Below are 144,179 nucleotides of genomic sequence, written 5' to 3'. Positions count from 1 at the left end.
TTACTCCAAATAAGTACTTGATACCACTCTCTCTCTCTTCTACTTCTGGTACCCCTATATTGTGAATATTAAAGTGCTTAATGTTATATCAAAAGTCTTTTGGATTGCTTTCATTTTAAAAAAAATAGTTTTTCTTTCTGCTGCTCTGAGTGTGTGATTTCCATTATTCTATCTTCCAGATTACTTTTTCATTTTTCTGTATCTCTTTATTTAGTATTCATTCATTCTAGGGTAATTTTTATATCAGGTATTAAATTATTTATTTTGATTGGGTATTTTTTAGTTTTTAGTTCCTTGTTTAAATATTCAGTGTTTGGATCAATTCTTTTTCATAATTGATTTAACACTTTTATTATCAATATTTTGAATGTTCTATCTGGTAAGTTCTTTATTTTGGTTTCGTTATTTATTTTTTCAGTGTTTTATCTTGCTTTCACTTGAGAGTAGTTCTCTGACTTTTCACTTTGTTTAACTTCTCTTTCTCTGTGAATTTAGGCTAAATGGTTACATATTGTATTCTTTAAGTCTGTTTTTATGTTGGAGTGCCTCAAAAATATTATACCATTAAAAGCTGTTCCTCTTCTATAGCATAGTGGACAGGGAAAATAAAACATAAAACATTGAGATCAGTTGATCTCTTTCTTTCTATATCTTTGTCAATCTACGTGAAGCAGAGACAGGAAGAAGTGACCAGAATTTTAGATACTTACAAAATAAAATATGTATTAATAACATTTCTGTCAGTTTGAAAGTACTTCAAGAAATGAGGATGAAGATTTCCACCCTTTAGGCTCTACCACCTCAGATATTCAATGCCCGAGAATATTGTGGAGTAAGAATAAATGTCCATGTTTGTTTTATTTTGACTTCATATTTTAAGGTCATTTATATGAAGAAAGAAAATATTCATGGGGTAAGAAGTGCAGGTATATCCATTTTTGGAGTGATTTAATTATGTCCCTGAAGATAAGGAAATCTGTATTTTATTATGAAACATCATAAAAGGAAATTTTGTCATGAAGCATGTCTTGGGATACTTATCTGGTATTTTTCATCATACATTACAGCATAAACTGACTGATCGTCTGAGGAAATTTTTTTCTCTAACTTAACTGGCAGCAGTTTGTAGAGGCCCAGGTAAAATAATTAGCAAACTTACCTAGATACTTGAATTTAACAACTTCATAATGAAAATTATCAGAATTGATATTATAAGTTAATTTTATTTATTTTTTTTAGGGTTTTGAAATGCTTCACAAGGCAAAGGAGAGCAAAGAGATTCTGATGTTTCTAAAGATAGAATTAATGGTCAGCAATAACACAAAATATATTTAGCAAGGTGAACCTACATATACTCCCATATACATCAGTTGCTTTTATTTATAATAGAGTTAAACTTTCATTAAAGTTAATCGCTACCTAGACTAAGTTGTAATCACTAACATATGAGACTTTCTATTTCCACTATGCATTAAAATTTCTCTATTATATTGTAAACATTTTATTAATGCAGAACTGTATAAAAAGAAGAATATTATTTAATATTAACACCAGACTCTTCTTTTAAATCATTAGTAGCTGTCAATTCATAGTCATGAAATAGACTTTTAGTGTATTTTTTTAAATTTACTTTTAGTAAGCATTTCTCAATACATTTAACAAAGGCCTACATACTGTACTGGGGCTGTTCAAAAGAATAAAAGTAAAAAAATTAAAAAATCACTGGGCTCCATTCTAAATCCTCCCAGATGGAAATAGGGAGGAAATAAGAATTTGTATTGTTAACAAACCCCCAGGTGACTTTTTTTTTTTTTTTGTATACTAAAATCTGGGAACCAATACCAAAGAATAACAAATAGGTCATCCATCCACCTCTGCTATAAAATGGTAGTCTTCTTCCAAATCTGTTTCTCCTCCTGTGGTTTCTATCTTGTTGAATGGCACCTCCCTTCACTCAAACCCTAACTCTAAATCCTGAGAGTCACCGTTAATATTGCCCAATCCTTCACTTCTGTCTGCAATAAATTACCAACTCTAGATGTGCTAGTCTTAATATCTCAGCTACTCCTCCAGCTCTCCAGCTATTGCCCTTGTTCCTGTTCTCATCATTCTTGCAAATATTTTAACTGCTTGCTTCCAGTTTTACTATTCTAATATCTGCCCTTTGCATTGCTGCCAAGTCAAGACTTTTCAACCTTGACTGAACCTTGGACTCATCTGAGGAATTTTAAAAACTATCTGGATCCCATTTTTAATGATTTTAATGTGCACTTCAAGTTGGGAACAATAGAATTAGATCTTTCAAAACGTAAGTTTAATCAAGTACATGTAGCTGCAGCCAAACGTTTCTCACAGCATGGTATAAGAAAACCACGGTCCTCAGAATCATCTGCGTAACTTAATAAACATGTAGATTCTTGGACCTTTACCCAGACCTCTAAAACTGAGCAAAGATATTTGAATTTTACATGAGCAGCTTAAGATTATGTACTAATTTTTGAGAAGTGTTTATCTATAGGTTAAAATCTAAACTCCATATTCATTCTGTGAAACAAACTTCTGTAGATCATTCTTTTCACATTTTTTAGTTACATCCAACTATCTTCCCCATTAACCCTCCTTACTTATTTGTAGTTTCTTAGATGTACCAGTTTTACATTATCTTGCCTTTTTTTTTAAACACTTGCAAGCCCATATTGTCTCACCATCTGCTTGACAAGTAATTACTGAAATGTTACAGAAAATTCCTCTAAAATGCCTTTTGTGACCTCTTTCGTCATAACAGAATGAAACACCATTTTCCCTTAAACCTGGATGATACCTAATACCTATTTTTATCGCAGCACTAGTAACAGTTTAGAACTATTGTCTTCTTTGAAAGTCATAATTGTAAGTACTTCTTCAGTGTTCACTATGTTCCAGACACTGTTCTACAGTGCTGTATGTGAGTTTACCTACATAGAGTGTTTACAACCCTGTGAGATAGGTGCTATATTCATACCTATTTTATGAAGGAGGAAAATGAATTGCCAAGTAGAAACTTTCAAAAAGCTACAGAGTTAATAAGTGATAAATCTAGATTTTTGACCCATTAAAAGGTGAGGTAAAAGGCCCTATTTTAATGGAAGAGGATCTAAAAGGAGAGAAAGCAGCAAACAGTGAGTCTGTGGTGTGTGTCCCTATAAAAGAAGTCTCACATATTGGCCCTCCTTAGGGTCAAAATGCCCAGAGAGGTGGGAAAGAGTCCTTAAAAATCCCACCTAGGTTTAGGGGAACCAGAAAACAGAAAAGAGTGGTACCTCTTGTTTCTAAAGTCAAGCCAGAGCCTCTCATTGCATCACAACTGAGAAGTTCAAATTCTTAGGCAAGGGTCTAGGACAATGGGGCTGAGGGCAGCCTAGTAAAGCCTTACTCCTCCATTGCAGTGAATGAAAGAACATCCCAAACTTTCCCATGCCTCTTATGGGAATAAAAAAAGACCAACCAAGTGAAAACAATTAAAGCTTATTTAATCAGATATTGCTATAATAAGTAGTCACCATCACTTACATTTTTCAAAAGCTCAAAGGCAAGCAAAGGAGTAGGAAATCTTTATAATGGAAAAAACGAAGGCTTCAGATATGCTCTGAATGGAAACTGTTGGCAAAGAGAAGCTGAAAGCAAACTAACTAGAAGCAGGGCATATTAGGTTTAATCTGTTAGGGAAGCATATTTTGTTTCTGTCATTTAGTCCTAATTTGTAAGCAGAACCAAAATTTAGAGAAGCTGGCAGTTATTGTTCATGTTCTGGCTGTTTTGAACTTATTGCTACAGGAGGTTGTTTGACTTCCTGCTCAGTTTACTGCAAAGGTTGTGATTTGGCTTCCTGAGTTAGCTGTTGCACATTAGGGGTTTGAGTTCTGTTTTTATATAAGAACTGGCCTTTGTCTACTTGTCACATTCCACTATAAGATCAAAGGTGGTTAAGGGTGAGCCAGCAGATATAGAAACCTTCAAGTTCACGAAATGGATGATGGGAGATGTTTATGAACCTGGTGATCAGATAATAAAGGGAGATAGATGGATATATCAACAATTTAAAATCAGCTTTTCCTTTAAAATAGAGAAAATCCCTATCATATGCAAATATTTTTGCCCCTTTTAACCCCTTATTCCCCAGAGAATAAGAAAACTCAGGAAGATTGACATCCAGCATAACATTAACTTGAGCTGCCCAAAGGACTATTAATCTGGGGAGTATAAAAAGTTTACTGACTTTGCAGATACAACACCCTGACAGTCATCTACTGAGAAGGCATTTTTCTCATCTCCCCTTCAAAATTCCCTGTAATGGATTGAATGGTAGCCTCTGAAAAGATATGTTCACATCCTAATTCTTAGAATTTATTAATACTAGCTTATTTGGAAAAGGAGATTTTGCAAATGTCGGAATCTTAAGATGAGGAAATCACTCTGAATTATCCATGTGGGTCCTAAATGTAATGAAAATAATCCTTATTAGAGTGATATTATAGAAAGAAGAGAAGGCACCATGACCTCTGAGATAGAGATTGGAGTTATATGACCTCTTGTCAAAGAATGTCTGGAAACAATTGAAGCTGAAAGAGACAAAGAATGGTTTCTCCCCAAGAGACTCCAGAGGGAATGCAAACCTACTAACATGTTTATTTCAAACTTCTGACCTCAGGGTTGTGAGAAATTAAATATCTATTATTTTTAGCCACTGATTTTGTGGTAATTTGTTATGGAAGTCAAAGGAAACTCATATTATGCCCCATGTGCAATTTCCCCAAATTAAGACAAAAGAGAATAAAAATTTCTAGGGACATGAGTAAATTCAAAAGAGGAAAAGGTTTCCCACTATACAATTAGAGGATGAACACAGGGATGCCCCTAAATTCACAGTATAAATGAGAAAGCTAGTAGAATAAAGCAAGAGTCACTCCCAAGTCTCAAGTAACTTTTTTTAATGTTATTTAATTTTTTTATTTTTTATATAAATTTATTTATTTTAATTGGAAGTTACTTTACAATATTGTATTGGTTTTGCCATATGTCAACATGAATCTGCCACAGGTATACACGTGTTCCCTATCCTGAACCGCCCTCCCTCCTCCCTCCCCATACCATCCCTCTGGGTCATCCTAGTGCACCAGCCCTAAGCATCCAGTATCATGCATCAAACCTGGACTGACAATTCGTTTCATATATGATATTATACATGTGTCAATGCCATTCTCCCAAATCATCCCACCATCTCCCTCTCCCACAGAGTCCAAAAGACTGTTGTATACATCTGTGTTTCTTTTGCTGTCTCGCATACAGGGACTTTTATAAATTCTGCAATGCAGATAATTTGAAAAGGCAAGTGGCTACACAATGAAATTAACGTAGTTGTATGATACCAGCATTTCTGAAAAGTGAAATAAAACACAAGAAAATACTACAGTATATGGTATATATTTTTTTAATAGTTTTAAACTCAGAACTCACTCAGGATAGAAAAGCAATGAGCACTGCTTCAAAACTTTTCAAGGTGAATTAACCCACAGTCATCTAGGGCAAAAATTATAATTAATACATAGAATACATGGCCTAAAGCTTGAGAGGAATACCTAAAGAATGAGTTTCTTTGGAGAATTAGGGCATTCAAATGTACCCATGTATACTAGTGTATTTAGAAATTCAAACAATGTCAAGGACAAACATGAAAAATTATTCTGTTCATTGATTGGAAATGATCATACTACTAAAGGCAATCTACAGGTTCAATGCAATCCCTATCAAAACATGACAGGCAATTTCCACAGAACTAGAACAAAAAATACTAAAATATCTATGGAAATGAAAAGGCCCAAATAGCTGAAACAATTTTGAGAAAGAGAAACAGAGCTGGAGGAATCATACTCTCTGACTTCAGACCAAAAATACAAAGCTTTAGTAATCAAAACATTGTGGTACTGGCACAAAAACAGACACATGAATCAACAGAACAGAACGGACAGCCCAAAATAAACCCATACACTTATAGTTAATTGATCTACAACAAAGGAAGCAGATTATACAATGAAGAAAAGACAGACTCTTCAATAAGTGGTATTGTGAAAACTGGGCAGCTACATGTAAAAGAATGAAATTAGAACATTTCTCACACTATATACAAAAATAAACTCAAATGCATTAAAGACATAAACATTATATCAGAAACCATAAAACTCCTAGAAGCAAACATATACAGAACACTCTTTGACATAAAACATAGTAATTTTTTTTGGATCTATCTATCTAAAGCTAAGGAAATGAAACCAGAAATAAACAAAGGGGTCTTAATTAAACTTAAAATCTTTTGCCCAGCAAAGGAAGCCATTGATAAAATGAAAAGAAAATTTACTGAATAGGAGAAAATGTTTATTAATGATATGACCAATAACGGTTTAATGTCCAAAATATATAAACAGTTCATACAAGTCAACTTCAAAAAAAATAACTAACAAACAACCCAATCAAAAACCGGGCAGAAGATCTAAATAGACATTTTCCAAAGATGCCATACAGATGGACAACAGCACATGAAAAGAAGCTCAACATCGTGAATTATAAGATAAATGGAAATAAAACCAAACAAAATGAGATACTACCTCACACTGTCAGACTGGCTGTCATCAAAAAGACCACAAAATTTTTGGCGAGGATGTGGGGACAGGGAACTCTCGTACACTGTTAATTGTTAACTGCTGCTGCAGCTATGGAAAAATAGCATGGAGATTCCTACAGAAACTAAAAAGAGAACTAACATATGACCCTTTGTGTAGATCACGATGAACTACACCTTACCTATCTCCTGAGAAACCTATATAAGGGTCAAGAAACAACAGTTAGAATTGGACATGGAAAAACTGAGTGGTTCAAAACTGGGAAAAAGTACAAGGCTGTATACTGTCACCCTGCCTATAAGCAGTGTGTGTGTGTGTGTGTGTGTGTGTGTGTGTGTGTGTGTGCTCGGTCGCTCAGTCATGTCTTACTTGTTGTGACTCCCTGGACTGTAGCCCACCAGGTTCCTCTCTCCATGGGATTTCCCAGGTAAGAATACTAGAGTGGGCTGCCATTGTCTACTCCAAGGAATCTTTCCAACCCAGGGATTGTATCCATGTCTTTTGCATCTCCTGCTTTGGCAGGTGGACTCTTTACCAATGTGCCAACTAGGAAGCCCTATGTGCAAAATGCTGCGCTGGATGAATCACAAGCTGGAATCAAAATTGCTGGAAGAAATACCAACAACCTTAGATATACAGATGATACCACTCTAATGGCAGAAAGTGAAGAGGAACTAAAGAGCCTCTTGATGAGGGTGAAAGTGGAGATTGAAAAAAATGGCTTGAAACTCCGCATTAAAAGTTAAGATTATGGCATCTGGTCCCATCATTTCATGGCAAACAGAAGAGGAAAAAGTGGAAACAGGGACAGATTTTATTTTCTTGGGCTCCAAAATCACTGTGAATGGTGACTCTAGCCATGCAATTAAAAGGCACTTGCTCTTTGAAAGGAAAGCTATTACAAACCTAGACAGTATATTAAAAAGCAGAGACATCACTTTGCCAACAAACGTCCATGTAGTCAAAGCTATGTTTTTTTCCAATATTCATGTATGGATGTGAGAGCTGAACCACAAAGAAGTCTGAGTTCTGGAGAACTGACACTTTTAAATCATGGTACCAGAGAAGACTTGAGAGTCCCTTGGGCTGCAATGAGATCAAACTAGTCAATCCTAAAGCAAATCAGTCCTGAATATTCATTGGAAGGACTATTTGCTGAAGTTGAAGCCTCAATATATTGGCTACCTGATGTAAAAAGCCAACTCACTGGAAACGACCCTGATGCTGGAAAAGATTGAAGGCAAAAGGAGAAGGGGTGGCAGAGGATGAGATGGTTAGATAGCATCATGGACTCAATGGACATGAATTCTGGGAAACTTCAGGAGATAGTGGAGAATATAGGAGCCTGGTGTGTTACAGTCCATGGGATTGTGAAGAGTCAAACACGACTTAGTGACTGAACACATGACACAGGAATATCACTTCTGAGTATACATCCAAAAGACAAGAAAAAAAAAAAAACTTCACCCATTCAAAAAGATGCATGCACTCCAATGTTCATAATAGCATTATTTATGATTGCTGAGATAGAGAAGCAAGTTGTGTCCATCAACAGATATATTAACTATAACTCAGCCATGGACTTTCTCGGTAGCTCAGCTGGTTAAGGATCCACCTGCAATGCAGGAATGCAGGAGACCCCAGTTCGATTCTAAGGTCAAGATTTCTGGGTCAGGAAGGTCCACTGGAGAAGGGATAGGCTACCCATTCCAGTATTCTTGGGCTTCCCTGGTGGCTCAGATGATAAAGAATCCTCATGCAATGTGGGAAACCTGGGTTCGATCCCTGTGTTGGGAATATCCCCTGGAGAAGGGAAAGGCTACCCACTCAAGTATTCTGGCCTGGAGAATTCCATGGACTGTATAGTCCATGGGGTGGCAAAGAGTTGGACACGGCTGAGCAACTTTCATTTTCACTTTTCATTACTCAGCCATAAAAAGAATGAATTTTTTCCATTTGCAACAAACACCATGGGTGGATTTAGAGCACATTATGCTAAATGAAATGTCAGACAAAGACAGACAGATACTCTATGACATCACTTATATATGGAGTATTTTAAAAAAATGAAACCAATGAATATAACAAAATAGAAACAGATTTATGGATGAAGAACAAATTAGTGGTTACCAGTTGGGAGAGGGGAAATGAGGGGAAATTTTGGAGTATGGGATTAAAAGGTACATACTGTAATGTATAAAATAAATAAAGTACAAGGATAAATTGTATAACAAGAAATATAACCAATACTTCATAACACCTATAAATGCAGTATAACCTTTAAAATTGTGAATTACTATATTCTACACCTGTAGCTTACATAGTTTTTGTTTGTTGACTATATCTCAATTAAAAAAGAAATTAAAAGAAATGAGAAAATTGTAAAAATATAAACACTTTGCCAGATAAACAAATGCTGAGGGCATTTGTTACCAGTAGACCCAGTAGAGCTACCACACAGGAAATGTTGAAAAGGTTCATTTAGGATAAAATGAAAGGACACTAAAGAATAATTCAAAGACATAAAAACATGTATAGAATCACAGCATTGGTAACCACACAAATAAATATAAATGCCAGTTTTATTTTATTTTTGTTTGTAACCCATTTTTTACTTTCTATATGAATAAAAGATAATGCATAAAAATAATAAACCTGCATTATTGGCTACATAATGTATAAAGATGGATTTCTGATAAAAACATAAGTTTTTGGAAAAATATGCATGAATAAAATTTTTATACATTGTTTTAGACAAGGTTGCATCAATTAGAAATACAACATTATAAATTTAAAATATTAATTGCAATTTCTGTGATAACCACAAAGAAAGCATATTTAAAATATACACAAAGAGAAATAAGAAGGGGGAGTCAAAACTCCCTACAGAAATAAGCTACAAAAAATAACTCAAAACTAATGAAGGCAGTAATGGGAGAGATGAAGGACAGAAATGGTGTCATATCAAAACAAATACCAAATAACAGGCACCCCTACTTATTAGTAATTGCTTCAAATGTAACTTCAACTAAAAGGCATGTATTGAAAGATGGATTTAATAACATGGTCTAACTATATGCTGTTTACAAGAAACTCTCTTTAGATCCCAAAACACAAACAGGTTAAAGCTGAAATGATGGGGGTCGGGGGGGAGGTCTTAAGATGGTGGAGGAATAGGAGAGGGAGACCACTTTGTCCCCTACAAATTCATTGAAAGAATATTTGAACGCTGAGCAAATTCCACAAAACAACTTCTGAATGCTGGCAGAGGACATCAGGCACCCAGAAAGGCAGCCCATTGTCTTCAAAAGGAGGTAGGACAAAATATAAAAGATAAAGGAAAGACAAAAGAGATAGGGATGGAGATATGGCCTGGGAAGGGAGTCTTAAAAGAGGAGAAGTTTCCAAACACCAGGAAACACTCTCACCGGTCGGTCTGTGGGGAGTTTTGGAATCTCAAAGGACAACATAATGGGGAGGAATTATAAATAAATAAATAAAACCTGCAGATTATGTGCCTAACAGCAACTCCTAGCTCTCACATCCACCACCAGTAAGCAGGGGCTGAACAGGGAGGTGCAGGCTGCATTGCTTAGGGTAAGGACTGGGCCTGAATGCTCTGAGGGAAATCAGAGAGAACTAATGTGAGATAGTAACCCAAACTGTGGGATAGACAGAGAAAGAGAGAGAGAAAAAAAAAGAGAGAGAGAGAGAGACAGAGAGAGAGAGAGAGGCAGAGAGAGAGAGAGAGAGAGAGAGAGAGAGAGAGAGAGAGGGAGAGAGAACTATCCCGCAAAAAGCTGTAACCTAAGGCATTGACAGGCATGCTCACAGAACAAAGGACTGAGCGAATACCGGAAGAGAGCTTACTGACTGTGGATCAGCCCATGCCCCGCCAGAGACAGGAAGGCAGGCGGGGGACAACCAGAGCTGGAAAGGGACAATCTTGGTCCCAGAGAGGCATCCTATACCAAACTGTAAGCAGGCTTCCAGTCGCTAACCAAGACTTCTTGGGATTCTTGATGGTTGACATTCACCGGGAGGATCACAGACAGAGATCAGCTCTCCAGAAGAGACACATGGCACACTTGAGACAGGCGCGCCTGCTGCCACCCAGGAAACTGAGCGGCTGGGACCGGGGAAGTGAGAATATGAACCTGGGGAGACTGCATTCGCCAAACAACTGGTTGCCTGAGATGCTCAGACCTGGAAAGGGCACAAAACGCATGCCCAACCAAGTCTGTGCCTTAGTGGAGTACCCAAGAACCTGAAACTGAGCAGTTTAAACCTGGGAAGTGTTGGGACCTAACCTGAGCCATGACAGGCTCAACAGGCCACAATAGGCCTAAGCCTCAGGTTCTTGTAAGCATGAGTCATAATTCTAGGAAGCCCCACCCTAGGAGAGTTCCCGCTGGCGCCAAACTGGATTAAAACCTGAGTCATGATTCTGGGGAACCACACCCTGGGAAAGTCCCTGATGGCACCAAACCTGAGCCAATTCGGATAGGGATGCAGGATTTGGAAATCACGCTCAGCCAATCATTACCCACCAGTTGTACTAAGAACCACCTGTATAAAAGCAGCTGTGAGTCAGAGCTCAGAGTCAAGACTCCACTGTGCTGGATGAGACAGGAGCCCTAGCTCGAGCTAGCAATAAACCCTTTTATGCTTTTGCATTGCTGTGGATGTCTTATTCTCTCAGTTTTGGGGACTCGGACACTGGGCATAACAGGAAGTGCACACAACCCATGGCCCACCTCAGACAGTTCCCCATCAGAGCAACCTAGAGTCTGAGAAGTGTAGGCTGGGAAAGCACACATGACATGAGCAGGGGCAAACACAGTGTGGCCAAGACACTGTGAGCACTCCCCACACATGCCAGTGATGTATGCTTGCAGTGTTCCTCCCCACAGCACGACTGAACAAGTGAGTGTAAATAAGCGACCACTCACACCCCCTTGAGTCAGGGGGGAAATTAGACACTGAAAAGACCAGCAAAGAGAAGAAGCTAAAATAAACAAAGGGAACCTCTTTAGAAGTGACAGGTGCAACAGACTAAAACCCTGTAGTTAGCACCGACTACATTGGAAGGGGCCTATAGATCTTGAGAATTATAAGCCAGATCAAGAAACTATCTGAAACTGAACTGACCCCACACAGCCCGCAACAGTTCCAGAGAAATTAATAGATATATATTTACTATTATCAATTTTAAAATGTTTTAATTTTTTTTATTTTTAGTCATCTATTACTCTTTTAATTTTCATTTTCATAACCTACTATAACCTTGCAAAAAAAGAAACTTTTTAAAGCAAACTTCATATATGTATTTTATAATTTTTGTGACTTTTTTTTTAATATTGTATTTTTGAGAACCTAAACTATACTCTATATTTTTAATCTTTGCTTTTTGGTATTTGTGATCAATTTTGTACATTTAAGAACAAAATCTTCAGTACTCATTTTTACTTGGGAGTGTGATTACTGGCTTTATTGCTCTCTACCCCTTTTGACTCTCCTTTCTCTCCACAAGGTCACTTCTAACTCCAACTTCCCCTTCTCTTCCCTACCCAACTCTGTGAATCTCTTTGTGTGTTCTGGGCTATGGAGAACACTTAGGGAACTGATCACTGGCTGGATCTGTCTCTTTCCTTTTGATTCCCCCTTTTCTCCTCCTGGTCACTTCTGTCTCCTTCCTCCCTCTTCTTTTCTCAGTGTAATTGTGTGAACCTCTCTGAGGGTTTCAGACTGTGGAGAGCACATAGGGAATTGATTACTGGCTAGCTTGTTCTCTCCCCCTTTTTATTCCACCTCCTCTCCTCCTGGTCACCTCTATCTCCCTCCTCCCTCTTCTCTTCACCATGTAACTCTGTGAACCTCTCCGGGTGTCCCTCACTGTGGAGAATATTTTCATCATTAACCTAGATGTTTTATTATTGGTGCTGTATAGATGGAGAAGTCTTGAGGCTACTGTAAGAATAAGAAGTCTTGAGGCTACTGTAAGAATAAGACTGAACACCAGAGGCAGGAATTTTAAGCCCCAAACCTGAGAACTGCAGACAACTCCTCTCTCCAGGGAACATTAATCGATAAGAGCTTATCAAAAAGCCTCCATACCTACACTGAAACCAAGCTCCACCCAAGTGCCAACAAGTTCCAGAGCAACACATACCATGCAAATTCTCCAGCAACACAGGAACTTCAATATACAGGCTGTCCAAAGTCCCACCAATCACATAGACATCTCAAAACTCACTACTGGACACTTCATTGCACTCCAGAGAGAAGAAATCCAGCTACATCCACCAGAACGCCATAGCAAGCTTCCCTAACCAGGAAACCCAACAAGCCATCCAGCCAACCCTACCCACAGTGAGGAACCTCCACAATAAAGAGGAATCACAAACTGCCAGAATACAGAAAGGCCAACCCAAACACAGCAATCTCAACAAGATGAAAAGGAAGAGAAATATTCAGCAGGTAAAGGATAAATGCCCAGCAAACCAAACAAAAGAGGAGGAGATAGGGAGTCTACCTGAAAACGAATTCAGAATAATGATGGTAAAAGTGATCCAAAATTTTGAAAACAAAATGGAGTTACAGATAAATATCCCAGAGACAAGGATTGAGAAGATGCAAGAAAAGTTTAACAAGGACCTAGAAGAAATAAAAAGACTCAATCAATAATGAATAATGCAATAAATGAGATCAAAAACACCCTGGAGGGAACCAACAGTAGAATAATGGAGGCAGAAGATAGGATAAGTGATGTAGAAGACAGAATGATAGAAATAAGTGAAGAAGAGAGAAAAAAATAATTACAAAAAAATAAGGACAACCTCAGAGACCTCTGGGACAATGTTAAACACCCCAACATTCAAATCATAGGAGTCCCAGGAGAGGAAGACAAAAAGAAAGGCCATGAGGAAATACTTGAGGACATAATAGTTGAAAATTTCCCTAAAATGGGGAAGGAAATAGTCACCCAAGTCCAAGAAACCCAGAGAGTCCCAAACAGGATAAACCTAAGGCAAAACAGCCCAAGACACATATTAATGAAATTAACAAAGATCAAACACAAAGAACAAATATTAAAAGCAGCAAGGGAAAAACAACAAATAACACACAAGGGAATTATCATAAGGATAACAGCTGATCTTTCAATAAAACTCTTCAGGCCAGAAGGGACTGGCAGGACATGCTTAACATGATGAAAGAGAAAAACCTACAACCAAGATTACTGTACCCAGCAAGGATCTCGTTCAAATATGAATGAGAAATCAAAGCTTTACAGACAAGCAAAAGCTGAGAGAATTCTGCACCACCAAGCCAGCTCTTTAACAAATGCTAAAGGATCTTCAATGTGGGATAGCTCCTCTAGGCCCTCCTGTGCAGCCACCACTCCTCGGGTTGCTCCTCCTGGCCACCGGGCCCTGGCCTTGGGCATGGGTGGTTCCTCCCAGCTGCTGCCCCTGGGCTCGGGCTCGGGGTGGATCCTCAAAGTCACCACCCCTGGTCTCGGTTGCAGGTGGCTTCTCCTGGCCACGCCTGATCTCGGACACGGGATGTCTCCTCTCAGCCACCACTGGCCTCAGACGTGGGGTGTCTCCTCCCGGCCATCACTGACCTTGGACGCAAGGTAGCTCCTCTGAAAGTGCTGCACTCAATATGCCAGCAAGTTTGGAAAACTCAGCAGTGGCCACAGGACTGGAAAAGGTCCATTTTCATTCCAATCTCAAAGAAAGGCAATGCAAAACAATGCTCAAACTACCACACAATTGCACTCATCTCACATGCTAGTAAAGTCATGCTTAAAATTCTCCAAGCCAGGCTTCAGCAATACGTGAACCGTGAACTCTCTGATGTTCAAGCTGGTTTTAGAAAAGGCAGAGGAACCAGAGATCAAATTGTCAACATCCACTGGATGATGGAAAAAGCAAGAGAGTTCCAGAAAAATTCTATTTCTGCTTTATTGACTATGCCAAAGCCTTTGTGTGTGTTGATCACCATAAACTGTGGAAAATTCTGAAAGAGATGGGAACACCAGACCACCTAACCTGCCTCTTGAGAAATCTGTATGCAGGTCAGGAAGCAAGAGTTAGAACTGGACATGGAACAACAGACTGGTTCCAATAGGAAAAGGAGTACATCAAGGCTGTATATTGTCACCATGCTTATTTAACTTATATGCAGAGTACATCATGAGAAACGCTGGACTGGAAGAAACACAAGCTGGAATCAAGATTGCCGGGAGAAATATCAATCACCTCAGATATGCAGATGACACCATCCTAATGGCAGAAAGTGAAGAGGAACTAAAAAGCCTCTTGATGAAAGTAAAAGAGGAGAGTGAAAAAATTGGCTTAAAGTTCAACATTCAGAAAACGAAGATCATGGCATCTGGTCCCATTACTTCATGGGAAATAGATGGGGAAACAGTAGAGACAGTGTCAGACTATTTTGGAGGGCTCCAAAATCAATGCAGATGGTGACTGCAGCCGTGAAATTAAAAGACGCTTACTCCTTGGAAGAAAAGTTATGACCAACCTAGATAGTATATTCAAAAGCTGGGACATTACTTTGCCGACTAAGGTCCGTCTAGTCAAGGCTATGGTTTTTCCAGAGGTCATGTATGGATGTGAGAGTTGGACTGTGAAGAAGGCCGAGCACCAAAGAATTGAGGCTTTTGAACTGTGGTGTTGGAGAAGACTCTTGAGAATCCCTCGGACTGCAAGGAGATCCAACCAGTCCATCCTAAAGGAGATCAACCCTGGGATTTCATTGGAAGGAATGATGTTAAAGCTGAAGCTCCAGTACTTTGGCCACCTCACATGAAGAGTTGACTCATTGGAAAAGACTCTGATGCTGGGAGAGATTGGGGGCAGGAGGATATAGGGACGACCCAGGGTGAGATGGCTGGATAGCATCACAGACTCGATGGACGTGAGTCTGAGTGAACTCCAGGAGATGGTGATGGACAGGGAGGCCTGGCATGCTGCGATTCATGGGGTCACAAAGTTCAGACATGACTGAGCAACGGAACTGAACTGAACTGAACTGAAGGGATCTTCTCTAGACAGGAAATATAGAAAGGGTGTATAAACTCAAAACCAAATTAACAAAGTAAATGGCAACAGGGTCATACTTATCAATAATTACTTTAAATGTAAATGGGTTGAATGCCCCAACCAAAAGACAAAGACTGGCTGAATGGATACAAAAACAAGACCCTACAAAAGACCTACCTCAAAACAAGGGACACATACAGACTGAAAGTGAAGGGCTGGATAAAAGATATTTCAAGCAAATGGAGACCAAAAGAAAGCAGGAGTAACAATATTCAAATCAGGTAAAATAGACTGTAAAATAAAGGCTGTGAAAAGAGACAGGACACTACATAATGATCAAAGGATCAATCCAACAAGAAGATATAACAACTATAAATATATATGCACTCATCATAGCAGCACCACAATATGTAAGGTAAATACTGACAAGTATGAAAGGGGACATTAACAGTAACATAATAATAGTGGGAGATTAAATACCCCACTCACAGCTATGGATAGATCAACTAAATAGGAAATTAACAAGGAAATACAGACTTTAATTGATACAATGGACCAGTTAGACCTAATTGATATCTATAGGACATTTCACCTCCAGTGAATTTCACTTTTTCTCAAGTGCACACAGAACCTTCTCCAGGATAGATCACATCCTGGGCCATAAATCTAGACTTGGTAAACTCAAAAAAGTTGAAATCATGCCAAACATCTTTTCTGACCACAAGGCAGTAAGATTAGATGTCAATTACAGGAAAAAACTATTAAAAATTCCAACTTATGTTTGCTGGAATATTTCTGATTACAGTTTCAATTTACATGCTTTTGATGAGAAATCTTCCAGCAAACAAAAACCCAGGACCAGGTGGCTTCACAGCTGAACTCTGCAAAAAATTTAGAGAAGAGCTAACACCTATCCTACTCAAACTTTTCCAGAAAATGGCAGAGGAATGTAAACTTCCAAACTCGTTCTATGAGGCCACCATCACCCAAAACCAGACAAAGATGCCACAAAAAAAGGACAACTAAAGGCCAATATCACTGATGAACATAGATGCAATTATCATTAACAAAACTCTAGCAAACAAAATCCAACAACATATTAAAAAGATCATACATCATGATCAAGTGGGCTTTATCCCAGGGATGCAAGGATTCTTTAATGTCTGCAAATCAATCAACATAATACACCACATTAACAAATTAAAAGATAAAAACCATATGATTATCTCAATAGATGCTGAGAAAGACTTTGACAAAATTCAACATCCATTTACGACAAAAAAAAAAAAAACCTCCAGAAAGCAGCCATAGAAGAAACATAACTCAACATAATAAAAGTTATAGATGACAATCCCAAGGCAAATATTATCCTTGATGGTGAAAAACTGAAAGCATTTACCCTAAAGTTAGGAACAAGACAAGGTGCCCACTCTCACCAATATTATTCAACATAGTTTTGGAAGTTTTGGCCACAGCAATCAGAGCAGAAAAAGAAATAAAAGGAATCCAAATTGGAAAAGAAGAAGCAAAACTCTCACTGTTGCAGATTATGTGATCCTCTACACAGAAAACCCTAAAGATTCCACCAGAAAACTACTAGAGCTAATCAATGAATAGAGTAAAATTTCAGGATATAAAATTAGCACGGAGAAATTCCTTGCATTCCTATACACTAAAAATGAGAAAACAGAAAGAGAAATTAAGGAAACAATTCCACTCACCATTGCAAATAAAAGAATAAAATACTTAGGAATATATCTACCTAAAGAAACAAGAGACCTATATATAGAAAACTATGAAACACTCGTGAAAGAAATCAAAGAGGGCACATATAGATGGAGAAATATACCATGTTCATGGATTGGAAGAATCAATATAGTGAAAATGAATATACTAACTATAGATTCCGTGCAATCCCTATCAAGCTACCAACGGAATTTTTCACAGAACTAGGACAAATAATTTCACAATTTGTATGGAAATACAAAAAAAAAAAAAAAAGTATCGAATAGCCAAAGCAATTTTGAGAAAGAAGAATGGTCCCAGAGGAATCAACCTGCCTGACTTTAGGCTCTACTACAAAGCCACAATCATCAAGACAGCATGGTACTGGCACAAAGACAGAAATATAGATCAATGGAACAATATAGAAAGCCCAGTGATAAATCCACGCACCTATGGACAGTTTATTTTTGACAAAGGAAACAAGAATGTACAATGGAGAAAAGACAATCCCTTTAACAAGTGGTGCTGGGAAAACTGGTCAACAATTTGTAAAAGAATGAAACTAAAACACTTTCTAACACCATACACATACACACACACAAATAAATCAAAATGGATTAAAAATCGAAACATAAGACCAGAAACTATAAAACTCCTAGAGGAAAACATAGACAAAACACTCTCCAACATAAACCACAGCAGGATCCTCTATGACCTAGCTCCCAGAATATTGGAAATAAAAGCAAAAATAAACAAATGGGACCTAATTAATTTTAAAAGCCTTTGAACAACAAAGGAAACTATAAGCAAGGTGAAAAGACAGCCTTCATAATGGGAGAAAATAATAGCAAACCAAGCAACTGACAAAGAATTAATTTCAAAAATACAAGAAACTCCTGCAACTCAATTTCAGAAAAGTAAATGACCCAACCAAAAAATGGGCCAAAGAAAACATTTCTCCAAAGAAGACATATAGATGGCTAAGAAACACATGAAAAGATGCTCAACATATTCATTATCAAAGAAATGCAAATCAATACCACAATGGGGTACCATTTCATGCCAGTCAGAATGGTTGCTATCCAAAAGTCTGGTGGATTCATCTTGATGTATGACAAAACCTATACAATATTGTAAAGCAATTAACCTCCAATGAAAATAAATAAATTTATATTAAAAAATAAATAAATACTGGAGAGGGTGTGGAGAAAAGGGAGCCCTCTCACACTGTTGGTAGGAATGCAAACTAGTACAGCCACTATGGAGAACAGTGTGGAGATTCCTTAAAAAACTGGAAACAGAACTGCCATATGACCCAGCAATCCCCTACTGGGAATAAAAACCGAGGAAACCAGAAATGAAAGAGACACGTGTACCCCAATGTTTATGGCAGCACTGTTTATAATAGCCAGGACATGGAAGCAACCTAGATGTCCATCAATGGATGAATGGATAAGAAAGCTGTGGTACAAATACACAATGGAGTATTACTCAGCCATTAAAAAGAATAGATTTGAATCAGTTCTAATGAGGTGGATGAAACTGGAGCCTATTATCCAGAGTAAAGTAAGTCAGAAAGAAAAACATCAATACAGTATACTAATGCATATACATGGAATTAAGAAATATGGTAATGATAACCCTGTATGTGAGACAGCAAAAGAGACACAGATGTATAGAACAGCATTTTGGGTTCTGTGGGAGAGGACGAGGGTGGGATCATTTGGGTGAATGTCATTGAAACATGTATATTATTGTATGTGAAACAGATCGCCACCCCAGGTTCAATGCATGAGACAGGGTGTTCAGGGTTGGTGCACTGGGATGACCCAGCATGATGGGATGGGGAGGGAGGTGGGAGGAGTTTCAGGATGGGGAACACATGTACACCCATGGCTGATTCATGTCAATGTATTGCAAAACCACTTCAATATTGTAAAGTAATTAGCCTCCAATTAAAATAAACACATTTATATTAAAAGAAATTAAAAACTGTGAATGTATACAATGGAATATTATTCAACCTTTAAGAGGAAGGAAGGAGGTTCTGACACATGCTGCAACAAATAAACAAATAAACAAACAAACAAACATTGTAAAAAGAATCCCATGCAAATATTATCTATAACAACATCAAATAAAGGACTATCTATAATAACATCAAATAAAACGAACTTTAAGTCAAATATTATTATAATAAGCAAAGAAAGACATTAAACACAGGCAAAAGGGTGAATGTATCAAAAAGGTTTTACCATATACATACACAAGAAACAATGGAGCCTTAAAATATATAAAACAAGTGTTGACACTGTAGGGAGATAGTTTTATGATGAGAGCTGGAGATATCAATGCTCTACTTTCAAAACAGATATAACTTGTATTCAGAAAATCAGTAACAAAATAGGGAATTTGAAAAACAATATAACCTAAACATACAGGACTCCACCCAACAACAGTAAAATACACCTTCTTCTTGAGAGTGCATGGACTATTCTCTTCATCAGACCAGATAGGAAAAATGTAAAAGCAATAGAGGGAACCAATGGAAGCAAAGTTTGGTTCTCTGAAAAACACAACAAAATTTATAAAACTGTATCTATGCTGACAAAAAAGAAAAAAAAGGAGAAGACTCAAAATATTAAAATAAGGATTGGAGACATTACCGTTAATCTCCGAGAAGTGGAAAAAATGAGAATACTATCAATGATTTTAGACCAACAAATTAGTTAATCTAAATGAAATAAAAAAAAAATCTGAGAAACATACAAACAACTAAAACTGACTCAAGAAAAAGTTGAAAATCTGGAAAGCACTAAAAGATTAAATCTGTCATCAAAATCCTCCAAACAAAGAAAAGTCCAAGACCAGACAATTTTAATAGTAAATCTTGACAAACATTTGAAAAAAAAAGTTAACACCAATCTTTCTCAAACTCCTCTGAAAAACAGAGAATGATGAAATGTTTTCTAACTCATTCTATGAAGCCAGCATACCCTCATACCAAAGCCAGATTATGATATTGCAAGAAAGGACAATTACTGATTAATATCTTTTATTAATATCCGTGTAAAAATATTCACCAAATTACTTGTAAACTGAATGCAACAGCATATTAAAATGATTATATACCACAAACTAGCAAGACTTATCCTACAAATATGAATAATTCAACATAAGAAAATCAAGCATTTCAATATACTACATTAATGAAAGTGAAAACACATAATCATCTCCATTGAATTTTTTTTTAAAAAATCATGTAACAAAATCAAATACCATTTCATGATTTAAAAATATTCAGAAAACTAGAATTAGAAGGAAACTTATCCAACATGATAAAGGGAATTTACATAAACAACAACACAGCTAGCATCAGTATAAACTGGTAGAGGACTGAAACCTTTCCCTTAAGATCAGCAACAAGACAAAGATGGCTGCTTTCTCCATTGCTATTCAACACTCTTACTGGAAGTTCCAGGCATAAAAATTAGATAAGTTAAAGAAATAAAAGACATCCAATGTGGAAGGATAAAGCTAAGATATCACTATTCACAGATAATGTGATTTCATATATAGAAAATTTCACAGAATCCACAAAGAAGCAACTAGAGCTTAAATTAATTCAGCAAAGTTTCAGGGTAAAAGATTAACACAAAAAAGTGGTTTGTCGAGGGGAGGGAAAGATGGCGGAGGAATAGGACGGGAAGATCACTTTCTCCCTCACAAATTCCTCAGAAGAACATTTCAACGCCGAGCAAACTCCACAAAACAACTTCTGTAGGCTGGCAGAGGACATCAGGCAATCAGAAAAGCAGACCATTGTCTTCAAAAACAGGTAGGAAAAAATATAAAAGACGAAAAAAGAGACAAAGGAGGAGGGGAGGGAGCTCCGTCCCGGGAAGGGAAGCCTGTCCCGAGAAGGGAATTTTAAGAAGAGAGGTTTTCAAACACCAGGAACACTCTCCCTGCCGAGTCTGTGGCGAGCCTTGGAAACACAGAGGGCAACATAACAGGAAGGAAAAATAGATAAATAATTAAAACCAACAGATTACAAGCCCAACAGTAACTCCCCCAGCAGAAAAGCAGCACAGACGCCTGCATCCGCCATTGGGAAGTGGGGGCAGGGCAGGGACGCGCGGGAGGCGCGGGTTGCAGTGCTTTGCAAGAATCGGGCAGGAATTCCCCACGCGCAACCAGAATGATCTAACTTGCACTAGCAAACCAGACTGTGGGATAGCTACCACGCGAAAAGCTCGAACATAAGACCCCGCCAGGACCGAGCACAGAACAAAGGACGGAACGGAAAAAGCCGGCTGCAGACCATTCCCTGCCAGGCACAGGCAGCCAGAGCCGTAAGGACTGGAAAGGGGCAATTGCAGACCCGGAGAGACTTTATGTACCTAACTGCAAGCAGGCTCCTTTGCTAAGACTTCTGGGGGTGCTGGACAGTCACAGTCTGCCTCATGGGGTGCGCCAGCAGTCCACCCAGAGAGCTGAGCGGCAGCGGCGGAAAAGGTGACAAGCCGCGGCGATCGCACTCGCCAAACTCCTGAGCTACTCGGACCTGGGAAGGGCACAAAGCACAGTCCCAGCCGCATTTGTGCCTCTGAGGGCTGCCTGAGCGCCGAACCTGAGCAGCTTGGACCGGGGAAGTGCACGCAGCCTAGGGCCGGCCCCAGACGGTTCCTGGCTGAGCATCGTAGAGCCGGAGCAGTTTGTGCGCCGCGAGAAAGGACAGGTCAAGCGGAGCAGAGATACTGTGTGCACACGACAGTGCTATTTGTTTGCAGCATCCCCCCTCCCCACAGCGCGACTGAACTAGTGAGCCTAAAAAACCAGCAAACAGAAGAAGTTAAACAGAGGGAACCATCTTGGAAGTGAGCCCAAACGGCCCATAACATCAGAGAAGGGCTAGATATATTTTTAATATTTTTAAAATCATTCCTTTTTTTTTTTTTTTTGCTTTTTGCGTTTTTTTTTCTTTTTTTTTTTCTAGCTCTTTTTAAATTGTTAAGTCTTCTATTTCTCCTCTAATTTTTATTTCTATAACCTATTATTACTAGTCAAAAAAAAAGACTTTTTTTTTTTAAGGCAAACACCATATATACTCTTTGGATGGTTGTTGGTGTTTTTTTTTTTTTTTTAAATAATTATTTTTTTTTTCTTTCTTCCTTTTTCCTTCTGCTTTTCTTCAATATTGTATCTTTGAAAATCCAACCTCTACTCTAGATTTTTAATATTTGCTCTTAGGTTTTTGTTGTCAATTTTGTACATTTAAAAACCCAAACTTCACTACCCAAGTTTACCTGAGAGCGAGATTACTGGCTTGACCACTCTCTCCTCCTCTGGACTCTCCTTTTTCTCCACCAGGTGGCCTCTGTCTCTTTTCTCCCCCATCTCTTCTCTATCCAACTCTGTGAATCTCTGTGTGTTCCAGACGGTAGAGAACACCTAAGGAACTGGTTACTGGCAGGATTTGTCTCTCTCCTACTCATTCCTCTCTCTTATCCTCCTGGTCACCTCTTTCTACTTCCTCCCTCTCCTCTTCCCCGTATAACTCTGTAAATACCTCTGAGTGGTCCAGACTATAGAGCGCACATAAGGAAGTGACTACTGGCTAGCTTGCTCTCTCCTCTTTTGATCTCACCGCATCTCATTCCAGTTACCTCTAACTACCCCCTCCATCTTCTCTTCTCCTTGTAACTCAGTGAACCTCTCTGAGTGTCCCTCAATGTGGAGAAACTTTTCATCTTTAACCTAGATGTTTTATCATCGGTGCTGTATAGATGGAGAAGTCTAGAGGCTACCGTAAAAATAAAACTGAAAACCAGAAGCAGGAAGCTTAAATCCAAAGCCTGAAAACATTAGAGAACTCTTGAATTCAGGGAACATTAAGCAATAGGAGCTCATCAAATGCCTTCATACCTACACCGAAACCAAGCTCCACCCAAGGGCCAACAAATTCCAAAACAAGACATACCACACAAATTCTCCAGCAACACAGGAACACTCCCCTGAGCTTCAATATACAGGCAGCTCGAAATTATCCCAAAACCTTTGATGTCTCATAACCCATTACGAGTCACTCCACTGCACTCCAGAGAGAAGAAACCCAGCTCCACCCACCAAAACTCCAACACAAGCCTCCCTAACCAGGAAACCTTGACAAGCCACTGATAGAACCCCACCCAAAGTGAGGAAGCTCCATAATAAAGAGAACTCCACAAATTACCAGAATATAAAAAGGCCACCCCAAACGCAGCAATATAACCAAAATGAAGAGACAGAGGAATACTCAGCAGGCAAAGGAACAGGAGAGTTGCCCACCAAACCAAACAAAAGAGGAAGAAGTAGGGAATCTACCGGAGAAGGAATTCCGAATATTGATAGTGAAAATGATCCAAAATCTTGAAATCAAAATGGAAACACAGATAAATAGCCTAGAGACAAGGATTGAGAAGATGCAAGAAAGGTTTAACAAGGACCTAGAAGAAATAAAAAAGAGTCAAAATATAATGAATAATGCAATAAATGAGATCAGAAACACTCTGGAGGCAACAAATAGAATAACGGAGGCAGAAGATAGGATTAGTGAAACAGAAGATAGAATGGTAGAAATAAATGAATCAGAGAGGAAACAAGAAAAACGAATTAAAAGAAACGAAGACAATCTCAGAGACCTCCAGGACAATATGAAACGCTCCAACATTCGAATTATAGGAGTCCCAGAAGAAGAAGACAGAAAGAAAGATCATGAGAAAATCCTTGAGGAGATAATAGTTGAAAACTTCCCTAAAATGGGGAAGGAAATAATCACCCAACTCCAAGAAACACAGAGAGTTCCAAATAGGATAAACCCAAGGCGAAACACCCCAAGACACATATTAATCAAATGAACAAAGATCAAACACAAAGAACAAATATTAAAAGCAGCAAGGGAAAAACAACAAATAACACACAAGGGGATTCCCATAAGGATAACAGCTGATCTGTCAATAGAAACTCTTCAGGCCAGGAGGGAATGGGAAGACATACTTAAAGTGATGAAAGACAATAACCTACAGCCCAGATTACTGTACCCAGCAAGGATCTCATTCAAATATGAAGGAGAAATCAAAAGCTTTACAGACAAGCAGAAGCTGAGAGAATTCAGCACCACCAAACCAGCTCTCCAACAAATTCTAAAGGCTATCCTCTAGACAGGAAACACGAAAAGGGTGTATAAACCCGAACCCAAAACAATAAAGTAAATGGTAACAGGATCATACTTATCAATAATTACCTTAAACGTAAATGGGTTGAACGCCCCAACCAAAAGACAAAGACTGGCCGAATGGATACAAAAACACGACCCCTCTATATGCTGCTTACAAGAGACCCACCTCAAAACAAGGGACACATACAGACTGAAAGTGAAGGGCTGGAAAAAGATATACCACACAAATAGAGACCAAAAGAAAGCAGGAGTGGCAATACTCATATCCGATAAAATAGACTTTAAAACAAAGGCTGTAAAAAGAGACAAAGAAGGCCACTACATAATGATCAAAGGATCACTCCAAGAAGAAGATATAACAATTATAAATATATATGCACCAATATAGGAGCACCGCAATATGTAAGACAAATGCTAACAAGTATGAAAGGGGAAATCAACAATAACACAATAATAGTAGGAGACTTTAATACCCCACTCACACCTATGGACAGATCAACTAAACAGAAAATTAACAAAGAAACACAAACTTTAAATGATACATTAGATCAGTTAGACCTAATTGATATCTATAGGACATTTCACCCCAAAACAATGAATTTCACCTTTTTTTCAAGTGCTCATGGAACCTTCTCCAGGATAGATCATATCCTGGGCCATAAATCTAAACTTGATAAATTCAAAAAAATTGAAATCATTCCAAGCATCTTTTCTGACCATAATGCATTAAGATTAGATCTCAATTACAGGAGAAAAACTATTAAAAATTCCAACATATGGAGGATGAACAACACACTTTTTTTTTTTTACACTAAATAAAGTCTTATATTTTATTTTTTATTTATTTTTTTTTTAATTTTAAAATCTTTAATTCTTACATGCGTTCCCAAACATGACCCCCCCTCCCACCTCCCTCCCCACAACATCTCTCTGGGTCATCCCCATGTACCAGCCCCAAGCATGCTGCACCCTAAGTCAGACATGGACTGGCGATTCAATTCTTACATGATAGTATACATGTTAGAATTCCCATTCTCCCAAATCATCCCACCCTCTCCCTCTCCCTCTGAGACCAAAAGTCCGTTATACCCATCTGTGTCTTTTTTCCTGACTTGCATACAGGGTCGTCATTGCCATCTTCCTAAATTCCATATATATGTGTTAGTATACTGTATTGGTGTTTGTCTTTCTGGCTTACTTCACTCTGTATAATTGGCTCCAGTTTCATCCATCTCATCAGAACTGATTCAAATGAATTCTTTTTAACGGCTGAGTAATACTCCATTGTGTATATGTACCACAGCTTTCTTATCCATTCATCTGCTGATGGACATCTAGGTTGTTTCCATGTCCTGGCTATTATAAACAGTGCTGCGATGAACATTGGGGTACATGTGTCTCTTTCAATTCTGGTTTCCTCGGTGTGTATGCCCAGAAGTGGGATTGCTGGGTCATAAGGGAGTTCTATTTGCAATTTTTTAAGGAATCTCCACACTGTTCTCCATAGTGGCTGTACTAGTTTGCATTCCCACCAACAGTGTAGGAGGGTTCCCTTTTCTCCACACCCTCTCCAGCATTTATTGCTTGCAGATTTTTGGATCGCAGCCATTCTGACTGGTGTGAAGTGGTACCTCATTGTGGTTTTGATTTGCATTTCTCTAATAATGAGTGATGTTGAGCATCTTTTCATGTGTTTGTTAGCCATCCGTATGTCTTCTTTGGAGAAATGTCTATTTAGTTCTTTGGCCCATTTTTTGATTGGGTCATTTATTTTTCTGGAGTTGAGCTGCAGAAGTTGCTTGTATATTTTTGAGATTAGTTGTTTGTCAGTTGCTTCATTTGCTATTATTTTCTCCCATTCCGAAGGCTGTCTTTTCACCTTGCTTATATTTTCCTTTGTTGTGCAGAAGCTTTTAATTTTAATTAGATCCCATTTGTTTATTTTTGCTTTTATTTCCAGAATTCTGGGAGGTGGATCATAGAGGATCCTGCTGTGATTTATTTCTGAGAGTGTTTTGCCTATATTCTCCTCTAGGAGTTTTATAGTTTCTGATCTTACATTTAGATCTTTAATCCATTTTGAGTTTATTTTTGTGTACGGTGTTAGAAAGTGATCTAGTTTCATTCTTTTACAAGTGGTTGACCAGTTTTCCCAGCACCACTTGTTAAAGAGATTGTCTTTACTCCATTGTATATTCTTGCCTCCTTTGTCAAAGATAAGGTGTCCATATGTGTGTGGATTTATCTCTGGGCTTTCTATTTTGTTCCATTGATCTATATGTCTGTCTTTGTGCCAGTACCATACTGTCTTGATGACTGTGGCTTTGTAGTAGAGCCTGAAGTCAGGCAAGTTGATTCCTCCCGTTCCATTCTTCTTTCTCAAGATTGCTTTGGCTATTCGAGGCTTTTTGTATTTCCATACAAATCTTGAAATTATTTGTTCTAGTTCTGTGAAAAATGTGGCTGGTAGCTTGAAAGGGATTGCATTGAATTTGTAAATTGCTTTGGGTAGTATACTCATTTTCACTATATTGATTCTTCCGATCCATGAACATGGTATATTTCTCCATCTATTAGTGTCCTCTTTGATTTCTTTCATCAGTGTTTTATAGTTTTCTATATATAGGTCTTTAGTTTCTTTAGGTAGATATATTCCTAAGTATTTTATTCTTTTCGTTGCAATGGTGAATCGAATTGTTTCCTTAATTTCTTTTTCTACTTTCTCATTATTCGTGTATAGGAATGCAAGGGATTTCTGTGTGTTGATTTTATATCCTGCAACTTTACTATATTCATTGATGATCTCTAGTAATTTTCTGGTGGAGTCTTTAGGGTTTTCCATGTAGAGGATCATGTCATCTGCAAACAGTGAGAGTTTTACTTCTTCTTTTCCAATTTGGATTCCTTTTATTTCTTTTTCTGCTCTGATTGCTGTGGCCAAAACTTCCAGAACTATGTTGAATAGTAGCGGTGAAAGTGGACACCCTTGTCTTGTTCCTGACTTTAAGGGAAATGCTTTCAATTTTTCACCATTGAGGATAATGTTTGCTATGGCTTTGTCATATATAGCTTTTATTATGTTGAGGTATGTTCCTTCTATTCCTGCTTTCTGGAGAGTTTTTATCATAAATGGATGTTGAATTTTGTCAAAGGCCTTCTCTGCATCTATTGAGATAATCATATGGTTTTTATTTTTCAATTTGTTAATGTGGTGAATTACATTGATTGAATTGCGGATATTGAAGAATCCTTGCATCCCTGGGATAAAGCCCACTTGGTCATGGTGTATGATCTTTTTAATGTGTTGTTGGATTCTGATTGCTAGAATTTTGTTGAGGATTTTTGCATCTATGTTCATCAGTGATATTGGCCTGTAGTTTTCTTTTTTTGTGACATCTTTGTCAGGTTTTGGTATTAGGGTGATGGTGGCCTCATAGAATGAGTTTGGAAGTTTACCTTCCTCTGCAACTTCCTGGAAGAGTTTGAGGAGGATAGGTGTTAGCTCTTCTCGAAATTTTTGGTAGAATTCAGCTGTGAAGCCGTCTGGACCTGGGCTTTTGTTTGCTGGAAGATTTCTGATTACAGTTTCAATTTCCGTGCTTGTGATGGGTCTGTTAAGGTTTTCTATTTCTTCCTGGTTCAGTTTTGGAAAATTGTACTTTTCTAAGAATTGGTCCATTTCTTCCACGTTGTCCATTTTATTGGCATACAACTGCTGATAGTAGTCTCTTATGATCCTTTGTATTTCTGTGTTGTCAGTTGTGATCTCTCCATTTTCATTTCTAATTTTATTGATTTGATTTTTCTCTCTTTGCTTCTTGATGAGTCTGGCTAATGGTTTGTCAATTTTATTTATCCTTTCAAAGAACCAGCTTTTGGCTTTGTTGATTTTTGCTATGGTCTCTTTTGTTTCTTTTGCATTTATTTCTGCCCTAATTTTTAAGATTTCTTTCCTTCTACTCACTCTGGGGTTCTCCAACTCTTCCTTTTCTAGTTGCTTTAGTTGTAGAGTTAGGTTGTTTATTTGACTTTTTTCTTGTTTCTTGAGGTATGCCTGTATTGCTATGAACTTTCCTCTTAGCACTGCTTTTATAGTGTCCCACAGGTTTTGGGTTGTTGTGTTTTCATTTTCATTAGTTTCTATGCATATTTTGATTTCTTTTTTGATTTCTTCTGTGATTTGTTGGTTATTCAGAAGTGTGTTGTTCAACCTCCATATGTTGGAATTTTTAATAGTTTTTCTCCTGTAATTGAGATCTAACCTTAATGCATTATGGTCAGAAAAGATGCTTGGAATGATTCGATTTTTTTGAATTTATCAAGTTTAGATTTATGGCCCAGGATGTGATCTATCCTGGAGAAGGTTCCATGAGCACTTGAAAAAAAGGTGAAATTCATTGTTTTGGGGTGAAATGTCCTGTAGATATCAATTAGATCTAACTGATCTAATGTATCATTTAAAGTTTGCGTTTCTTTGTTAATTTTCTGTTTAGTTGATCTGTCCATAGGTGTGAGTGGGGTATTAAAGTCTCCCACTATTATTGTGTTATTGTTGATTTCCCCTTTCATACTTGTTAGCATTTGTCTTACATATTGCGGTGCTCCTATATTAGGTGCATATATATTTATAATTGTTATATCTTCTTCTTGGATTGTTCCTTTGATTATTATGTAGTGGCCTCCTTTGTCTCTTTTCACAGCCTTTGTTTTAAAGTCTATTTTATCGGATATGAGTATTGCCACTCCTGCTTTCTTTTGGTCTCTATTTGCGTGGTATATCTTTTTCCAGCCCTTCACTTTCAGTCTGTATGTGTCCCTTGTTTTGAGGTGGGTCTCTTGTAAGCAGCAAATAGAGGGGTCTTGTTTTTGTATCCATTCGGTCAGTCTTTGTCTTTTGGTTGGGACGTTCAACCCATTTACGTTTAAGGTGATTATTGATAAGTATGATCCCGTTACCATTTACTTTGTTGTTTTGGGTTCGGGTTTATACACCCTTTTTGTGTTTCCTTTCTAGAGAATATCCTTTAGAATTTGTTGGAGAGCTGGTTTGGTGGTGCTGAATTCTCTCAGCTTTTGCTTGTCTGCAAAGCTTTTGATTTCTCCTTCGTATTTGAATGAGATCCTTGCTGGGTACAGTAATCTGGGCTGTAGGTTATTGTCTTTCATCACTTTAAGTATGTCTTGCCATTCTCTCCTGGCCTGAAGAGTTTCTATTGAAAGATCAGCTGTTATCCTTATGGGAATCCCCTTGTGTGTTATTTGTTGTTTTTCCCTTGCTGCTTTTAATATTTGTTCTTTGTGTTTGATCTTTGTTAATTTGATTAATATGTGTCTTGGGGTGTTTCGCCTTGGGTTAATCCTATTTGGAACTCTCTGTGTTTCTTGGACTTGAGTGATTATTTCCTTCCCCATTTTAGGGAAGTTTTCAACTATTATCTCCTCAAGGATTTTCTCATGATCTTTCTTTCTGTCTTCTTCTTCTGAACACACTTCTGAATAACCAACAAATCACAGAAGAAATCAAAAAAGAAATCAAAATATGCATAGAAACTAATGAAAACGAAAACACAACAACCCAAAACCTGTGGGACACTATAAAAGCAGTGCTAAGAGGAAAGTTCATAGCAATACAGGCATACCTCAAGAAACAAGAAAAAAGGCAAATAAATAACCTAACTCTACAACTAAAGCAACTAGGAAAGGAAGAATTGGAGAACCCCAGAGTGAGTAGAAGGAAAGAAATCTTAAAAATTAGGGCAGAAATAAATGCAAAAGAAACAAAAGAGACCATAGCAAAAATCAACAAAGCCAAAAGCTGGTTCTTTGAAAGGATAAATAAAATTGACAAACCATTAGCCAGACTCATCAAGAAGCAAAGAGAGAAAAATCAAATCAATAAGATTAGAAATGAAAATGGAGAGATCACAACAGACAACACAGAAATACAAAGGATCATAAGAGACTACTATCAGCAGTTGTATGCCAATAAAATGGACAAAGTGGAAGAAATGGACAAATTCTTAGAAAAGTACAATTTTCCAAAACTGAACCAGGAAGAAATAGAAAATCTTAACAGACCCATCACAAGCATGGAAATTGAAACTGTAATCAGAAATCTTCCAGCAAACAAAAGCCCAGGTCCAGACGGCTTCACAGCTGAATTCTACCAAAAATTTCGAGAAGAGCTAACACCTATCCTCCTCAAACTCTTCCAGGAAGTTGCAGAGGAAGGTAAACTTCCAAACTCATTCTATGAGGCCACCATCACCCTAATACCAAAACCTGACAAAGATGTCACAAAAAAAGAAAACTACAGGCCAATATCACTGATGAACATAGATGCAAAAATCCTCAACAAAATTCTAGCAATCAGAATCCAACAACACATTAAAAAGATCATACACCATGACCAAGTGGGCTTTATCCCAGGGATGCAAGGATTCTTCAATATCCGCAAATCAATCAATGTAATTCACCACATTAACAAATTGAAAAATAAAAACCATATGATTATCTCAATAGATGCAGAGAAGGCCTTTGACAAAATTCAACATCCATTTATGATAAAAACTCTCCAGAAAGCAGGAATAGAAGGAACATACCTCAACGTAATAAAAGCTATATATGACAAACCCACAGCAGACATTATCCTCAATGGTGAAAAATTGAAAGCATTGCCCCTAAAGTCAGGAACAAGACAAGGGAGTCCACTTTCACCGCTACTATTCAACATAGTTCTGGAAGTTTGGCCACAGCAATCAGAGCAGAAAAAGAAATAAAAGGAATTCAAATTGGAAAAGAAGAAGTAAAACTCTCACTGTTTGCAGATGACATGATCCTCTACATGGAAAACCCTAAAGACTCCACCAGAAAATTACTAGAGCTCATCAATGAATATAGTAATGTGGCAGGATATAAAATCAACACACAGAAATCCCTTGCATTCCTATACACTAATAATGAGAAAGTAGAAAAAGAAATTAAGGAAACAATTCGATTCACCATTGCAACGAAAAGAATAAAATACTTAGGAATATATCTACCTAAAGAAACTAAAGACCTATATATAGAAAACTATAAAACAGTGATGAAAGAAATCAAAGAGGACACTAATAGATGGAGAAATATACCATGTTCATGGATCGGAAGAATCAATATAGTGAAAATGAGTATACAACCCAAAGCAATTTACAAATTCAATGCAATCCCTATCAAGCTACCAGCCACATTTTTCACAGAACTAGAACAAATAATTTCAAGATTTGTATGGAAATACTAAAAACCTCGAATAGCCAAAGCTATCTTGAGAAAGAAGAATGGAGCTGGAGGAATCAACTTGCCTGACTTCAGGCTCTACTACAAAGCCACAGTCATCAAGACAGCATGGTACTGGCACAAAGACATACATATAGATCAATGGAACAAAATAGAAAGCCCAGAGATAAATCCATGTACCTATGGGCACCTTATCTTTGACAAAGGAGGCAAGAATATACAATGGAGTAAAGACAATCTCTTTAACAAGTGGTGCTGGGAAAACTGGTCAACCACTTGTAAAAGAATGAAACTAGATCACTTTCTAACACCTCACACAAAAATAAACTCAAAATGGATTAAAGATCTTAATGTAAGATCAGAAACTATAAAACTCCTAGAAGAGAACATAGGCAAAACACTCTCAGACATAAATCACAGCAGGATCCTCTATGATCCACCTCCCAGAATTCCGGAAATAAAAGCAAAAATAAACAAATGGGATCTAATTAAAATTAAAAGCTTCTGCACAAAATATCAGCAAGGTGAAAAGACAGCCTTTTGAATGGGAGAAAATTATAGCAAATGAAGCAACTGACAAACAACTAATCTCAAAAATATACAAGCAACTTCTGCAGCTCAATTCCAGAAAAATAAACGACCCAATCAAAAAATGGGCCAAAGAACTAAATAGACATTTCTCCAAAGAAGACATACGGATGGCTAACAAACACATGAAAAGATGCTCAACATCACTCATTATTAGAGAAATGCAAATCAAAACCACAATGAGGTACCACTTCACACCAGTCAGAATGGCTGCGATCCAAAAATCTGCAAGCAATAAATGCTGGAGAGGGTGTGAAGAAAAGGGAACCCTCCTACACTGTTGGTGGGAATGCAAACTAGTACAGCCACTATGGAGAACAGTGTGGAAATTCCTTAAAAAATTGCAAATAGAACTACCTTATGACCCAGCAATCCCACTTCTGGGCATACACACTGACGAAACCAGAATTGAAAGAGACACATGTACCCCAATGTTCATCACAGCACTGTTTATAATAGCCAGGACATGGAAACAACCTAGATGTCCATCAGCAGATGAATGGATAAGAAAGCTGTGGTACATATACACAATGGAGTATTACTCAGCCGTAAAAAAGAATTCATTTGAATCAGTTCTGATGAGATGGATGAAACTGGAGCCGATTATACAGAGTGAAGTAAGCCAGAAAGACAAACACCAATACAGTATACTAACACATATATATGGAATTTAGGAAGATGGCAATGACGACCTTGTATGCAAGACAGGGAAAGAGACACAGATGTGTATAACGGACTTTTGGACTCAGAGGGAGAGGGTGGGATGATTTGGGAGAATGACATTCTAACATGTATACTCTCATGTAAGAATTGAATCGCCAGTCTATGTCTGACGCAGGATGCAGCATGCTTGGGGCTGGTGCATGAGGATGACCCAGAGAGATGTTATGGGGCGGGAGGTGGGAGGGGGGTTCATGTTTGGGAATGCATGCAAGAATTAAAGATATTAAAATTTAAAAAATAAAAAACTAAAAAATAAAAGTGGTTTGTCTTTGTACAAGAGTGATGAAAAATCTGAAAATAAAAATCAAGAAAACTATTCCATTCTAATTGAACCGGGGTCTCCTGCATTGCAGGCAGATTCTTTACCAGCTGAGCTACCAGGAAAGACAACCCAGGGATCAAACCCATGTTTCCACATTGGAGGAGTATTCTTTACCAGCTGAACCATCAAGGAGGCCCAAGAATACTGGAGTGGGTAGCCTATCCCTTCACGAGGGGATCTTCCTGACCCAAGAATCCTGACCCTAGAATTGAACCAGGGTCTCGTACATTGCAGGTGGATTCTTTACCTAGCATCCAATAGAATAAATAACTAAGCATAAGCATTACCAAGGAGGTGAAATACTTACACACTGAAAACTGCCAATTATTCATGAAGGAAGGTAAAGATCTAAATAAATGGAAAGACATCCTGTGATGGAAGACTTGATAATGTTAAAAGGACAATGCTATACTCAGATAAATCTACAGATTCAAAGTAATCTGTATCACTATTCCAACAGCCTTTTCTTGGAGAAATGGGCAAATCGATCCTCAAATTCATATGGAACCGCAAGGAGTCCCAAATAGGCAAAACAATCTTGAAAAAGAACAATACTGGAAACTCAAGGTTCTGAATTTCAAAACTTACTACAAAGATACATTAATCAAAACAGTGTGATACTAGCCGAAGTGTAGACATATAGACCAATGTAATTAAGTTGAACACCAAGAAAAAAACATATATATATATATATATATATATATATATATATATATATGATCAATTAATTTTTGATGATGGTGCCATAACTATTCAATGGGGAAATAATAGTCTCTCCAAGAAACTGTGAAGATACACCTGGCTGTCTACATGGAAAATGGTTAATATGGACCTCTACTTAAAACCGTACACAGAAATTAACTGAAAATGAATTAAATACATAAATGTAAGAGTAGACACTATGAACCTCTCAGAAATAAGCATAGAGATAAATTTTTGTATCTTTTGGATTAGGTAGTGGTTTCTTGCACTAAAAGCACACGCAACCAAAGCTAAAAAGAGATAACTGGATTTCATCAAAATTGAAAATATTGTGCCTCAAAGGCAACTAGAAAGAAAGTGAAGAAACAGCATACAGAATGGGAGAAAATATCTATAAATCATGTATCTGACAAGGGTGGAGTATCCAGAATACATAAACAACTCACAATTCAAAAACAAAGAGGCAAGCAGGAGTAGCAATACTCAGATAAAATAGACTTTAAAACAAAGACTGTGAAAAGAGACAAAGAAGGATACTACATGATGATCAAAAGATCAACCCAAGAAGATATAACAATTATAAATATATATGTACCCAATATAGGAGCACCACAATATGTAAAACAAATGTTAAGAAATATGAAAGGGGAAATTAACAATAACACAATAAGAGTGGGAGACTTTAATACCCCACTCACACCTATGGACGGATCAACTAAACAAAAATTAACAAGGAAACACAAACTTTAAATGATACAAGACCAGTTAGACCTAATTGATATCTATAGGACATTTCACCCCAAAACAATGAATTTCACCTTTTTCTCAAGTGCACACGAAACCTTTTCCAGGATAGATCACATCCTGGGCCATAAATCTAGCCTTGGTAAATTCAAAAAAGTTGAAATCATTCCAAGCATCTTTTCTGACCACAATGCAGTAAGATTAGATCTCAATTACAGGAGAAAAACTATTGAAAATTCCAACATATGGACGCTGAAAATCACGCTTCTGAATAACCGACAAATCAAAGAAGCAATCAAAAAAGAAATCAAAATATGCATAGAAACGAATGAAAGCAAAAACACAACAACCCAAAACCTGTGGCACACTGTAAAAGCAGTGCTAAGGGGAAAGTTCATAGCAATACAGGCATACCTCAAGAAACAAGAAAAAAGTCAAATAAATAACCTAACTCTACACCTAAAACAATTAGAAAAGGAAGAAATTAAGAACCCTAGAGTTAGTAGAAGGAAAGAAATCTTAAAAATTAGGGCAGAAATAAATGCAAAAGAAATAAAAGAGACCATAGCAAAAATCAACAAAGCGAAAAGCTGGTTCTTTGAAAGGATAAATAAAATTGACAGACTATCAGCCAGACTCATCAAGAAACAAAGGAAGAAAAATCAAATCAATAAAATTAGAAATGAAAATGGAGAGATCACAACAGACAACACAGAAATACAAAGGATCATAAGAGCCTACTATCAGCAATTATATGTCAATAAAATGAACAACATGGAAGAAATGGACAAATTCTTAGAAAAGTACAACTTTCCAAAACTGAACCAAGAATACAAAATCTGAACAGACCCATCACAAGCACAGAAATTGAAACTGTAATCAGAAATCTTCCAGCAAACAAAAGCGCAGGTCCAGACAGCTTCACAGTTGAATTGTACCAAAAATTTAGAGAAGAGCTAACACCTATCCTACTCAAACTCTTCCAGAAAATTGCAGAGGAAGGTCAACTTCCAAACTCATTCTATGAGGCTGCCATCACCCTAATACCAAAACCTGACAAAGGTGCCACAAAAAAGCAAATTACAGGACAATATCACTGAGCAACACAGATGAAAAAATCCTTAACAAAATTCTAGCAATCAGAATCCAACAACACATTAAAAAGATCGTACACCATGAACAAGTGGGCTTCATCCCAGTGATGCAAGGATTCTTCAATATCCTCAAATCAATCAATGTAATACACCACATTAACAAATTAAAAAATAAAAGCCATATGATTATCTCAATAGATTCGGAGAAAGCCTGGACAGAATTAAACATCCATTTATGATTAAAAAAAAAAAAACTCTCCAGAAAGCAGAAATAGAAGGAACATACCTCAACATAATAAAAGCTATATATGACAAACCCACAGCAGACATTATCCTCAATGGTGAAAACCTGAAAGCATTTCCTCTAAAGATAGGAACAAGACAAGTGTGCCCACTTTCACCATTGCTATTCAACATAGTTTTGGAAGTTTTGGCCACAGCAATCAGAGAAGAAAAAGAAATAAAAGGAATTCAAATTGGAAAAGAAGAAGCAAAACTCTCACTGTTTGCAGATGACGTGATCCTCTACATAGAAAAACCCTAAAGACTCCACCAGAAAATTACTAGAGCTAATCAATGAATATAGTAATGTGGCAGGATATAAAATCAACACACAGAAATCCCTAGCATTCCTATACACTAATAATGAGAAAGTAGAAAAAGAAATTAAGGAAACAATTCCATTCACCATTGCAACGAAAAGAATAAAATACTTAGGAATATATCTACCTAAAGAAACTGAAGACCTATATATAGAAAACTATGAAACACTGATGAAAGAAATCAAAGAGGACACTAATAGATGGAGAAATATACCATGTTCATGGATCAGAAGAATCAATATAGTGAAAATGAGTATACTACCCAAAGCAATCTACAGATTCAATGAAATCCCTATCAAGCTACCAACGGTATTTTTCACAGAACTAGAACAAATAATTTCACAATTTGTATGGAAATACAAAAAACCTCGAATAGCCAAAGCAATCTTGAGAAAGAAGAATGGAACTGGAGGAAAAGACCTGCCTGACTTCAGGCTCTACTACAAAGCCACAATCATCAAGACAGCATGGTACTAGCACAAAGACAGAAATATAGATCAATGGAAAAAAAATGGAAAGCCCAGAGATAAACCCACGCAACTATGGACACCTTATCTTTGACAAAGGAGGCAAGAATATACAATGGAGAAAAGACAATCTCTTTAACAAGTGGTGCTGGGAAAACTGGGCAACAATTTGTAAAAGAATGAAACTAAAACACTTTCTAACAGCATACACAAAAATAAACACAAAATGGATTAAAGATCTAAACGTAAGACCAGAAACAATAAAACTCCTAAAGGAGAACACAGGCAAAACACTCTTTGATATACATCACAGCAGGATCCTCTATGACCAACCTCCCAGAATATTGGAAATAAAAGCAAAAATAAACATATGGCACCTAATTAAACTTAAAATCTTCTGTACAACAAAGGAAACTATAAGCAAGGTGAAAAGACAGCCTTCAGAATGAGAGAAAATAATAGCAAATGAAGCAACTGACAAACAACTAATCTCAAAAATATACAACAACTCCTGCAGCTCAAGTCCAGAAAAATAAACCACCCAATCAAAAAACAGGCCAAAGAACTAAATAGACATTTCTCCGAAGAAGACATACAGATGGCTAACAAACACATGAAAAGATGCTCAACAGCACTCATTATCAGAGAAATGCAAATCAAAACTACAATGAGGTACCATTTCATGCCAGTCAGAATGGCTGTGATCCAAAAGTCTACAAGCAATAAATGCTGGAGAGGGTGTGGAGAAAAGGGAACCCTCTTATACTGTTGGTAGGAATGCAAACTAATACAGCCATTATGGAAAACAGTCTGGAGACTCCTTAAAAAACGAAATAGAACTTCTTTATGACCCAGCAATCCCACTGCTGGGCATACACACTTAGGAAACCAGAATTGAAAGAGACACGTGTACCCCAATGTTCATCACAGCACTGTTTATAATAGCCAGGACATGGAAGCAACCTAGATGTCCATCAGCATATGAATAATAAGAAAACTGTGGTACATACACACAATGGAGTATTACTCAGCCATTAAAAAGAATATATTTGAATCAGTTCAAATGAGGTGGATGAAACTGGAGCTGATTATACAGAGTGAAGTAAGCCAGAAAGAAAAACACCAATACAGTCTACTAACGCATATGTGTGGAATTTAGAAAGATGGTAATGATAACCCTGTATGTGAGACAGCAAAAGAGACACAGATGTATAGAACAGTCTTTTGGACTCTGTGGGAGAAAATGAGGGTGGGATGATTTGGGAGAATGGCATTGAAACATGTATAATATCATATATGAAACGAATCACCAGTCCAGGTTTGATGCATGATACTGGATGCTTGGGGCTGGTGCACTGAGAAGACCCAGAGGAATGATATGGGGAGGGAGGAGGGAGGAGAGTTCAGGATGGAGAGCACGTGTATACCTGTAGTGGATTCATGTTGATGTATGGCTAAACCAATACAATATTGTAAAGTAATTAACCTCCAATTAAAATAAATTTATTTTAAAAAAGAAAAACAAACAAACAAAAAATAAAGAGGCAAACAATCCATTTAAAATGGACAAAGACTTGACTAGACATTTAGCCAAAGAAAACATACAAATGGCCAACACACACACAAAGATGTTCAATATCATTAGTCATTTAGGAAATGGAAATCAAAACCATAATGAGATACCATCCCACACCTCTTAGGATGGCTATTTTCAAAACAAACAAACAAACAAAAAGTCAAACAGATATTAACAAGTGTTGAAGAGGATGTAGAAAAATTGGAACCAGGTGCCACACTGGTAGAAATGCAAAACTGTGTAGCCATGTTGGAAAACAGTTGAATAGTTTCACAAAAAGTTAAACACAAAATTACCATATGACCCCACACATATACTCCTAGATATATATACATGTAAGCACGTGTTCACTGCAGCACTAATCATAATAGCTTAAAATGACCACAGCCCAAATGTCCATTAACAGAGTAGTTGAATTGGTATATAATACATAATCATATTCAGCATAAATGATTAAAGTACTGATATCTGCTACATAATGAATAAATCTCCAAAACATTATGCTAAGTGAAAAAAGCCAGACACAAAAGGTCATGAATTGGATGATTCCATTTATATGAAATATCAAGAATAGATAAATCCATAAAGACAGAATTCAGATCGTTGGTTGCCTAGTGCTTGAGGGAGTGGGAATGAGGAGAAATTGCCTAATGGACAAAGGGATTTCATTCCGTCAAACAAACAAACAAACAAAAAACTGCAGTGTTAACTCCTGTCTGAGTTTCTAGACACCAATCTGCTCCACAAATTCCAGACTATCCAGTCATCATTATTGTGTGGATCAACTCCATAATAATGTGTACATTTATAATTCATGTATAAAATATTTCCTATACATACATAGGAATTTGTAAAATTTATCTTCCAGTTATAAACATTTATGGAAAAATTGATTATATGTATATAAATGTGTATATAGACAAATAGGTGTAGACAGATGCATACACATACAGATATATATTCATCTATTTACTATCATAATGATGCATCTGTCACTGGAGATCATAACCAATAAAACTGGAAAGACATTATTATAATGGATTGAAATAGATGACTCAAACCTAAATTAGGGCTTTTTTATATTCTTTTGTTAAAAAAAATACATTTGTTCAGGCTCCATGTGTGAGAGAGACTGGATTGTTCTGGGTCTCTTCCTTCTATGACAGACTTGTAATACCGAGATTAGAATGTATTTCAAGTTAGTTTTTAAAAAATTGAAGTACTGTGTGCAACGTAGTATAAGTAACCAAGATATATTTCAATAATTTTACCTTACTTATATAGAGATAGTCTTCTATAGAAGCACTGATCTGATTTAATCATCTAGTATGAAGTCTATTTATTAATTCAAGTACATTATAAAGGTTAGTCATTAATAACCTGTTCTATACATTTAGTTCATGTGCATAATTTGGGAGATATTTGATGTATCAGTCTATGAGCCTTTGTGTTAAGAAAAGATATATGATATCTGTGATGTGGAAATATGAATACATAAAATTAATAATTCCTTAGGCAGAAATACTTGTTCCTCTAGTGCAATGGCTTTCAAACTATTCTTGGTAGAGACTGAGGGATTCCTGAAAATTATCTGATGTTTGGCAGAGTGCAGGGGTGGAAAACAGAGCCAGCCAGACTCGTGTTCACCCAAATACACATAATAAAAACACACACTTATTTTAATCAGAAAAACTCCGTTTACATGTCTTCCATAAGGGTTATCTACATCATGTTTTCCTTGAAGAAAAAAATGTACAGATCAGTTTTAAAAAGCTTTAAGTAGTGATTGCTTTGTAACCAGCAGAACTGATCAGCACTGGAAACTGAAATGCATGTTTTTGAAAAAATCTTGAAGTATGCACTTTATAATATTTTTTGTCATGTCACATTTTTTTTAAGATGACTCTAAGAAATGCATAGTAGAAACATCACTGGGTTGAGTAAGAAGTCCCAGACTCAACTTATTTGTTATTTGCAAGTTACCAGCTTTGCATCCTAGGGTAAATCAACAGATTTTTCTGGATTTCCGTTTCCTTTTTGGTAAAATGAGGTTGACTTAGATTAAAGTATCAAACAGCTTTTAAATCTTGTGCAAAATCTGGTGACTGTTGTTGTCTTTCTAAAGTAATGTGTTTAGAAGAATTCTGAGGCTCAATAAGAAAGATCTCTGTAATCCTTTGACAGTATCTTCCATGGACAAGCAAATGGATCAGGAAAACTTATGGGCAATTGAACATCCCTGGGCTAGGTGATCTCTTTTAATCTTTTCTAATCTTAAGGAGTGTAACATCTAAAAAAAACAAGTAAGTAGCACATCAAGTAAAATGCAAAGCACATGAATAAATTGCAAAATGCAAAAAATTCTATATATATAACTCTGCTGTACACGAGACTAATGCGACATTGTAAATCAATTATAGTCCAATAATTAAAAAAATAAATTTAAAATGGAATAAATTTCTGAGCAGATTGACAATCAAATGACATGAATGAGACAAAGAAGGAGGGATGAATATGTGGAACACAGGGCTTTTAAGGCAGTGAAACTATCATGTTACTATAATGCAATGTTATAAAGTAATGTTTTTAGAATGTGTTATTATAACATTATAATGCTATAATGGATACATTATGAATTTGTCAAAATCCATAGAATTGTAAAACACAAAGAATGAAGCCTAATGTAAACTATGAACTTTAGTAAATAATAATTTATCGATATTGGTTCATCAATTATAACAAAATATATTCCATTAATGCATGATGTTAATAATACTGGAAATTGGGGGATGAGGAAAAGTATATGAGAACTCTCTGTGCCTTTTGTTCAGTTTTTCTTGAAACTTCCTAAATAGAACTGCTCTAAAAAGTAAACCAATACAATATTGTGAACTAATTAGCCTCCAATTAAAATAAATAAATTTATATTTAAAAAAGTGAACTAATTTGTTAATTTTTAAAGTGAGAAAGGCTACATTGACCACTTATTACAAAAGCAGACTGCCAAATAATGACAATAGGGGAAGTTTCAAAGAAAAATAAAACTAAAGACTTGCCTACTTCCCCAGCTGCTTCTTTCTAAATCCTAGCTGGATTTAGAAAAGATGGAGGAACTAGAGATCAAATTGCCAACATCCGTTGAATCATCAAAAAAGCAAGAGAGTTACAGAAAAAAAAAAAAAGATCTACCTTTGCTTTATTGACTATGCCAAAGCCTTTGACTGTGTGGATCGCAATAGACTCTGAAAATTCTTAAAGAGACGGGAATACCAGACCACCTTATCTGCCTCCTTAGAAATCTGTTTGCAGGACAAGAAGCAATAGTTAGAACTGGACATGGAACAAGAAACTGGGTCCAGATCAGGAAAGGAGTATGTCAAGACAGTATATTGTCACCCCACTTATTTAGCTTATATGCAGAGTTCAGTTCAGTTCAGTTGCTCAGTCGTGTCCGACTCTTTGCGATCCCCAAAATCGCAGCACGCCAGGCCTCCCTGTCCATCACCAACTCCCGGAGGTCACTCAGACTAGGGTCCATCGAGTCAGTGATGCCATCCAGCCATCTCATCCTCGGTCATCCCCTTCTTCTTCTGCCCCCAATCCCTCCCAGTATCAGTCTTTTCCAATGAGTCAACTCTTCACATGAGGTGGCCAAAGTACTGGAGTTTCAGCTTTAGCATCATTCCTTGCAAAGAAACCCCAGGGTTGATCTCCTTCAGAATGGACTGGTTGGATCTCTTTGCAGTCCAAGGGACTCTCAAGAGTCTTCTCCAACACCACAGTTTAAAAGCATCAATTCTTCGGTACTCAGCCTTCTTCACAGTCCAACTCTCACATCCATACATGACTACTGGAAAAACCATAGCCTTGACTAGACGGATGCTGGGCTGGATGAAGCACAAGCTGGAATCAAGATTACTGGGAGAAATATCAATAACCTCAGATACACAGATGATACCACCCTTATGGCACAAAGCAAAGAACTAAAGAGTCTCTTGATGAAAGTGAAAGAGGAGAGTGGAAAAGTTGACTTAAAACTCAACAGTCACAAAACTAAGATCATGGCATCCAATCCCATCACATCATGGCAAATAGATGGGGAAACAATGGAAACAGTGACAGACTATTTTGGGGGGCCTCAAAATCACTGCAGATGGTGACTGCAGCCGTGATATTAAAAGACACTTGCTCCTTGGAAGAAAAGCTATGGTCAACCTTCACAGCATATTAAAAAGCAGAGATATTACTTCGCCAACAAAGGTCCATCTAGTCAAAGATATGTTTTTTCCAGTAGTCATGTATGGATGTGAAAGTTGGACCATAAAGAAAGCTGAGCACTGAAGAATTGATGCTTTTAAACTGTGCTACTGGAGAAGACTCTTGAGAGTCCCTTGGACTGTAAAGAGATCCAGCCAGTCCCTCCTAAAGGAAATCAGTCCTGAATGTTCATTGGAAGGACTGGTGCTGAGGCTTGAAACCAATACTTTGGCCATCTGATGTGAAGAACTGACTCATTGGCAAAGACTCTGAAGTTGGGAAAGATTGAAGGCAGGAGGAGAAGGGGAAAACAGAGGATGAGATGGCTGGATGGTATCACCTACTCGATGGACATGAGTTTGAGTAAGCTCCAGGAGTTGGTGATGGACAAGGAAGCCTGGTGTTCTGCAGTCCATAGGGTCACAAACAGTTGGACACGACTGAGTGACTGAACTGAACTAGCTTCTTATCTGATTACAAGAACTCTGACGTAAGTGAAATGTGTGCTGACCACAGATAATCTCTACTCTAGGCATGCTGAAGTATTTGCAGTTTCTTTAATGTTCCATGATGGCAAGAGTCTCTAAGCCAGAGAACATGCTGCTGCACTCCCCTTGCTTCTTCACCTGGCTAACTCCTTCTTAGCCTTTAAGTCATAGTTTATATATCACTTCCTATCAGAAAGTATGGGCTTCTCTGGTGGCTCAGTGACAGAGAATCCGTCTGGCAATGCAGGAAGCATGGGTCTGATCCCTGGGTTGGGAAGATTCCTTCGAGAAGGAAAGGGCAACCCATTCTAGTATTCTTGTCTGGGAAATCCCATGGACAGAGGAATCTGGCAGACTATAGTCCAGGGGGTCACAAAAGAGTTGGACATGACTTAGTGACTAAACAACAAATAGGAAAGTATGCCTGATCACCTCTTATATTCACCAACACATAATAAGATATCTCTCCTAAATTCTCTCAGCACCACTTCCTTATCTTTCTATATCGTCTTTATCTTTCCATCTTTAGAAATGACTAGAAAAAAAAAGAAATGCCTAGCAATTTGTACATCATTCCACAGTAAATAGTTTCTTAAAAGTAGAGATAATGCCGTATCCATGTTAATATTTTTACCCCTAAAAAAGTGCCTGAAAATGAAAGACTCTTTGTAACCCCATGGACTATACAGTCCATGGAATTCTCCAGGCCAGAATACTGGAGTGGGTAGCCTACCTCTTCTCCAGCAGATTTTTCTGACCCTGGAATAAAATGTCTCCTGCATTGTAGGTGGATTCTTTACCAACTGAACTATCAGGGAAGGCTCCCTCCCAAAACAAACAAACAAACAAACAAAAGTGCCTACTGTATATTAACTAAAAGAGTTGAACACAACTTAGCGACTAAACAACAAAATATATTTTGTGATTAAAAATATGGGTTGAATGATTAATTTTAACTACCACTCATAGTAACATTTTAAAACTTAGATATTATAAAATATAGAAAGTAAGATTTTAAAGTTTTTTTTAAATGCTTTTTTCCTTTTATCATTTTCTCAGAGCATATCAAATCCATTGTAGGAAACAAAAAAATGTAGAATGGAGTTGGAAAGGCTATGTATCACTTGCTGAAAGGTCAGTCACTACAGCAGATACTTAATTTGTTGTTTTTCCCCACCTTTACTTCAAGCTAGTTATTATAAATTTAATATACAGACTTCTCCAATGCCTTCATTTAATATTTTACTAATGCTTAGATATAGTTAAAACCATATGTGGTTTGCATATATTTCCTCTATTATGAGAGAAAGTGAAAAGAAATGGAATTATTCATATTTTCTTCCAAGCTCCATCTATATGAACAAACCTGTTTGTTTTGACTGACTTAATCATTTCATAACTCAGTGAAGCTATGAGCCAAGCATGCAGGGCCATGCAAAGACGTATGGATCATACTGAAGAGTTCAGACAAAAAGTGGTCCACTGGAGGAGGAAAGGGCAAACTACTCCAATATTCTTGACCTGAGAACCCCATGAACAGTATGAAAAGGCAAAAAGACATGACTCCAGATGAGCCCACCAGATTGGGAGGTGTCCAATATGCTACTGGAGAAGAGCAGAGGGCAATTACTAAGAGCTCGAGAAAGAATGAAGAAGCCAGGCAAAGGGGGAAACAATGCTCAGTTGAGGATATGTCTGGTGGTGGAAAAAAGTCTGATGGCTTTTCCTATTGCATAGGAAACTGAGATGTTAGGTCCATGAATCAAGTAAATTGGACATGGTCAAGCAGGAGAAGGCTAGAGTGACATCAACATCTTAGGAATCAGAGAAATAAAATGGATGGGAATGAGCAAATTTAATTCAGTTCAGTTCAGCTTAGTCACTCAGTTGTGTCTGACTTTGTGACCCCCATGAACCGCAGCACATCAGGCCTCCTTGTCCAACACCAACTCCCGGAGCCTAACCAAACTCATGTCCATTGAGTCGGTGATGCCATCCAAACATCTCATCCTCTGTTGTCCTCTTCGCCTCCTGCCCTCAACCTTTCATAGCATTGAGGTCTTTTCCAATGAGTCTACTCTTCACATCAGGTGGTAAAAGTATTGGAGTTTCAGCTTCAACATCAGTCCTACCAATGAACACCCAGGACTGATCTCCTTTAGGATGGACTGGTTGGACCTTCTTGCAGTCCAAGGGACTCTCAAGAGTCTTCTCCAACACCACAGTTCAAAAGCATTAATTCTTTGGCGCTCAGCTTTCTTCACAGTCCAATTCTCACATCAATACATGACTACTGGAAAAACCATAGCTTTGACTAGATGGACCTTTGTTGGCAAAGTAATGTCTCTGCTTTTTAATATGCTGTCGTGGTTAGTCATAACTTTCCTTCCAAGGAGAAAGCGTCTTTTAGTTTCATGGCTGCAATCAAAATTTGCAGTGATTTTGGAGCCCAAAAACACAAATTCAGCTACTGCTTCCATTTTTTCCCCATCTATTTGTCATGAAGTGATGGGACCAGATGCCATGATCTTCGTTTTCTGAATGTTCAGCTTTAAACCAACTTTTTCACTCTCCTCTTTCACTTTATCAAGAAGCTCTTTAGTTTCTCTTCACTTTCTGCCATAAGGGTGCTGTCATCTGCATATCTGAGGTTATTGATATTTCTCCCGGCAATCTTGATTCCAGCTTGTGCTTCCTCCACCCCAGCGTTTCTCATAATGTACTCTGCATATAAGTCAAATAAGCAGGGTGACAATATATAGCCTTTTCCTATTTGGAACCAGTCTGTTGTTCCATGTCCAGTTCTAACTGTTGTTTCCTGATCTGCATACAGTTTTGTCAAGAGGCGGATCAGGTGGTCTGGTATTCCCATCTCTTTCAGAATTTTCTACATTTATTGTGATCCACACAGTCAAAGGCTTTGGCATAGTCAATAAAGCAGAAGTAGATGTTTTTTCTGGAACTCTCTTGCTTTCTCCATGATCCAGCAGATGTTGGCAATTTGATCTCTGGTTCCTCTGTCTTTTCCAAAACCAGCTTGAACATCTGGAAGTTCATGGTTCATGTATTGCTGAAGCCTGGCTTGGAGAATTGTGAGCATCACTTTACTAGCGCGTGAGATGAGTACAATTGTGCAGTAGTCTGAACATTCTTTGGCAGTTCCTTTCTTTGGGATTGGAATGAAAATTGACCTTTTCCATTCCTATGGCCACTGCTGAGTTTTCCAAATTTGCTGACATATTGAGTGCAGCATTTTTACAGCATCATCTTTTAGGATTTGAAATAGCTCAACTGGAATTCCATCACCTTCACTAGCTTTGTTTGTAGTGATGCTTCCTAAGGCCCACTTGACTTCACATTCCAGGATGTCTGGCTCTATATGAGTGATCACAGCATTGTAATTAACTGGGTTGTGAAGATCTTTTTTGTACAGTTCTTCTGTGTATTCTTGCCACCTCTTCTTAATATCTTCTGCTTCTGTCAGGTCCATACCATTTCTGTCCTTTATTGAGCCCATCTTTGCATGAAATGTTCCCTTGGGATCTCCAGTTTTCTTGAAGTGATCTTAATCTTTCCCATTCTATTGTTTTCCTCTATTTCTTTGCATTGATGGCGGAGAAAGGCTTTCTTATCTTTCCTTGCTATTCTTAATTCAGATGACTATATTTACTACTGTGGGTGAGAATACCTTAGAAGAAATGGAATAGCCCTCATAGTCAATAAAACAGTCTGAAATGCAGTATTTGAGTGCAATCTCAAAAACAAAATAATCTCAGTTCATTTTGAAGCAAACCATTCAACATGACAATAATCCAAGACTATGCTCCAACTGCTAATGCTGAAAAAGGTGAAGTTGATTGGTTCTCTGAAGATCTACAAGATCTTCTAGAATTAACACACACACACACACACACACACACACACACACACAATGATGTCCTTTTCATCATAGGGGATTGGAATGCAAAAGTAGGAAGTCAAGACATACCTGGAGAAAAAAGCAAGTTTAGCCTTGGAGTACAAAATGAGGCAAGGCAAAGGCTAACAGAGTTTTGCTAAGAGAACACATTGGGTATGGGAAACACCCTCTTCCAACAACACAAGATATGGCTCTACACATGGACATCACCAGATGGTGAATACTGAAATCAGATTGATTATATTCTTTGCAGCCAAAGATGGAGAAGCTCTATACAGTTGTCAGAAACAAGACCTGGAGCTGACTATGGTTCAGATTATGAGCTCCTTATTTCAAAATTCTATCTTAAATTGAACAAAGTAAGAAAAAACCACTAGGCCATTCAGGTATGTCCCAAATCAAATCCCTTATGATTATACAGTGGAGGTGACAGATTCAAGGGATTAGATCTGGTAGGCAGAGTGTCTAAGGAACTATGGACGAAGGTTCATAACATTGTACTGGGGGCAGTGACCAAAATCAGCATGGCCTTGAAGGCACTTCCTAATATTCAGAATTTCACTTGCTTTTTTTTATATCTATAGGACATATAGTACTCAGCTGACAAAAAGAAAGATTTCAATTTGCAAAGACTCAATTCAGCATTTTACTTTACATATACATATATGTTAATTTTAAGGTATAGTCTAGTAGATATAAACATCTCAAAAATGTCATCTATTTTTAAAGAATGTCTGTTTTTGACAGTATTGATTATTTGAAACTAAAAGAAAAGCAAAAATGCCCACATAAAATATTGCAAGTATCATCATCTGTATTTAATAAAGTTCAGGAGAATATATTGATAAAAACATGTTTTAACATTTTCCAGAATTTATTACAAAATACCCTGTTTACTCTAGAGCTCTCCACAGCATATTTTTGTACAAAAAATAATTCTTTGTTTGACTCCAGTGTATACTGCAAAATTCAGAGCCTTAAAGAAATTTACAAAGTGTATTCAAAGTGTTTTCTTTCTGTTATTTTCTCTTTTCTCCTTTCCCGCTATCTAAAAAGTGTATTACCCATCTAAAATTATTATTACACGATTCAGAAACTCTATGAACACAAAAATTTATGTTTTTGAAAGTACTGAGTTTATTTTAAAACATTGCATCAAGGTTGAATTTCAGCAAACAAAGCCATGTCTTCATTATATGCTGATTTTGACAAAGAGCACAGACTTGCATACATAAAATGATATGATAAAGTAATTCAAAGTAAAATGTGTTTGCTTTCAGTAATGTGGAACCAAATTACAATAGTAGTGTGGAACTAAAGCACAATACACATGTCTTCTGGCTGATGTAGGCCATAATGTTTCTTGTCTTCTAAGAAGTTTTCAAAATTAATATTTAAAAAATTGATCCTTTTGTCTGATACTTATGGCATTCACTGGGATAGAGGCATAGAAAAGATTCTCTCTGCTTAGATTAATGCACTCATACAGTAAGCTGAAACAAAAATGTCAAATATGTCAGAGATAGTGGCATGCATGATCATAAGTTGTTTTAAAAGGGGAAACTTAGTTCCAATCTATTTTAAAAGTTAATTAAAAGTCTGAGTTCTTTGCAAAAGGATGTCATTTTAAACTTATTTGCCATCCCACTTACATAACATACATATGCATATTTCTTCAGGGCAAGCAGCTTAGCAACATGATTGCATGAAAGTAAAGCAAGAAACTTTGTGGTTAAGCAAGAAACTTTTCAACTGAATATATTTTTTTTTTTTTTGTGGGAGATCATCTGTTCTGGTCACTGCAATATGCAACGAAAGGCTACATTTAGAAGCCTAGAAAACCTGTGATTCAGAACATAGAACTCTTTTAAACTTTCAACTACAAAGGAATGGGAATGTTATAAATGCCACAGGAAATTACAATGTATGACATATCATAAACATTATCTGCAACTACTTTTTAGTCACAATAATTTCACATTAAAAAGGTACAGACTTTTGTTCACTAAAATTAATGAGGCAATTTGGGAACAAGAGACAAATTCTCACTTGCCTTTTAAAATTATTCAATGTAGAGATACAGATATAATTAAACTGCAATAATAATACCAAAAAAGGGAACAGGTGCTTGCTTTTCAAAATCACTGAAGTACATAAAATGCCTTAGCAGACAACAATAATATTCCATGACACCTACTTAAAATTTCATGTTCATTTCCTATTTTCCTCATCACAATGTTAACATTTTAATTATGTATTCATTTTAACTGTTTGCATGTGAAAGTACCAACTAATCAATTATTTCAACATTAAGCCTACTTCTTTTGAAGCCATGATAATTTTGATATTTTATAAAAAGCAATGGAGACTCCTTTTTTAGGATGCTTAAGGCAGAATATTTAAGATTCATGCTTGCTGCTTTGCCTGAGCTTCTGCTTCCTGAAATGGAAGAAAAAAAAAACAAGATTTAAATATCATAAAACAGATACCCATGTGTATTTTGAGTAAACTATATTATCTCAAATTAGTAAGAATATTCAAAATAAGAAAAATAGCCCCCAGAAAAAGACAGCTTAAAAATTCTTAATAGAAAAACTATAATATAGAAACTTTTGCCTAAAAACAGATGTAACAGAGAACTGTTTACAGTTCCATAAAAGTGGGTGATTTACACTTGTGTCAATTATAGTTACCATTTTATTTAAAAGTAGCTAATTTCCTTTTTGAGTGATTTTTCACAAAAATTGAGTGTTCAAAGACATTGTCATCTACAGTTTCCAGTCTGCTGAGTTTTGTTTAATTAAGGCTTAAGTTACTTAGAAAATGTGTTATTTGCCAAAATGCTGTTTTTAAATTTAATAGCCGTTCCTGTGGACAGTGAGTACTTCTACCATAGGAACTCTGACCTATAGGTGCGTTCTGGCACTTAAGATAGTACTCGACACAAAATACAATTCAAGGAAAAATATATGGAAATAAAGATGGGTGGCATGAGTGAATTTGGTGAAAGAAACCTCAGATTTGAGTTGTAGAAATCATATATACTAGAAAATCAGCACCTAAACACCTGTCTCTAATAAAATATCAAGAGGAGTGAAAGCAACTGAATATTCCAAAATAAGCCTCTGATGCTAACACCAGAAGAAAGGAAAAATAGAAGGTGCTACATTTTTACCCGCCCCCCCAAAAAAAGAAGTAAGAATGATAGAAGGAAACCAGAAGACAGTGTAATTCATTCTTAATATATCCTTAACAAAACAGATGTAATACACTATTGACTCACCTTCTAAAACCCTTAGTAGATATATATATAGTAAATATATACATAATAAATATATACATAGTAAATATATATATATATAGTCCCTAAGCTCTTTTGAAATTTCTAAGGTAGTGTTTCGCTGTCAAAATGAGTATGTCTTAGACCCACATTATGTATTTTATTTCATTTTATTTAACAAGCTTCTAAATATTTCCTCACACAGCACAATGAATTTTATACCAAAACCCTTCAATGCCCTAGCATATATAGGTGGGGAAGAGGTGGTATAAAAATATGTGGCTAATGTAATGTCCTTCTTCTTATGATCACTTAATACCTGAGTAACTAGTATTTTGGAGACAGCCTAGTTCCCTAAAGTCCCACTTATCAATCTTTACTGTAATCTGTCACAAACTGTGTAGCTTTCAGTTATCCTTTATAATAGAATAAATTACTAGCACAAAAATCAAAGACAAAAGGCAATTAAATATTCTTTGTAATTTGTCTTTAAGAACATATACTATTTAATATACTATATTTAAATATACTATACTTATATTTGCTCATAAGTATATTATATATACTTAAATATACATACTATATTATATATACTTAAATATATATCTGTAAGTATAGTATGTTAAATACACTATACTTATATTTAAATATAAAATATACAATATATTTAAATTATTTACTTTTTAAAATAGTTTATTCATAAAATATGTAAATTGTGCTAAAAGCTTTATTATTATGTAAAAGTAAGTGGCTAGTATTTATAGAATCATGAGTTGCTTAATCAACCAGAGAGCTTTAGAAATAGGAATATGATGTGTTCTTTACCTCTACTCCCACCATAAACATCATTCTATAAATGCATTGGTTTTGAATCATATAATCCTGGGTTCAAATTCCATATCTGCTACTCAATTATTATGTAGCCTTGGTCAAATTACTTAAATTATCTGAGTATTAGTTTCCTCCTCTGTAAAATGGCATTGAGGATACCTAGCTTTTAAGGGTGGAGTAAAGATAAAATGAGATGAATGTGAAATGTGTAGCTCAGTGCTTGGTTCATTGCAGGTATCTGTATTTTTTTTCCTACCTTTCTTCTTTCCACTTTCTGGATTAAGTGGAAAGTAACTAATACCAACACCACAGCTAAATGTTATTAACATACAGTTTCCCTTGGAGATGTAGTAAAATGCAGTGGATTTAGTAGAAATGGGAATGTTTTAAATCTCACAGTAGAGGCAGATTTTCATGGCCTCTCCCTAGACCCAGGTGGTTCAAAGTCAATGAGAATACTTCTTTAACCAGCATGTTTTGGTCCTTCAACATGTTAGTGAACATGGCTTTTCCACATCACTGGATTTTTATATTTAAGTAAAAATATACCAGTTATTTTATTCCGTATCAAAACTATCAACTCTACTGAAATGTAAGAAATGCTAAGTGCTAAGAAATTAGCTTTTGTATTAATAAAATAGTAAATAGCAAAAAAAGTAAATAGTAAATATATTTATATACTATGTTTAAATGCATCCAATATTCAAAAGAATAAAAAAATTATTTTCTTAAATAGGATTCCTTGCTTTATGGAACTATTTGCTATTGGGTACTTTTAAATAACAAGTTTTCCAGTGCACTGGCTTTCAATAATTTTTAAGTATAAAGAGAATACATTTTAATTATTTGGAAAAGAAAGGGACAAATAGGCATATTATTAGTTATGATTCTAGTCTCTTTTGCCCTATAAATATATTTAAATGTAATCAGAATGTTAATTACACAATAAAAGCAATTATGTAGCTCATTATAATGTATCTTTTCACAAACTATCATTTTTTAATGAGAACATGAGTTCATTAAGTGGATAAACCATTTTGTTGATCCTGTTTTTAGACATTTAACTTGTTTACAAATTTATTAAGGTATAAATAACATTTTTATTTTGTTATTTATAAAGCCTTTTCCATGTATAAAATTATTTCAATAGGCTTTAATAAAATTACTTTAGTAAAATTACTGGATGAAGAATTGTAAACATTTTTTAGGTCCCTAATATATATTTGCCATTTTGGTTTTCAAACAGTAGTACCAATTTATACTATCATCAGTAATATATGAGAGAATATGTTTCAATGGACCCTTCTCTGCATTGAGCATTGTCACTCTTTTATATTTGTTAACTTCACAGATGAGTACCGTATCTACTTTTATCACATTTATTTTATTATGACTGCACTTTTCCAATGTGGGTTACTTAGCTGTATCTCTTATTTTGTATACTTTCTTTTCAGCCAGTTCTTTCTGGAAGAATTATTGTCTTGTTAAATTAAAGGGGAAAACTCTTCTGATATAAAATTTATCACTTTTAATCTTGAGAAAAACAAATTAAATACTAACATTCAAAATCTCCCTATTACCAATCTACCCTCAACTCCACTGTCAATTCTGGACAGCTTTTTGTTATCCCAATCTATCAGCTCCCTCTAGTTTAATCCTTGATAATATTCACTGTTCATTTACTCTATTCCTACTTATAGGGTTAAACAAGGATGAAAAAAAACACTATAAATAAGTTGAATGGCTTCATAATGGGCTCATCAACTCTAACTTCATCTGGGCCTTTCATCTTGCTAAGCCATCATTCCATCCATGGTTTTAGCCTATTCTTTAGCTTTTTACTATTATTATTTTCAGCAAGTGAATACTTTCAATTCTCATTGAATTTCCCATCCCTCCCAGCAGATGATTTTTCTTCCTACTTCATACTAAAGATAAAACATTTTCAAATATGAACTTCCCTAAACTCCCATGCACATTAAAACTTCTATTTTCATCATTCTCTCTTCATTCTTTCCAGTCTCAGAAGAAAACTGTGTACCCTCTCCTTTCCAAGACTAGCCCTTCCCTTGGATCACTCACTTTTCTGTTTCCCCCATGACTTTTGCTTTATTTCCCAATCACCCAGGTTAGAAGCCTTAGAGATTGCTTCAATCCTTCCCAATTCTTTTCATACACAAGACACTAGTAAACTGCCAAATTCTATCACAAGTGATTTTTCTGTGTCTCTTAAATCCATCTTTTCTTTTCTATAGCTGCTGTCCCACTTTAGGTCTTCTCTTCTGGACTTTTAGCATACCCTCTAATGGGTCAGCCCAACTCTAGTATCTCATTTATTCAATGTTTCACAATCCACAGAGCTGCCAAATTTATTTTCTTAACACAAAGATCAAATCATATCTTAAAATACAGATGTAATCACCTCATTGCCTTCCCTCATTCCACACCATGGCTTTTACGTGCCTAGAAGATGAAGTTGAAAGTATTTTGCACAGCATTCATAATCTGGTCCCAACCTTCCTAGCCAATCTCATCTCTTAATGCATCTTCTTTTATTTAATATGTCCTATACTAGGTCCATGCTACACTGCACTGCTGCTCCCCAAATATACCATCAGGTGCAGCTATATCCAAATGCAGTGGTTCCTGCTGCAACCTCTATGGAAGACGCTTAGTGTTACTTCAGTATTTTGGAATCCTTAATAGCTCAAATGTCAATTCCTCTGTGAATCCTTCCCAAACTCCTTAATAGTAATTTATGATTACTTCTTCTGGATGCCTACTAAACTTTATTCATACCAAATATATAGAATTTACCACAGTATATCATAAATATTTGTAGACATATTCATTGTATAATTATCTGCATACATGTCTCTCTCTAGGTTATAAATACTTTGAAGACAGAGATTATGCCGTATTCTCTGTATTTGCCCTACCATCAATATCAAGTGAATATTTGACACTCAGTAAATATTTACTGAATGAATAAATGAATGATTGACTTCCAATTTTCACTGAAAGTCATCAGTCATAGAAAATAGACTATCCTTCCTTTCATACTTTCTTTAATATATGCACTGAAATCAGTGACAATTTGGGTTTTCCTAACTTGTTTAAGGGTTTCCCAAGGTGGTGCTAGTGGTAAAGAACACTCCTGCCAAGGCAAGAGATGTAAGAGATGCAGGTTCAATCCCTGGGTTGGGAAGATCACTTGGAGGACAGCATGGCAACCTACTCCAGTATTCTTGCCTGGAGAATCTCATGAACAGAGGAGTCTGGCAGGCTACAGTCCATCAGTTCAGTTCAGTTCAGTTGCTCAGTCATGTCCGACTCTTTGAGACCCCATGAATCACAGCACATCAGGCCTCCCTGTCCATCACCAACTCCCAGAGTTCACTCACACTCACATCCATCGAGTCCGTGATACATCCAGCCATCTCATCCTCTGTTGTCCCCTTCTCCTCCTGCCCCCAATCCCTCCCAGCATCAGAATCTTTTCCAATGAGTCAACTCTTCACATGAGATGGCCAAAGTACTGGAGTTTCAGCTTCAGCATCATATCCTCCAAAGAAATCCCAGGGCTGATCTCCTTCAGAATGGACTGGTTGGATCTCCTTGCAGTCCAAGGGACTCTCAAGAGTCTTCTCCAACACCACAGTTCAAAAGCATCAATTCTTTGGTGCTCAGCCTTCTTCACAGTCCAACTCTCACATCCATACATGACCACAGGAAAAACCATAGCCTTGACTAGACAGACCTTAGTCAGCAAAGTAATGTCTCTGCTTTTCAATATGCTATCTAGGTTGGTCATAACTTTTCTTCCAAGGAGTAAACGTCTTTTAATTTCATGGCTGCAGTCACCATCTGCAGTGATTTTGAAGCCCCCCAAAATAAAGTCTGTCACTGTTTCCCCATCTATTTCCCATGAAGTGATGGGACCAGATACCATGATCTTCGTTTTCTGAATGTTGAGCTTTAAGCCAACTTTTTCACTCTCCACTTTCACTTTCATCGAGAGGCTTTTTAGTTCCTCTTCACTTTCTGCCATATGGGTTGTGTCATTTTCATATCTGAGGTTATTGATATTTCTCCCTGCAATCTACAGTCCATAGGGTCACAAAAAAGTTGGACATGACTGAAGTGGCTTAGTTTGCTTAAAGAAAGACTAAGCTTGCTTAACTTGTTTAAAGAAAAATGCCTTACCTAAGACTTCTTACAATTTGAATTATATAAAGCCTAAAATAATGCATTTTATCCATGGTAAAACAAAGTTTGGCAAGGAAACAGAATTTCATAGTAACTCAAAAATGCCTGTAAATGGTCTCTAGTGAAAACATAGACAATAATAGACTCAAAATTGGAGAAGGAGCTGGAGTTTGAAGAATTTGTTTAACATAAAATTAACTTCTAAGAGTAAAATGTAAAAGGCCAGCAGGGGACACACATTTTTATTAAACTAGCCTTTGTGGAGAAGAAATATTGTAAATGGCAAAGGCATATTTAAAGTCCAATGCTTTGAGACTTTTCTTCAAATTGGCAATTTATTAACCACTTTTTTCTTTATATGGTCTCCCCTGGGAACTCTGCCACTCACAAAATTTTGTCATTGGCAGGGGGAAATTTCCAAATTCAGCCAGCAATTTAGTGACCAGTTTTGAGACTCAGATGCTCTTAGTTAAAATTTGAATAGGGGACTACAGCATTTGCTTTCACACAAAAACAATAGATACTGCCAAGAAGATTACTATGAACTAAGATGATTTCTGTGTAGACCCATACATGACAACTGGAATAATGGAGTCTTTAAAATTGCCAACCACTTATTTGTGAATGGGTCAGTGAGAAATTTGCTGTCTTGGTCAGTTTGACAGGGAAGTTACTCTGCCTACCTCTTATCCACATGCATAATGTATTTGAATATGCACATCTGTTTACCATACTAGGGATTAAGTGCATACAGAAGGGGCATTTCCTTTCAGCTATGCTGTACTGTCTCTGGCTTAATCTGAGTACTTAATAAAGGAAATTTTACTGATTGAAAAAAAAAAAAAACAGCAATAAAGTGGCCTACAAAGAAAAGTAAAACTGAATCATACCTTTGAACCAGGTGGGGCTGTCAAACCTAAAAAGGCATACACTGCATTATTTTCTCTGGCTTCAAAGAAGGCATCATAATCCTTGATAAAAAGAAGGCACAAAGAATTAGCAATATGAAACCTTTGTTGGTTGGAAGGAAAAGGGGAAATTAATTCAAAATGATCTGACTGCATAACATCATTGGGGGCAGACAGGTTAGTTAACTTCCATAATGCTAGAATTCTGTAAAGAGCAGTAAAGAGGCAAGGTTTATTGGACCCCAGTTAATGTGGGTTAAAAGATACACTGTTCTGTGAGACAAGAAATTGGTCTTTTCCTTCATACTGCATAGAACTTAAATCTGCCTCAGGGGAAGTAGCTTTCTTCACAGCCCAAAACAGCCAACTATATACCAGTAAGAGGTTGCTTATTTTTGGTAGGAAACTGTTGCTCCAGTTCACCACTATTTCTCCTGCATTATTTATGCAGATAAAAATAAAAAAAAATAATTATAAAATAAATAAAATAATAAAAAATAAAAATAATTTTAAAAGGTAGAGATGTCTTCAGAACCAATGAAAGACCAGACATTAGCTAGCCATGCCCATGGCCATAAGAATAATAAATCTGTGTTGTGTTTGGAGGAAGGGTATGAGATTTTCATGAAATAGGACTAAAAGGGCAGCTCAGTTCAGTTCAGTCACTCAGTCGTATCCAACTCTTTGTGACCCCATGAACCGTAGCATGCCAGGCCTCCCTGTCCATCATCAACTCCTGGAGTCCACCCAAACCCATGTTAATTGAGTTGGTGATGACACCGAACCAACTCATCCTCTGTCATCCCCTTCTTCTCCTGCCCTCAATCTTTCCAAGCATCAGGGTCTTTTCAAATGAGTCAGCTCTTCACATCAGGTGGCCAAATTGAGTTTGAGTTTCAGCTTCAATATCAGTCCTACCAATGAACACCTAGGACTGATTTCCTTTAGGATGGACTGGTTGCATGTCCTTGCAGTCCAAGGGACTCTCAAGAGTCTTCTCCAACACCACAGTTCAAAAGCATCAATTCTTCAGTGCTCAGCTTTCTTTATAGTCCAACTCTCACATCCATACATGACTAGTGGAAAAACTATAGCCTTGACTAGACGGACCTTTGTTGGCAAAGTAATGTCTCTGCCTTCTAATATGCTATCTCGGTTGGTCATAACTTTCCTTGTTGACTTGCCATCAACAACCAAAATGGCATACTTGAAAACATCAATCACAAAGTAAAAATTACTTTTCTTTCCCTAATCCATATATAAGTTAAAAATTTAAAGAAAATTCGTTAATGATACCAAAATAAAAGCTTTACTAAATGGCATTGAAACATGTATAATATAATATATGAAACAAACCACCAGTCCAGGTTCGATGCATGATACTGGATGCTTGGGGCTGATGCACTGAGATGACCCAGAGGGATGGTATGGGGAGGGAGGAAGGAGGGGGGTCCAGGATGAGGACGGATCCATGTTGATGTATGGCAAAACTGATACAATATTGTAAAGTCATTAACCTCCAATTAAATAAATTTAAATAAATTTATATTAAAAAAATAAGATTCCTCTTTTTAAACCAATTTCAAACTAAATAAGTCAAACAGCTCACCTCTTTACAGCATCTTCTTCATGAACATACTAAAACAATAACATGCTCTGGTCTGTACTTACGTATTCACTGATAACTTTTTGGTGAACGACTCATCTATTTATCTCCAAGTAGAAGGCAAATGGTACCCCACTCCAGGACTCTTACCTGGAAAATCCCATGGATGGAAGAGCCTGGTGGGCTGCAGGGCATGGGGTCGCAAAGAGTCAGATACGACTGAGTGACTTCACTTTCACTTTTCACTTTCATGCATTGGAGAAGGAAATGGAAACCCACTCCAGTGTTCTAGTCTGGAGAATCCCAGGGACAGGGGAGCCTGGTGGGCTGCCATCTATGGAGTTGCACAGAGTCAGACATGACTGAAGCGACTTAGCAGAAGCAGCAGCAGAAGGCAAAATAGGGGAAGGAGTACGTCAAGGCTGTATATTGTCACCCTGCTTATTTAACTTATATGCAGAGTACATCATAAGAAACGCTAGGCTGGGTGAAGCACAAGCTGGAATCAAGATTGCTGGGAGAAATATCAATAACCTCCGATATGCAGATGACACTACCCTTCAGAAAGTGAAGAAGAACTAAAAAGCCTCTTGATGAAAGTGAAAGAGGAGAGTGAAAAAGTTGGCTTAAAACTCAAAATGCACAAAACTAAGATCATGGAATCCAGTCCCATCACTTCACAGCAAATAAATGGGGAAAAAGTGGAAATAGTGACAGACTTTATTGGGGGGGGTGGCTCCAAAAATCACTGAAGATGGTGACTGCAGCCATGAAATTAAAAGACACTTGCTCCTTGGAAGAAAAGTTACAACCAACCTAGACAGAATATTAAAAAGCAGAGATATTACTTTGCCAACAAAGGTCCATCTAGTCAAAGCTATAGTTTTTCCAGTAGTCATGTATGGATGTGAAAGGTGTACTATAATGAAAGATGAGCACCGAAGAATTGATGCTTTTGAACTGTGGTACTGGAGAAGACTCTTGAGAGTCCCTTGGATAGCAAGGAGATCCAACCAGTCCATCCTAAAGGAAATCAGTCCTGAATATTCTTTGGAACAATGGATGCTGAAGCTGACACTCCAATACTTTGGCCACCTGATGTGAAGAGCTGACTCATTTGAAAAGACCTGATGTTGGGAAAGATTGAAGGCAGGAAGAGAGGGGGCCCACAGAGGATGACATGGCATTAGCAACTCAAGGGACATGAGTTTGAGTAAACTCCGGGAGTTGGCGATGGACAGGGAGGCCTGGTATGCTGCAGTTCTTGGGGTTGTAAAGAGTCGGACATGACTGAGTGACTGAACTGAACTGAACTCAACTGAGAAGGCAAAACACCCCAGATGTCTAGGATGGATGCAAAGGATAAGCAGGAGAAATGACTGTATTGAGATTTGGAGTGGGAGTAAAAGAAAGAGAATGGGTTTGAGGCAATCCATTTGAAAAAAAAAAAAAAAACAGAATTTTAATTGGTTCCTTACCCCACGGTACTGGCTTTCATTGAAAATCTGAGGTGGGAGGGGGTATCCTGTGGCTGGTCGATTGTTTTCAGGTACATTTTCTCTCATCCACTTCCGATTTTCTTCATTGGCTGCAATATCTTTTTCTTCAAATCCTATTTTGTTAGCTTCTAAGAAACCAAGCACATCTTGCTGTTTTTTCTTAATCTAAGACCCAAAGGACAAGAAATTATATTGTTGAACAAACAACTTTTATTGTTTTTATTTTTCAAATTCAATAAATGTGTGTTAATGAACTAGTAGAAATGAATTCATACATGGATTAAGATTTGTGGCTTTCCAGAACATATGTGGTTTTCCCTCTTTATTAATGTGTTCTCAATGATGTCTCATAAGAGAATTGAGAGCTTTCAATTCACAGATCCTTTTATCAACCTGATTTTTCCTTTTGCTCTGAAATTACCATATTTAATCATGTAGAATTAAAGCTAGCTGATGCATATCAACAATATAAAGGGGAATTAACTAAAAAGTATCTACAAACCTCTCTTAATTTTATCCCTTGTTGAAAGTCATCCCAAATGACCTGAGTCTAATTCGTGTCTTAATAACCATCACATAGCTAACAGAAATGAATCTTACCTTGAGAATGTTTCAAGCCTCTATGCCTCAATTTTCATCAATTAGAATAGAAATTGAAGAAGATGTAAGAAGATCTAAGCCTGCTTTTATAATAAGTTTGAAATATACCTGTACCATTCATTAGCCCTTAACATGTAATACTAAGGAATCTTAGAGATCATACACTTATTATGTTTCCTAATCATTCCTAGAAGGCTTTAGAATAATAAAAATTAATATTTTTCGGTTTCTTCCCTGATATGCTTTTCTTTTAGAACCTTGAACATACATCTATAGTAATTCTCCAAATTTAAAACTTAGTAAACATTTCTGAGCTGCAGAGCACAATCAATAAATATTTCTTCATGGAACTACACTAAAAAGACTCACAGAGCAGAAGCATCAAAAATAAAAAGAAAAAGAAAAAGAAAAAGTCTTTTTAATGGAAATCAAAATGCAAAATAAAAAGAAACTTTCATATAGTCAAATCTTCTTTAGATTTATATCCCCCCACACACATACATACATGTGTAAACTGAGGTCATATTTCTGTTCTTCTAACTTGTTTGTGACTACAGGTAATTTTATCTCTCATTACACAACTCCAGGAAAAAAAATTCTCAACTTCTCCCAATAGGAACTGAAATCTCTACAAGATATTTAGATCAGAGCACAGAATGTCCTCCTTTAAAGATCACTTACAATCCAGCAAAATTTGTAGCCAATTTTTCTAATAGGATTCATATTTCCTTGTTAACTTATAAAATCAAACTTTCATTTATAAATGTAACAATACTAAACCCTGGGTCAGGAAGATACCCTGGAGAAGGGAATGGCTACCCACTCCAGTAATCTTGCCTGGAGAATTCCATGGACAGAGGAGCCTGGTGGGCTACAATCTATGGGATTGAAAAGAGTCAGACATGACTGAGCAATTAAGCACACCACCTTTTGAATTTTGAAGATTGTTCTTGTTCAGTCACTCAGTCGTGTTTGACTCTGACTCTTTGCGACCCCATGGACTTCAGCACACCAGGCTTCCCCATCCCTCACCATCTCCCGAAGCCTGCTCAAACTCATGTCCATAGAGTCGGTTATACCATCCAATCATCTTGTTCTCTGTTGTCCCCTTCTCCTCCTGCCTTCACTCTTTCCCAGCATCAAGGTCTTTTCAAATGAGTCAGCTCTTCACAACAGGTGGCCAAAGTATTGGAGCTACAGCTTCAGCATCAGTCCTTCCAATGAATATTCAGAACTGATTTCCTTTAGGATCGACTGGTTTGATTTCCTTGCAGTCCAAAGTAATCTCAAGAGTCTTCTCCAACACCACAGTTCAAAAGCATCAATTCTTCTGTGCTCAGCCTTATTTATGGTCCATTTCTCACATCCATACATAACTAATGGGAAAACCATAACTTTGACTAGATGGACCTTTGTTGGCAAAGTGATGTCTGCTTTTTAATACACTGTCTAGGTTTGTCATAGCTTTTCTTTCAAGGAGCAAACATATTTTAATTGCATGGCTGTAGTCACTGTCTGCAGTGATTTTGGAGCCCAAGAAAATAGTCTGCCACTGTTTTCATTGAATTTTGAGGATAATCCATGTAAAAGTCAGTAACAGGAGTGATAGAAGGCTCAATTAAATTAGTGGGTTTTTATCTCCATGATGCTAAAGGGGGTGTTCAGTTTGCATGGAGTGTGTCAAGTAATTTGTTCATGATTTGCATATTTACAAATTTAAGTAGATATACAGATATCCCATAAATATGGTACTTTGAGGCATTTGCCATTCCAACAGATATTTTTAGGGAATTAAGAGTTACTGTTATATCTAACATGCTAAGAATTATACATGGCCCTCAATGACTGTCACCTTTCATGCTTATGGGAGACAGAAAGCAGAAAACCCTTAAGATAAATGACTCTTTCAGGCCTTTCTCACATTATTGAATGTTTAATATGTTGGGAACACTGTTCTCTATGTCTCTCTCTTAACTCTCTATGAGTTAAGGTGGTAGCCAGGCCTGGTATCAGTGGTCATTATAGTATAGCTTCAGTTATGTCTTTACCCTCTAACCATTAGCTCTGGATTACAAGTATTTCTTCCATCTTCTGGAACTGCCTGACAAGTAAGTACACATGCCTCTTAGAGTATCCTACATCTTCAAAGGGCTGAACAGAATGGGCTATAATACTTTTTAAAGTAGATTCTGCCCTAGCAATATGAACATTTATCTAGGTTTGAATCTTCAGGAAATGTAAAAAGTTGTTTCTTAACTTGATATATCTGTAAGTTCATTTTCAAATATCAATTTTACTTCCTACAAGGGATGACTTATATCTAAAGAGTTAGTGCCTATAGGTACATGCTCACTAAAATATATCCCTACAAAGTGGTTTTGGATAGATGTGACTGAAAACCATACATTGCTAAAACAATTAGGAACAATTGTTCAGAACAATTAGGAATGCATATCACAAAGTTTCCCTAAGGAATAAAATTTAAATTTCCTACAGGAAAAAATACTTTGGAGTTAAAAGTTGATATCCTTTTCAACACAAAAAAAGTATTTGCAAGTAGACAGTGGCACTGTTCAGGAATTTAGATCAATTTTTTTCAAAGAGCAAACCACACTCCCCACTTTCACCCAAAGAATGCCTGCCTGTCAGGGTTTGAGATTCAGGGTATCCATCCCACCAAAGACACAGAGCAGGGCTGCTGAAAAACTGCTCTCTACACGAACAAATGTATCTCCAGCTAGCCTCAGTAAGTTTCCTGTCAGCCAAAGGTCAAGTTTTTTTTTTTTTTTTTAAGAGGGAAACTGATAAGGTTTCTGCTTTAGAAGGTGTCAGAGTGAATGTTCAAATTCCAAAGGAAGAACAAAGCTTCAATAATCATGCTTCTAATGGGAAAACAAGAGTCTTTTTCATGACAGTGCTGACCTACAATAAAACATTTAATCAAGATGAGGTTTTGTCTTGTTTTATAAATAACCTGACATATTTTCTCAGCTGACACTTTACAGTGAAGATCGACAGAGGTTCCAACCGTGATTCACTAAAATTTAAAATGATTGTCTGACACTATTTCACAGCTATTCAACAATATTTCTTGGGTGCCTTTTAAGTGTGCAAGAATTTTATGAGGCTCTCTCAAATGTCTAAAAAAAACCAGCAGATTCCCTCCTAAAATTACAATCTAGTGGGAAGGATTAGACATAAATATATTAAAAATTTTAATTACAACAATGTTATTTAAATATGAAACTAAAACAACCATACAAGGCTGAGAGGAGTCAAGTGAATGACAAAGCAAATGAGTGGAAGAAGAGAAAACAAATGTTTATTGCTATGAGTGATGCCACTTAGACTAAGCTTAATAATGACTTCACAAATACTACATACATATCCATCTATACTGAATTCAGTCTCATGCTTACTGAAAGCATGATGTGTTTAGTAAAGCTTAATATAAACAACCAGCTGTGAAAAATGAGCTCACAACTATTATGGCATATTGCACTAGAACAATGAAGGCATAGTATTATAAAATAAACTGTACACTTTCTATATGTATGCTCACAATTTCTATGATTAAATTCTTAATGAATAAATACCTATGTAGGTATGCATTTTGTCTTTTTATACAAGTTACAATTTGTGACCCAGTCAACTTATGCAAAAATAAATTCAGATATACAGACTCCCTCCAATTGGTTCTATTTGTTTTGAATCTGCTATAAGAGAAGCTGCTCTAATTTGTAGAGAAATAATAAGCTTATCTTCTCTTAGCCAGTGCCTAATAAGCATTTAAGAGTGGGGTGAAGGAAGCATGAACAAATAGAATTTAAAGCTGGTTTTTTTTAGGTCTTTTACTAATCTGCTTACCAAATATACCCAAAAGGAAAATCAAATCTGAATCCCCAGTCTGTTTGGCTATAGACCACACACAGCAGCATGGCCACTGTGTAGTCATTTGGTAACCAAAGAGATCTGCATGCATTTTTAAAAGAATACTATAATAAGCCCTTAAGGCACTGGCTTCTTACTGCTTAATATAATGGTACAACCACAGCAAGAGACATTTGCTTTCAGCTTGCCTGTTTTGCAATATTTTAAAAAATGCTTTGGTCACAATCAGCCATGAAAAACTTGTAATTCATATCTCTTTACCAACAAGTCTGCAAAAAATCTAGGTTAAGACTATTAAGAATTTTCTTGTTGATCTCCCACCTCTACCCCTAGCTCTCTGGAGTTCTCCTGACAGATATTCCACGATGTGACAGCATAAGAACACAATGCAAGGTTTGCTCTTTTACTGCTGCTTGCCATCCCAAAATGCTGTAACTATTTTCTCTTTTAGTTGCACTTCTACCACACTATGTCTAAAGAGATGTTAAGGCCCAAGTAACTTCAGAATTAGAGCCTTGTGTGAAAAGAGGAAAAGGTAGATGTTTAAAGGTACTTTCTCAGAAATAGCTATTACTATGTCTTAAGGTAGTCACAGTAAAGACAGTACAGTCACGCCTAATTTTCTGGATTAAGAAGACTTTTATTGATCAGTTCTGAATAATCTTATCTATCCAGTTCTTTCTTATCTGAAGTTTTGTTTTGTTTGTTTGTTTGTTTTTTCCCAGAGTCAGAAGGAACTGTGGTGTCTCTCCAGTTCCTCCATGTGTAGATCCAGGAAGTTGTAAAATAAGGAGCACCAATTTAATTCAGTTTGATTCAATTCAATTCAATCTTCTGATGCCTGAAACATTATCATTACTGATTTAGAATGGGCAGGAAGTGTGCATGTTTGGAGTGGAAGGATGGACTGCCTGGAGAGAAGTAGGTAAGGAAACAATGAAATTTCTTTGTGCGCCTTAGAATTTTGCCCAGAGTCGTCCCTACTTAAATTCTAACAGAAGGTTACACAAAAATGCATCGGGAATGCCCTCCCAAGATAATCTGAAAACAATATTTCCAAGCCTTACTGTATGTTATTATTGAGCTAAGCTTTGTACCAGAGAAAGACCTCTAAGGAGAAAGGAAGACTAAGGCCTGTTGAGTGTTTCCTGAGTATCAAATTCTTTGTGAGTCTATGTATACATAGCTCTTGAAATCCTCACAATTCTGAAAGGTTAGTATGATTATCTTCATTTTACAACAATGGAAACTGAAATTTAGAAAGGTTAGCAGAGGTGCCTGAGAAGAATGATCTATTAATTGCATGTACCGAATTACAAATCTAAAGCTATCTGGTTGCAAAACCCTGTTCTTTTTCACTACATGCAGTACATATTAGAATTCACAGTCTTGCTGGAGAAATAAGACTAACATATATGAGAGAGTTCCTTCTAAGCTATGTGATACAGAATAGAAAGACAACAAACCTGAGGTATGTTATCTTCCAAATAGCCTCATTTAGTGCATTCGATTTTCCAGGTATTATGGTCTCTTTTCCCTTGACCAGTCTAAACTGACCCCACTGAATTCCCAAGTCCACCAACTTGTGGGCTGACTTGCTTGTACACAGGCAGCATGCACAGAGGAGAACTGAATGGAATGTAATGAGGCCTCTGATTTCTTGTTGACTGCACTCAATATGCCAGCAAGTTTGGAAAACTCAGCAGTGGCCACAGGACTGGAAAAGGTCCATTTTCATTCCAATTTCAAAGAAAGGCAATGCCAAAGAATGCTCAAATTACCACAATTGCACTCAGCTCACATGCTAGTAAAGGAATGCTCAAAATTCTCCAAGCCAGACTTCAGCAATATGTGAACCGTGAACTCCCTGATGTTCAAGCTGGTTTCAGAAAAGGCAGAGGAACCAGAGATCAAATTGCCAACATCTGCTGGATCATGGGAAAAACAAGAGAGTTCCAGAAAAACAACTATTTCTGCTTTATTGACTATGCCAAAGCCTTTGACTGTGTGGATCACAATAAACTGTGGAAAATTCTGAAAGAGATGGGAATACCAGACCACCTAACCTGCCTCTTGAGAAATCTGTATGCAGGTCAGGAAGCAACAGTTAGAACTGGACATGGAACAACAGACTGGTTCCAAATAGGAAAAGGAGTACGTCAAGGCTGTATATTGTCACCCTGCTTATTTAACTTATATGCAGAGTACATCATGAGAAATGCTGGACAGGAAGAAACACAAGCTGGAATAAAGATTGCCGGGAGAAATATCAATAACCTCAGATATGTAGATGACACCACCCTTATGGCAGAAAGTGAAGAGGAGCTAAAAAGCCTCTTGATGAAAGTGAAAGAGGAGAGCAAAAAAAATGGCTTAAAGCTCAACATTCAGAAAATGAAGATCATGGCATCTGGTCCCATCACTTCATGGGAAATAGATGGGGAAACAGTAGAAACAGTGTCAGACTTTATTTTTGGGGGGCTCCAAAATCAATGCAGATGGTTACTGCAGCCGTGAAATTAAAAGACACTTTCTCCTTGGAAGAAAAGTTATGACCAACCTAGATAGTATATTCAAAAGCAGGGACATTACTTTGCCGACTAAGGTCCGTCTAGTCAAGGCTATGGTTTTTCCTGTGGTCATGTATGGATGTGAGAGTTGGACTGTGAAGAAAGCTGAGCGCCAAATAATTGATTCTTTTGAACTGTGGTGTTGGAGAAGAATCTTGAGGGTCCCTTGGACTGCAAGGAGATCCAATCAGTCCATTGTGAAGGAGATCAGCCCTGGGATTTCTTTGGAAAGAATGATGCTAAAGCTGAAGCTCCAGTCCTTTGGCCACCTCATGGGAAGAGTTGACTCATTGGAAAACACTTTGATGCTGGGAGAGATTGGGGGCAGGAGGAGAAGGGGACGACCCAGGATGAGATGGCTGTATGGCATCACGGACTCGATGGACGTGAGTCTGAGTGAACTCCAGGAGATGGTGATGGACAGGGAGGCCTGGCGTGCTGCTATTCATGGGGTCACAAAGAGTCGGAGACGACTGAGAGACTGAACTGAACTGCACTGAGAACAATGTAGCCCATGTCTCCCCTTTGCCGAGCATTTTATCACATAATAGTTCTGAGTGGGCAAAGTTGTTATGTGGGGCATATTTCTGTACATAAAATTTACAAAGAAATAGATAAGAAAGTGCAAGGGCATCAGATGCTTCCCGTTCTTTATTGTTTTTCAAATAAGCAATGTACCCATCACTTTAAAAAAGCCCAACAATCATTTCACACAGTAAAATGATCAGAATACAATAAACTACTCACTTGAAAGTTAAAAAAAAAAAAAAGCTTTAACTGAATCAGTAAGAGACAGGGGGGCTAAAGAAAAGAGTATCTACAGAGGGAAGTTCCAGATAAGAGAGGGCTTATAAAGATGAGATTATTCAGAACTGAAACTTAATTTAGTCAGGAAAACCTCTTTTAATCGAGAAAATGCAGGTGACTATACTTTCACCTCTTGCAAGTGAACTTCAAACCCACATAGTCTTGTCAAATGTACATGCCAAGAGAAATGTCTGTTGTTGTTTGGTTGCTAAGTCATGTCCAACTCTTTGTGACCCCATGGACTACATACAACTCACTGGGCTCCTCTCTCTAGAGAATTATTAGCAGGTTAATAAATAATAGACTAATTTGACCAAAGGCTGAAAGCCACAGAATCAAAATATATACTGTAATCCTATTGCTGCTACACTGGTTCCCTGTGGCCAACTTCAACCTTACCCCCTACTGCTTAACTTTAAAGTTTCTGCATAATGTTTTATCTACCACTATAAAAATATGCATTACTCAGCCACCCTATAGCAGATCAAGCTGCCTTTATTTTTGCCTGAGTTTATTGTGCCAAAGACCTGGAAAAGGTCAGTTTTCATTCCAATCCCAAACAAAATCAATGCCAAAGAACGTATAAACTATACTTCAGCTGTGTTCATTAAGCATGCTAGCAAGGTAATGCTCAAAATCCTTCTAGCTAAGCTTCAGAAGTGCATGAACCGAGAACTTCCAGACGTACAAGTTGGATTTAGAAAAGGCAGAGGAACCAGAGATCAAATTGTCAACATTTGTTGGATCATGGAGAAGGCAACGGAATTTCAGAAAAAAAATAAAATCTATCTCTGCTTCAGTGACTACACTTAAACCCTTGACTGTGTGAATCACAACAAGCTGTGGAAAATTCTTAAAGAGATATCAGACCACCTTACCTGTTTCCTGGGATCCTGTATGTAGTTCAAGAAGCAACAGTTAGAACCAGACATGGAACAGCATATTAGTTCAAAATTAGAAAAGGAATATGTCAAGGCTGTATATTGTCACTCTGCTTATATAACTTATACACAGAGTACATCATGCGAAACGCTGGGCTGGATGAATCACAAGTTGGAATCAAGACTGATGGGAGAAATATCGACCTCAAATATGCAGAGGATACCACATTAATGGCAGAAAACGAAGAGCAACTAAAGAGCCTCCTGATGAGGGTGAAAGACGAGAGTGAAAAAGCTGACTTAAAATTCAACATTCAAAAAACTAAGATCATGGCATCCAGTCCAATCACTTCATGGCAAATAGATGGCAAAAAAGTGAAAACAGTGACAGATTTTATTTTCTTTGGCTCCAAAATCATTGTAGATAGTGACTGCCGTCATGAAATTAAAAGATACTTCTTCCTAGGAAGGAAAGCTACCACAAACCTAGACAGTGTATTAAAAAGCAGAGACATTATTTTGCCAACAAAGGTCTGTCTAGTCAAAGATATGTTTTTTTTTTTTTTTTCCAGTAGTCATGTATGAATGTGAGAGTCGGACCATAATGGAAGGCTAAGCACCAAAGAACTGATGCTTTCAAACTGAGGTGCTAGAGAAGACTTTTGAGAGTGACTTGGACAGCAGGATCAAGCCAGTCAAGTCCATTCATGTTGCTGAAAATGGTAAAATGTCATTCTTTTTTTATGCTTGAATAGAATTCTAGTGTACATATAGAACACATATTCTTTATCCATTAATCCGTTGATGAACACTGAGATTGCTTCCATATCATGTAAATACTGCTGCTATGAACATTGGGGTGCGGTATTTTTTGAATTAGTGTTTTGACTGTTTTGGATATATACCCAGGACTGGAATTGCTGAGTCATGTAGTAATTTTATTTTTAGTTTTTAAAGAAACCTCCATACTGTTTTCCATAGTGACTTTACCAACTTACATTTTCACCAACAGTGTACATGGGTTCCCTTTTACAGAGGAAAAAAAACAGACTTTAAAGCACAGATTGTAAGAGAGAATGAAAAACACTGCATAATCATAAATGGATTAATAGAAGAAGAAGATACAATGATTGTAAATACATATGCACACAACAAAGGAGCACCTCAATGTCTAAGGCAAATATTAACAGCAAATAAATGGAGAAATTGACAGTAACACAATAATAGTACAAGACTTTAACACCTCATTTATATCAGTGAACAGATAATCCAGACTGAAAATCAGTAAGAAAACACTGGCCTTAATGTACACAATAGAGTAGATGGGCTTAATAGACATATAAAATCAGTCCATCCAAAACCAACAGAAAACACATTCTTTTAAAGTGAACATATAACAGTCTCCAGGATAGATCACATGCAAGGCCACAGAAAAGCTTGGTAAATTTAAGAAGACTGAAATCATACCGATCATTTTTTCTAATCACAGTACTATGTGATAAGAAACAAAAATTAAGGGAAAAATATGCAAAAAAAAAAAAGACAAACACATGGAGGCTACTAAACAATGGGCCACAGAATAAATCAAAATGACAGTGAAAAAATATCTAGAGACAAATGAAAACGAAACCACAATGGTCTTAAACCTATGGGATGTGGTGAAAATGGTTCAAAGAGACGTCTACAGCAATCTAGAAAAAGAAAAAATTCAGATAAGAGTCTAAACCTACACCTAAAGGAACTAGAAAAAGAACAAAGGCAAAAGATAGTATAAAAAGATAAATAATGAACAGCAGAGCAGAAATCAATGGAATGCTGGGAGTGGCATGGGGGAGAAAAAGCAACAAAGAAACTAACAGCTAATTCTCTGAAAACAAACAAAATAACAAATTTTAAGCCAGACTCAGGCAAGTTTTCCCTTGAAGTACAAAAGGAAGTAGGGCAAAAGCTAACAGAGTTTTGCCAAAAGAATGCACTGGTCATAGCAAACACCTTCTTACAACAACACAAGAGACAACTCTACACATGGACATCAACAGACGGTCAATACAGAAATCAGATTGATTATATTATTTGCAGCTGGAGCAGTCCTATACAATCAGCAAAAACAAGACCGGGAGCTGACTGTGACTCACATAATGAAATCCTTATTGCAAAATTCAGAACCACTAGGCCATTTAGTTACCAACTAAAACAAATCCCTTAGGATTATACAGTGGAAGTGAAAAATAGATTCAAGGGATTACATCTGATAGACAGAGTGCCTGGACAACTACAGAAGGATGTTTGTAACATTGTACAGAAGGTGAGATCAAAACTATCCCCAAGAAAAAGAAATGCAAGAAAGTAAAACAGTCATATGAGGAGGCCTTACAAATAGCTGAGAAAAGAGAAGCAAAGGAGAAAAGGAAAGATATACCCATCTAACTGCAGAGTTCCAAAGGATAGCAAGGAGAGATTAAAAAAAGCCTTCTTCAGTGATCAATGCAAAGAAATAGAGGAAAACAACACAACGGGAAAGACTAGAGATCACATCAAGAAAATTAGAGATACCAAGGAAATGTTTCATGCAACAATAGGCACAATAGAGAGCAGAAACAGCATGGACATAACAGAAGCAGAAGTTATTAAGAAGTGGCAAGAATACACAGAAGAATTACACAAAGAAGATTTTAATGACCCAGATGACCGCAATGCAGTAATCACTCACCTAGAGCCAGGCATTTTTCAGTGATAAGTCAAGGGAGCCTTAGGAAGAATTACTACGAACAAAGCTACTGGAGAGGATGGAATTCCAGCTGAGCTATTTCAAATCCTGAAAGATGATACTATTAAAGTGTTGCACTCAATATGCCAGCAAATTCGGGAAACTCAGCAGTGGTCACAAGACTGAAAAAGGTCAGATTTCATTCCATTCCCGAAAGAATGCAATGCCAAAAAATGTTCATACTACCACACAATTGCACTCATTTCACATGCTAGCAAAGTAATGCTCAAAATTCCCCAAGCTAGGCTTCAATAGTAGGTGAACCAAGATGTTGGTTGAACATCTTGAACTTCCAGATGTTCAGGCTTAATTTTGAAAAGGCAGAGGAAGCAGAGATCAAATTGCCAACATCAATTAGATCAGAGGAAAACCAAGAGAATTCCATAAAAACATCCATTTCTTCTACATTTATTAAGCTAAAGCCATGTACTGTGTGGATCAAAACAAATGGTGGGAAATTCTTCAAAAGATGGGCATACCAGAAAGGGAAACCCACCAAAAGAAAGGGAAGACCACCTTTCCTGCCTCCTAGAAACTTGTATGCAGGTCAAGAAGCAACAGCTAGAACCAGACATGGAAAAGTGAACTGATTCAAAATTGGGAATGGAGTACGTCAAGGCTGTAAACTGTCACACTGCTTATTTAACTTATATGCAGAGTCCATCGTGAAGCTCAAATATGAATCAAGATAGCTGGGGAAAATATCAGTAACCCCAGATATGCAGATGACATCTCCTTTATGACAGAAAGTGAAGAGGAACTAAATATTGATGAAGGTGAAAGAAAAGAGTGGAAAAGCTAGTTTAAAACTCAATATTCAGAGAACAAGAGGTGGAGGAGTAGGTGGACATGGATGTATCTCTCCATGGATACATCAGGAATACACCTTCAGACATAGAAGTGCATGCAGAACACCAGCTGAGAATGGACAGGAGTACCTGAGAAGCAGAAAATAATCTATGGGCTTCCCTGGTGGCTCAGAGGTTAAAGCATCTGCCTGGAATGTGTGAGACCTGGATTTGATCCCTGGGTCAGGAAGATCCCCTGGAGAAGGAAATGGCAATCCACTCTAGTACTCTTGCCTGGAGAATCCCATGGAGGGAGGAGACTGGTAGGCTACAGTCCATGGGGTCACAAAGAGTCGGACACGACTGAGCAACTTTAAAACTCAATATTCAGAGAACAAGATGGTGGAGGAGTAGGTAGATGTGGATGTATCTCTCCACGGATACATGAGAAATACACCTTCAGACATAGAAGTGCATGCAGAACACCAGCTGAGAATGGAAAGGAGTACCTGAGAAGCAGAAAATAATCTATACAGCTACGCAAAACTGGGTAAAATGAAGGAACTAGGAGGGGAAGCAAGAGTGTTAGTAGGACTGGACATACCCTCAGCAGGTGGGGGAACTGAAGCAGGGATCCGATCCCCACATCGGGGCAATTGTCTATGTCAGAAGAGAAATATTTAAGGCTGAGAGTGAAACAGCTGATCTGTGGCAGCCTAAATGGAATGAAAATCAGACACTCCTTGCCGCAGCCATACATACCATATACAGGGACACGAGTCCTCTGGAAGGCGCAGCAACTAGGAGCTGGAGGTTAGGGATTGTGGAGCAATCCCACGGTGAGGGTTGCTGTTGACTGTGCAGAGACAGATCGAGGGGACTGTGGTGGAAAATGCCTGTGGAGGAGAGCCAGGCAGCCATGGATGCAAGGCGATACTGCTGAGTCACTTGGGGGGGGTGGAGCCATCACCATAGCTTCTCTCTCCCCACACTCCAGCACTGACAGCTGAACAATGGAGAGGCTGGCCCATCAAATGCCTGAGGCACTGAACTACAGAGTAGGACTGCATCCAGGATGCCCCTTTAATCTCATTCAAAATTGATGGAGAAATAAAAAGCTTTTCAGACAAGCAAAAGTTAAGTGAATTCAAGATGACCAACAAATGGGATTACAACAAACATTTTAAAAGAAATGTTGAAGGGATTATATAGTCAAGAAACACAAGAGAAGAAAAAAATCAATCCCAAACAATTAAGAAAGTGGAAATAGGAACACATATATCAATAATTACTTTAAATGTAAATGAATTACATGCTCCAATCAAAAGACCCAGACTGACTGAATGGATACAAAAACAAGACCCATGTATTTGCTGCCTACAAGAAACCCACTTCAGACCTAAAGACAAATATAGACTGAAAGTGAGAGGATGGAAAAATACACTCCATGCCAATGGGAAGCAAAAGAAAGCTGGAGTAGCAATCCTCATATCATACAAAAGAGACCTTAAAATAAAGAAGTTTACAAAAGATAAGGAAGGATACTACATAATGATCAAAGGATTGATCCAAGAGGAAGACATAGTAATTGTAAATATCTATGCATTAAACACAGGAGCACATCAATACATAAGACAATCACTAACAGATATGAAAGGAGAAATTAACAGTAACACAATAATAGTAGGAGACTTTAAAACTGCATTCATACCAATGGACAGATCATCAAAACAGAAATTAATAAGGAACCACAAGTCTTAAATGATGCATAAGCTGAGATAGATCTCATTGATGTCTTCAGGACATTCCATACAAATGCAAAATACAACTTCTTCTCAAATGCACATGGAACATAGGTAACAAATCAAAGCTCAGTAAATTTCAGAAAGTTGAAATCAAATCAAGCATCTTCTCTAACCACAATGCTATGAGACTAGATATCAATTACAAGAAAAAAAAAAAAACTAAGTAACTCAGACATATGGAGGTTAAACAACACATTTCTAAATAACCAACAGGTTAGTGAAGAAATCAAAAGGGAAATTAAAAATTTTCCAGGAACAAATGACAATGAAAACATGACAGCTCAAAACCTATGGGATGCTGCCAAAGCAGTTCTAAGAGGAAAATTTATAGCAATACATTCCTACCTCAAGAAACAAGAAAAACATCGAATAGACAACCTATCTTTACACCTAACTGGAAAAAGAAGAACCAAAAACCCCCAGAATTAGTAGAAGGAAGGAAATAATAAAGATCCAAGCAGAAATAAGTGAAAAAGCAATGAAAGAAACAATAGTAAAGAATAATAAAACTAAAAGCTGGATCTTTGAGAAGAGAAAATTGACAAAGCTTTAGCCAGACTAATCAAGAAAAAGAGAAGGATCAAATCAACAAAATTAGAAATGAAAAAGGAGAGGTTACAACAGACAATGCAGAAATACAAAAGATTGTGAGACTATTATGAACCACTATATGGCAATAAAATGGATAACCTGGGAGAAATGGACAAATTCTTACGAAAAGCTCAACTTTACATCACTGAACAAGGAAGAAAAGGAAATTATGTAAATCAAATTACAAGCACTGAAATTCAAACTGTGATCAAAACTTTCACACACAAAAGAAGTCCAGGACCAGATGGCTTCACAGGAGAATTCTATCAAACATTTAGAGAAGAGCCTATCCTTCTAAAACTCTTTCAAAAAATTGCAGAGGAAGGAACACTTCCAAACTAATTCTATGAGGCCACCATCACCCTGATAACAAAACCAGACAAAGACAACACACAAAAAAAGAAAACTACAGGCCAATTTCACTGATGAACATAGCTGCCAAAATCCTCAACAAAACTTTAGCAAACATAATTCAGCAACACATCATAAAGCTGATACACCATGATCAAATTGGGTTTATTCCAGGGATGCAAGGATTCAATATACACAAATCAATCAATGTGATACACCATTTAAACAAACTGCAAGATAAAAATCATACGATAATCTCAATAGATGCAGAAAATGGCTTTGACAAAATTGAGCACCCATTTATGATTAAAATTCTTGTAAAAATGGGCATAGAAGGAACCTGTGTCAATATATTAATGGCCATATATGATAAGCTTACAGAAAACATTATTCTCAACATTGAAAAACTGAAAGCATTCCCCCTAAGAAGAGGAAAAAGAAAAAGGCTCCCACTTTCACCACTATTATTCAACATAGTTCTAGAAATCCTAGCTATAGCAATTGGAGAAGAAAAAGAAATAAAAAGAATCCAAAATGGAAAAGAAGTAAAGCTCTCACTGTTTGCAGATGACATGATACTGTACATGAAAACCCTAAAGATAGTATCAGAAAATTACTAGGGCTATTCAGTGAATTTAGCAAAGTTGCAGGATACAAAACCAATACACAGAAGTCACTTGCATTTCTATATACTAACAATGAAAAATCAGAAAGAGAAATTAAAGAATCAATCCCATTCATCATTACAAAAATAATTAAATATCTAGGAATAAACTTACCTAAGGAGACAAAATAATTGAACACAGAAAAATTATAAGACACCAATGAAAGAAATCAAAGATGACATAAACAGATGGAGAGATATTCCATGTTCCTTGGTAGGAAGAATCAATATCGTCAAAATGACTATACTACCAAATGTAATCTACACATTCAATGTGATCCCTATAAAATTACCAAAGACATTTTTCACAGAACTAGGGCAAAAAAAAATCAAAATTCATATGGAAACACAAAGGACCCCGAATAGCCAAAGCAGTCTTGAGAAAGAAGAATGGAGCTGGAGGAATCAACCTTCTTGACTTCAGATTATACTACAAAGCTACAGTCATCAAGACAGTATGGTACTGGCACAAAAACAGAAATATAGATCAATGGAACAAGACAGAAAGCCCAGAAATAAATCCATGCACCTATGGGTACCTTATTTTTGACAGAGAAGGCAAGAAAATACAATGGGGCAAAGACGGCCTGTATAATAAATGGTGCTTAGGAAACTAGACAGCTACATGTAAAGGAATGAAATTAGAACACTTCCTAACAACATACAAAAACATAAACTCAAAATGGATTAAAAATCCAAATGTAAGACCAGAAACTATAGAACTCTTAGAGGAAAATATAGGCAGAACACTTAATGATATAAATCAAAGCAAGAGCCTCTATGACCCACCTCCTAGAGTAATGGAAACAAAAACAAAAGTAAACAAGTGAAACTTGATGAAACTTAAAAGCTTTTGCACAGCAAAAGAAACTATAATAAGCAAGGTGAAAAGACAACTCTCAGAATGGGAGAAAGTAATCACAAATGAAACAACTAACAAAAGATTAATTTCCAAAATATACAAGCAGCTCATACAACTCTATGTCAGAAAAACAAACAAGCTAATCAAAAAGTGGGGAAAAGACCTAAATAGACATTTCTCCAAAGAAGACATGCAGATGGCTAACAAACACATGAAAAGATGGTCAATATTGCTCATTATTAGAGAAATGTAAATCAAACTATAAATATCACCTCAGTCTGGTCAGAATGGCCATGATCAAAATGTCTATATACAAGAAATGCTACAGAGGGTGTGGAGAAAAGGGAACGTTCTTGCACTGTTGGTGGAATGTAAATTGATACAACCACTATGGAAGACAGTATGGAGATTCCCTAAAAACTAGGAATAAAACCACCATAAATAAATAAAACCAGCAATCCCACCCCTAGGCATATACTCTGAAGAAACCAAAATTGAAACACACGTGTACCCTATTGTTCATTGTGGTCCTATTTACAATAGCTAGAACATGGAAGCAACCTAGATGTCCATTGACAGATGAACGGATAAAGAAGTTGTGGTACATATACATATTGGAATATTACTCAGCCATAAAAGGGACATATTTGAGTCAGTTCTAACAAGGTGGATGAAGTGAGAACCTATTATACAGAGTGAAGTAAGTCAGAAAGAGAAATATTGTATTTTAACACATATATACAGAAACTAGAAAAATGGTTCTGAAGAATTTTCTTACAGAACAGCAATGGAGAAACAGTTATAGAGAATAGACTTATGTACATGGGGAGAGGGGAAGAGAGGTTGAGACGTATGGAAAGTAACCCAGAAACTTACATTACCATATTAAAATAGATAGCCAACAGGAATTTGCTGTATGGCTCAGAAAACTCAAACAGGAGCTCTGTATCAATCTAGAGGGATGGGATAGGGAGGGAGATAGGGGGAGGTTCAAAAGGGAGGGGATATATGTACACCTATCAGAGAAGGCAATGGCACCCCACTCCAGTACTCTTGCCTGGAAAATCCCATGGATGGAGGAGCCTGGTAGGCTGCAGTCCATGGGGTCGCTAGGAGTCGGACACAACTGAGCGACTTCACTTTCACTTTTCACTTTCATGCATTGGAGAAGGAAATGGCAACCCACTCCAGTATTCTTACCTGGAGAATCCCAGAGACAGGGGAGCCTGGTGGGCTGCCATCTATGGGGTCGCACAGAGTCAGACATGATGGAAGTGACTTAGCAGCAGCAGCAGCATATGTACACCTATGGCTGATTCATGTTGAGGTTTGACAGAAAACGACAAAATTCTGTAAAGCAACTCTCCTTCAGTAAAAAAGTAAATTTAAAAAAAACCTCAATATTCAAAAAACTAAGAAAAATGGCATCTGGTTCCATCATTTCATGGCAAATACATGAGGAAACAATGGACAGTGACATATTTGCTTGGGGATCAAAATCACTGCAGATGATGAGTGCAGCCATGAAATTAAAAGACGCTTGCTCCTTGGAAGAAAAGCTATGACTAACCTAGACTGCGCATTAAAAAGCAAAGACATTACTTTGTTGACAAAGGTCAATATTGTCAAAGGTATCGTTTTTCCAGTAGTTATGTATGGATGTGAGATTTGGACTATAAAGGCTGAGCACAGAAGAATTGATCCTTTTGAACTGTGGTGTTGGAGAAGACTCTTGAGAGACCCTTGAACAGAAAGGGTGTCTAACTAGCCAATCTTAAAGGAAATCAATCCTGAATATTCATTGGAGGGACTGATGCTGAAACCGAAGCTTCAATACTTTGGCCACCTGATGTGAAGAGCCAAATCTTTGGAAAGGACCCTGATGCTGGGAAAGATTGAGGGTAGGAGGGGAAAGGGATGACAGAGGACAGGATGGTTGGATGGCATCCCCGACTCAATGGACAGGAGTTTGAGCAAGCTCTTAGAAATGGTAAAGGACAGAGAAACCTGGCATGCTGAAGTCCATAGGGTTGCAAAATAGTGGGACATGGCTGAGCAACTAAAAAACAAGAAAAAAAAAAAAAGGATAAGGCCCAAATCAAAGTCAGAAATAACTGAGGAAAAGTTACAAACAATAGCACAGAAATGTAAAGATCATAAGAGATTCCTATGAACAATTATAAGCTAACAAAATGGACAGCTTAGAATAAAGGAACATGTTCTAAAAATGTAGATTCTCCCAAGACTGGATCAGGAAGTATGAACACAGAGAAAAACAGTACTGAAATTCAATAAATAATTTAAAATACTATCAACAACAACAATAAAAAATCCAGGACTAGATGACTTTATATGTGAATTCTGCCAAACCTATGTACAAGAGCTAAAACCTGTCCTTTTAAAATTGTTACAAAAACCTGCATAGGGAGGAACTTCCAAACTCATTCTATGAGGCCAGTCTCACACGGTTACCAAAACCAAACAAATGTATCACACAGAAAAAAAAAAAAAAAAAAAATATATATATATATATATATATATATATATATATATATATATATATATATATATATGCCCAAATCACTGGTGAGCATAGACACAGAAATCCTCATCATATTAGTAAACAGAACCCAACAACACATTAAAAGGATCATATACCATGATCAAGTAGGATTTATCCCAGTGATGCAAGTATTCTTCAACACATGAAATCAATTAATGTGATACACCATGTTAACAAATTGAAGAATAAAACCAATATGATCCTCTCAATAGATACAAAAAAACCTTTTGATAAAATTCAACATCCATTTATAATAAAAACTCTCTAGCAAGTTAGCTTTGAGGGAACTTGGCACAGCCTGTGTGCTCAGTCATGTCAAACCCTTTGTGCCCCCATGGACTATAGCCTGCCAGGCTCCTTTGACCATGGAATCTTCTAGGCAAGAATACTTGAGTGGGTTTCATCAAGATAATTTCCTACCTCAAGGGATCTTCTTGACCCAGGGATTGAACACACATCTGTTATATTTCCTGCAATGAGAGGTGGATTCTTTACCACTGTGCCACCTGTGAAGACCCCAGAGGGAACCTACTTCAGTATAATAAAGGCCATATATAACATGCCTACATATAACATTATATTCAATGGAGAAAAGCTGAAAGCACTTCCTCCTAGATCAGGAACAAGACAGACATGCCCATTCTCAACACTATTATTCAACGTACTATTAGCAATCCTAGTGACAACAGCAAGAAGAAAAGAAAGAAGAAGAAATAAAAGGAATCCACACTGGAGGTGGGAGGGGTGGGGTCCCAAGATGGTGGCACAACAGGACAGGAAGACCACTTTTTCCCAAAAAATTCATCAAAAGATCATTTGAATGCTGAGCAACTTCCACAAAACAACTTCTGAATGCTGGATAAGGACACCAGGCACCCAGAAAGGCAGCCCAATCTCTTTGAAAGGGAGGTATGGCAAAATACAAAATATGAAAAGAGAGACAAACGATTTAGGGACAAGAGACCCATCCTGTGGAGGGGGTCGTGAAGGAGACGTTTCCACACAGTAGGAAACTCTCCACATGTGTCTGTGGGGAGTTTTGGAATCTCAGAAGGCAACATGACTGGAGGGAGGGACAGAATGCCAGCAGAGAAGCGGCCCAGAGGCTCACATCCACCACCAGCAAGTGGTGGCTTGGCAGGGAGGTATGGGTTGCATCATCAGTCCTTAGGGGAAGGACTGGGTTTGAATGCTCTGAGGACAATCTGAAGGACCTAATGTGACATAGCAACCCAAACTGTGAGATCGACAGAGAGTCCAAAAAAAGAAAGGACCTTTCCCGGGAAAGTTTCCAAAGCTGCATGATGACCTCAGCACACTCAGAGAACAAAGGATTGTGCCCTAGTGAATTCCAAAGGAGAGCAAGCTGGCTGCCATTTAGGGCCCTCCTTCCCTGGAGGCAGAGAGGCAGGTGTGCCACAACCAGAGATGAAAGGCAAGGGGCTGCTGCAATCTCAGCCCCAGAGACTGAATCTCCCACCAAACTGTGAGCAAGCTGCCAGTTGCTAACCATGTCTTCCTGCAATCCAAGACTGTTCACATCCAGAAGGAGTGTCACGACCTGAGATCAGCTCCCCAGAGGAGATACACAGCACAAGAGGGACTGTGTGCTCCTGGTGTACCCAGGAAACTGAGCTGCTGAGATCAGGGAGGTGGGTAAGATGCATGGCCCACCTGGGACAGTGAGCTCACCAAGCACCCGGTCGCCTGAGTGGCTTGGACCTGGGAAGTGCACAAAACACAGGGCCCATTTGGGACAGTGCCCTTGAAGAGCACCCTGGAGCCTGAGCAGTGTGGACCCAGGAAATACACGCTGCCTTGGGCTATGGCAAACCAAGTGTAGTCCACCACTGCAAGCACTCCCCACACATGCCAGTGGCATTTGTTTGCAGCGTCCCTCCCTCTCCACAGCACAACTGAACAACTGAGCCTAAGTAAGTGGCCACGGTGGCCCCATTGCCCCATGGTCGGGGTGTAGGGGGGGGGGAGACACAGAAGAGACTTACAAAGAGAGGAAACCAAAATAAAGAAGGGTACACCACACTGGAGGTGACAAGTGCAACATATTAAAACGGTACAGTTAATGCTGAGACTGCATTTAAGGGGGTAATTCAAGACCTTGAGAACAAGTACAAGCAGGAAGAAGGGAATATCTGAAACTGAATTGACACCAAACTGCCCACAACTGCTCTAGAGAAATTCCTAGGTATATTTGGACTATTATCACTTTTTAAGTTCTTAAAAATTTTAGTTCTTTATTACTCCTTTAACTTTCATTTTTATAGCCTACAATTACCTTTCTTAAAAAAAGTCCTATTTTCTAGACAAATTCAATATGTATATATTTTTTAATATTAATGATTGATTTTCTTTTGAATTTTTTATATTATATTTTTGAGAGTCTAACATCTATTCTAGGTTTTAACTCTTTAATTTTGATATTTGTTATCAATTTTGTACCTTTAATAATCAAATCTTCAATATCCATTTTCACCTAGTGATTTGATTACTGGGTTCATTGCTCTCTCCCCTTTTCAATCTCTATTTTCTCCTCCTGGTCATCTCTATCTCCCTCCATCCTCTTCTCTTCTCTATATAACTGTAAATCTCTCTGGGTGTTCCTGGCGGTGGAGAGTTGGTTCACCATTGACTTAGGGGGTTTATCTTCTGTGCCTTATGGATGGAGAAGTCTTGAGGTTACTGTAAGAGGAGGACCAAAACCCAGAGGCATGAGGCTCAACTTCAGAACTTAAAAATTTTGGAGAACTTCTGATGCCAGGGAACACAAACAGACAAGAGCTTACCCAAAAATCTTTACAACAACACTGAAACCAAGCTCCAAGAATGAGCCAACAAGTCCTAGTCAAGACATGGCATGGTAATTCTCTAGCAAAACAGGAACACAACCCTGATCAATAAAAGAGAGGCTGCCCAAAGCCATACCAAACACACAGACACACCATGCTCACTACTGAACATTTCACTGCACTCCAGAAAGAAAAGATCCACTCTGCCCCACCAGAATATAGACACAAGATCCCCCAATGAGGAAACCTTTACAAATCACTGGTCCAACTCTACCCACAGGAAGTAGACTCCACAATTCAGAGGAATCAAGACCTTAGAGCCTGCAGGAAGGGCACCCTGAATGCAGTAATACAAGATGAAAAGGCAGAGAGATATTCAGTAAATGAACAAAAATGATAAAACCCCACAAAACCAAACAAAAGAGCAGGAGAAAAGAAGTCTACCTGAAAAAGAATTCAGAATAATGATAGTAAGTTCAGTTCAGTTCAGTTCAGTTCAGTCGCTCAGTTGTGTCCGACTCTTTGCGACCCCGTGAATCGCAGCACACCAGGCCTCCCTGTCCATCACCAACTCCTGGAGTTCACTCAGACTCATGTCCATCGAGTCCGTGATGCCATCCAGCAATCTCATCCTCAGTCGTCCCCTTCTCCTCCTGCCCCCAATCCCTCCCAGCATCAGAGTCTTTTCCAGTGAGTCAACTCTTCGCATGAGGTGGCCAAATTACTGAAGCTTCATCTTTAGCATCATTCCTTCCAAAGAAATCCCAGGGCTGATCTCCTTCAGAATAGACTGGTTGGATCTCCTTGCAGTCCAAGGGACTCTCAAGAGTCTTCTCCAACACCACAGTTCAAAAGCATCAATTCTTCGGCCCTCAGCCTTCTTCACAGTCCAACTCTCACATCCATACATGACCACAGGAAAAAACATAGCCTTGACTAGATGGACCTTAGTCGCCAAAGTAATGTCTCCGCTTTTGAATATACTATCTAGGTTGGTCATAACTTTTCTTCCAAGGAGTAAGCGTCTTTTAATTTCATGGTTGCAGTCACCATCTGCAGTGATCTTGGAGCCCAAAAAAATAAAGTCTGACACTGTTTCCACTCTTTTCCCATCTATTTCCCATGAAGTGATGGGACCTGATGCCATGATCTTAGTTTTCTGAATGTTGAGCTTTAAGCCAACTTTTGCACTCTCCTCTTTCACTTTCATCAAGAGGCTTTTTAGCTCCTCTTCACTTTCTGCCATAAGGGTGGTGTCATCTGCATATCTGAGGTTATTGATATTTCTCCTGGCAATCTTGATTCCAGCTTGTGCTTCTTCCAACCCAGCGTTTCTCATGATGTACTCTGCATATAAGTTAAATAAGCAGGGTGACAATATACAGCCTTGATGTACTCCTTTTCCTATTTGGAACCAGTCTGTTGTTCCATGAGATCCAAAATCTTGAAAACAAAATGGAGTTACAGATAAATAGACTAGAGATAAGGATTGAGAAGATACAAAAAATGTTTTAAAAAGATTTAGAAGAAAAAAAGAAAAGTCAATCAATAATGAACAATGCATTAACTGAGATTAAAAGCACTCTGTAGGGAAACAACTGTAGAATAACTGAGGCAGAAGAGAGGATAAGTGAGGTGGAAGATAGAATGGTGGAAATAAATGAAGCACGGAGGATAAAAATAAAAAAGAATTAAAAGAAGTGAGGACAACCTCAGAGACCTGTGGGACAATGTTAATTGCCCCAATATTCAAATCATGGCAGTGGTGGTTTAGTCACTAAGTCATGTCCAACTCTTGTGACCACATGAACTGTAGTCCGCCAGGCTCCTCTGTCCATGGGATTTTCCAGGCAAGAATACTGGAGTGAGTGGCCATTTCCTTCTCCAGGGGATCTTCCCAACCCAGGAAACAAACTCAGGTCTCCCACATTGCAGGGAGAATCTTTACCGACTGGAGCTATGAGGGAAGCCCAGTTCAAATCATAGGTGTCCCAGAAGTAGAACACAAAAAGAAAGGGCATGAGAAAACTCTTGAGGAGATAATAGTTGAAAATTCCCTAAACTGGAGAAAGAAATAGACACCCAAGTCTAAGAAACACAGAGTCCCAAACAGGATAAACCTAAGGCAAAACACCCCAAGACACATATTAATCAAACTAATGAAAATTCAACACAATGAGCAAATATTAAAAGCAGCAAGGGAAAGCAGCCAATAAGGGGATCCCCATAAGGAAACCAGTTGATCTTACAATAAAAACCCTTCAGGCCAGAAGGGAATGTCAGGACATACTTAAAGTAATGAATGAGAAAAACTTAAAACGATGATTATTTTACCCAGCACGGATCCCATTTGGATATGAAGGAGAAATCAAAAACTTCACAGACAACAAAATCTGAGAGAATACAGCATCACCATACCAGGTCTTCAACAACTGCTAAAGGATCTTCATTAGACAGGAAAAACCAAAAAGGTTTACAAAAACAAACACAAAACAACAAAGTAAATGGTAGTGGGATCATACTTATCAATAATTACCTTAAATGCAAATGGGTTAAATATCCCAACCAAAGACAAAACTGGCCAAATGGATATAAAAACACGACCCCTATATATGCTATCTACAAGAGTCTCACCTCAAACCTAGGGCCACATAGAGACTGAGAGTGAGGGATGTATAAACATATTTCATGCAAATGGAGACCAAAAGAAAGCAGGAGTAGCAATAATCATATCTGATAAAATAAACCTTGAAATAAAGACCATGATAAGAAACAAAGGACAGTACTTAATAAATAATCAATCCAAGAAGATAAAACAATTATAAAAATATATGGACCCAATATAGGAGCACCTCAAAATGTAAGGCAAATGCTAAGAAGTATGAAAGAGGAAATCAACAGTAACACAGTAGTTGGGGATTTTAATAGACCACTCACACCTATGGATACATCAACCAAACAGAAAATTAGCAAGGAAACACAAGCTTTAAGTGATACAACGGACCAGGTAGACCAAATTGATATCTTCAGGACACATCACGCCAAAACAATGAATTTGATCTTTTTCTCAAGTGCACATGGAGCATTCTCTACGACAGATTACATCTTGAGCCATAAACCTAGCCTTGGTAAATTTAAAAAACTGAAGTCATTGCAAGCAATTACTTTTTATCACAAAGTGGTAAGACTAGATGTTAACTACAGGAAGAAAACTATCAATGTATGGAGGCTAAACAAAACGCTTCTGAATAACCAATAGATCAGAGAAGAAATCAAAAAGGAAACGAAAATATGCATAGAAACAAATGAAAATGAAAACATGAGAACCCCAAACCTATGGGACTCAGTTAAAGCAGTGCTAAGAGGGAGGTTCAACATAATACAAATCTTGTATAATACAAGAGAAACATCAAATAAACAACCTAACTTGACACTTAAAGTAGCTAGAAAAAGAGAAAAATAAAGAATCCCGAAGTTAGTAGAAGGAAAGAAGTCATAAAAATCAGAGCCAAAATAAATGAAAAACGAAGGACACTACAACAAAGATCAACAAAACTAAAAGCTGATTCTTTGAGAAGATAAATAAAAGAGAAACCATTATCAAGATTCATCAAGAAAAAAAGAGAGAATTGAATCATTAAAATTAGAAATGAAAATGGAAAAATTACAACAAACAACACAGAAATATAAAGGATCATAAGAGACTACTATCAGCAACTATGTGGCAAAAAAAAAAAGGACAACTTGGAAGAAATAGACAAATTCTTAGAAAAGCATAAACCTCCAAATCTGAACCAAGAAGAAATAGAAAATCCAAACAGACAAGTCACAATCATGGAAATCCAAACTGCACTCAAAAACCTTCCAAGAAAAAAACAAAAACAAAAAAAACAGGACCAGATGGCTTCACAGGTGAATTCTAACAAAAACTTTAGAGAAGATCTAACACCTATCCTACTCAAACTCTTCCAGTAAATTGTAGAGGAAGGTAAACTCCCAAACTCACTCTTTGTGGCCACCATCACCCTGGAAACCAAACAAGACAAAGATGCCACAAGAAGCAAAACTACAGGCCAATAGCAATTATGAACACAGATGCAAAAATTCTCAACAAAATTCTAGCAAACAGAATCCAACAACATATTAAAAAGATCATACATCATGACCAGCTGGACTTTATCCCAGGGATGCAAGTATTTTCTAATATTCACAAACCAATCAATGTGATACATAATATTAACAAATTGAAAGATAAAAACCATATGATTATCACAATAGAGGTAGAGAAAGACTCTTGACAAAGTTCAACATCCATTTATGATAAAAACTCCCCAGAAAGCAGGCATAGAAGGAACAACCTCAACGTAATAAAACCTATATACAACAAAGGAAACAGCCAACATTATCCTGAATGGTAAAAAAATTGAAAGCATGTCCTATAAAATCAGGAAGAAGACAACGGTGCACACTCTGAGCACTGCTAATCAACATAGTATTGGAAGTCCTAGTTACAACAATCACGGAAGAAAAAGAAATAAAAGAATCCAGAGTGGAAAAGAAAAACTCACTCTTTGCAGATGACATGATCCTCTACATAAAATACCCTAAAGAAACAACCAGAAAATTACAAGAGGTAACCAAAGAAAATAGTAAATTTGCAGGATATAAAATTAATACACAGAAATCCCTCACATTTCTACCAGTTCAGTTCAGTTCAGTTCAGTCGCTCAGTCGTGTCCGACTCTTTGTGAACTCATGAATCACAGCACACAAGGCCTCCCTGTCCATCACCATCTCCTGGAGTTCAATCAGACTCATGTCCATCGAGTCCGTGATGCCATCCAGCCATCTCATCCTCGGCCATCCCCTTCTCCTCCTGCCCCCAATCCCTCCCAGCATAAGAATCCTTTAAAATGAGTCAACCCTTTGCATGAGGTGGCCAAAGTACTGAAGCTTCAGCTTTAGCATCATTCCTTCCAAAGAAATCCCAGGGTTGATCTCCTTCAGAATGGACTGGTTGGATCTCCTTGCAGTCCAAGGGACCCTCAAGTTTCTTCTCCAACACCACAGTTCAAAAGCATCAATAATTCGGTGCTCAGCCTCCTTCACAGTCCAAATCGCACATCCATAAATGACCACAGGAAAAACCATAGTCTTGACTAGACGGACCTTAGTCAGCAAAGTAATGTCTCCGCTTTTCAATATACTATCCAGGTTGGTCATAACTTTTCTTCCAAGGAGTAAGTGTCTTTTAATTTCATGGCTGCAATCACCATCTGCATTGATTTTGGAGCCCAAAAAAGTAAAGTCTGACACTATTTCCACTGTTTCCCCATTTATTTCCCATGAAGTGATGGGACCAGATGCCATGATCTTCGTTTTCTGAATGTTGAGCTTTAAGCCAATTTTTTCGCTCTCCTCTTTCACTTTCATCAAGAGGCGTTTTAGCTCCTCTTCACTTTCTGCCATAAGGGTGGTGTCATCTGCATATCTGAGGTTATTGGTATTTCTCCCAGAAATCTTGATTCCAGCTTGTGTTTTTCCAGTCCAGCATTTTTCATGATGTACTCTGCATAGAAGTTAAATAACCAGGGTGACAATATACAGCCTTGACATACTCCTTTTCCTATTTGGAACCAGTCTGTTGTTCCATGTCCAGTTCTAACTGTTGCTTCCTGACCTGCATACAGATTTCTCAAGAGGGAGGTCAGGTGGTCTGGTATTCCCATCTCTTTCAGAATTTTCCACAGTTTATTGTGATCCACACAGTCAAAGGCTTTGGCATAGTCAATAAAGCAGAAACAGATGTTTTTCTGGAACTCTCTGGCATTTTCCATGATCCAGTGGATGTTGGCAATTTGATCTCTGGTTCCTCTGCCTTTCCTAAAACCAGCTAGAACATCAGGGATTTCACGGTTCATGTATTGCTGAAGCCTGGCTTGGAGAATTTTGAGCATTCCTTTACTAGCATTTGAGATGAGTGCAATCGTGCGGTACTTTGAGCATCCTTTGGCATTGCCTTTCTTTGGGATTGGAATGAATACTGACCTTTTCCAGTCCTGTGGCCACTGCTGAGATTTCCAAATTTGCTGGCATATTGAGTGCAGCTCTTTCACAGCATCATCTTTCAGGATTTGAAAGAGTTCAACTGGAATTCCATCACCTCCACTAGCGTTGTTCATAGTGATGCTTTCTAAGGCCCACATGACTTCACATTCCAAGATGTCTGGCTCTAGATTAGTGATTACATCATCATGATTATCTGGATCATGAAGATCTTTTTTGTACAGTTCTTCTGTGTATTCTTGCCACCCCTTCTTAATATTTTCTCCTTTTGTTAGGTCCATACCATTTCTGTCCTTTATTGAGCCCAACTTTGCATGGAATGTTCCCTTGGAATCTCTAATTTTCTTGAAGAGATCTGTAGTCTTTCCCATTCTGTTGTTTTACTCTATTTCTTCGCATTGATCACTGAAAAAGGCTTTTTTTTAAATCTCTTCTTGCTATTTTTTGGAGTTCTGAATTCAGATGCTTATATCCTTCCTTTTCTCCTTTCCTTTTTGCCTCTCTTCTTTTCACAGCTATTTGTTAGGCCTCCCCACACAGCCATTTTGCTTTTTTGCATTTATTTTCCATGGGGATGGTCTCGATCCCTGTCTCCTGTACAATGTCACAAACCTCATTCCATAGTTCATCAGGCACTCTATCTATCAGATCTAGGCCCTTAAATCTATTTGTCACTTCCACTGTATAATCATAAGTGATTTGATTTAAGTCATACCTGAATGGTCTAGCGGTTTTCCCTACTTTCTTCAATTTCAGTCTGAATTTGGCAATAAGGAGTTCATGATCTGAGCCACAGTCAGCTCCCAGTTTTGTTTTTGTTGACTGTATAGAGCTTCTCCATCTTTGCCTGCAAAGAATATAATTAATCTGATTTTGGTGTTGATCATCTGGTGATGTCCATGTGTAGAGTCTTCTCTTGTGTTGTTGGAAGAGGGTGTTTGCTATGACCAGTGCATTTTCTTGGCAAAACTCTATTAGTCTTTGCCCTGCTTCATTCTGCATTCCAAGGCCAAGTTTGCCTGTTACTCCAGGTGTTTCTTGACTTCCTACTTTTGCATTCCAGGCCCCTATAATGAAAAGGACATCTTTTTTGGGTGTTAGTTCTAAAAGGTCTTGTAGGTCTTCATAAAACCGTTCAACTTCAGTTTCTTCAGTGTTACTGGTTGGGGCATAGATGTGGATAACTGGGATATTGAATGGTTTGCCTTGGAATTGGTTATATTCCAGTCCATTTTAGTTTGCTGATTCCTAGAATGTCAACGTTCACCCTTGCCATCTCTTTTTTGACCACTTCCAATTTGCCTATACACTAATAATAATAATAGTAAAAACCAGAAAGAGAAATAAAGCAAACAATGTTATTCTCCATTGCCACAAAAAAATAAAATATTTAGGAACAAATTTACCTAAAGAAAAAAAAAAAAGACTGATATATAGAAAACTATACAACACTGATGAAAGAATCAAAGATGACCCAAATAGATGGAGAAAAATACATCATGTTCATGGATTGGAAGAATCAATACCGTGAAAATGAGTATACTACCCAAAGCAAGCGATAGATTCAATGAAATTCCTATCAAGCTAACAATTTTCCAGAGAACTAGAACAACAAATTTCACAATTTGTTTGGAAAAACAAAAACAAAACAAAACAAAAACTCAAATAGCCAAATCAGTCTTGAGAAAGAATAATGGAACTGGAGGAATCCACCTGCCTGACTTCAGACTATATGACTAGTCTACAGTCATCAAGACAGTATGGTACTGGAAGAAAGACAGAATTATAGATCAATGAAGCAAAATGGAAAGCCCAGAGATAAACTCACACACCTATGAATACCTTATTTTTGACAAAGGAGGCAAAAATATATAATGGAGAAAAGACAATCTCTTTAACAAGTGGTGCTGGGAAAACGGGTCAACTATCTGTAGAAGAATGAAACTGGAGCACTTTCTAACACCATACACAAAAATAAATTCAAATGGATTAAAGATTTAAATGTAAAACCAGAAACTATTAACCTCTTAGTGGGAAACATAGGCAGAGCACTCTCTGACATAAGTCACAGCAAGATCCTCTAATACCCACCTTTCAGAGCAATGGAAATAAAGATAAATGGGATTTAATTAAACTTAAAAGTTTTTGCACAATGAAGGAAACTATAAGCAAGGTGAAAATAATAGCAGAAAGGGGAGAAATGGGAGAAATAATAGCAAATGAGACAAGAAAGAATCTCCAATATATACAAGAAGCTCATGCAGCTCAATACCAGAAAAACAAACAACCCAATCAAAAATGGGCCAAAGAACTAAACAGACATTTCTCCAAAGAAGACATACAGATGGCTAGCAAACACATGAAAAGATGCTCATCATCACTCATTATTAGAGAAATGCAAATCAAAACCGCAATGGGATATCATCTCACACCAGTCAGAATGGCCGCCATCAAAAAGTCAACATACAATAAATGCTGGAGACGGTGTAGAGAAAAGGGCACCCTCTTACACTGTTAGTGGGAATGCAAACTTGTACAGCATCTATGGAAAACATTCCTTAAAAAACTGGAAACAGAACTGCTATACAACCTAGCAATCCCACTGCTGGACATACAGACCAAGGAAAGCAGAACTGAAAGAGACACATGTACCCCAAGGTTCACTGCAGCACTGTTTACAATAGCCAGGACATGGAAGCAACCTAGATGTCCATCGACAGACAAATGGATAAGGAAGTATGGTACATGTACACAATGTAGTATTACTCAGCTATAAAAAAAGAATGCATTTGAGTCAGTTCTGATGAGGTGTATCAAATTGGAGCATATTATACAGAGTGAAGTAAGTCAGAAAGAGAAACACCAATACAGAATATTAACACATATATGGAATTTAGAAAGACAGTTATGATGATCCTATATGCAAGGCAGCAAAATAGATACAGATGAAAAGAACCAGACTTTTGGACTATGTGGGAGAAGACGAGGGTGGGATGATTTGAGAGGATAGCACTGAATCATGTATATTATCATATGAAAATACTTGACCAGTGGAAGTTCAATCCATGAAGCAGGGCACTCAAAGCCCTGCTCTGAGACAACCCTGAGTGATGGGATAAGGAGGGAGGTGAGAGGGGTTTCAGGATGGGGGGACACATATGCATCCACGGCTGATTCGTTTCAATGTATGGCAGAAACCACCACAATATTGTAAAATAAGTATCCTTTAATTAAAGTGAATTAATTAAAAGAAATGAGAATCCACATTGGTAAGAAAGTAGCAAAATTGTCACTGTTTACAGATGGCATGATACTACATATAGAAAATTATACAGATGTCACCCTAAAACTACTACAACTCATCAATGAAGATGTTAAAGTTGCAGGACACAAAATTAATATATAGAAATCTATTATATTTTTATACATTAAAAACCAAATATCTGAAAAATTAAGAAAGCAATCCCATTTACCATCACATCAAAAAATAAAATAAAATATCTAATAAACCTAAGTAAGATAAAAGACCTGTGCTCAGAAAACTATGACACTGATAAAAGAAATTGAAGATGACAAAACAGATGGAAAGATACACTGTGTCCACAAACTGGAAGAATTAGTATTGTTAAAATGAAGATACTATCTAAGGTGATCTACATACTCAGTACAGTCCCTACCGAAATACTAATGTTATTTTTCACAGAACTAAAACAAATAATTCTATAATTTCTATGGAAACAAAAGAACCCAAATAGCCAAAACAATATTGAGAAAGAAAAACAAAGCTGGAGGTACCAAAACCTCTGATTTCAAACTACACTATAAAGCTACAGTATTCAAAACAGTATGGTACCAGTACAAAAGCAGACAAATTGATTTTTGGAACCAAACTGAGAGACCAGAAAGGAGCACATTAAATGGTCTATTAACCTATGATAAAAAGGCAATAATATACAATGGGGGAAAAGAAAGTCTATTCAATAAATGGTGCTGGTAAAACTGTATAGCTACATGCAAAAGAAGGAAACCAAACTATTTTCTCACATCGTATACAAAAATAAACTCAAAATGGATTAAAGGCTTAAATTTAAGACTTGAAACCATAAAACTTCTATGAGAAAAGTATAGGCAATATGCTCTTTGACATCAGTCTTTGCAGAATTTTTTAGATATGTCTCTTCAGGCAAGGGAAAGAAAAGCAAAAATAAACAAATGGGACTAAGTTAAACTAAAAAGCTTCTTGCACAGTGAAGGAAACTAAACAAAATGAAAATCTGCCTACCTAATGGGAGATTACAAACAGTATAGCCAGTGAAGTGTTAATGTATAAAATACACAATAAACTGAAACACCTCAACATCAAAAAAAGAAAAGCTGATTACAAATCAGCAGATGACCAGAGTAGACAATTTTTCCCAAGAAGAAACATACACATAGACAGGCACATGAAAAGATGCTCAACATCACTAACCATCAGGGAAATCAAAACCAATATCACCTCACACCTGTTAGAATGGTTATTATCCAAAAGACCACAAATAACAAGTATTGGCAAGGATGTGCAGAAAGGAAAATCTCATGCAAATAACTTTGGGAATATAAATTGGTGCTGTCACTACTCAAAATAATTCTGAGTTTTCTTAAAATATTAAAAATAGAACTACCATGACTTCCCTGGTAACTCAGACAGTAAAGAATTCACCTTTCAATGCAAGAGACCTGGGTTTGATCCCTGAGTTGGGAAGATCCTCTGGAGGAAGGCATGGCAATCCACTCTGGTATTCTTGCCTGGAGAATTACATGGACAGAGGCGCCTGGCATGACTCCATGGAAGCACAAAGAGTTGGACACAACTAAGAGACTAAGCACAGCACAGCACAACACATATAATCCAGCAATTGCATTCTTGGATACTTAGCCAAAGAAAATGAACAGACTAATTTGAAAAGATATACACCCCCATACTCACTGAAGCATTATTTATAATTGTCAGGAGATGGAAACAACCTAAGTGTCCACCAATAGATGAATGGATAAAAATGATGTGACATATATACACACTGGAATAGTACTCAGCCATAAGAAAAAATGCAAACTTGCCATATGTAACAACATGAATGAACCTAGAAGGTATTGTGCTAAATGAAATGTCAGACAGAAAAACTCAAATAATATACGATTTCATCTAAATATCAATCTAAAAAGCAAATGAACAAACATAATGAAAGAGAAATAAAGTCACAGATAAAGAAAACAAAGAGGCAGAGAGGAGGGAAAGCTGGGGAGGAGAGAAATAGGTGTGGGAGATTAAGAGGTAGGAAAATTCAGTTACAAAATAAATGAATTAAGGGTATGAAAAGTACAGTGTGGGGAATATAGTCAATTATTATGTAATTAATATCTGGGCTTCCCTGGTGGCTCAGAGGTTAAAGTGTCTGCGTGGAATGCAGGAGACCCTGTTTCAATCCCTGGGTTGGGAAGATTCCCTGGAGAAGGAAGTGGCAACCCACTCCAGTACTCTTGCCTGGAGAATCCCATGGACGGAGAAGCCTGGTAGGCTACAGTCCATGGGGTTGCAAAAAAATCGGACACGACTATGTAATATCTTTGTATGGTGATAGAGGGTATCTAGACATTATCATGGTGATCATTTTGAAACATATAGAAATACTGAATTACTGTGCTGCATACCAGGAAATAGCATAGTGTCATAGGTCAATTATACTTCAAAACTAAACAAACTAACACTGAAAATGAGATCAGATCTGTGTTTACCAGAGGCAGAGGTTGGAAGGAGGAAGAAATGGATAAAGGTAGTCAAAAAGTCGGAGAAGGCAATGGCACCCCCCTCCAGTACTCTTGCCTGGAAATATCCCATGGATGGAGGAACCTAAAGGCTGCAGTCCATGGGATCGCTGAGGGTCGGACACAACTGAGCGACTTTAACTTTTCACTTTCATGCATTGGAGAAGGAAATGGCAACCTACTCCAGTGCTCTTGCCTTGAGAATCCCAGGGACGGGGGAGCCTGGTAGGCTGCCGTCTATGGGGTGGCACAGAATCAGATACGACTGAAGTGACTTAGCAGCAGCAGCAGTCAAAAAGTAGAAACTTTCAGTTGTAAGATAAATGAGTACTAGGAACATAATGTAATACAACTAAAAGTATGAATAACATAGCTATATATTATATATGAAAGTTGTTAAGACATTAAACGCTAAGAGTTCTCTTCTCAGAGAAATCATTTTTTTTCTATTTCATTAATTTTGATTCCACATGAGATTATGGATATTCACTAAGCTTATTGTTGTAATCAGTTCAATTAAGTCGCTCAATCCTGTCTGACTCTTTGAGACCCCATGGACTTCAGCATGCCAGGCTTCCCTGACCCTCACCAACTCCTGGAGCTTGCTCAAATTCCTGTCCATTGAGTCAATGACCCACTATTTCATCCTCTGTGGCCCCCTTCTCCTCCTAAATTCAATCTTTCATAACATCAGGGTCTATTCTAACGAGTCAGTTCTTTGCATCAAATATTGGAGTTTCAGCTTCAGCATCAGTCCTTCCAATAAATATTCAGGACTGATTTCCTTTAGTATGAACTGGTTGGATCTCCTTGCTGTTCAAGGGACTCTCAAGAGTCTTCTCCAACACCACAGTTCAAAGGAAACAATTCTTCAGTGCTCAGCTTTCTTTACAGTTTAACTCTCACATCCATACATGACTACTGGAAAAACTACAGATTTGACTAAATGGACATTTTTGGCAAAGTAATGTCTCTGTTTCTTAATATGCTGTCTAGGTTTGTCTTAGTTTTTCTTCCAATGAGCAAGCGTCCTCTAATTTCATGGCTGCAGTCACCATTTTCAGTAATTTTGGAGGCCTCCCCCCAAAAAAGAAACATCTATCACTGTTTCCATTGTTTCCCCATATATTTGCCATGAAGTGATGGGATCAGTTGCCATGATCTTAGTTTTCTGAATGTTAAGTTTTAAGCCAACTTTTTCACTCTCCTCTTTCACTTTCATCAAGAAGCTCTTTAGTTCTTTGCTTTCTGCCGTAGGTGTGTTGTCATCTACATATCTGAAGTTATTGATATTTCTCCCGGCAATCTTGATTCCAACTTGGGCTTTCCTCCAGGCTGGCATTTCATGTGATGTACTCTGCATGTAAGCTAATTAAGAGCTTCTGAACAACAAAGGACACGTCATGTGAAGAGTTGACTCATTAGAAAACACTCTGATGCTGGGAGGGATTGGGGGCAGGAGGAGAAGGGGACAATAGAGGATGAAATTTCTGGATGACATCACTGACTCGATGGACATGAGTTTGAGTGAACTCTGGGAGTTGGTAATGGACAGGGAGGCCTGGCATGCTGCGATTCATGGGGTCGCAGAGTGTCGGACACGACTGAGCGACTGAACTGAACTGGATGCACCACATCTTCTTTATCCATTCCTCTGTCAATGGACATTTAGGTTGCTACCATGTCATGGTGACTGTAAACAGTGTTGCAATGAACACTGCGGGTGCATTTATCTGTTTGTATCATGTTATTTTCCAGATATATACTCAGGAGTGGGGTTTCAGGGTCATATGGTAGCTCTGTTTTTAGGTTTTTACAGAATTTCCAATCTGTTCTTTGGAGTGGCTATACCAATTTACATTCCCACCAACAAATAAAAGGGTCGCCTTCTCTCCACACCCTTTCCAGCATTTATTGTAGATTTTCTGATGATAGCCATTCTGCCTGCTGTGAAGTGATAGCCCATTGTAGTTTTGATTTGCATTTTTCTAATGATTAGCAATGTTGAACATCTTTTCATGTGCCTACTGGCCATCTGGAGGTCTTCTTTAGAGAAATGTCTATTTAGGTCTTCTGCCCGTTTTTTAAGTGGGTTGTTTGTTTTGATGCTGTTAAGCATCATAAGATGTCTGTAAATTTTGGAGACCAATCCTTTATTGGTCACTTACATCATTTGCAAATATTCTCTCCCAATCTGTGGGTTGTCTTTTTGTTTATTGTTTCTTTTGCTGTGCAAAAGCTTTTGAGATTAAGTAGGTCCCATTTGTTTGGTTTTTATTCCCATTTTCTGCGAAATGGATTGAAAAATATATTGCTGTGATTCATGTCACAGAGTGTTCTGCTTGTTTTCCTCTAGGAGTTTTACAGTGTCTGGGCTCATATTGAGGTCTTTAATCTATTTCAAGTTTTTTTGTGTGTATGGAATTAAACAATAATCTAATTTTTTTTACAGGTAGTTGTTCAGTTTTCCAAGCACCATTTGTTAAAACAATCTTTCCAACATTGTATAGTCATACCTTCTTTGTCATAGATGATTTGATCATAGGTACATGGGCTTATTTCTGAGTTTGCTTTCTTGTTCCATTGATCTATATTTCTATTTTCTTCCAGTACTACATTGTTTTGATGACTGTAGATCTGTAGTAGAGTGTGAAGTCAGGGACCTGATTCCTCCAGCTCTGTTTTCTTTCTCAAGATGGCTTTGGCTATACCAGGTCATTTGTGTCTCCATACAAATTTTTAGGTGTTTTGTTCTAGCTCTATGAAAAATGCCATTGGTAATTTGATATGGATTTCATTGTCTCTGTAGGTTGCCTTGGGTAGTATAGTCATTTTGACAATATTGGTTCTTCCAATCCATGGACATGGTAATCTACAAAAAGCACTTGTAAGAGGGAAGTTTGTAACACTACAATCTTACCTCACAAAACAAGAAAAGGAGAGAGGACAAGATGGTGGAAGAGTAGGTGTATGTGGATCTCTCTCCACATATGCATTAGGAATACATCTTCAGACACAGACGATCTCATAGAATACCAGCTGCGAGTGGGCAGCAGTCCCTGACCACTTGAAAGGAGTTTATAGATTCGCGAAAAATTCAGTAGGACAAAGGAAGCAGATGAAAAAGAGGAGAGTGAGCTAATCAGGACTAAACCTGCACCCAGGGGGTGGGGAAATTGAATCAGGGGTCAGATCCCTACATTGGGGCAATTGTCTGGGAACCTGGAGAAGAATTTGAAGCTGCTGAAGAGTGCATCAGCTGATCTGTGACAGTCTAAATGGAATGAGAACCACACAGACAATCCTTGCCACAGTTCTATGAACCCTGGACAGGGATGTAAATACCCTGGAATGTGTGGAGGCTGGGAGCTTGGGCATAGGAATTGGAGAGCAATCCCAGGGTGAGGTCTGCTGTTGACTTTGGGAAGAAGGCCCGAGGGGACGTGAGGGAGGAGATCATGGTGGGGAATGAGTTGGAAGAAATCAGAGCAGCCATAGACATAAGGCAATAATGCTGAATCATGCACAGGGGATGGAGCCATCACTGTAACCTCTATCACCCCACATGCCAGCACTGACCAATAGAGAAAGACCCCAGAGAGGGTGGCCCTTCAATTGTCTAACATGCCAAGCAATAGAGAAGTTCCCAAGCCGGGGAAGGGGTGCATTAATTGCCTGATGCTCCAAGGAACAGAAAAGGACCTGAGCCTGGTGGGCCCTTTAAGTGCCTGACATGCCAGGTAACAGAAAAGGACCAGCCACAAAGGTCTTTTGAATACCAACTGCCAGAGGCTAGAAAAAGACTGTAATAGCACCATAGCTTTTGTGGCTGAGACGGCCAGCATCCCTACACACTTGGTGCCACCCAGGGTCCCTGCAATAGAAGCAAATACACCACTTCCATGCTCAATCTTCACTGGGCGAGACTTGCCAGAGGCTAGGGAAAAAACTCTAAGAGCACCATATCTCCTGTATATCTGGTATTACCAGGGTCCCTGTGATCTAAGCAGCTGCACCATCTCCACATGCAGTCCTCATCAGGGCAGACCAAGTCCTCCAGGGCAGCCTCAAGAGCAAACTCCTGTGGGCGATCCACATGGAGAGGTGGGAATAAAACCACATTTGAACCCCAGGGGCAGTGTAGCTGAGGAAGAGGATTGAAAACCTTCCCACAAGTTGTACCAGCTACAGGTTAAATCCACACGAGAAACTAGGCAGACTCTGTGTCTATGGAATATATAAAAGGACAATGAGAGCTCCCACAAAAGAAAACACACTAGCTCTGGCAGCTGTGGACATTGGAGGCAACAATATGCAGGAGAAGGGCCAGATTAGAGTCTGAGCTATCTGCATAGCAGGTCAGGAGACCAGCCCAGTATTGGAGGGCATCCTAGGGAGGCAAAGATGGACTGTGACTCACAATGAGGGAAACGATGTTGACAGCTGAAATCTGAGAAAAACATATATTATCATTATTTTTTGATTTGTTCTGTAGTTGGCTCTGTGTTATTATTTTTTTTCCCCTCTGTTGAGGTTGTTAATTTCATTATTACTATTAACTATTTAATCTTTTGGAATTTTATTTTTTTAACCAATCTTTTTACTTCCTTTACATACTGCTGCCTCTATGTTGGCCTTTTGCAGTTCTGTGGGGTTTTTCCTTTGTTTTGTTTTTCTATTGTTTTTCTTGTTATTCTTTTCTTGCTATAGTTATTGTTTAATATATATAAATCTTTTTTATACACTTCTATTTAACTTTGCTTTTCTAGATTATTTTGCTTTTCTTTTCTTCTATTTCTCTTTTTCAACATGTTAGTTTGTTCTCTTTGCTTAATTCCCCAGTTGGCACTCCATTTTTGTTTCCTGATTTGCATTTTAGTTAGTTCTGTTTTTAATTGGTTGATATAACATTTGGTTTCCTTTGCTTCTCAAGTCACATTCTTGTACTTTCTTTTCTTTGGAATGCTGTGGTTTTGTTTGTGTGTATGTGTGTGTCAGCTGGCACACAATCTGCCTGTAATGCACGAGACCCCGGTTCAATTCCAGGGTCAAGAAAGATCCCTGGAGAAGGGATAGGCTACCCACTCCTGTATTCTTTGGCTTCCTTGGTGGCTCAAAAGGTAAAGAATCCACCTACAATGTGGGAGACCTCAGTTTGCTCCCTGGTTTGGGAAGATCCCCTAGAAAAGAGAAAGGCTACCCACTCCAGTATTCTGGCCTGAAGAATCCCCATGGACAAAGGAGCCTGGCAGGCTACACGCCATGGGGGTCACAAAGCATCAGACACAACTGAGAAACTAAGTACAACACAACATGTGTGCTAGTGTATTCCACTGTTTTTGTTAGTATTTAATTTTAAATTTACCATTTGCTTCAGTTCATCTTTTGCTTCTTCTCATTTTGTTTATGTGTGTTGTGTGTCTGTTTAATCCACTTTAATTCTATAACAATTTGTGGAATTTCAGTCCCCTGAAAGAGATATGACCTGAGCCTTTGAAGTGGGAGCATTAAGTTCAGGGCCCTAGATGGCCAGAGAACTTCTAACCCCAGGGAGTATTAATTAATGAGTACTCCCACAAAGGTCTCCACCTATATACAAGACCTGGCATCACCAACTTCCAGCAGCATCCAGTGCAGGACACCTCACCCAAACAACAAGCAAAACAAAAACATAAACATAATCATCAGCAGACAGTATACTAACAAACACCCCCAAATCAACCACCTGATAGAACCCTGCCCAACAGAGAGAGAAAAAAAAAAAAACCCTCCTCCCACCAGAATGCAGGCACAAATCACTCCCAACAAGAAGCCTACACAAACCACTGGACCAACTTTACCCACTGAAAGCAGAAACTGAAAAGATGAAGCCATATGACCATAAGGCCTAGAAAAAGAAGCCCTCAAACACAGTTAGTTGGAAAAAATGAAAAGACAGAGAAATATTAAACAAATATTATACTAAAGAAAAATTAAACAAGGTAGAAATTCACAAGATCTTATGAAGAAGAGGAAATAGGCAAACTATGTGAAAAATAATTCAGAATAATGATAGTAAAAAATGATCTAAAACTTTGAAAATAGAATGGAGGAAATATAAGAATCAATTAAGACATTTAACAAGAATCTAGAAAAAAAAGAAAGAATAGAGACAAACAACATCATTACTAAAAATTAAAAATACTCTAGAAGGAATCAACAGCAGAATAACTGATGCAGAAGAACAGATAAGTGAACTGGAAGATAGAATGGTGGAAATAATTGCTGAAGAGCAAATAAAGGAAAACGAATGAAAAGACTTAAAGATAGTCTCAGAGATCTATGGAACAATACTAAACACACCAATATTTGAAATATAGAGATCCCAGAAGAAGAAGAGAAAAAGAAAGGGTCTCAGAAAATTTTTGAAGAGATTATCTTTGAAAATTTCCCCAACATGGGAAAGGAAAGAGTCAATCAAGTCCAAGAAGCACAGAGCATCCCATACAGGATAAACCTAAAGAGAAACATGCAGAGACACACGCTAATAAAACTAAAAAAAATAAATACAAAGTGAGAATATCAAATGCAGCAAGGGAAAAGCAACAAATAACATACAAGGGAAACCCCATATGCTTAACAGCTGATCTTTCAGCAGAAACTCTGCAGGCCAGTAGGGAATGGCAGGATATATTTAATGTACTGAAAGGGGAAAATCTACAACCAAGGTTACTCGCCAGGGATCTTATTCAAAATCGATGGAGAAATCAAAAGCTTTATAGACAAGCAAAAATTAAGAGTATTTAGCAACAACAAATGAGCTTTGCAACAAATGTGAAAGGGACAAGAGAAGGAAAGGGCCTACAAAAACAAAATAATTAAGAAGATGCCAATACGAATATATATATATATATATATATATATGTATATATATATATATATATGATTACTTTAAATGTAAATGGATTAAACAGTCTTACCAAAAAAGACAGACTGGTTGAATGGATACAAAAACAAGACTCATATATATGCTGTCTACAAGAAACCCACTTCAGACCTAGAGACACATATGTGAAAGTAAAAGGATGAAAAAATAAATTCCATCCAAATGGAAATCAAAAAGAAGCCAGAGTGAAAATTCTCATATCAGATAAAGTAGATCTTAAAATAAAGAATATTGTAAGAAACAAAGACAGAAGGTACACAATGATCAAGAGATCCAAGAAGAAGACATAACAATTGTTTATTTTTTACTTAATTATTTATGTATCCTACATACAAGCACCTCAATACATAAAGCAAAAATTAACAGACATAAAAGGGAAAATTGAGAGAAACACAATAATATTAGGGGATTTTAACACCTCACTTACACCAATGGACAGATCATGAAAACAAAATTAATAAGGAAGCATAAGCCTTAAATGACACATTAGAGCAGGTGGATCTAATTGATATCTTCATGACATTCCATCCAAATGCAGATGAATATGCCTTCTTTACAAGTGTACATGGAACATTCTCCAAGACAGACCACATTTGGGGCCACAAATTAAGCCTCAGTAAATTTAAGAAAATTGAAATCATATCAAGCATCTTTTCTGACCATGATGCTGAGACTAGGTATCAATTATAGGGAAAAAAAAAAAACCTCTTAAAAACAGTCACATGGAGATTAAACAATACGTTTCTAAATAATAAACAGGACACTGAAGAAATAAAAAAGGAATTGGAAAACATTCCTAGAAACAAATAATGACAAAAACACGATGACCCAAAACCTTTAGGATGCAACAAAAGCAGTTCTAAGATGGACATTTATAGCAAGACAATCCTACCTCAAGAAACAATAATAACATCGAATAGACAACCTACCTTTACATTTAAAACAATTGGAAAAAACAAACAAAAAAAATCCAAAATTTGTAGGAAGAAAGAAATTATGAAGATGAGATCAGTAATAAATGAAAAAGAAACGAAGGAAACAATAGTAAAGATTAATAAAACTAAAAGCTGATTCTTTGAGAATATAAAATTGACAAACCATTAGCCAGATTCATCAAGAAAAAATGGGAGAAGAATCAAATGAACAAAAAATAATTTTAAAAAGAAATTAAAATGGAGAGGTACAACAGACAATGCAGAAATACAAACAATCATAAAAGACTATCATGAGCAACTAAATGCAAAATAGACAACCTGGAAAAAATGGACAGATTCCTAGAAAAATTCAACCTTCCATGACTGAACCAGGAAGAAATAGAAATTGTGAACAAGCCAAATATAAGCAATGGAATAAAAATTGTGGTAAAAAATCTCCCAAAATACAAAAGCCCATGGCCAGATGGCTTCACAGCTGAATTTTAGAGAAGAGCTAAAGCCTATTCTTCTGAAACTCTTTCAAAAAATTGCAGATGAAGAAATATTTTCAAACTCATTCTACAAGGGCACTGTCACCCTGATACCAAAACCAAAGACATCACACAAAAAGGAAAATTACAAGCCAATATCTCTGATGAACACATATACAATAATCCTCAACAAAATTCTAGCCAACAAAATCCAACAGCACATTAAAAAGACTATATATCATGATCAAGTCAAGTTTATCCCTGGGATAAAAGGACTCTGCAATATACACAAATCAATCAATGTTTCCTTGGAAGAAAAGCTATGACCAACCTAGACAGCATATTTAAAAGCAGACATTACTTTACCAACAAAGGTCCATCTAGTCAAAGCTATGGTTTTTCCAGTAGTCATATATGGATGTGAGAGTTGGACTATAAAGAAAGCTGAGTGCCAAAGAATTGATGCTTTTGAACTGTGGTGTTGGAGGAGACTTTTCAGAGTCCCTTGGACTGCAAGGAAATTCAACCAGTCAATCCTAAAGGACATCAGTCCTGAATATTCATTGGAAGGACTGATGGTGAAGCTGAAACTCCAACACTTTGGCCACCTGGTGCGAAGAACCAACTCATTGGAAAAGACCTGATACTGGGAAAGATTGAAAGATTGAAAGCAGAAGGAGAAGGGGATGACAGAGGATGTGATGGTTAGATGGCATTACCAATGTGACAGACGTGAGTTTGAGTAGACTCCGGGAGTTGGTAATGGACAGGGAAGCCTGGCGTGCTGCAGTCCATGGAGTCTCAAAGAGTCGGACATGACTGAGTGACTAAACTGAATCAATGTGATACACCATATTAACAAATTAAAAGATAAAGCCATATGATCATCTCAACAGATGCAGAAAAAGCTTTTGACAAAATTAAGCACCCATTTGTGATGAAAACTCCTCAAAAAATTGCCACAGAAAGAACCTACCTCAACATAATAAAGGCCCTATATAACAAACCCAGAGCAAACATTTTTCCCAATGGTGAAAAAGTGAAAGCATTCCCTCTAAAATCAGGAAGAAGATAAAGGCACCTACTCTTCCTACTATTATTCACCATAGTTTTGGAGGGGCTAGCTATGGCAATCAGAGAAGAAAAAGTAATGAAAGGATTTTAGATTGGAAAAGAAGAAATAAAACTCTCAGTTGTTTGCAGATGACATGAAACAATACATAAAAAACCTTAATGATACTATCAGAGAATTTAGAGCTAATCAGTGAATTTAGTAAAGTCACAGGATACAAAATAAATACACAGAAATCACTTCCATTCTTACATACTAACAAAAGAAATCATAAAGAGAAATTAAGGAATCAATACTATTGCAACAAAAAGAATAAAATACCTAGGAATAAACCTACCTAAGGAGACAAAAGAGTTGTATACAGAAAACTATAAGACACTCATGAAAGCACTCAAAGACAACATAAACAGATGGAGAGAAAATCCATGTTTCTGGGTTGGAAGCATTAATATTGTGAAAATGACTACTACCAAATATAAACTACAGATTCAAGGCAATGCCTTTCAAATAACCAATGGCATTTTTCACAGAACTAGAACAAAAAATTTCACAATTCGATAAACTACAGATTCAAGGCAATGCCTTTCAAATAACCAATGGCATTTTTCACAGAACTAGAACAAAAAATTTATCAATTCGAATGGAAACACAAAAGACCCCAAATACCCAAACAATCTTGAGAAGGAAGAATGGAGCTGGAAGAATCCACCTTCCTGATTTCAGACTATATTACAAAGCTACAATTATTAAGACAGTACGATACTGGGACAAAAACAGAAATATAGACCAACGGAACAAGATAGAAAGCCCAGAGATTTCTATCCACACACCTATGGGCACCTATATGACAAAAGAGGCAAGAATATACAATAGGGAAAAGACAGTCTCTTCAGTAAGTGGCAGTTGGAAAACTGGACAGCTATGTGCAAAAGAGTGAAATTAGAACACTTCCTAACAGTATACACAAAGACAAACTCAAAATGGATCAGAGACCTAAATGTAAGACCAAAAACTATAAAACTGGTAGAGGAAAACAAAGGCAGAACACTGTATGACAAATCACAGCAAGATTCTTTATGACTCACCTCTGAGAATAATGGAAATAAAGATAAAAATAAACAAGTGAGACCTAATTAAATTCAAAAGTTCTTGTACAGCAAAGAAAATTATAAACAAGGTGAAAAGACAACTCCCAGAATGTGAGAAAATAAGAGCAAAGGAAACAACTGACAAAGGATTTATTTCCAAAATATAAAAGCCACCCTTACAACTCAATACCAGAAAAACAAAGAACCCAATCAAAAAGTGGGCAAAAGACCTAAGACGTAGAGATGGTTAATAAACACATGAAAAGATGCTCAAGATCACTCATTATTAGATAAATGCAAATGAAAACTACAATAAGATATCAGCACACACTGGTCAGAATGCCATCATGAAAAAATCAATAAAAAATAAATGCTAGAGTGTGCCGAGAAAAGGGAACTTCGTGCATTGTTGGAGGGAATGTGAACTGATATAGCTACCATAGAAGATAGAATGGAGATTTGATAGGAAAAAAAAAAAAAAAAAACCTAAAACTACCAAATGACCCAGCAATCCCCCTACTAGGCATATACTCTGAGGAAACCAAAATTGAAAAAGGCACATGTATCCCAATGTTCACTGCAGCACCATTTACAATAGTTAGGACATGAAGCACTATTTACAGTAATTAGACATGAAGAAACTTAGATGTCCATCAACAGATGAATGGGTAAAGATGCTGCAGTACATATATACAATGGAATATATGCCCCTCAGCCATAAAAAGGAACATATTTGAGTCAGTTCTAACAAAGTGGATGAACCTAGAGCCTATTATACAGAGTGAAGTAAGTCAGAAAGAGGAAAACAAATATCATAAATTTATGTGTATGTGGAATCTAGATAGATGGTACTGATGAACCTATTTGTAGGGCAGCACTGGAGACACAGACATAGAGAACAGACTTAAAGTCATGGGGGTGGGGGAGAAGGAGAAGGTGGGACAAATTCAGAGAGTAACATGGGAACATATACACTACCATATGTAAAATAGATAGCAAATGGGAATTTGCTGTATGACTCAGGGAACTCAAACCAGGGCTCTGTAACAAACCAGAGGAGTGGGATGGGGTGGGAGGTGAATGGGAGGTCCAAGAGGAAGTGGCCATATATATACCTATGGCTGATTCATCTTAATGTATGGCAGAAACCAAAACAAGATTGTAAAGCAATTATAAAAACAAAATTAATTTTTTAAAAAGAAGAAACAAGAGAAACCTCAAATAACCTAACTTACATCTAAAACAACTAGAGAAAGAAGAACAAATGAAACCTAAAGTTAGTAGAAGGAAAATAAATCATAAAAATCAGAGCAGAAATAAATGAAATAGAGACAAAGAAAACAGTTGCAAAGATCAATGAAATTAAAAGCTAGTTCTTTGGAAAAATAAACAAAATTGATAAACCTTTAGCCAGACTCATCAAGAAAAAAAAAAAAGAAAAAAAGAAAAAAAGAAGATGATGCAAATTAATAAAATTAGAAATGAAAAAAGTTGCAACTGACTCCACAGAAATACCAAGGATCATAAGAGTCTACTATGAGCAACTGTCTTACATTAGCCATGCCATATTTTTTTCATTAATAACACCATAAACTTTTATAAATGAACAATGCCCAATACTTGGACTTTAGGAATTATTCACTTTAATATGTTTATTTTTTCATGAAATTTTTTATCCTGATGCTGTTTTGAGATTAGCATAAATTCAATAAATCACAAGTCTCACAAAATAACCAGTATATGGGACTATTTTATGGCATGATCTTAAGAGTGTACTAATCTATAGGCATGAACAATGCCCAGAGGGCTTCTTAAAAAAAGAGAGGTAGAAGAGAAGAGGGGGAATAAAAGCCACTAGACCTATTTTAAGAGCTGAATGTTTTATCAGCAGGTAGAAATATGTGCTGAATTGAAACAAGTGGATCTCTATGTATTCTACAGAGCTATTCTTTTTTTGCTTCCACAACTTCAATAAACTAATCTTTCTCTTCACTGCACAAAAAGAGGTAAAAAATAACCATCAGTTACCCAGATTTCCACAATCTTAGTCCCAAAATCTAGGACAATAAGAAATAGCATATTATCAAGGGAGGTTATATATTCCTTCTTTGGAGACTTTACTAAGAGAAAATTGATTATGATCCTTCTGGGACAATTCACAGGCAGTCCTTATGTGTATGGACTGGATGACTTCTTATGATCCCTTCTATGCAGATGCTTTTAATATTTTATTTTTAGTATGTTTGATGCTGAGAAAAATGGGAAAGACTGAAAGCCATTTATTTCCACAAGAAGGAATTTTCAGTGTTCTACTCTAGGTTTCTTAATAACGAGTGACAACAGTCCAAAAAATTAAATTAACTTTTATCATGCCCTTTCTATCGAGATATAGTTGTTTTAGTACACTAAAGCATTGTTACAAAAATTTGAAAGCCATAATACTATTTTTTATATGACATATGGCATGCAGGATCCTTGTTCCCTGACCAGGGACCAAACCCATGCAGCCTGTGGTTGAAGCGTGAAGTCCTAACCACTGGGCAACCAGGGAATTCCCCATAATGCTATTTTAAGACCAATTTGGTACTAGGAGAAAATTTATCCAAAAGAACAAGGCCCAACTGGATTTTGACGCTTATTAATTTTGGTAATTAGTGCAACTATTTTTGATGGTGTTCAAATGTTTGTGGTGGGAAGAGTTAAAAATATGTTGTAAGGGGGAAGGAGGAGCTAAAATTATCTTTATCTAATGAGTTGGTGGAAGCAAAAGAGAAATATCGATTATTTCAGCATTGAGTCTTTTTGCTATAAGATTGACCAATGGCAAACACTGAATAGCCCCCTCCCTAGGAAGTCTGGCTCAAGAGATGATCCTTATCAAATTTAACATAGCAATTGGCATGAACTAAATCCTACCTAAATACAGGACATTGATACGTAGAATCCTGAACCAAACATTAAACCTTACTGCTGGAAGTCCTATAATCCTTTAAAAAGGAAAAAGAAAGGGCCAAGGAGAACAGGAAGGGAGAGCAAATAAATATAAGATGATTGTGGATTTATAGATAAATATAAATACACCTCAGATTTTTGTAAGAAATAATTGTTTACACAAAAGATCAAGGCCAGGATCCCAAAGTGAAGGGATTATTAAGAAGACTAAAAGGTATTTTTCAGATAATGAAAAGGAGGCTTAGCATGATTTGTTCCAGTATTCCAAGGTAACAGATAAGTAGTTCTACCACAAATCTTTAACTTTTCAACACTGCTACATCTGGCTTTAAACAGAACTGTATAATAATCATGAAAACCATGACTGTGGAAAAAAGTTCAAATATCAGAAGAAAGTGCAAACTATACCTAAGATCTACTTCACACCCTTCTCTAATGTGATGACAGGAAAACTGAGTAAAGCTTGAACTGAACTGATACACTATTGTTTTCAGAATAGTTATTCAAGGAGATCATTGACAGGGTGACTAAAAAGGGTAGACAAAGTACTTTGGTACATTCGTTGGGAAGTAGAATGTTGATTCCTGTGAGATAGCATGCCAACTTTCAGGCAAGGACTTCTGCCTTTGAGCCCTCACATCACATGCAACTTCTTATTTGCAAACTATATTCAGTTCAGTTCAGTTCAGTCGCTCACTCGTGTCCGACTCTTTGCGACCCCATGAATTGCAGCACGCCAGGCCTCCATGTCTATCACCAACTCCCGGAGTTCACTAAAGTTCATCTCCATCGAGTCAGTGATGCCATCCAGCCATCTCATCCTCTGTCGTCCCCTTCGCCTCCTGCCCCCAATCCCTCCCAGCATCAGAGTCTTTTCCAGTGAGCCAGCTCTTCGCATGAGGTGGCCAAAGTACTGGAGCTTCAGCTTTAGCATCATTCCTTCCAATGAAATCCCAGGGCTGATCTCCTTCAGAAGGGACTACTTGGATCTCCTTGCAGTCCAAGGGACTCTCAAGAATCTTCACCAACACTACACTTCAAAAGCATCAATTCTTCGGCACTCAGCCTTTTTCACAGTCCAACTCTCACATCCATACATGACTACTGGAAAAACCATAGCCTTGACTAGATGGACCTTAGTCGGCAAAGTAATGTCTCCTCTTTTGAATATATTATCTAGGTTGGTCACAGCTTTTCTTCCAAGGAGTAAGCGTCCTTTAATTTCATGGCTGCAGTCACCATCTGCAGTGATTTTGGAGCCCCCAAAAATAAAGTCTGACACTGTTTTCCACTGTTTCCCCATCTATTTCCCATGAAGTGATGGGACCAGATGCCATGATCTTCGTTTTCTGAATGTTAAGCTTTAAGCCAACTTTTGCACTCTCCTCTTTCATTTTCATCAAGAGGCTTTTTAGTTCCTCCTCACTTTCTGCCCTAAGGGTGGTGTCATCTGCATATCTGAGGTTATTGATATTTCTCCCGGCAATCTTGATTCCAGCTTGTGTTTTTCCAGTCCAGCATTTTTCATGATGTACTCTGCATAGAAGTTAAATAACCAGGGTGACAATATACAGCCTTGACATACTCCATTTCCTATTTAGAACCAGTCTGTTGTTCCATGTCCAGTTCTAACTGTTGCTTCCTGACCTGCATACAGATTTCTCAAGAGGGAGGTCAGGTGGTCTGGTATTCCCATCTCTTTCAGAATTTTCCACAGTTTCTGGTGATCCACACAGTCAAAGGCTTTGGCATAGTCAATAAAGCAGAAACAGATGTTTTTCTGGAGCTCTCTGGCTTTTTCCATGATCCAGCGGATGTTGGCATTTTGATCTCTGGTTCCTCTGCTTTTTTCTAAAACCAGCTTGAACATCAAGAAGTTCACAGTTCACGTATTGCTGAACCCTGGCTTGGAGAATTTTGAGCATTACTTTACTAGCATGTGAGATGAGGGCAATTGGGCGGTACTTTGAGCATTCATTGGCATTGCCTTTCTTTGGGATTGGAATGAAAATTGACCTTTTCCAGTCCTGTGGCCACTGCTGAGTTTTCCAAATTTGCTGGCATATTGAGTGCAGCACTTTCACAGCATCATCTTTCAGGATTTGAAATAGCTCAACTGGAATTCCATCACCTCCACTAGCTTTGTTCATAGTGATGCATTCTAAGGCTCACTTGACTTCACATTCCAGGCTGTCTGGCTCTAGATGAGTGATCACACCATCATGATTATCTGGGTCATGATCTTTTTTGTACACTTCTTCTGTGTATTCTTGCCACCTTTTCTTAACATCTTCTGCTTCTATTAGGTCCATACAATTTCTGTCCATCGAGCCCATCTTTGCATGAAATATTCCATTGGTATCTCTAATTTTCTCAAGAGATCTCTAGTCTTTCCCATTCTGTTCTTTTCCTCTATTTCTTTGCACTGATCGCTGAAGAAGGCTTTCTTTATCTCTTCTTGCTATTATTTGGAATGTTGCATTCAGATGCTTATATCTTTCCTTTTCTCCTTTGCTTTTTGCTTCTCTTCTTTTCATAGCTATTTGTAAGGCCTCCCCACACAGCCATTTTGCTCTTTTGCATTTCTTTTCCATGGGGATGGTCTTGATTCCTGTCTCCTGTACAATGTCATGAACTTCATTCCATAGTTCTTCAGGCACTCTATCTATCAGATCTAGGCCCTTAAATCTATTTCTCACTTCCACTGTATAATAAGGGATTTGATTTAGGTCATACCTGAATGGTCTAGCGGTTTTCCCTACTTTCTTCAATTTAAGTCTGAATTTGGTTATAAGGAGTTCATGATCTGAACCACAGTCAGCTCCCGATTTTGTTTTTGTTGACTGTATAGAGCTTCTCGACCTTTGGCTGCAAAGAATATAGTCAATCTGATTTCAGTGTTGATCATCTGGTGATGGCCATGTGTAGAGTCTTCTCTTGTGTTGTTGGAAGAGGGTGTTTGCTATGACCAGTGCATTCTTTTGGCAAAACTCTATTAGCCTTTGCCCTGCTTCATTCCACATTCCAAGGCCAAATTTGCCTGTTATTCCAGGTGTTTCTTGACTTCCTACTTTTACATTCCAGTCCCCTATAATGAAAAGCACATCTTTTTTTCGGTGTTAATTCTAAAAGGTCTTGTAGTTCTTCATAGAACCGTTCAACGTCAGCTTCTTCAGCACTGCTGGTTAGGGCATAGACTTGGATTACCGTGATATTGAATGGTTTGCCTTGGAGACGAAAAGAGATCATTCTGTCATTTTTGAGATCGCACCCAAGTACTGCATTTTGGACTCTTTTGTTGACCATGATGGCTACTCCATTTCTTCTGAGGGATTCCTGCCCACAGTAGTAGATATAATGGTCATCTGAGTTAAATTCACCCATTCCAGTCCGTTTTAGTTCACTGACTCCTAGAATGCCGACGTTCAGTCTTGCCATCTCGTTTGACCACTTCCAATTTGCCTTGATTCATGGACCTGACATTCCAGGTTCCTATGCAATATTGCTCTTTACTGCATCGGACCTTCCTTCTATCACCAGTCACATCCACAGCTGGGTATTGTTTTTGCTTTGGCTCCATCCCTTCCTTCTTTGTGAAGTTATTTCTCCACTGATCTCCAGTAGCATGTTGGGCACCTACTGACCTGGGGAGTTCCTCTTTCAGTATCCTATCATTTTGCCTTTTCATACTGTTCATGGGGTTCTCAAGGCAAGAATCCTGAAGTGGTTTGCCATTCCCTTCCCCAGTGGACCACATTCTGTCAGACCTCTCCACCATGACCCGCCCGTCTTGGATTGCCCCGCGGGCATTGCTTAGTTTCATTGAGTTAGACAAGGCTGTGGTCCTAGTGTGATTAGAATAACTGGTTTTCTGTGAGTATGGTTTCAGTGTGTCTGCCTTCTGATGCCCTCTTGCAACACCTACCATCGTACTTGGGTTTCTCTTACCTTGGGCGTGGGGTATTTCTTCATGGCTGTTCCAGCAAGGCGCAGCTGCTGCTCTTTACCTTGGATGAATCTCCTCACCGCCACCTTTCCTGATCAATGTGGGATGGCTCCTCCCAACCCTCCTGCACCCACGTAGCCACCATAATTCATAGTCTCAAAAACTCAAATCTCCAGACTGCCTCACTTATTTTGTTTCATGTGACTTTAAAACAATTACTATGGTAGATACAATGTCTATGTAGTTTGAGAAGATGTTTTTAAAAAGTTTAATGATGTTATATACAACAACAAGCATTTGTCTTTTTCATTATATGCTTTTACATATAATAAGAACTCATGGCTAATCATATGAAATGAAAATTGCTGTGCTGCTGCTGCTAAGTCACTTCAGTCGTATCTAACTCTGTGCGACCACATAGATAGCAGCCCACCATGTTTCCCTTTCCTGGGAATTCTCCAGGCAAGAACACTGGAGTGGGTTGCCATTTCCTTTTCCAATGCATGAAAGTAAAAAGTGAAAGTGAAGTCGCTCAGTCGTGTCCGACTCTTAGTGACCCCATGGACTGCAGCCTACCAGGCTCCTCCGTCCATGGATTTTCCAGGCAAGAGTACTGGAGTGTGGTGCCATTGCCTTCTCCTTGCTATGTATTTTTATTAAAACAAAACAGACATATAAATTAATGTCTACCATTCCAACTTCAAATATTTTCATGAAGTCTTATAAGGACATTAAAAGGTGGTCCTTTTTGCAAATGTGGGTATGGAATTATGTCATAATTATCTCACTCATTGGGCTTTCCTGTTGTCACAGACAGTAAAGAATGTACCTGCAATGCAGGAAACCCAGATTCAATCCCTGGATTGGGAAGATCTCCTGGAAAATGGAATGTCTACCCACTCCATTATTCTTACCTGCAGAATTCCATGGACAGAGGAGCCTGTTGGGCTACAGTCCATGGGGTCACAAAAAGTCAGAAATGAGTTGGCGACTAACACACTATCTCACTCATTAGGAGATTGTGTACTTTTCCTTATAACTTTATTGGAAAAATATGTGGACAACCCAAAAGTTCAGGTTTTCCACTTTTCTTCCCCCAGAATCTCTTAACATGAGCTGTTGCACAATGTGGTATCTAATTGTTGTAGCAGTAGCCCATTTTAGATGTTCTCTATATATTCCAAGAAATGAGATGTTTATGCACTGTATGCCTAGACTTATATATTGAAGTACAACTGAAAGTACAACTCCAATATTCCTCTATCCCACTACATTATACAGTGAAAAAATAAAATATATCTCTGTAGCAAATGATTTTCAAAAAGTAATTATATATTGATTTATAGTTAATCTACTTAGGTCTCCAGACATAAATGATTTAAATAATACTGTGCTAGATGTTTTGTATTTCAAAGCATCACCCTTTCATGAAATCTAGAGTCACTGAATTTTAAAAGTATATACGTGCTATGTGACTGATGGGACTTCCGCTATACAGACCCTGATATTTTGATAGTGTAAGGATTCTCTGGAATGTATAGCTTTAGTTCTAAGGTCATCTTTTTGGTAGAGTCAGACTAAATATCAAGGGAGATATATACATACTCCTCTCTTAAGACTCCACACAGAGACTGATCATAATCACAAAATAAAAGGGATACAAACATATACTGAACAAAAATTATTCTTCAACTTCAGAATATAATAATAAGTCTTAATGCAACTGGACAAAAAATGTTTAGTCACATTTTCCCATAATATTTTTAGATTTTCCTTTCAACAACTTTTTTTTTTTTTTTAAGCACACAAATTCCAGGGTCTGGTACAGAATCAGCCTTATTATGGATCTTGCCACACTTTCTACATATTCCCTTTAAAACTCACCAGATATTTGTCTCGTTGCCTGGCCAATTTGCTATATCACCACCACCAACTTCAGTGTCCTCTCAATATTGCTCAGAATATTTAAATTCAAGACCTTTATTTCTAAAAGTTTTAAGTAGAAACTCATTGAAAAAGTTTCACCACAACCACAGCTTTTTCAGTTCAAAATATTTAGTTGATGAGCAAGACCAATTATGCTTAAGATTCTGAAAGTGTGAGATCAGATTACACATTATTTAGTAACAGATTTCCAATGACAATTACTTGCAGAAGTTTTCTTCCATAATACTAATAATTTTATGTTATTTATATTCCACTTGTGAGGGTGATGAGAAGCAAAGGAAGGTTTAGTGACCTAATCAGATTACCCAGGAATCAGGCATACTTCACGCTAAAACTACATTTCCTAGCTAAAAGCTTAAAATTCTTTCCCAAAACCAACATGTTTTAATCTACTTTTAGTTAAACTGTCTTACACAAGGTAATTTTCCTATATTGGGATAAAAGCACATGTTCTTCATTCTAACTAATCATACACACAGAAGCTTTTGTGACTTTAAATTTCTACTCTAAAGAATTCTAAGTTCTTTACATGAACAGGCAACTGAATTATTCTTGGTACTGTTATAGACCAATTAATTAAGAAGTACTTTTTGTGATTTTCCAAGTTTGTTCTGCATTCTAACTAATCATACACACATAAGCTTTTATGACTTTAAATTTCTACTCTAAAGAATTCTAAGATGTTTACATGAACAGGCAGCTAGAATTATTCTTGGTACTGCTATAGACCAATTAATTAAGAAGTACTTTTCTTGATTTTCCAAGTTCAGAAGAAAAGAAATTTTACAATGACTTTTAAACTAATTTCAGAGCTACATTCATACTGGATAATTAATAAATAACAATCATTAGGCAGAATAACATAAGCATTAAGATTATGAGCTCTGGAATCAGACAGATCTGAAGGGTGTTTGTTAGCGCTCTAACATTGCTAGCTCTCTCAGTCTGTTTCCTCTTCTTAAAAGAGTCATAATAATAGAGGAATAACAGGTACCAACTACTACTACATATAAAATATATAAGCTACAAGTATACATTGTACAGCACAAGGAATATATATCATATTTTGTATTAAATATAAATGGAGCACAACCTTTAAAAAATGTGAATCACTAGTTGTATATCTGATATATATATATTTAATATTGAAAATCTACTATATCTCAATTAAAAAAGGGGAAAAGGGAAGAAAAAAATGAGCACAATGGGAGTACTGACTCCACTGAATTGCCATAAGAATTAAATGACACAATGCATCGAAAGTTCTTGCCACTATGCCTGGCATATTTTAAGTGTCCAATGAGTGATAGTTCTTACTATTATCAACTAAAGCTGATAAATTATTTACATGATAAAATTAAAAATGAGATGCTTTATCATATTTGTAACATATTCAGTACTTGTCTATGCTCATCTTCCTTCTAAGTCACACTGGATAGAATGATTTCTTAAATAATAAAGTCACTATTATATATATATATATATATATATATATATATATATATATATATATACTGTTATAATTTCAGTGTTGAGAAATATGCTGCACTTATGGTGAAACAATTGGCTGAGTGCTAGTAAAACAAACAAAATTTTCTCATGTTGTAGCTCAACTAAGAAGACTATTCTCCAGTTTTAAAAAGGTGAAGTTCTTTTTGTCTTCAGTCACTGCTGGAAATCCCCTCAGCAAAAATGTTTTGCTGTACTCCAACTCTGTGGCAGGGTCTCATTTCCAGAAAGGACTAAGCCAAAGGGACAGAACTCAAAGACTAGAGTTCAGAACCAGAGTTTACAAATCACAGAAGTACTGCTTTCTTAATTTACATTTATAGAATCATTACAGGCCATATTATAATTATGTTAAAAAGAATCAAAGTCATAAAAATTCAATAGATGTCACAAATGCTATTTTAAAAATATGTCTTTGGTTAAGCAATTTTATTCAAGAAAAAAAACTAAATTATATATGAAAATGTTGCTACTAATGTATCTTTCCCACTCGCACCTAACTCTCACATGCAGATTATAGATGATATATTTGCCTAGTTAGGCATCATCCAGTCTTTTTCCTTCTTTTCAGGCATCTTATATTTATTAAATGGCAGTTATATGTTCCCAATCACATGACAAGATTTTAATGTACTATTGACATAATTTCTGTTCAGTATCTATCCAGTAAGACAGAGTACAAATAACACAATGCTTAGAAGTGTTTAGTCAAAACAACCTGAGTTCTAATCCTAGTTCTACCATTTGTAACTCTTTGATTTTGAGCAATGTACCTAGTTTCTGGGTCTTAGCAATATCCCCTTCAGTCATATGAAACTGCAAATAGAACTACCTTATGCTGCATAAGTTGCTTGTATATTTTTGAGATTAGTTGTTTGTCAGTTGCTTCATTTGCTATTATTTTCTCCCATTCAGAAGGCTGTCTTTTCACCTTGCTTATAGTTTCCTTTGTTGTGCAGAAGCTTTTAATTTTAATTAGATCCCATTTGTTTATTTTTGCTTTTATTTCCAGAATTCTGGGAGGTGGATCATAGAGGATCCTGCTGTGATTTATGTCTGAGAGTGTTTTGCCTATGTTCTCCTCTAGGAGTTTTATAGTTTCTGATCTTACATTTAGATCTTTAATCCATTTTGAGTTTATTTTTGTGTGTGGTGTTAGAAAGTGCTCAGAGGGAGAGGGAGAGGGTGGGATGATTTGGGAGAATGACATTCTAACATGTATACTATCATGTGAATTGAATCGCCAGTCTATGTCTGACGCAGGATGCAGCATGCTTGGGGCTGGTGCATGGGGATGACCCAGAAAGTTGTTATGGGGAGGGAGGTGGGAGGGGGGTTCATGTTTGGGAATGCATGTAAGAATTAAAGATTTTAAAATTTAAAAAATAAAAAACTAAAATTTAAAAAAAAAATCATCTGAATTCAAAAAAAAAAAATCGCATTTATGGATTGCAAGTTAGGAAAAAAAAAAAAAAAGAACTACCTTATGACCCAGCAATCCCACTGCTGGGCATACACACCGAGGAAACCAGAATTGAAAGAGACACATGTACCCCAATGTTCATCGCAGCACTGTTTATAATAGCCAGGACATGGAAACAACCTAGATGTCCATCAGCAGATGAATGGATAAGAAAGCTGTGGTACATATACACAATGGAGTATTACTCAGCCATTAAAAATAATTCATTTGAATCAGTTCTGATGAGATGGATGAAACTGGAGCCAATTATACAGAGTGAAGTAAGCCAGAAAGAAAAACACCAATACAGTATACTAACACATACATATGGAATTTAGGAAGATGGCAATGACGACCCTGTATGCAAGACAGGAAAAAAGACACAGATGTGTATAACGGACTTTTGGACTCAGAGGGAGAGGGAGAGGGTGGGATGATTTGGGAGAATGGGAATTCTAACATGTAGACTATCATGTAAGAATTGAATCGCCAGTCCATGTCTGACGTAGGGTGCAGCATGCTTGGGGCTGGTGCATGGGGATGACCCAGAGAGATGTTGTGGGGAGGGAGGTGGGAGGGGGGGTCATGTTTGGGAACACATGTAAGAATTAAAGATTTTAAAATTTAAAAAATAAAAAAAAATGAAATAAATCTAATACTAGTACTTACCTCACAAAGTTATCACAAGGATTAAACTTGTTTGAAATGAAGTATGTGAAACACTGGGCACTGTGCTTGATATACACAATGCATAAATAAATGTTAGGCTTTACCATTACTAGAGTCAAATCCTGATTAGCCAGGTTAATGAAAAGTAATGAAACAAAAATCTAGCAGCACTACTGAATACTTTTAAACATACACTTTATAAATTTGTGGTGATATTTTTGAATTTATATTTAACTTTTGCCTGATGTTCTGGCAATCGGAAACACTTCCAACAAATCAATAAAGCTAAAATGTGAGGGACTGAGCCAGAAAACAAGCCCTTTGCTTAGAATTATTCTCTATTGGCCAAGTGTGAAAAGTCAGCTTTGCTCTCATATTAATAAAAATAGTCATCATAAATTAGCTGCATCTTCTTTCTAAATGTATGTTTGTTTAATCTTGGTCTGCATTGGAGGAAGTAATTAAATACTGGGTTTAGAAGGCTTCCTGGTAGGCTGCAAAGTACAACAGAACTGAAAACAAACAAATGGTCATATAGTCATCAACAGATTCCCAATCTGTTTAATTTTATCAGTAGGAAATGAAACACATTTACCCTTGATAATTCACCTAAAGTAGAAAATATTCCTGTAAAATATATGCTTCACAGCACAATATATATTTTGGGAAATAATTTAAAGATTAACTACAGAAAATTAGAACATTTGACTTTACTATGTCTAAGGCTTCAATTTATTTTTCTCTTCCAGCACAACCCAGGGGGTGCCATGCTGTGTTCACTTTGGTCCTGTCTGACTCTTAAAGACCTCATGGACTGTAGCCTGCCAAGCTCCTCTGTCCATGGAATTTTTCAGGCAAGAATAATGGAGTGGGCTACTATGCCCTCCTCCAGGGGATCTCTCTTGACCCAGCGATCAAACCCATGTCTCTTGCATCTCTTGCATTGCAGGTGGATTCTTTACCACTGAGCCACTGGGGGGAGGGTTGACCTTAAGGTTTATTAATCAAAGCCCTTTCCCTGACAGAATAGTCTTTGAGCTAAAAATAAATTTATTTTATGCTTTTCTCCTACCATATTATGAAACTTTTACTAAACTTCCGCAACGCATTCTTTCCTACAACCATTCGAATTTCAAGAACCCAAGAGTCATGATCATGGGTAAGTGTGTCTCCTGAGCCTCTTTAAATTGGGCAAAATTATTCCAAAAGTTTTGCCATTGCTGCTGTGACATTAAGGAAAGCAGCCACTAAATATAAGACATCAATCTAAAGGCACTGGTCTTTAGATTGTTCCTGCATTTGCTTCATGAGAGCTGCCATTTCCCACGGTTCAGGGCATCCAAAAAGCATGTCCAAATGGCCATCTCATGAAATTTCTAATTTTGCTCTTCTAAATAGCTTATGAATATCTTTACACAGCATTCAAACAAACTTTGGCAGCTATGACAAAGACCACAGCATATTTCAAATTAATGTTCTATTTATAAATACAAAGATCAGTGGCAATAAATGACAAATCCACAACTACCAGAAGACTCAATAGTGAAAAGCTAAAAGCATTTCCTCTAAGATCAAAAACAAGACAAGGATGCCCACTCTTGTCATTTTTATTCAACAGAGTTTTGGAAGTCCTACCCATGGTTATCAGAGGAGAAAAATAAATAAAGGGAATCCAAATTGGAAAAGCATAAATAAAGCTGTCACTGCTTGAATATGACATGATACTATATGTAGAAAATTCTAAAGATGCTACCAGAAAACTACTAGAGCTCGTAAATGAATTCAGTAAAGTTGCAGGATACAAAATTAATACACAGAAATCTGTTGCATTTCTACACACTAACAACGAAAGATCAGAAAGAGAAATTAAACAGTGTGGAGATTCCTTAAAAAATTGCAAATAGAACTACCTTATGACCCAGCAATCCCACTGCTGGGCATACGCACCGAGGAAACCAGAATTGAAAGAGACACATGTACCCCAATGTTCATTGCAGCACTGTTTATAATAGCCAGGACATGGAAACAACCTAGATGTCCATCAGCAGATGAATGGATAAGCAAGCTGTGGTACATATACACAATGGAGTTACTCAGCCGTAAAAAAGAATTCATTTGAATCAGTTCTGATGAGATGGATGAAACTGGAGCTGATTATACAGAGTGAAGTAAGCCAGAAAGAAAAACACCAATACAGTATACTAACACATACATATGGAATTTAGGAAGATGGCAATGACGACCCTGTATGCAAGACAGGGAAAGGGACACAGATGTGTATAACGGACTTTTGGACTCAGAGAGAGAGGGAGAGGGTGGGATGATTTGGGAGAATGACATTCTAACATGTATACTATCATGTAAGAATTGAATCGCCAGTCTATGTCTGATGCAGGGTGCAGCATGCTTGGGGCTGGTGCATGGGGATGACCCAGAGAGATGTTATGGGGAGGGAGGTGGGAGGGGGGTTCATGTTTGGGAACGCATGTAAGAATTAAAGATTTTAAAATTTAAAAAAATAAAAAACTAAAAATAAATAAATAAATAAATAAAAATAAAAAAGAAATTAAACAAATAATCCTATTTAACATTGCATCAAAAGAATAATATACCAGGAATATACTAATACAACAGAGTGACTGAACTGAATTGATACCTACCTAAGGAGATGAAAGACCTGTTCACTGAAAACTATAAGATGAGAGAAATTAAAGACAATACAGAAAGATGGAAAGATATATCATGTTTTTTTTTTACTGGAAGGATCATATTTTCAAAATGACTATACTACCCAAGGTGATCTACAGATTCAATGCAATCCCTATCAAAGTATGAATGACATCTTTCACAGAACTAGAACAGAAAATCTTAAAACTTGTATGAGGAGATCCAAAAAAAAAAAATCTTGAAAAAGACAACAGAGCTGGAGAATCAGGTTTCCTAACTTTAGGATATACTAGAAAGCTACAGTCATCAGAACATTATGGTACTGGCATAAAACAGAAATGTACATCAATGGAACAAAACAGAAAGCCCAGAAATAAACTCATGAACCTATGCCCAATGTTTCTATGACAAAGAAGGCAAGACTATAAAATAGAGAGAAGATGGTTTCTTCAATAAATAGTGTTATGAAAACTGAAAGCTACATGACAAAAAATGAAATTAGAATATTCTTTAATACCATAAACAAAAATAAACTCAAAATGAATTAAAGACCCCAATATAAGACCAGATACTATAAAATTCTTAGAGGAAAACATAGGCAGAACACTCTGACAAATCACAGCAAGATCATTTTTTGATCTATCTTCCAGAGTAATGGAAATAAAAACAAAAATAAACAGATGGGACCTAATTAAGATTTTCACAGCAAAGTAAACCATAAACAAAATGAAAAGACAACCTTCAGAATGGTAGAAAATATTTTTTAAACAATGCAACTGAGAAGGGATTAGTCTCCAAAATTCACAAACAGTTCATGCAGCTCTCAGCATCAAAAAAACAAACAACCCAATCAAAAATGGGCAGAAGACCTAAAGAGACATTTCTCCAAAGAAGACATACAGATGGCCAAGAGTCACATGAAAGGATACTCAACATCACTAACTATTCAGTTCAGTTCAGTCACTCAGTCGTGTCTGACTCTTTGCGACCCCACGAACTGCAGCACACCAGGCCTCCCTGTCCATCACCATCTCCCGGAGTTCACTCAAACTCATGTCCATCGAGTCAGTGATGCCATCCAGCCATCTCATCCTCTGTTATCCCCTTCTCCTCCTGCCCCCAATCCCTCCCAGCATCAGGGTCTTTTTCCAATGAGTCAACTCTTCGCATGCGTTGGCCAAAGAATTGGAGTTTCAGCCTTAGCATCAGTCCTTCCAATGAACATCCAGGACTGGTCTCCTTTAGGATGGACTGGTTGGATCTCCTTTCAGTCCAAAGGACTTGCAAGGGTCTTCTCCAATACCACAGTTCAAAAGCATCAATTCTTCAGCACTCAGGTTTCTTCACAGTACAACTCTCACATCCATACATGACTACTGGAAAAACCATAGCCTTGACTAGATGGACCTTTATTGGCAAAGTAATGTCTCTGCTTTTGAATATGCTATCTAGGTTGCTCATAACTTTCCTTCCAAGGAGTAAGCATCTTTTAATGTCATGGCTGCAATCACCATCTGCAGTGAAATGCGAATCAAAACTACAATGAGGTATCACCTCACACCCATCAGAATGGCCATCATTTAAAAGTCTACAAATAATAAATGCTGGAGAGGCTGTGGAGAGAAGGGAACCCTCCTACACTCGTGGTGGGAATGTAAATTGATACAGTCAGTATGGAGAACAGCACAGCAGTTCCTTAAAAAACTAAAAATAGACCTACTATAAGATACAGCAATCCTACTCTTGGGCATATATCCAGAGAAAACCATAGCTCAAAAGGATACATGCACCCCAGTGTTCTTTGCAACACTGTTTACAATAGCCAAGAAATGGAGGCAACCTAAATATTCATCAAAAGATGAATGGATAAAGAAGATGTGGTACATATATACGATTAAATATCACTCAGCCATTAAAAAGAATGAAATAATGTCATTTGCAGCAATATGGATGGACTTGGAGATTATACTAAGTGAAGTCAGTCAGACAGAGAAAGATAAATATCATCACTTATACATGGAATCTTAAAACAATTGATACAAATGAACTTATTCACAAAACAGAAACAGACTTAGAGAATGAACTTATGGTTACAGTGAGGAAGTTTGTGTGGTGGGGGGTAAACTGGAAGTTTAGGATTGAAATACACACTGTGCTATATTTAAAATGCCTTTCCATGAAAAAAAGAGCAGCAGATACTCTTTCACATAATGCAATTATTATTGAGAATACTTGAGAATCATACAGATGAAGAACTGTGGCTTGTTGTTTTATGTCCATATTATCCAAATGAAGAAAATAGTGACTAGTGACTAATGATTTGGCAATCACTAGCTTTTATAACTCATACACAGAATAATGCCACGGAGGAAAATTATGTAGATTTCATTTACTATATGGACAACCTAAGCTACAACTAGTTTGTTTTAACAGTAAAACAAAGGAGATCATTTTACAGAAGTTAGTCCATAAACAATACCCTCAGAAATTTATCACAATCTATCTACTCAATCTTAAAATTTCTATACATCTAAAATGCATAGAGACCCTGAAATGGAGATAATTATGGACTTGAGGAAAAGTATGGGAAGAAAACTCTAAGTCAGTTATAATTCTCCATGCTATTATCACTCTAGAGATCCTGATCAAAGGCCAAGGTTGATTTTTGTTGTCATTGAAATTCATTGTTTATTACAGGCTCTATGCTTACTATTCCTCTTCCATTAAATGCAAATTTATAGGACATTACAACTTCAAGGAAAAAAAATGGCATGGCATATACTATTGTGTTACAGTAAGTCAAAACATGCATGAGCAGTTCTGAACAAGCAGAAATCACTTCCTATAGACAGGCAACTTGGGAGTTGCATTTTTACTAAATGATTTTTACCTAAAAATATTAAAAAACAGTATTAAGACCTGAATTCCATCCTTTTCCTATATGAAACCTATTCCAAATGTGCATCTTCTCTATATCCCTGGCCTTAAGTGAATTTAGCACACTTATTGACATTCGCCTTTAGACATACTATCCCTCCTTTATACTAGATCCTCATTTTTCTATCTCCCTGATTGCATATGCCCAAGCAATTTCACTTACAGGACTTACTCCCTTCTGTTCACATTTATATCTGCATGTCTCCTAGCTGTCATGCATCACTGGGAGGATGTATTTCTTTAAACATGTATCATTTGGATTCAAACAGCTTGTACTGGATTCAAGCTCTGTGGCTTACTACTTCTATGACCTTGAGAAATTTATTTAACCTCTCTGAACCTATATTTCCTTACCCTAAAAATAAAGAAAATCATAGGATGTAATTAATAAGACTAGAAATTGCAAAGAAAAAATGAGATAGTATCTGGCACACTTAAGTGTTCCTACTTACTATCACTATTATGGCTATCATCAAGAAATTTTATGCCATTTTATAATAGTATAAACACCAACATACTCACTTTCATTTCTAAACTTTAGAGAAGCAAGTGCTACACCTTTGTAATTGGGGCAGAGTTGAATACAAGTTTGAAAACTTTTTTTAATTGTACTGTGAAGGATAGGTACTCTTGAGTTAAGGTCATACTAAGTTGTAATTATCATAGATCCTCCCTTGCCTGATAAAACATCTAGTGTTGGTAATTTTATTGAAATCACTAACAGGAGTAAGAAAACAAAGATTTCACAATCCAAAACCAAAAGCTTTCCTTTAAACGCTCTTCAGAGAACTATACTTAGTCACTTACAGAAGCATCTCACTTTGTGCAATTATTGCTGGGTTCCTGTTAGGATGTTTGCCTCAAAATTTCTAAATCATATGTTAAAATACAACATGACAGCACTATTTTTTTTTAAGGAAAGACCTTAGTATTGCAAACTGATAAGTCCCCATGTATGTTATAAAATAACTCTTCTGAAGCTTACTAATTTTACACTGTTTTAATATTATTTAAAAGTACTGTAAGATTATAAAAGAACAAAAATTTGTTTTGGCAATATGCAGTAGAATTTTGATAACAGGTTTACAAGAACTATAATTACTGCAACAACAGACAAATCTATAATCACCTATAAGAAAAATAACTGAAACAAAACACAAAAAGCATAAATATTTCTTATTTGTATAGTCTTCAACAATGGAATCTGGTAAAGGACATAGTAGGAGATAGTAGTAATTTTTAAGTCCCTAAGAAACTAAAGTCTTAACAAAGAAAGAGGTATAGTTGTTTCTGCTTGAACAGAAATTCTGAAAAGAGTTTCTTGTTGAATCTGCTTTTTAAGAAGGGGTAGAAGGGCAAGAAAGCAAAGAATAAATAAGCAGTATTGAAACTGCATGTTATCCAGTGAAATCATCAAAACTAACTTCCTGATCTGCTCAACCTAATTTGGGATTTAACAAAAGGTATTAAGCTGATCTTCTAAATTTTGCAATTATTGTATTGGACTTGAGACTCTGAGCAGCTCAAACATTATTTCAAATATCATAATTAATATATATGGAAAATGATAAGGCAAGAAGCTTATAAAATAAGTTCAAAGACAATATAAGAAGTTTTCTGTTTTCAACCTAAAGTTACTCCAAAATATAAGCGTAAGTATTCTATTTCAAAACTGTCTAAATACAGCCACATATGTCTAAATACAGCCAGACAAGTTGAAGGTTCAAAGTTCTTGTGATTTCACACAACTTTCAGTGCTATTCCAAATCCTCTTGGGGGTAAACAAAACAAAAATACATAACAACAAAAAACATGGATTTTTTTTTTGTTGTTGTTTCTGCTGCTCTAAAGCTCAGAAGAGAGAGAGGGTTCATACATTCCACATCCGGAACCCACATCCTGAGCCCAAAAAGCAAAAAAATATCAGCTTTTTGCGAATTGTGAAAGAGACACTTTTATTTACCATGCATATACACTCAGCTTTCCCCTAGTTTAGCCTATTGCTCCCCACAACTTTTGAAAATTGTTATTCTAAATTAAGAGCACATGAATGAGAGGGGGATGTCCTATCAATTGAAGAAGCAGTCACTGGGGTCTGCAACTACACAAGAAGCCACTTTTTAGTTCCCTTTCCAGTTCTCAATATACTTGAAGCAGTTAGAAACTGCTCAAAGTAATATTTTTTTTAAGAAAAGAAAAAGTCAAAATAAGGTAAGATATGGAAGAAAAAAAAAAACAGATCCCTTATCACATTGTTTTTTTAAAAAAAATATTTATCATTGTTCCTGATGTCTCCCATTCTTCCTAGTTCTATCAGACTCTTTAGGCCAAAGTTAAATAACTCTCTTTTACACATTGGCAAAATATAACTCTTTGATTATAGGGGTCTCTGTGAAATATAATCACAGTGCCTTAGTAGGCCTCCACTCCATCATCATCAGTAAGACCATGTTTTACATCCCTTACAGATGTGCACCCCTGTCCCTTGCCTCCATACTTAGAACACATATGTGAAATGTTCCATTCTTACCAGTGTGTGACTTACTTTCTTCACCTAACCCTAAAAACCCTATACCACCATCTCTCAAAACTCTGAAGCTTTCTTTTTCCTTCAAAGAAGAAATGTGGCCCTAACATCGTAAGGCAAAGAAAGCTAAACTCCATGGAAAAATGAAATCGATGCAACAAAGAGAAGAAAAGGGAAGACGGGGGGGGGGGGGGGGGGGGGGGGGGCGGGCCGGCGTGGGGATTGGGTGGAAGTGCCTGTGTCTACCGAAGGAGAAGCTGCCAGACTAACTTATACAATTCAAGTGTTCTGGGGCCTCAGGAGACTGGTGTGTAGAAAAATAACAAAGGTGGGCTTCCCACCTTCCTTACCGCCATGGAGCCAGAGGAAGATGCAATATACACACGGATCACCATCTTGGGAACAGCTTCTGTAGTTCTTTGAACCCTGCAAACGGCTGGAGAGCAGCTGCAGCAAAGGCTGGAATCAAGCTAAGAGCCGTACAGAGGTTGGAAAAGAAGGGTGGGGGAAGGTGGAAGGGGAACTTGCCAGAGCCCCGCCCTTGGCTGCTTTCACTGTGCTCCGACCGCTGCAATCGCAGCCCCAAAGTCCAGAAGGCACAGGCTCGTTTGCATCATTTCTTTTTTTTTTTTTTTTTTTTGGTGGGGGGGGGGGTGGAATCTCGAATAGCACCGCGAGATCTGTTGAAACATTTTTGACTGTTCACTCCCGGAAAATCAGGAAAGAAGAAAGAAAAAGAAAGGAGCGTTGAGTTAAATTTAATTGCAGTGACGGACCTTTCCTCACGGAGAGTCAAAGTTCTGCGCCTTCCGGCTCGGAAATGTATACAAATAAGATATTTTCTTTGAAAGAGGAAGTTCTCCTTTGGAAGAGGAAGTTCTACGTTGAAACCAGACATTAGTAAGAAAGTCCAAGTTCTCAAAGCCTTGTGCAGTTTAAGACTGCTATTTTGTAGTGATTGTTTTGGTGTTAGCTGACGGCAGGAATTGGACCCTGAAGGACTGAGTGCTGTGGCTTAGGAAAAGTATCAGGTTTCCACAGGTTCAGAAACAGCAGAATTGGTTTTCTTTTTGAGTTTTGCTTTTTGTTAAATTAGGGAATCCTGCTTCCATGAGAATTCTCAGGAAGCCTGATTGACTGGCAAACTCAGGAATGGAGGAAGAAATTGCAAATAAAAAATTGAAAATGCAGTGTAAGAAAGTGAATGATTTTTGTTTTGTTTGTTTTGTAACTGGTTATAGAAAGGGAATTTGGATCATACCTTTCAGGAGATGTGGAAATGGTGACCAGAGAGAGCAGACGGTTATTTGTCACTCGAGGGAAATGAGCAAACAATTGATAATGCCCAGAGTGGTTTCCATTGACTGTCAAAACAAACGTAAAGTGTGTTTCTAAGGATCTCCCACCACAATAATTATACTTCCCAGATTATGTCAAATGAACAGAAATAGGAACTTGCAACATGAATGAGAGTGGAGAGAGTCAGTCACCTGTCCTACTTCTTTACTTTTACTTTGTCCTCCCTCTCCATTCTAATGCTTTATCATATTTGCCTAGGTTGAATAACTGTAATAGCATCCTAATAGAGTCTCCCTTCTCTAATCTATGTGATCCGCACAACAACCTTGAGAGGTAGATATAATCACGTCAGTTTTTCAGATAAAGACTCAAGGAAAATCAAGAAAATGAGTAATTTTCCTAAAGTCATTTACTTAATAAATTCCAGAGTTAAGATCAGACTTCAAGTTCAACCAACTCCAATGCTTACCTTCTTAAATATCATTTTTAATACATTGTGTGGAACAGGGAAAGTAATCAATAACTGTTAGCTATTTTTCTTCCTAAAACATAATTTTCATGTGTCACTAAGAACAGTGTGGCCTGAAATACTTAAGACAGGTTTTCACTGACTATGAAAACAAACATCAAGTGTGTTTATTTCTAAGGAGCTCCCACCATTATCTGGCCCTACAAAATCCATAGTCTCATCCATTGCTCCCCAAACTAACTTCCTTGAATAAGCATTGTTTAATCCCCACTACAAGAAACATACTTATTCCTATTTCCTGGAGAAGGCAATGGCACCCCACTCCAGTACTCTTGCCTGGAAAATCCCATGGATGGAGGAATCTGGGAGGCTGCAATTCATGGGGTCGCTAAGAGTCGGACACGACTGAGCGACTTCACTTTCACTTTTCACTTTCATGCATTGAAAAAGGAAATGGCAACCCACTCCAGTGTTCTTGCCTGGAGAATCCCAGGGGATGGGGGAGCCTGGTGGGCTGCCGTCTATGGGGTCATACAGAGTCAGACACAACTGAAGTGACTTAGCAGTAGCAATAGCAATATTCCTATTTCTGTGCCTTTGCTCTTGTCCCTTTCTTCACCTTTCCCCCACATAGTCTGTCTTTTCTGTGCTCTCCATCTGGCCCACTCTGATCTTTAATAAATACAAATAAAAATCTCTATACACATGAACAGGCTGAAGTAAGTAATGGTGACCTAGCCACCCTCATCATGGTTAACATCAGGGTGACTGTGACTGTGCTTCCCACCCACAGGACAGGAACATCTTCCTTCAAGTTTTGATTTGGCACGATGGACATAATTTGCAATATAATAACATAATCAACCCCTCAACTCTTAGTGGTCAACATATACTCTATTTGAACCTATAATCTATTTTGAACCAATGAAAAAGTAGAAAGAAAAAAAAAAAACTCTTCTAATGATTCTACATACCCATATAACAAAATTGGTAACTCCAGAGAACTGAATGGTAGACAGTATTAGCAAAGACCAGTTAGTCTTATCAGGAACTTTGAGAAATGGGAAGACAATTGCTAGTATTGAATTTATTTTAAATACAGATGTACTAACCTAAGTGAAAACTTTCCAAATAAATTGGTATATAAACAAAATCTGCAGGTCCTTATTAACAGTACTTGGGATATGTGGGGGAGCCGGGTAACCAGTGATTTTATCCTAGAATAATATTATAGATTATATTATACTTGATCCTTACTAAGATACAATGAAACTAAGCCATGCCATGTGGGGCCACCCAAGACGTACAGGTTATGGTGGAGAGGTCTGATAGAATGTGGTCCACTTGAGAAGGGAATGGCAAACCATTTCACTATTCTTGCCTTGAGAACCCCATGAACAGTATGAAAAGGCAAAAAGATAGGACACCAAGAGGTGAACTCCACAGGTCGGTAGGTGCCCAATATGCTACTGGAGATCAGTGGAGAAATAACTCCAGAAAGAATGAAGGGTTGGAGCCAAAGCAAAAGCAACACCCAGTTGTGGATGTGACTGGTGATAGAAGCAGGATCACCAGTAAAGAGCAATACTTCATAAGAACCTGGAACTTTAGGTCCATGAATCAAGGCAAATTGGAAGTAGTCAAACAGGAGATGGCAAGAGTGAACGTCAACATTCTAGGAATCAGTGAACTAAAATGGACTGGAATGGGTGAATTTAACTCAGATGACCATTATATCTACTACTGCAGGCAGGAATCCCTTAGAAGAAATGGAATAGCCATCATAGTCAACAAAAGAGTCCAAAATGCAGTACTTGGATGCAATCTCAAAAATGACAGAATGATGATCTTTGTTCATTTCCAAGGCAAACCATTCAATATCACGGTAATCCAAGTCTATGCCCCAAACAGTAATGCTGAAGAAGCTGAAGTTGAACAGTTCTATGAATACCCACAAGACCTTTTAATAACTAACACTCAAAAAAGATGTCCTTTTCAGTATAGGGGACTGGAATGCAAAACTAGGAGGTCAAGAAACACCTGCAGTAACAGGCAAATTTGGCCTTGGAGTGCAGACTGAAGCAGGGCAAAAGCTAATAGAATTTTGAAAAGAGAATGCACTGGTCATAGCAAACACCCTCTTCCAGCAACATAAGAGAAGACTCTATACATGGACCTAACCAGATGGTCAACACCAAAATCAGATTGAGTATATTCTTTGCAGCAAAAGATGGAGAAGCTCTATACAGTCAGTAAAAACAAGGGAGCGAACTGTGGCTCAGATGATGAACTCTGTATTGTCAAATTGAGACTTAAACTGAAGAAAGTGGGGAAAACCACAAGACAATTCAGGTATGACCTAAATCAAATGCCTTATGATTATATAGTGGAAGTGAGAAATAGATTTAAGGGACTAGATCTGAGAGACAGTGCCTGAAGGAATGCAGCAAAGAAAAATGGCTGTCTGAGGAGGCCTTACAAATAGCGGTGACAAGAAGAGAAGCAATAAGCAAAGGAGAAAAGGAAAGATATACCCGTTTTAATGCAGAGTTCCAAGAATACCAAGGAGAGATAAGAAAGCTTGTCTCAGCAATCAATGCAAAGAAATAGAAGAAAACAATAGAATGGGAAAGACTAGAGATCTCTTCAAGAAAATTAGAGATACCAAGGGAACATTTCATGCAAAGATGGGCTCAATAAAGAACAGAAATGTTATGGATCTAACAGAAGCAGAAGATATTAAGAAGAGGTGGCAAGAATACAAAGAAGAACTGTACAAAAAAGATCTTCATGACCCAGATAATCATGACGGTGTGATCACTCACCTAGAGCCAGACATCCTGGAATGTGAAGTCAAGTGGGCCTTAAGAACCATCATTATGAGCAAAGCTCGAGGTGGTCATGGAATTCCAGTTGAGCTATTTCAAATCTAAAAGATAATGCTGTGAAAGTACTGCACTCAATATGCCAGCAAATTTGGAAAGCTCAGCTGTGGCCACAGAACTGGAAAAGGTCAGTTTTCATTGCAATTACAAAGAAAGGCAATGCCAAAGAATGCTCAAACTACCGTACAATTGCATTCATCTCACATCCTAGTAAAGGAATGCTCAAAATTCTCCAAGCCAGGCTTCAGCAATACGTGAGCTGTGAACTTCCAAACGTTCAAGCTGGTTTTAGAAAAGGCAGAGGACCCAGAGATCAAATTGCCAACATCTGCTGGATCATCGAAAAAGCAAGAGAGTTCCAGAAAAACATCTATTTCTGCTTTATTGACTATGCCAAAGCCTTTGACTGTGTGGATCATAATAAACTGTGGAAAATTCTGAAAGAGATGGGAATACCAGACCACCTGACCTGCCTCCTGAGAAATCTGGTTTCCAGGTCAGGAAAAAACAGTTAGAACTAGACATGGAACAACAGTCTGGTTCCAAATAGGAAAAGGAGTACGTCAAGGCTGTATATTGTCACCCTGCTTATTTAACTTATATGCAGAGTACATCATGAGAAACACTGAGCTGGAAGAAGCATAAGCTGGAATCAAGACTGCCGGGTGAAATATCAATAACCTTAGATATGCAGATGACACCACCCTAATGGCAGAAAGTGAAGAAGAACTAAAGAGCCTCTTGATGAAAGTGAAAGAGGAGAGTGAAAAAGCTGGCTTAAAGCTCAACATTCAGAAAACGAAGATCATGGCAACCCGTCCCGTCACTTCATGGGAAATAGATGGGGAAACAGTGGCTAAGTTTGTTTTTGGGGGCTCCAAAATCACTGCAGATGGTGACTGCAGCTATGATATTAAAAGACGCTTACTCCTGGGAAGGAAAGATATGACCAACCTAGATAGCATATTAAAAATCATAGACATTACTTTGCTAATAAAGGTCCATCTAATCAAGGCTATGATTTTTCCAGTAGTCATGTATGGATGTGAGAGTTGGACTATAAAGAATGCTGAGCACTGAAGAATTGATGCTTTTGAACTGTGGTGTTGGAGAAGACTCTTGAGAGTCTGTTGGACTACAAGGAGATCCAACCAGTCCATCCTAAAGGTAATCAGTCCTGGGTGTTCATTAGAAAGACTGATGTTGAAGCCGAAACACCAATACTTTGGCCACCTGATGCAAAGGGCCTACTCATTTGAAAAGACCCTGATGCTTGGAAAGATTGAGGGCCAGAGGAGAAAGGGACGACAAAGGATGAGATGGTCGGATGGCATCACCGACTCAATGCACATGAGTTTGGTAAACTCTAGGAGTTGGTGATGGGCAGGGAGGCCTGGCATGCTGTGGTTCATGGGGTTACAAAGTGTCAGACAAGACTGAGTGACTAAACTGAAGTGATCATTCCTATATTCAGCCATCTCTTGACTGCATATTCTAGAATGATCATTTTTGCTTCATTTTCAGGTCAGTCAGTTCAGTCACTCAGTCATGTCTCACTCTTTGCATCCCCATAGACTGCAGCATACAAGGACTCCCTGTCCATCACCAACTCCCAGAGTTTACTCAAACTCATGTCCTTTGAGTTGGTGATTCCATACAACAATCTCATCATCTATCTCCCTTTCTCCTCCCTCCTTCAATCTTTCCTAGCATCAGGTTCTTTTCAAATGAGCCAGTTCTTCGCATCAGGTGGCCGAAGTATTGGAGTTTCAGCTTCAGCATCAGCCCATCCAATGAATATTCAGGACTGATTTCCTTTAAGATTGACTGGTTGGATCTTCCTGCTGTCTGAGGGACTCTCAAGAGTCTTCTCCAACACCACAGTTCAAAAACATGAATTCTTCTGCACTCAGCTTTCTATAGTCCAACTCTCCCATCCATACATGACTACTGGAAAAAACATAGCTTTGACTAGACAGACCTTTGTTGGCAAAGTAATATCTCTGTTTTTTAATAAACTGTCTAGGCTGATCATAACTTTTCTTCCAAGGAGCAAGTGTCTTTTAATTTCATGGCTGCAGTCACCATCTGCAGTGATTTTGGAGCACCCTCCCCACCAAAAAAAATAATAAATTGTGTCACTGTTTCCATTGTTTCCCCATCTATTTGCCATGTAGTGATGGGACCAGAGACCATGATCTTAGTTTCCTGACTGTTGTGTTTTAAGCCAGCTTTTTCACTCTCCTCTTTCACTTTCATCAAGAGGCTCTTTATCTCTTCTTTGCTTTCTGCAATAAGGGTGATGTTATCTACATATCTGAGGTTATTGATACTTCCCCCAGCAATCCTGATTCTGCCTTGTGCTTCATCCAGCCCAACGTTTCTCATGATGTACTCTGCAAATAATTTAAATAAGCAGGGTGACAATGTACAGCCTTGACGTATTCATTTCCTGATTTGGAACCAGTCTGTTGTTCCATGTCCAGTTCTAACTGTTGCTTCATGACCTGCACACAAATTTCTTAAATCCTTCGTAGAGCAGTCCCAAACCATCTGTTCATGCAATTTGACTAGAAAGGTTCATTTGTCTGTTCAGTCGCTCAGTCCTTTCTGACCCCTGTGATCCCATGTACTGCATCACATCAGGCCTCCCTGTCATTCACCATCTCCCAAAGTTTGCTCAAACTCATGCCCATTGATGCCATGCAACCATCTCACCCTCTGTTATCTCCTTCTCCTCCTGCCTACAATCTTTCCCAGCATGAGGGTCTTTCTAATGAGTCAGCTCTTCACATCAGGTGGTCAAAGTATTGGAGCTTCAACTTCAGCAATTTTTTCAAGAAATATTCAAATTTTCTTTAGGATTGATTAGTTTGATCTCCTTGCAGTCCAAGGGACACAAAATAGTCTTTTCCAACAACACAATTCAAAAGCATCAGTTCTTTGGTTCTCAGCTTTCTTTATGGTTCAACACTCACATCCATACATGACTACTGGGAAAACCACAGCTTTGACTATACAGACCTTTGCCATCAAACTAATGTCTCTGCTTTTTAATATGCTGTCCAGGTTTTTCTTCCAAGGACTAAACATCTTTTAATTTCATGGCTGCAGTCACCATTCACAGTGATTTTGGAGCTCAAGAAAATAAAGTCTGTCACTGTTTTCATTGTTTCTCCATTTATTTGCTATGAAGTGATGGGACCAGATGCCATGATCTTCTATTTTTGAATGTTGAGTTTTAAGCCAGCTTTTTCACTCTTCTCTTTCACCTTAATCATGAGGCTCTTTAATTCCTCTACCCTTTCTGCCATAAGGGTGATTTCATCTGCATATCGGAGGTTATTGATATTTCTCCCGGCAATCTTGATTCTAGCTTGTTTTTCCAGTCTGGCATTTCACATGATGTACTCTGCATATAAGTTAAATAAGCAAAGTGATTATATACAGCCTTGATGTAGTCTTTACCAATTTGGAACCAGTCTGACTTTAAATGTTCGGTTCTCACTGTTACTTCTTGACCTGCATGCAGGTTTTGAAGGAGGCAGGAAAGGTGGTCTGGTATTCCCATCTCTTTAAGAATTCCTCGGCCTTCTAAATCCAGCTTGTACATCTGGAAGTTCTCAGTTCACATACTGTTGAAATGTAGCTTGAAGGATTTTGAGCATTACCTTGCTAGCATGTGAAATGAGTGCAATTGTTCAGTAGCTTGAACTGGAAAACTTAAGATCTGATTAAAGCAATAATGAACTTGAGCTTTCACACAGTGTTTGTGATCAATTGCCATAGGAAAGTTTTAATGAAATAATAATTTTTAAATGTTATAAAATGAATGTACACTATGTGCAGAAAATTTAACAAATTTTGAAAAAAAAAAAGACCCACAACCCCAGTTTCTGGAGATAACTATCTTCAAAATGGTGGTGTAAGCCCTTCTAGACCTAGTCAGAGATAGACAGATGAGGGTGGGTGTAAGGGGTTGAGGAAAATGGTGAGGAGGAAGATAGAGAGAATATATTTTTCAAATTCATTACAAGATACATGCTATTTCATAAATAGCTTTATATAACTGAGAACATATATTTTAAACTTAGCACATATCAGAAAATATTATTCTACATGATTTTTAATGGTTTACATGATTCCATTTAATAGATATAGCAAAATATCTTTAAACATTTTTGTGTTACTGAGCATATTGCTTGTTTTCAATTATTCTAAGTAATTAAGGCTGCAGTATACATTTATCAACAGATCTGTCACCACATCTCTAGTACTCCTTTTTCAAATGAGTTCCTAGAGATGGAATTGCTGGCAAACTGAATAATTACTCCAGTCTACTGTTATAATTTGGGCTCAATGTTGCTCTGATCTAAAGTGGTGCAGAATATTGATTTTATTGAAGAACAAGCTTATATTTTCCTAATCACAAGAATTTGGAAGAGGTTGTAAGCAGAGGCCTTATACCATCGTTGTAAAGAATGGAGTCTAAGAACAGTTCTTAGCAGGTTTTACTTTCTTCTTTTCTCTCTGATTTTCTTGATATAAGTCCTTAATGTTTGGAAATTTTCTGAGGGGGCAGGTGAAAGTGAAAGTTGCTCAGTTGTATCTAACTCTTTGCAACCCCATATAGTCCATAGAATTATCCAGGCCAGAATACTGGAGTAGGTAGCCTTTTCCCTTCTCCAGAGGATCTTCCCAACCCAGGGATCGAACCCAGGTCTCCCGTATTGCAGGCAGATTCTTTACCAGCTTAGCCACAAGGGAAGCCCTGGAGAGGGCAGGTAAATTCCTATAAATACTTCCCTGTACCATAGCTCCTTTGATACACTGGTAGTGGCATCAGAATGAGTGTAACACTACTCAAAAATAAACATTTTGATTCCCTGTCCTGAATTTTTGAGCTAACTGCTGAGTTAGAGGGCATAGGGCAGTTTCAGTGAGCTGTACATAGTGTACATAGTGAGTGGTAGAATTGGGTGTATGACATGGGCATTTGTGAACAGACAGAATACGAAAGCTATGGAATTAAGGATATCTGTCACACGCAAGGGTTCCAAACAGTGATTGAATAAATTCTGGTAGATATGGGTCATGCATATGACATAGGATAAGAACTAAAATATGTCTCTCATTCGGAAATTCTACTTCAGGTTTCAGTCCCCATGCTTTTCTCTTCCCAAACCTTTCTGGTGTATTCACTGGAGGTTCTGCTTTATAATGAGAAAACTCCCACATCTTCAACCTTTTCTCTGAATGTTCTTTCTTTGTTTTTTGTTGTTCAGTCACTAAGTTGTTTCTGACACTTTGCGACCCCATGGACTGCAGCACACCAGACTTCCTTGTCTTTCACTATCTCCCCAAGTTTGCTCAGACTCATATCCATTGAGCCAGTGGTGCTGTCCAACCATTTTATCCTCTGTCGCCCTCTTCTATGCTTTAACTGACACTTACTTCTTCAGGACAGCTTTCTTTTCCTTTTCTCAAGTGGAGACTACTTATGCTCTCACACCCTACTCAGGGTCAGGAGTCTCCAGATGACTTACCTTCATTCCCCATGCCAAATGAGAAAGTCTATCTATCTCGAAGTTTCATTATCTTATCCAGGAAATGGCCTCCCTGGGCAAAAGCAGTGCTAATGCATTACTGAGCTCTTTGAATTTAATTCTCCCCTTTTCTTACTCTGATAGTTCATCATTTTCTTGTCTAGGTCTTTGATGATTTTAAGTTTTTGTTGTGTCTTCTAACATTTAATTTCATTAATTTATTTTTAACAAACTTGTTTTGGGGTATAGTTGATTTACAATGTTATGTTGTGCTTTATTTATTCATTTATTTCTTTGCAATGTTATCTTAGTTTTAAGTTTACAGCAAAGTGAATTGGTTATACATATACATATATCCACTTTTTATCATATTCTTTTCCTATATAGGCTGTTACAGAGTATTGGGTAGAGTTCCCTGTGCTATGTGGCAGGTTCTACTTAGTTATCTATTTTATATATTTAGTAGAGTGTATATGTCAGTCCCAATCTCCCAATTTATTCCTCCCCCACCTTATCCCCTGGTAATATTTTAGTTTCTACATTTGTGACTCTACTTCTGTTTTGTAAAAAGTTCATTTGTACCCTCTTTTTTTAGAGTCCACATATGAGTGACATCATATATTTGTCTTTCTGTAGACAAATATATGATTTCACTCAATGTGGCAATCTATAGGTTCATCCATGTTGCTGCAAATGGCACTATGTTCTTTTTTATGTCTGAGTAATAGTTCACTGAAGTATCTTATAACATTTTAAATTGCCTTCAGTAATAGTTGTTCAGATCACCCATTTCACCACTGCCAGAGCAGAAATTTTCCCTATTTTCAAACATTTGAGGAGGTAAAATTATTATTTAACCTATAACACAGAAAGAAGACTAGAAAATCAGAGTTAGGAAATGTTTCATGAAATAGCTGCAAAATATTACCATGTTGACTTATTTAAATATTAAATTTAATATTCATAAAAATTTCATTTCATTTGAAAATAATTTGGAGTTTAGATTTTGTTCCTACATCAGCAGAATTCCCAAGTATGTATAATGGTTTCAGAGAAATAACTTTTGAATGTAATTTAACCAATTGCTTGGTGTGAATAATTTTAAATTTAAAACAAAGTCAAAAATCTTATTTGCTTAGTATTTATATTTAGGTAGGAGGTACGTACATATGAACTTTTATAACTTGATACACTATGGAGCAATGTTTCCAAAATAAGAGTGCCTGGGCTCTTGATGGTATTCAAAGAGCACTAATTGTTAGGTGGACTCACCAACAATGACCAGGTGATGACCTGGTCACCATCTTTCTGCATGCTCTGGCAGATGAGATACTAGGACTATAACATTTTCTTCTATTAAGAGACAACACATTAATACAAAAATATCTAAATCCAAAAACAAACAAGCAAACAAAAGAAAAAAAAAAAACACCTGCACTTTGAAGGACTGTTGTTCTTTCCAAGTGTTAGCAGCAAGGGCAATATCTTCAGTGGAAATAAGATAGGTTAATAGCAAATTGTTGTGTTTAGGATTTCTAAGTCTGTCTCAGTCACTACATGGTGATGTGCATCAGCAACATGGTGATGTGCATCAGCAGGACATAACTTTGCTTTTTTTTTAAATTTATTTATTTAAATTGGAGGATAATTACTTTACAATATTGTGATAGTTTTCTGCCATACATTGACATGAATCAGCCACAGGTATACATGTGTCTCCCCATCTTGAAACCCCCCCTCACCTCCCTCCCCACCCTATCCCTCTGGGCTGTCTGAGAGCACTGGCTATGGGTACCCTGCTTCATGTATTTAACTTACCCTGGTCATCTATTTTATGTATGGTAACGTACATGTTTCAATGCTATTCCCTCAAATCATCCCATCCTCGCCTTTCCCACTGAGTCCAAAATTCTGTTCTTTATATCTGTTCCTCCTTTGCTGCCCCGCATGTAAGATTATCAGTACCTTTTTTTTTTTAATCCCTAAGGTAAAGGAAACAGGGTCACTTGTAGGATGGAATGCTGAGAGGACAGACTAGGTAACAGAATGCACTCAAGTAGGAAATCTTCCCAGATGAGAGTATCTGAGTAAAATTCTTTCTTTTCCCATGGATCAAGAACAATTTGGGATGAAGTCTGCTTCAATGACAAAACAATCTTCCAGTTTCAAAGTACTGACCTGACAGATTTCCTCTTTTTGCCACCCCATGCAGATTTCAGAAACACAACATTGGTTTGTGTTGCAGTTACCTTTTACTGCTCAACAAATCACCATAAGAGGTAGTGCTCAAAAAAATGATGATGTGTATTTTGCAATTTTGGCAGAGTTTGGCAGAAAAAGGGCCTCTCTGGGGGTTTCCTTGGTGGTTCAGTGGTAAAGAAACCTCCTGCCAGTGCAGGAGACACAGGTTTGATGCTGATCTAGGAAGATCTCACATTCTACGGAGCAACTAAGTCTGTGCACCACAACTACTGAACCTGTGCTCTAGAGACCATGCTCCTTAACAAGAGAAGTCACCATGATAAGAAGCCTGCACACCACAACTGGAGAGTAGTCCTTGCTCATTGCAACTAGAGAATACCCTGCACTATATTATATGCGTTAATATAGAGTATGGCTGTCTGGGGAGGCCTTACAAATAGCTGTGAAAAAAGAAAAGTGAAAAGCAAAGGACTAAAGGAAAGATATAAGCATCTGAATGCAGAGTTCCAAAGAATAGCAAGAAGAGATAAAAAAGCCTTCTTCACCGATCAATGCAAAGAAAGAGAGGAAAACAACATAATGGGAAAGACTAGAGATCTCCTCAAGAAAATTAGAGATACCATTGGAACATTTCATGGAAAGATGGGTTCGGTAAAGGACAAAGATGGTATGGACCTAACAGAATCAGAAAATATTAAAAAGGGGTGGCAAGAATACACAGAAGAACTGTACAAAAAAGACCTTCACGACCCAGATAATCATGATGGTATGATCACTCACCTAGAGCCAGACAGCCTGAAATGTGAAGTGGGCCTTAGAAAGCATCACTACGAACAAACTAGTGGAGGTGATGGCATTCTAGTTGAGCTATTTCAAATCCTGAAAGGTGATTCTGTGAAAGTGTTGCACTCAATATGCCAGCAAATTTGGAAAACTCAGCAGTGGCCACAGGACTGGAAAAGGTCCGTTTTCATTCCAATCCCAAAGAAAGGCAATGCCAAAGAATGCTCAAACTACTGCACAGTTGCACTCATCTCACATGCTAGTAAAGTAATGCTCAAAATTCGCCAAGCCAGGCTTGAGCAGTACATGAACCGTGAACTTCCAGATGTTCAATCTAGTTTTAGAAAAGGCAGAGGACCCAGAGATCAAATTGACAACATCCGCAAGATCATCTAAAAAGCAAGAGAGTTCCAGAAAAACATCTATTTCTGCTTTATTGACTATGCCAAAGCCTTTGACTGTGTGGATCACCAGAAACTGTGGAACATTCTGAAAGAGATGGGAATACCAGACCACCTGACCTGCCTCTTGAGAAATCTGTATGCAGGTCATGGAGCAACAGTTAGAAATGGATATGGAACAACAGACTGGTTCCAAATAGGAAAAGGAGTACGCCAAGGCTGTATATTTTCACCGTACTTATTTGACATACAGGTAAAGTACATCATGAAAAACTCTGGACTGTAAGAAGCACAAGCTGGAATCAAGATTGCCGGGAGAAATATCAATAACCTCAGATATGCAGATGACACCACCATTATGGCAGAAAGTGAAGAGGAACTAAAGAGCCTCTTGATGAAAGTGAAAGAGGAGAGTGAAAAAGTTGGCTTAAAGTTCAACATTCAGAAAACGAAGATCATGGCAGCTGGTCCTATCACTTCATAGGAAATAGATGGGAAAACAGTGGAAACAGTGTCAAACTTTATTTGGGGGGGCTCCAAAATCACTGCAGATGGTGACTGCAGCCATGAAATTAAAAGACGCTTACTCCTTGGAAGAAAAGTTATGACCAACCTAGATAGCATATTGAAAGGCAGAGACATTATTTTGCCAACAAAGGTATGTTTAGTCAAGGCTATGGTTTTTCCTGTGGTCATGTTTGGATGTGAGAGTTGGACTGTGAAGAAAGCTGAGCACCAAAGAATTGATGCTTTTGAACTGTGATGTTGGAGAAGACTCTTGGGAGTCCCTTGGACTGCAAGAAGATCCAACCAGTCCACTCTAAAGGAGATCAGACCTGGGATTTCCTTGGAAGGAATGATGCTGAAGCTGAAACTCCAGTACTTTGGCCACCTGATGCGAAGAGTTGACTCATTGGAAAAGACCCTGATGCTGGGAGGGATTGGGGGCAGGAGGTGAAAGGGAAGACAGAGGATGAGATGGCTGGATCATATCACCAACCTGATGGACGCGAGTCTGAGTGAACTCTAGGAGTCGGTGATGGACAGGGAGGCCTGGCGTGCTGTGATTCATGGGGTCACAAAGAGAAGGACACAATTGAGCGACTGAACTGAACTGAATGTATAGTAGTTCTCTTTCTCTTTCTGACTTACTTCACTTTGTATAATGGGCTCCAGTTTCATGTACCTCATTAGAACTGACTCAAATACATTCCTTTTTATAGCTAAGTAATGGTCCATTGTGTATATGTACCACAGCTTCCTTGTCCATTCATTTGCTGATGGATGTTTAGGTTGCTTCCATATTCTAGCTGTTGTAAATAGTGCTGCAATGAATACTGGAGTAAATGAGGAGACAATTTTTTTAATATAAATTTATTTATTTTAGTTGGAAGCTAATTACTTTACAGTATTGTATTGGTTTTGCCGCACATCAACATGAATCTGCCATGGGTGTACACGTGTTCTCCATCCTGAACCCCATCCCACCTCCCTCCCCACACCATCCCGCTGCGTCATCCCAGTGCACCAGCCCCGAGCATCCAGTATCATGCATTGAACCTGGACGGGCAATTCATTTCACATATGATATTATACTTGTTTCAATGCCATTCTCCCAAATCATCCCACCCTTGCCCTCTCCCACAGAGTCCAAAAGACTATTCTATACATCTGTGTCTCTTTTGCTGCCTCGAATACAGGGCTATTGGTACCATCTTTTTAAATTCCATATATATGCATTAGTATACTGTATTGCTGTTTTTCTTTCTGGCTTACTTCACTTTGTATAATAGGCTCCATTTTCATCCACCTCATTAGAACAGATTCAAATGTATTCTTTTTAATGGCTGAGTAATACACCATTGTGTATATGTACCACAGCTTTCTTATCCATTTGTCTGCTGATGGACATGTAGGTTGCTTCCATGTCCTGGATATTATAAACAGTGCTGCGATGAACATTGGGGTCCACGTGTCTCTTTCAATTCTGATTTCCTCCGTGTGTATGCCCAGCAGTGGGATTGCTGGGTCGTATAGTAATTCTATTTCCAGCCTTTTAATGAAGCTCCACACTGTTCTTGGAGAAGGCAATGGCACCCCACTCCAGTACTCTTGCCTGGAAAATCCCGTGGATGGAAGGGCCTGGTAGGCTGCAGTCCATGGGGCCACTCAGAGTCGAACAAGACTGAGCGACTTCACTTTCACTTTTCACTTCCATGCATTGGAGAAGGAAATGGCAACCCACTCCAGTGTTCTTGCCTGGAAAATCCCAGGGATGGAGGAGCCAGGTGGGCTGCCGTCTGTGCGGTTGCACAGAGTCAGACACGACTGAAGTGACTTAGCAGCAGCCACACTGTTTTCCATAGTGGCTATACTAGTTTTCATTCCCACAAACAGTGTAAGAGGGTTCCCTTTTCTCCACATCTTCTCCAGCATTTATTGCTTGTAGACTTTTGGATAGCAGCCATTCTGGCTGGCATGAAATAGTACCTCATTGTGGTTTTGATTTGCATTTCTCTGATAATGAGTGATGTTGAGCATCTTTTCATGTGTTTGTTAGCCATCTGTATGTCTTCTTTGGAGAAATGTCTGTTTAGGTCTTTGGCTCGTTTTTTGATTGTGTCATTTATTTTTCTGGAATGGAGTTGCAGGAGTAGCTTATATATTTTTGAGATTAATTCTTTGTCAGTTGCTTCATTTGCTATTATATTCTCCCATTCTGAAGGCTGTCTTTTCACCTTGCTTATAGTTTCTTTTGTTGTGTAGAAGCTTTTAATTTTTAGGTCCTATTTGTTTATTTTTGTTTTTATTTCCAATATTCTGTGAGGTGGGTCATAGAGGATCCTGCTGTGATTTATGTCGGATAGTATTTTGTCTATGTTCTCCTCTAGGAGTTTTATATTTTCTGGTCTTACATTTACATCTTTAATCCATTTTTAGTTTATTTTTGTGTATGGTGTTAGAAAGTGTTCCAAGGATGCAAGGATTCTTCAATATCTGCAAATCAATCAATGTAATACAGCACATTAACAAATTGAAAAATAAAAGCCATATGATTATCTCAATAGATGCAGAGAAAGCCTTTGACAAAATCCATTTGTGATAAATCCTCCAGAAAGCAGCCATAAAAGGAACGTACCTCAATATAATAAAAGCTATATACGACAATCCCACAGCAAACATTATTCTCAATGGTGAAAAATTGAAAGCATTTCTCCTAAAATCAGGAACAAGACCAGGGTGCCCACTTTCACCACTACTATTCAACATAGTTTTGGAAGTTTTGGCCACAGCAATCAGAGCAGAAAAAGAAATAAAAGAATCCAAATTCTAAAAGAGGAAGTAAAACTCTCATTGTTTGCAGATGACATGATCCTCTACATAGAAAGCCCTAAAGACTCCACCAGAAAATTACTAGAGGTAATCAATGAATATAGTAAAGTTGTAGGATATAAAATCAACACACAGAAATCCCTTGCATTCCTATACAGTAATAATTAGAAAATAGAAAGAGAAATTAAGGAAACAATTCCATTCACCATTGCAACGAAAAGAATAAAATACTTAGGAATATATCTACCTAAAGAATCATAAGACCTATATATAGAAAACTGTAAAACACTGGTGAAATAAATCAAAGAGGACACTAATAGATGGAGAAATATACCATGTTCATGAATCACAAGAATCAATAGAGTAGAAATGGGTATACTACCCAAAGCAATCTATAGATTCAATACATTCCTTATCAAGCTACCAACGGTATTTTTCACAGAGCTAGAAGAAATAATTTCACAATTTGTATGGAAATACAAAAAACCTTGAATAGCCAAAGCAATCTTGAGAAAGAAGAATGGAACTGGAAGAATCAACCTGCCTGACTTTGGGCTCTACTACAAAGCCACAGTCATCAAGACAGTATGGTACTGGCACAAAGACAGAAATATAGATCAATGGAACAAAATAGAAAGCCTGGAGATAAATCCGTGCACCTATGGACACCATATCTTTGATAAAAGAGGCAAGACTATACAATGGAGAAAAAAAAAAAAAAAAAAAAAAAAAAACAGGAAAACTGATCAACCACTTGTAAAAGAATGAAACTAGAGGACCCAGCTTTAGAATTGGAGCCAGAAGTTGTCTCGGTTGGGTCTAGAGTTCTTTTTTTTTTTTTATTAATTTTAGTTTTTATTTTTTAAATTTTAAAATCTTTAATTCTTACATGCATTCCCAAACATGAACCCCCCTCCCACCTCCCTCCCCATAACATCTTTCTGGGTCATCCCCATGCACCAGCCCCAAGCATGCTGCATCCCGCGTCAGACACAGACTGGCGATTCAATTCACATGATAGTATACATGTTAGAATGTCATTCTCCCAAATCATCCCACCCTCTCCCTCTCCCTCTGAGTCCAAAAGTCCGTTATACACATCTGTGTCTCTTTCCCTGTCTTGCATACAGGGTCGTCATTGCCATCTTCCTAAATTCCATATATATGTGTTAGTATATTTCACCAGACATTATGTCTATTGTAGCCGCTAGAGGGTGCCACATATCCATGGGGAAAAAAAAAAAAATGTTCTGTGCTTGGAAAAGCAAAACAAAATTTTATCAGCACTGTACAGAATTCCAGCAGACGGCTAGAATAATTGTCCCTGAGCATTTACAAGAAAATGTCTCAGGTTGCAATGGGACTTCATGAAAAAGAACTTTCTAAAAATTTTTTGATACCTGCAGTAAGTGCCACTGGCCCCTTATTCTTCACTATTATCTCTGATTCCCGAAGAGTAGTGAGTCAACCTTGAAGATAACTCATTTATCATTAGAAGATTGGAAAAGACTGTGATGTTGGGAAAGATTGAGGGCGGAAGGAAAAGGGGATGACAGAGGATGAGATGGTTGGATGGCATCATTGACTCAATGGACATGAGTTTGAGCAAACTCCAGGACATTGTAAAGGACAGGGAAGCCTAGCTTACTGCATTCCATGGGGTCACAAAGAGTTAGACACAGCTGAACAAAGAACAAGAATGAGGTTATGGTGCAAGGTGATTTCCCAGATATTATTTCTTCCAAAGTGAGATCTGCAATTAGGCCCTATCCTCTGTCTCTCTCCCTCTCTCTCTCTTTCTCTCTCTCTCTCGCACACACACAAACAAACCAAGAGTTTTGGAATTACAAATCTGAAAAGGTCCTCCGAATTCAGTCTTAACCCCTAGCTCCCTCCACACCCTAATATTAATAACCCCATAAAATGGTTGCCCAGGCATTGCTTGTGAATACCTCTTGTTGCAGTGAACTCGCAATTCCTGAGGCATTCCAGGTTACATTTTTGGGTCAGCTCAAATGCTAGAAAAAAAAAAATTATGAGGTTGAGATGAGAATCGTTTCCTTTTATGTCTCTTTGATACAAATAACTTCCAGTTATAAACTTATCTCTATTCTTGTGAACTCCTTTGTAACAGGAGGACTTCTCCCCTCCAAGTTAATATTTCCACTTTTTCTAACCATTCTTCATATGCTGTGATAGATTTCTAGAGGTCTCTTCTCTAAATATGCTTTGGTTTGTCAACTTTTTTCTGCATAGCATGGTCCCCGGAATTGAACAACATGCTCCAAGTATGATATAACTAGCATCATGTAGAGTAGTATGGGGTTCTCATTCTGAACCTTCTATTTCTCTTTTAGTCCTATTAGTAGGGAATGTTTATTTAATTGTGCATTTTCCTAATTACTAAGAAGTTACATCCCTTTTCATATATTTGGCACCATTGTGATGCTTTATTTTGTGTAGTATCTGTTCAAAACTTTTGCCCTTTTTTAAAATTTGTGTTTCCTTTGTCTCTATCCCAACAAACAGCCTTGTGTCCCTTATCTATGTTAGGAATAATGTCTTCCAGCCTGATTTAACAG

At 37.5% G+C, this 144,179-nt stretch overlaps 1 protein-coding gene across 2 annotated transcripts; it reads right to left on the bottom strand.

Moving 5' to 3' along the window:
- Positions 1 to 48,535: 48,535 nt before the first annotated feature.
- On the bottom strand, positions 48,536 to 125,863 carry LOC138931109 (adapter SH3BGRL). Of its 2 annotated transcripts, none has more exons than XM_070291893.1 (4): positions 125,021 to 125,863; positions 59,735 to 59,920; positions 56,633 to 56,713; positions 48,536 to 49,861 (listed from the first exon to the last, which is right to left on the bottom strand). In XM_070291893.1, the coding sequence occupies exons 1-4, from the start codon at positions 125,072 to 125,074 to the stop codon at positions 49,829 to 49,831; spliced, it is 354 nt and encodes a 117-aa protein (XP_070147994.1). In that variant the 5' UTR covers positions 125,075 to 125,863; the 3' UTR covers positions 48,536 to 49,828. The 2 variants fall into 2 exon arrangements, with proteins under 2 accessions (XP_070147994.1, XP_070147995.1); XM_070291894.1 differs by having other exon boundaries at positions 125,030 to 125,863.
- Between the last annotated feature and the right edge of the window lie 18,316 nt (positions 125,864 to 144,179).

The sequence above is a fragment of the Ovis canadensis genome, chromosome X (genome assembly GCF_042477335.2).
Source record: "Ovis canadensis isolate MfBH-ARS-UI-01 breed Bighorn chromosome X, ARS-UI_OviCan_v2, whole genome shotgun sequence".
Taxonomy (NCBI): Eukaryota; Metazoa; Chordata; class Mammalia; order Artiodactyla; family Bovidae; genus Ovis; species Ovis canadensis.
This window is presented reverse-complemented; position numbering and strand designations above follow the sequence as displayed.

What these genes read in the sequence shown, in the direction of transcription:
- LOC138931109 (XM_070291893.1), bottom strand. Translation starts at nt 125,074, where the DNA reads ATGGTGATCCGTGTGTATATTGCATCTTCCTCTGGCTCCATGGCGGTA. An exon ending in ATGAAAGCCAGTACCGTGGG is followed by an intron (nt 56,714 to 59,734) that starts GTAAGGAACCAA and finishes CTTTTTATCAAG; the next exon opens with GATTATGATGCCTTCTTTGA. An exon ending in CAGCCCCACCTGGTTCAAAG is followed by an intron (nt 49,862 to 56,632) that starts GTATGATTCAGT and finishes CTTCCATTTCAG; the next exon opens with GAAGCAGAAGCTCAGGCAAA.